Consider the following 119739-nt stretch of genomic DNA (forward strand, 5'->3'; position numbering starts at 1 on the left):
ATAAAAGTTACAACATTACAAACAGTTAATAGTTGTTGGTTTTTATTTATAAAGCAGCATTTTAAAACAGCATTCACACAATTCTTTACAAAGCAACCTATGCATGTACTTAAACATGTTCTTACATACAAATTAAAAAATTATACAACAATTCATGGCATTTAAGTCCCCAGTACAAGTGTGTGTGTGGTATTTTATTTAATTTCACCTGATTACAGGTTTGATAGGCTTGTTAAAAGAAATAAAGATTATTTATGATTTTACACACTTCTGTTGGCTTAAAAGGTTGGCTGAAATCCTTTTCAACTATTGCACTGTAATTTCGTCATGTCCCCAAAACTACACATCAAACATCTTTGACAAATATAAGTGCTAAATCAATGGATTTCAATTTTTTCCCCCATACAGTTAAGTGTTTAATACTAAATTCTCTCACTAACATGTATTCATTTGTTGTAAATGTGTCATTTTAACATTGATAGAGAAGGTTTTTCCCTTGATTTATTGTCCACCCTTTTATGGCATGATACTATGACATTTCATTGAAGATATATGTTATGAAATGACATCTCACACACTGGAGGTGGACATCAGCCGTTCTGCAAAAATATTTTGAGTTATTTGACGTTTGTAACTCTTTTGTTTTACTTATGTTGTCCTTTATTTTGTGGTGTTAGTCATATGTGGTCAAGCATAACATGTCCACGGTGTTATAGGAAGATATATGGGAAATGAATGTAATTTAAAAAGTTCTATTTATTTATGCTAACAGAAATAAAATCATCAAAATAAGTTTACAAATGTGTTTGCTAGATATTAATCGCAATCCATGTAGTGGCTAATTTATCGACTGAATGTCCACCCTGTTATTGTCTTCCTTGTTATTTTCCACTCTGGCACTGCCTATTTACATGAACATGAACATGAAGATATTTGTAAAAGTATGTTTTATTTTTCAAAGCAGAAATACCACTAAATTGTAGGGATGACCCTGTAACTTGAATTTTTGATTTTCTGAAGAAAGTGAGGTGGTGTTGCAAATCTTGCCACCCTGCTGCTAGGGTGTGGTTGCTAGGGCATTGCTATGCAGTTGTTAAGGTTTTCTGAGGGTTTTTTTATCCCATTGCTAGGGAAAACAGTAAGTCAATTAAAAAAATGTAATAGCACCTTTCCTCAAGAAGTCAAACATGCTTTGAGGTATCATTCATTTACATAGCACAAACAATTTAATATTTAGAGTTATGGGTTTGTTAAATCCCTTAGTATAAGCAACAGTTAGTGTTGCTTTAGCAAGCATTACTAAAAAGAAGAGACTAAAATAAATAGCATCTGCATAAAAGTAAATGTGAAAGACAGACACAAAAATTGAGAAGCATGATAGTTGCATGTTGCTTGTTTGCAAATTATGGTCCTTTAGTACATTTACTGTATATACAGTAATTTATCTACACTTCATACCATTCATGATTGCTGCTCTGCTGTGTATGTGCAGTGCGAGCATAGTGCATTTACTCTCATAGAACTAATTAGTTACCATTTAAGCTGTAGGGAAGTGCCGCCAGCCATCACACAGATGCAATTATCTCCCCCTCACACACACACACACACACACACACACACACACACACACACACACGTTGGTGCGGCTATCCTTATGAGGACTCTCCATAGACATAATGGTTTTTATACTATACGAACATAGATTATATCCCCTAACCCTACCCTTAAACCTAACCCTCACAAAGAAACATTCTGCATTTTTACATTTTCAAAAAAAACATCATTTAGTATGTTTTTTAAGCAATTTGAATTATGGGGACACTAGAAATGTCCTCATAAACCACATTTATAGCATAATATCCTTGTAATTACCAGTTTGTAAACTAAAATTTTTTTCTTGTAAACCACCCAAACCTGCCCACACACACACACATTCCTGAGGTGTGACCTCTTCTTCTTCAGCTGTTTTGAGACATGATGAAGGCAAATTCTTCAGAGGAAAAAAAATGGAAAGGGGAAAATGAAGAGGAAAGGGAACAATTATAATCCTAAGAAAACAAATTACATAATTATAATACAGAATGACAGCAGAATGTTCCTAATGAGATAGTTTTAATGATAAAGAACTATACTGAATATGCAATATGATTTAAAAAGAATAGTTTGTTGTTAAGGTTTTGATTGTCAACCAGAGTTTCACGTCATGGCCGCCAAACCAGTGTTCCTAGTCATGGTCTCTGAGCTAGCGCCATCTTTTGCTCCATGTCATGTCACAGCAACACCTCGGCCTGCTCCATGCCACGTCACAGCAACGGCTCAGCCTGCTCCATGCCATGTCACAGCAACGCCTCAGCCTTCTCCATGCCACGTCACAGCAACGCTTCAGCCTGCTCCATGCCACGTCACAGCAAAGCCTCAGCCTGCTCCATGCCATGTCACAGCAACGCCTCAGCCTGCTCCATGCCACGTCACAGCCACACCTGAGCAGTTGGACCTGGAGATGGTTCCCACCCTTTATACCCACCCTTAGTTCTCCTGAGCAGGCAAGGGGAACTTTCGGCCCTCCAACCCCGCCTGGACCCTCCGAGCCCTGGACTTCGCCTTGGCCTGTCGGTCCCTCGAAATTGCCTCAGCTTGGCGTTCCCTCAGCTCCACTGCTGTCCTTCAGCCTGTCGGCTTTGCTGGGGTCCTTCATCCCTCCGGCTTCTCCTTGGTCTGTCGGTCACCTGGCTCCACTTTGGCTCTCCGATCCTCTGGCTGCGCCTCGTCCCTCCGATCTGTCAGCTCCACCGGGGACCTCCTTCTCTACGGCTCCACCTTGGTCCTCAGTCCCACCGGCTCCACCTCAGTCTTCCGATCCCCCAGCTCCGCCTTGCTCCTCCGAGCCTCCGCACCGCCTTGGTCCTCCCTGCCATCGGCTCCACCCTGGCCCTTTGAGTCTTAGGCTACTCTCCGGGCACCAAGTTCCATGGCTGCGCCCCTCAAGCCTCTCACAGCTCCACCCTCCACGGACTTTGCCCTGGTCCCATGCCCCTCACCCTTTCTCACCACGCTCCCTACAGAACTTTGAATTTATGTCATGTTTTACGTGTTTTGTTTATGTGTTGGGGCGTCGGGAGCCGCCCCTTAGTGGGGTGATATGTCATGTGTATTTTGTTGATTCATGTCTTTTATTTTGAAATGTTTAGTTCCTGTTTCCCTTGTTATGTGATTCCTGTTTTCCCTCCATGTTCATGTGTCATGTTTTTATTGGTTTATTGTTTAATTATCTTGTTATCAGTTCTGTTTGTTCATTGGTTTATATTCGCCCATGTCTTGTATTTAAGCCCTCATGTTTGCATTGTCTAATTGTCAAGTATTGAATATGAATGTTGATGTAAGGTTGGTTCAAGTCAAGTCTTGCTTATAGTTACATCATGTTATGTCAAGTCCATGTTTTGTTCACGTTTTTTAGTTAGGGTTTTTGGACTACTGCACTTTGTAAATAAACTGCACTTGGGTTCTCTCTACACTTCGTCATCGTCATTGCAATTGCCAGCACTGCCAACGACGTTACACTGCCCAGTAGGTGGTGATATGCCACATTATTCATGCATATTGCCACCTACTGGGCAGGGAGAAGAATGTATAGTAAAAAAGGACTTAAATTTTGATCTGTTTCTCACCCAAGAAGATATAGATTAAACCACTTGAGTTTTATGGATTAATTTTATGCTGCATTTATGTACTTTTTGGAGCTTCAAAATTTTGCAAGCCATTCACTTGCATTGTATGGACCTACAGAGCTGAGATATTCTTCTAAAAATCTTCATTTGTGTTCTGCAGAACAAAGAAAGTCATACACATCTGGGATGACATGAGGGTGAGTAAAATTTTCATTTTGGGTGAACTATTCCTTTAAGCAGTAATCAGTCTTCAAACAAGACATGTTCCACAACTTTGGCATTTGCTATTAATAAACCCAGACACACAAATAATCTCAGACATCCAATATACAACAAACATGACAGTTCACACAGGCCTCAGCAAGTGTCAGAAGAACTTGAGCCTGTGGCAAGACAGAGCCCTCATTGCACTAAAGTAAAGAGACACTGATGAGCTGTTTGAAGTTCAAATGGAAGTTTGTGACAGGCTGAAGACGTTTAAAAAGATTTCTACTTATTAAATTACCGTAAGCACACATATACTGTGAAATCCAAAAATATTTGGACACTTAAGTCACACTTAGGACTTAGGAGTAAATGTTATTGCATTAACAATTCATTATCAATTCAGTGCTTGCTAATAAACAGATTTTTGTGAAATGTTTTGCCTGAAAAATTTCTAGATTTTTGTTTGCAAGTTTCTTTAAAAAAATGCCAATCCAGGGCGTGCCGAGTGACTCCAGTCAGGCTTCCTAAGCAACCAATTGGCCCGGTTGATAGGGTGGGTAGAGTAATGTTGGGTTAACCTCCTCATGGTCGCCATAATGTGGTTCTCGCTCACAATGGGGTGCGTGGTGAGTTGTGCATGGATGCTGCGGAGAATAACATAAAGCCTCCACACATGCTATGTCTCCTCGGTAATGTGCTCAACAAGCCACGTGATAAGACGCGTGGATTGATTGAGGTTCGTCCTCCGCCACCAAGATTGAGGCGAGTCACTATGCCACCACGAGGACTTAGAGCACATTGGAATTGAGCATTCCAAATTGGGGAGAAAAGGGGAGAAACTCAAAAAATAAATTGATATTTTGTCAAGTGACATTCATACATTTTTAAAGGGATAGTTCACCCAAAAATGTAAATCTCTCATCATTTACTCACCCTCATGCTGTTCCAGATGTGTATGACTTTCTGTCTTCTGCAGAACACAAACAAAGATTTTTAGGAGAATATCTCAGCTCTGTTGGTCCTCACAATGCAAGTGAATGGTGATTAGAACTCTGAAGATCCAAAAAGCACATAAAGGCAGCATAAAAGAAATCCATAAGACTCCAGTGGTTAAATCCATATATTCAGATATGATAGGTGTGGGTGAGAAACAGATCAGTATTTATGTCTTTTTGTTTACTATAAATCTCCACTTCATTTTTGCATTCTTCTTTTTTTGTTTTTTGGCAATTTGCATTCTTCGTGCAAATCGCCACCTACTGGTCGGGCTGGTCAAAGGTGGAGATTGTAAAAAAGGACTTAAATATTGACCTGTTTCTCATCCACACCTATCATATTGTTTCTGAAGACATGATTTAACCACTGGAGTCGTATGGATTACTTTTCTGCTGCATATATGTGCTTTTTGTAACTTCAAAGGTCTGATCACCATTCACTTGCATTTGATGGACAGACAGAGCAGAGATATTCTTCTATAACATCTATGTTACTCAAACATCTAGCCTTGATGCATCCCACTTACTCCGTATACAACAGCCTGTGAAGGCAGCATTTTTTCAAGTTTTGAACATTGTAGCCAATGTTAGTGTTCTATAATTATTGTGGCCAAAGGCAAAAATAAAAGCAAAAGTGCCATAATAAACATGGGACCATGTCCTGATATGTTACTACTCGAAAAGTCCTTGAGTTACTGTACTTTTGAATACTATATGCATTACACAAAAATATAATTAAAGTAACATAGTATTTCGAAATAACCACCTCCTCAAATCCAAACATTTTACCCTCTCCAACAACCCCTTTTGCAATGGCTTAAAAATTACACTGCGACAACAGGTAAATTTATTTACACACAAACACGTTTGCTTTACTGCGTAATAGTGAAGCTTCAGATATACACTCCAACTCAAACGATGGCTGCACTGACACACATACACGTGCAGTCTTCTCTCTCTGTCACACTCACTCTGAGGTCTGGCCCCTTCTAGTTCTCTCACTGTGAACAAAATAAAAGCACTTACCAGCAATTCATCTCAGGTGAAAACCCTTACCACTTCCTCTCTCCCCAGACGAATACTTGACCACGCCCTGGCCTCCACAAACACGTTGTTTCAGAGAGTTCCAGTACCCTAGGACCGGCCACATTATGCTGACTCACTGACAAGTGCCATCTCCTATCAGACGCTTTTGCAATGGCTCCAGCATTTACCTTCCTCTGTGGCGTTGCCTCAATAGCGTGGGAAATAATAACGTATGCATCAGTGATGATCATGATTTAGAGGTTGTATTTTCCCTCTGACATTACATTTGTACTCTATTGATGGTTAGGTTTAGATTTGGGGGTACAGTTTATAAAATAAGCATTCCTCTTCATTGTATTACTGTCTGTACAGCTGAAAACAACTCGCTTTTAGTGCACCTCTGTGGAAAAAAATGGACCTGTAAAATGGTGCTCACATGTGCCTGTATGCCCAAGAACTCTTGCCGCTTTTGCCACTGGGGGCAGTGTTTCAAATTTTGGTAAGCAGCGACCAATTTTAGCTAAAGAAAGTCAACCTTCTGTTTCCGATTTCACTGTGAAATCAGTCTGCTCATTAAAACATTACAATATCGCTACTCAAGAAGTGTTATGACAGATGCTAGTGATGCCAAGTGCCATTGGCTCTCACGTGTCTTGTGACTGATTGCGACATGCTAATGTTCAGATTTATATTCATGCCTTCACGGAGAAGAAAATGAAACCTTCAGTTTCACTCTGTTCTTTGGAATAAATGATTGTTACTGAACTTTTTTTTGCTTGTTACTTGTTTTGTACTGTTGAGAATATAAATTGATATCTGAAGCTTCACTATTACGCAGTAAAGCAAACGTGTTTGTGTGTAAATAAATTTAAATTTGAGTTGGATTCGCCATCTCCCGCTTCCTCATTCCTCTAATCTGTTACAGTGTTTCTGTGTGATCATGTTGAAATGCATGAAATCCATGAGTGTTTTCGTGGATGGGAATGATTATTGTATAAAGACTTCAATTTAGATTTGTTCCTCACACCATCACACGGCATCACCAATGCACAAATAGCATGAATTACTTTAATGATCATTGTTTTTATGATGCTTTTCTCATTTTCTGAGCTGCAACTCAGGACATTCTGAAAACTCTCTTTGTGTCCTGGCAAACAAAAATAAAACGATAAAGCATCAAGTAAATAATGACAGAATTTTTTATTAATTTCATTTTAAAATATATCTTCGGTTAAAGTATTGAAATCCTTTCAAAAGAGTTGAAAATGGCACCAGAGTCACATTTAAAATATGGACCAAGGACGATGTATTGGTGGTGCAGGTAAAAAGTTAGTTGTTTTCTCAGTTTCAATGTTGGCGTAGCTGCGGTTTGGCTTTGTCGGGCAGTATGGATGTTTGGTATTTTTATAGCTATTGTTAAAAAATGACTGTTACAAAGACAGTAAGTCTACAGATAATGCAAGGGCAATTAAGTTTTATATGGTATACCTTAAAAGAAGAAATACGCATCCATGCAGAATATTCATTCAAGACAGGACTATGAAAGGCTCTCACTCTCTCTCCTCCAAACATAAACTCTCTCTCTCTCTCTCTCTCTCTCTCTCTCTCTTACACACCCACATTGAGTAAAAAGACTGAATACACTTAGAGTTTAGCCAAACAAGCCATTTGCACACCAATTGTTGTTTTTGTTTTCTGTGAAGGCAGAGAGACAGAAGGAGACCGCCCCACTCACCTCCCTCTTCTTTCAGTCTCTCTCTCTCCCTTTCTCCACAGACCCACCCTCCCTCCACTCCTCTACTCCTCCCACTGAAGAGCATGTGAATGGGGAGTTGGAATGAATTAATGAAAGAGTGAATGGAGGTAAGATTGAGAGGAGGGACAAAGAAAGACCCCTAGATTCCAGGGACCATATGTGCTGTCACACATTTATATGCACGTAGATAGACAAGACATATAATCATTTTCAAGTCTCTTGACTTACACACTGAAAAAATTAGTTGTGTTAATGAGTATCTTCGTCTTGTTTATCCAAAAATATCTAAACATCCTTACAAATTCTTCCTTAGAGATTAATAAACCTGACAAGCAAAAATGTGTAAGATATTATGACTAATTTTAAAAGAATTTATCTTGAATATAAATATATTTTGTGCTGTGGCATTGGCAGGTTTTTTCTCCAGATACTTTCGGAATCTCAGCCCAGTCCTGAGCTCAAACCCCTGCATTATGGACAGCAAGCCAAATACGTTTACCCTGATGCGCTCCAGGACTATATGAACCAGTGACCTCGTGAAATGTCAATTTGCACACAAAAAGAAAATGTCACCACAGTCACGTAATTTTCATGAGATCAAGCTGTACTGAGTCTTGAGTTACGCAACAATGTTTAATTCTTAGGGTTAGATTTGTTCAAATCCCTTACTCAAAGAATGAGTATTAATAGTAATAGTGCTGCTTGCTATAGCCAAAAAAAAAAAAAAGAATGAACAAAAAGAGAAAAACACTGAACTGCTTCCGTTATGCTGATGAATGCCTAAACTTCCCCCAATAACAAAAATGGCAATTTCTGCACAATCTCCAGGTCCTAAAATCATCAGACAACAGTAAAAGGTCAAATGGAAAAACAAGCACAAAAATGTGGGGCACCAGCCAAAGCAAACGCTGGTCCTCTCTTGGTACACAGCACTTTTCCTGTGCTCCCCTTTCCCTCCTTGGGAGAGGAGTGTAGAGGAAGAATTTACATAGGGTTGTTTAGGAGACAATTTCACTAGCTTTGATTGCATTTTCTTGTGATTAAATTGTAGAACCTGTTGGAAAATCCAGCCAAACCAGCGTCTGATGGCAGTTGGTTTTACATGGTTTCTATTTGGTCCAAGCTGGTCATTTGTAGTCTTTAGCTGGTCCAAGCTGGTCTACATGGTTAGTCAACTGTACTACCAGCTGATGGGGTTGAGGTCGGCATGGTAGACCATCATGGTCAAGTTGGTTAGAGGTTGTAGACCATGTTGGATCAGCAAAACATCCCCTAACGTATTTGGTGTATATATATATATATATATATATATATATATATATATATATAAAAAACTCAGCAAAAAAAGAAACATCCTCTCACTTTCAACTGCTTTTATTTTCAGCAAACTTAATGTGTAAATATTTGTATGAACATAAATAGATTCAACAACTAAGACATAAACTGAACAAGTTTCACAGACATGTGACTAACAGAAATGGAATATTGTTTCCCAGAACAAAGTGGGGGTCAAAAGTAACAGTCAGTATCTGGTGTGGCCACCAGCTGCATTAAGTACTGCAGTACATCTCCTCCTCATGGACTGCACCAGATTTGCCAGTTCTTGCTGTGAGATATTACCCCACTCTTCCACCAAGGCACTTGCAATTTCCCAGACATTTCTGGGGGGAATGGCCCTAGCCCTCACCCTCCAATCCAACAGGTCCCAGATGTGCTCAATGGGATTTAGATCTGGGCTCTTCGCTGGCCATGGCAGAACACTGACATTTCTGTCTTGCAGGAAATCACACACAGAACGAGCAGTATGGCTGGTGGCATTGTCATGCTGGAGGGTCATGTCAGGATGAGCCTGCAGGAAGGGTACCACATGAGGGAGGAGGATGTCTTCCCTGTAATGCACAGCATTGAGATTGCCTGCAATGACAACAAACTCAGTCCGATGTTGCTGTGACACACCGCCCCAGACCATGATGGACCCTCCACCTCCAAATCAATCCCGCTCCAGAGTACAGGCCTCGATGTAATGCTTATTCCTTCTATTATAAACGCAAGTCGGACCATTACCCCTGAGAGTCAAAACTGCGAGTCGTCAGTGAAGAGCACTTTTTGCCAGTCCTGTCTGGTCCAGCGAAGGTAGGTTTGTGCCCATAGGTGATGTTGTTTCTGGTGATGTCTGGTAAGAACCTGCCTTACAACATTTAAATACCTCAATGCCGTCCCGCTGTTTTCAAACACACCAGCGGAGCCCTTTGTCTGGGCAGCCGGGCTGCAGAAACAGTCAGAAAAGGGGAAGGAGAGCCGGCGTTCACATCAGACTTAGACATCGCACAAATCGTCCCCCGCTACCCAGTATTCTATTGGCAAATGTTCAATTTCTGGAGAACAAGCTCTGCGAGCTGAGAGCACGGATCTCTTTCCGACGAGAGATGAGGGACTGCTGCATTATCTGCCTTACAGAAACTTGGATGTCTGCGGAGATTCCAGACTCAGCCATCGAACCCGTGCGGACAGAGCGAAAGACCTCTCAGGTAAAAGCAGAGGTGGTGGTGTATGTTTTATGATCAACAAATCCTGGTGTGATCAGCAGAACGTACATTCTAACAAGTCTTTCTGCTCTCCTGATCTGGAATTTCTCATGCTTCTGTGTCTACCATTCTGGCTACCGAGGGAATTCACAGCGGTCAATATCACTGCTGTGTACATCCCCCCACAAGCCAACACAGACCGGGCACTCAAGAAACTGTATGGGAGTATTAGCAAGCAGGAAACTGTGCACCCTGAGGCCACGTTCATTGTGACTGAGGACTTTAACAAAGCCAACCTCAAGTCAATAGCACCGAAATACTACCAACACATCAGTTTCAACACACAATGGCAACAGATCCCTCCCCCGCCCACCATTTGGCAAATCGGACTACTCTTCCATTCTGCTTCTGCCACTTAAAGGCAGAAACTGAAACAGGAAGCACCCGCCATCAGAACGATCCAGTGCTGGTCGGACCAATCAGATTCTATGCTACAAGACTGTTTTGATCACGCGGACTGGGAGATGTTCCGGTCTGCCTCTGATAATGACATCGAGGTCTACGCTGATAGCATAATGTGTTTCATCAGGAAGTGCATAGATGATGTTGTACCGACCAAAACTATATGGATCTATCCTAACAAAAAACCATGGATTAATAGCGATGTTCGTCCGGCACTTAATGCGCGGAACTCTGCTTTTAATTCCGGGAATGCAGAGGAGCATAAACAAACCAGTTATGCCCTCCGCAAAACTATCAGAGCAGCCAAACGCCAGTACAGGGACAAGATTGAAGGACAGTTCAACACCACCAACTCTAGAAGCATGTGGCAGGAAATGAATATCATCACAGACTTCAAAGGGAATAAAAACTCGGCCGTGAACACCGCTGCCTCTCTCCCGGATGAGCTTAATACTTTTTATGCTCATTTCGAGGGAAATAACACCGCCCTCACGGAGAGAGCTCTCGTGGCCAAAGCTACAGAGGTTAGTTCACTCTCCGTCTCTGTAGCAGATGTAACCCAATCCTTCTGATGGGTGAATATCCGTAAAGCCACAGGTCCAGACGGCATTCTGGGCCACGTCATCAGAGTGTGCGCAAACCAGCTTGCTGTGTTTTTACGGACATTTTCAACCTTTCCCTCTCCTTGTCTGTGGTCCCCACATGCTTTAAAACATCCACCATTATGCCTGTACCAAAGCAATCCAAAATCACTTGCTTAAATGACTGGCATCCTGTTGCTCTGATCCCCATCATCAGCAAATGCTTTGAGAGACTAATCAGAGATTACATCTGCTCTGTGCTGCCTGCCTCACTGGACTCACTGCAGTTTGCATACCGCAACAACTGCTGCACTGATGATGCCATTTCATCTACACTACACACTGCTCTCTCCCACCTGGGAAAAAGGAACACATATGTGAGAATGCTGTTTGTAGACTACAGCTCAGCATTCAAGACCATAGTGCCCTCCAAGCTTGATGTGAAACTCCGGGCTCTGGGCTTAAACAGCTCGTTGTGCAGATAGATCCTGGACTTCCTGTCAAGCAGACATCACTCATCACTGACCCTCAACACTAGAGCCCCGCAGGGCTGTGTTCTCAGCCCACTCCTGTATTCCCTGTACACACATGACTGTGTGGCAACACACAGCTCCAATGCCATCATTAAGTTTGCAGATGATACGATGGTGGTAGGTCTGATCACTGACAATGATGAAACAGCCTACAGAGAGGAGGTGCACACTCTGACACGCTGGTGTCAGGAGCACAACCTCTCCCTCAATGTCAGTAAGACAAAGGAGCTTGTGGTGGACTTCAGGAGAAAAGACAGAGAACACAGCCCCATCACCATCAATGGAGCATTGGTGGAGAGAGTCAGCAGCTTCAAGTTCCTTGGTGTCCACACCACAGAGGAACTCACATGGTCCATCCACACTGAGGCCATTGTGAAGAAGGCTCACCAGCGCCTCGTCTTCCTGAGATGGCTGAGGAAGTTTGGAATGAACCACCACATCCTCACACGGTTCTACACCAGCACTGTAGAGAGCATCCTGACTGGATGCATCACTGCCTGGTATGGCAACAGCGCCGCCCTCAACTGCAAAGCCCTGCAAAGGGTGGTGTGAACTGCCAGACACAACATTGGAGGTGAGCTTCCCTCCCTCCAGGACATACTATATACCAGGTGGTGTGTGAAAAAAGCTCGGAGGATCATCAGAGACTCCAGCCACCCAAACCATGGGCTACTCTCACTGCTACCTTTAGGCAGGCGGTATCGCAGCATCAGGACCCGCACCAGCAGGACCCGCACCAGCCGACTTCATGACAGCTTCTTCCCCTAAGCAATCAGACTTTTGAACTCTTGATCTCTCATGATCAATATACATCAGCACTGCACTTTATTAATCTTATTAATCTCACACTGGACTGTCATAAATTATATTCTCTCTGCACACTGGCAACTGACTATCAGCCGACAGCCTGAATGTCAATACAGCACAATACAACCTACTGTATATTTTATATATACTATTTTTATTGTATACTGTGTATTCTATATTGTGTGTATGTGTATTCTGTAGTGTGTGTATTGTATATTGTACATTGTATATTATTATTTGTATATTGTGTTGTGTGTAATTATGTATATATTAGATATGTAAATTGTGTTGTGTAAATATGATGTTTATTGTAAATTGGTATATGTCTCATCAATGTCATGACTGCTATGTTGCTCGGAACAGCACCCAAGACTTTTACCCACTGTTGCACTTGTGTATATGGTTGAGTGACAATTAAGTGATTTGATTGATTTTGATTTGAACAGGCCTACAAGCCCTCAGTCCAGCCTCTCTCAGCCTATTGTGGACAGTCTGAGCACTGATGGAGGGATTGTGCATTCCTGGTATAACTCGGGCAGTTGTTGTTGCCATCCTGTACCTGTCCCGCAGGTGTGATATTCGGATGTACCGATCCTGTGCCACTGCGAGGAGGATCAGCTGTCCTTCCTGTCTCCCTGTAGCACTGTCTTAGGTGTCTCACAGTACAGACATTGCAATTTATTGCCCTGGCCACATCTGAGGTCCTCATGCATCCATGCAGCATGCCTAAGGCACGTTCACACAGATGAGCAGGGACCCTGGGCATCTTTCTTTTGGTGTTTTTCAGAGTCAGTAGAAAGGTCTCTTTAGTGTCCTAAGTTTTTATAACTGTGACCTTAATTGCCTACCATCTGTAAGCTGTTAGTGTCTTAATGAGCGTTCCACGGGTGCATGTTCATTAATTGTTTATGGTTCATTGAACAAGCATGGAAAACATTGTTTAAACCCTTTACAATAAAGATCTGTAAAGTTATTTGGATTTTTACTAAATTAAATTTACAATACAGTGTCCTGAAAAAGGGACATTTCTTTTTTGCTGAGTTTATATATATATATATATATATATATATATGTATGTGTGTGTGTGTGTGTGTGTGTGTGTGTGTGTGTGTGTGTATGTATACATAGTCTACATACTGTATATATACATTTTATATACAATTTTATTGTTCAGAGGTTGCTCTTTCGTAGCTTAGGAGACCTAAAGGAATAGCTTACCCAAATATATAAATTCTCTCCTCATTCACTCACCCTCATGCCGTCCCAGATATGTATGATGTTCTTTCTTCTGATGAACACAAATTAAGATTTTTAGAAGAAGATGTCAGCTCTGTAGGTCCATACAATGCAAGTGAATGGTGACCAAAACTTTGAAGCTCCAAAAAGCACATGAAGGCACCAAAAAAGTAATCCATACGATTCCAGTGGTTACATTTATGTTGTCTGAAGTGATATAATCAGGTTTGCATGAAAACAGACCAAAATATAACTCATTTTTCACTATGCATCTTGCCATCACTCTAGGCAAGATCATGACTTCAAGCTCAATTACGCTTCCTAGCACTTGACTCATACACATAGCACTAAATGGCACTAGGAAGTGTAATCAAGCATAATATCATGATTGCTGACTCCTGTCAAGATTTATAGTGGAAAAAGGAGTTACATTTTGGTCTTTTCTCACCTTAAACAGATTGGATCGCTTCAGAAGACATGGATTAAACCACTAAAGTCATATGGATTACTTTTAAGCTGCCTTTATGTGCTTTTGGAGCTTCAAAGTTCTGGCCACCATTCACTTGCATTGTATGGATCTACAGAGCTGAGATATTCTTCTACTGACAAACAGTAAGAGATTAGAGGTATGCAATTTCAAATAATTTGATCTTTTAAGAATTTATTATGACATTTGGAATGTTTGATTTCATATTGAAATCTCTAACTTTTCATAAAAGACTTTGGCATCTTGACAAATCTGAGCAGAAGCAGGATTTAGAAATTTAAGCAAGTCTCAATTTGCTCTACATATAATCTTATAGCTGTCCAAGAGAAATAATTGGGATATTAAAGAGATCTCATTTATGATTTTCCATTCCAATACTATAGGTCTACACAAACAGCGGGGACCAGTTGAAGAGTGACCGACAGTAGAGAGAGAGACTGCCAAATTATTGAATTTGCAACTCAATTTTATTTCCAAACGCACTGTCAAAACTCTGGGACAATAATGAGTTGCAATGTGGTTTGTTCACATGTGTTTGACCACCAGGGAGCAGAGAGAGAGAGAGAGCGAGAGAGAGAGAGGAAGTTTCCAAGGAACAGAGAGACTGTCATGGAATGCCTTGAATATTCTATTCCTACTTAAATACACACTGACAAATACACACTGTTGCAATGTTGGGGAAGCAACTTCAAATCTGTAATTTCTCATGCAAGCTCCCCCAAATTTAAACTACTTAATTTACAAAGGCCCAGTTTGGAAAATATAGTTAAAACATAGACAATATGTTACTAATAAAAAGTAGCTAACTGTTATTAGAGGGGCAATATAAAAAAAATATTAAAAATAATATGTTAACTAACAATATGTTTTACGCTTTCAAATTTCTCTGCCCAATTTATCTCTATCATTTGGCATTTTCATGAAGGCAGGTTTTAAAACATTCTACCCGCATCCTCATACAACTCGAGAGGTTTACGTCTGGGCAGAGATAGATTACTGTAGTGTGTTATTCTTGTGTATCAAGGTTATTGCTTGTACAGTTTACGGACCGCCGAGTCCGCTCATTGCTGCTAATAATACTCAAGGTATTACTGTAACTCACTGTTAACACGAATGAGATTTGCTGTGTTGTCGTCGAACCACGTTGTGCTGTTTGTGCATTTCCGCCATCGTGGGTGAGGCGGTACACTGAGTCAATCCATTAAAGAACCAACGACCACGGCAGACAGATTATGAGCCATTCACTGCATCTCTGAGTGATAAAACTAACGGTTGCCATCTCTCCTACGATCGTTAACCGGCTTCGGTACTGTAGCCCTGTTCTCTCTCTCTCTCATACTAACCGCACACACACACAACCCTTCACAAACATGCTCGCACACACATTTGGCAAACAGATAACTTGGCGATAGAGCCCAGCTTTGGCCCTAAGTTATCTTACCAGCAGAGACGCGTTAAACAGGCAGACGGCATTAACAAGTCTTTCTGCCCACATTCGCAGCCACATTCTCTGGCCGGAAACCTCATGTGATGTACTCTCCACGAGAGCCACGCCCACCATTTTGTGCACTCCTTCTCTCCTTTCACACACACACACAAACTCACACACACATACACCTACCCTCCTCTCATGAATTATAGGCTTATCTGTTACCATATCTAATCATGTTATTGTTTAGTTTGTAGTTGGAAGTCGGAAGTTTATCGACTGCATTGTATTGATTATTAATTTATATTACTGCGTCAATAAACTTTTTTATACTTTAAAGAGAAGTGTTTTGGTATTGTTCTGCATGCACCTGTGCCAAGGGCTGGCAGGGGATGTCAGTGCTCGGATTCAAGCCTTCATTGTTTACCTTTTGAATGTTGGTGTTCTCCGGACTTCGACTTTCCTAAAAGAACAATCCTATATTGAGACTGCTATACTGTCTGGTTATTAGTCCCTGATTCCAGGGTAGTGCCCCGGCAATATTAATCCTTATTAATATTCTGTTGATTTTAATAATTAATAATTGCCTTTGATGGTTGTTGATTTGAGGGATTAATAAGATAATGTTGATTCTAATCAATGTTCTATTGATTTGAATAATTAATCATTATCTTTGATAATTATATATTATTGATAATAACCAAGCCGCTCCTGAACGAAGCCCCAACATTAATGGTGCCCCGTGTGAGGCATCCTACATGCCAGTTTGTCACAGTGTGTATCCATAAGAATCCAAAGTAATAACTTGAATCATTAGTTCAAATTTTGGTTCTGTTTGATGATTGACTTCTCTCACAACTTGCCAAGCATAAGTCAGTGTGGTGTGAAAGTGCTCCTAGAGTGGATTAGGGGTTGGTAAATTTACGATAGTCTGCTCCAAGCCTGCTGTTGTTGTTATTTAACTCTTAACACTTTCACCTAGATGTTACAGAGAGGTTTCATGTCTCCTAATTAACGTCCACCAAGGAGAGGTTGCAGTGAAATTCACACAATGCATAACAGTAACCCATAAGCCTCAGATCGAAGCCTCTCACCTGTGTGTTCGTGTCAGCATTATAGCAACTGTAACACAGCAAGCTATCAGAGCCACTGTGTCGCGAGCATATTTACTGCCCCAGTAAAATGAGTCGCCAATCGCCCCACATGACCGGAGCTGAAGCTCCTCAGAGGTCAGAGGACCCAGCACTGCAAGATGTGGTCGCCGCTATCCTCCATCTCTCCGTAGAGGAGAGAGATAACCTCAACGGCTACAATGTTAGTCGTTGTGATGAAGCATTGCAGGAACTAGTTGATTATGTCAACAACCCTGTCGGGAAGCCAGAGCACACAATCCTGGACCTCGTGGGCCAAATTTTCCTTCTTCATCACCGCAGGACCCAACTGCAAACTGCAGAGCACCAGGCCCAGCTCACCCAGCTGCAGAACAGCTACCAAGCGGTGCAGAGGGAAAATCTCAGCCTGCGCCAAGAAGTTATGTGCACCCAAGCTGAGAGAGTCCGGGCACAGGAAGATAATGCCCGGATTCAGGAGGTAAATGAAACCATGCGCAGGCAGCTCAAAGCTGCCCAGCTAAGAGCAGAGTCAGATCAGGTAAGAGCAGCTGCTGACCTGGCCACTCAGGAAATGCACAGCACAACATCTGACATCAAAGAGGGCCCCCTCTTTAGCACAACCAGTAGAAATGTGCCCCTAGGAAACCCAGGGACACATGCTAGGAGCTGAGCTGCCGCTAGTGGTACAGTCTCTGACTTCGTCCTCCTAGATGCCTTTCAAGCTCCTCCAGCAGCCCGCTGGTTGGATGCAGGTGCCTCTCCTTCCGGTTGCTCCCCTCAGTCCGTTTTCAGTCACGCCACCTTGCATTTTGACCAGACTGATTCCACACCACGAAGGGGGGAAATTACTTCAAAGCCCAGAATGGTGTATGCGGCTTGAGGGCCCCATTTGCCAGGGAGCTGTACACAACACAGGGCCCACCCCCACGCATCGATAGGACTCCATCCCCACCACAAAGGGGAAGAAGTCATCCTCATTGCTACAGTGATCTGAGTGACTATGGTGTTTCGGATGACTCGGGCAATCCGCATTCATAACGTGTTCATGCTTCATCACGTGAAAAACTCAAGCTTATATGGAAGACCACGGTGAGGAATGTCCATGTGTTCATGGAAACATTACCGACTGCTACCCGAGACCGCTACTCAGCTCTGTGTAAAGCCCTACGGGAGGAGTATTCGCCGTATACCGATGAAGCCTCCGCTACTCTAGGCGCTTTCGCCATCACGCTAAGTATTACAGATGCCTGAAAACTGCGTACTTCCAAGGACATAACGCACGAAATCTGGAGAAAGAACGGGCTTTCAAGTCTCTCTTCCTTCACAACCTCCACAAGAGCGTGTGATATGACGTCACGATGCACTGCAGAACGGACAACCCTACCATGCAGGAAATCAGAAGGTATGCACAACTGGCATTGGAGATGCACGTGCGCCCTGCTCAGAGTCCTGGGGATCCAATCCTCAGAAAATGCTGACCTAGCACTTGAAGGCAACAAGATGCCTCATGTTAAGGTGAAAGTTAGAACAGGACCCCAGGGGTGCTGACCACCTCGCCAGCAAGATGGGCAACAGAACCAGGGGGTGGTGACCAGACGCACCACCAGGATCACGCCAGGCCAAAACACCAAAACGCTCGCCAGCCAAAGGGAAAGGTACGGTTTGAACGGAAACCCAATGCAGATTGACGAGCTCCGTCATTCACCAGGGCCACCGAACTCCTCAAAGGAACACAGCGCTGACCCCCTGTCAGCATGACAAGACTATGTACCCCCTCCCGTTAATGCCAAAATGTACTTTGTAGGTTGGGAAAGGGGAACAAGGGAGGCCAAGTTGCTCCCCAAAACTCCTAACACACCACACCCTCCTTTTCTGACCTTCTTGGGCAATCTGGTCCATAAGGGCAATGCCCGACGCATATACACATCAGTAGTGGTAGGGGGGTGCATCAGCTCCCACGCATTACTAGACACTGGTTCCGAAATAAGTCTGATGGGTTCCAACATCTTCGCAGAGGTGGCTAGAATTGGCTAGATCAGCAAACCGTTACAGATCGAAACCTGCAACATAAGCATCACAAGCTACATGCAAGATAGGTTGTCTATCACAAAAGGGGCATGGATTGACCTTACCTTTCAAGGGATGACGCTGGTACACTCCATTTACATATGTCTCATTATTACGGAACCACTGTTAATTGGCCAGGACCTACTGGACCGACTTGCTCTGCTCATTGACTGCCATCATGGACACATGTGGGCTCAGGTTGACACACAGAGGCCACTTGATGGACAAGTGACCATCATCCAGGAGTCTAGAGGACCCCTACCAATGATCATGCCCCCTCCAGAGCCTGACCCTGGCTCTGATCCTTCTATGCCACCTGCGAGCCCACAACCGCTGCAGGTTGATAGTCAAAACTCATTTCATGACCACGAGTCTTTCCTTTGTTCACTGAAGAACACTAACTTAACCCTGTACAGCCCCCACATAGTGGGAGGCGTGCATATCAATGGTGTAGCGACACCAGTAGCACTTGTAGCACTCTGGTCAGAAAAGAATGCTGTGAGCCAGGACCTAGACAATGACTTGTGTCAACACAGTCCCACACACCATGAAGTCACCTTTTGGCAGTGTCACCACAAAGTCTCCTCAAAGCAATTGGGGTATGCGCCCTCTCCTTACGGAGTGGGAAAAGGCAGGTCATGTATTTTGTGAGTGTAGTCCCTCAACTCCAACTAGGTGCTCAGTTGGACAGTCAACCAGGTTCTGTGGTCCCAAGCCTGGATCGAAAGGCATTCTCTGACCACTGAGGTAGAACACATGATGTCCGGCCAGACCATTCCCCAGGCGTGCCCGGTTGCTAGCAAGGTAGAAATGACTATCTCTGCATGAACAGCTGGTTTTCCTATCCGCCTGGTGATCTCTAAAGGACAGAAGATACCTGGCCCACAGGCATTCTTCCAACTCTTGCCCCACATCTGGGAACTCAATCTGACCGTCTGCGGCACACTCCTGCTAGAGTTGAGCCACCACTCAACCTACTTGTTGGTTCAGAACCTGACGCACATCCCGATTAAGGTGATGGTGTGGCGACCACTAGGGATGTTGGTTGATAACTCGTTTCATGATTTCGAACTGACACTGCCAGTGATAGGAGAATTACCTCCATCATTAGCCAGGGATGACAACCTGGATGGTGTCCTGTCCACTTTCCTGACCAAAATGATCACAGTGGCCCGCCATGAAGCGCTACAAAGCAAACCAATCTGCAGCGCTACCCTGGGAACCAGAGGTGACACAACCAGAGACACAACCCCTGGTGATGACAGAACCTGTTCCTCACCAGAGGAACCCTACGTTGGCTTTGAGGCCGAGGTCAATGAGCAGCTTGCCAAGCAGATGCTTTAACGACAGAGTATCAGAGAAACGCGCTTCGGAATCTCTTTCATGATTTCAAGCCAATCTACTCTAGATATTCCCATGACTTTGAAGTCACCGACCCCCACACCATTCGCATTCTCACTCATCTGAATGCACCACCCACATTTGTATGCCAGTACAAAATTCCCCTGGCTGCCTATGAGTCGATCCAAGGGATCCTTGACAAGATTTTGCAAAAGCAAATAATTCGGGAATGCAACTCAACCTACAACTTGCCTATCTGGCCAGTGTTAAAGCCGACCAGCAAGTGGCATCTCAACATTGACTATCGCCCTCTGAATAAGCAGGTACGACTTTCCCACTGGCACATGGTCCATTTGGACCAAGAACTGGCCAAGGTCAAAGGGGCCCTCTTCTTCTTTACTGTGGACATGGCCAACGACTTCTGGAAAATGAGAGTCGACCCAGCTGACCAGTACAAGCTGGCTTTCTCTTTTGGTATCCGCCAGTACACCTGGAATCGTTGTCCATTCGGATATTTAAACTCCCCAGCTGAGTTCAATATCTTCCTCCATAAGGCCATGATTGACGCCGCTGCCCATGGTAACCTCATCTACATGGATGACATCCTCATAAGGAACCAGGCCTTTGAGGAACACTTGACTGAGATCCGACATGTACTGCAGCTCTCCACCACTGGAGCCAAGTTGCACTAGCCAAGGTCCAGTGGTGCCACACCAAGGTTGAGTACGTGGATCTAGCAGTGAGTGCAGATGGCATTGAACCCCAAGCTGGGAGAATTTGAGCCATCCGTGACATCTAAACTCTGACAGGTTTGTCAGAACTCAGAAGCTTCCTAGGTGTCTGCAGCTACTCCCAACAGTTTATTGAGGATTATGTGGAGATAGCCAGACCCCTCACGGAACTACTCTGTAAAGACAAAACATTTGAGTGGGGAGAGCCCCAGGAACAGTCTTTCCACCAGATGAAAGACAAGCTCAGCTCTGCGCCCTGTCTGGCCTACCCAGACAAGGATAAAGAGTTCCACCTCGAGGCAAGCTTCTCATCCCACTGTCTCAGTACTGCCCTGATACAGAAACAAGACACAGACAAATGTGTCATCGCCTACGCGAGCCGACCTCTTAGTGTTGTTGAGATGAAGTTCTCTGACTGCAAGAAGGCCCTCTTGGCCACCGTATAGGCTGTGGAACACTTCCGTAGCTACATTGGGGGTCAGAAGACAGTCATTGAGACTTGTCACCAACCTGTCACCTTCCTGAACAGCCAATGGCTGAGGGAGGGGCGGGTATCCAACAGCCACATTGCCACTTGGATGATGGAACTGAAAGACTATGACATTGAGGTAAAATATGCCCAGAACCATAAAATGGCCTTGGGCCAGGGCCTGCAGCCCATCCCGCTGGCATGCACTAACTCCTAGCACCACTCCACTTTCATACAGAAATCAACTCTGATTTGTTTCAGGATGAAAGTCTCGTGGATGCTCGACATTCTCCTCAGCCTACGAGTCGCCCTATCCAGTTATGTGGTTGAGCCTGGCCCGCCGACCATCATCGTCCTACAAGGGACACCTGGCCTCTTGATCACCCATTGCAACCTGTACACCCAGAGAATCTACATACGTTTAGATCCCTGGGATGTATATTGCAAACACATCCGCCTACCCCTGTGATTGACTGAAGGTAGGCTAAGTGGAACCCAAACGCATGACACAGTCAAACGTACCAAGCAGACAACTGTTCATACCCTTGAACAATTGCAGAAATTCTTAGTGACCGAGGAGGACCTTAGAGGCCAGACACGACCAAAACGATTTCTCGGCGGCCTGCTTGCTGCGGCATCAGCAATCGGGTCACTGTTCTCCACTGGCCTCTCAGCTGCCAACTCTATCAGCATCAGTGCACTTCAAAGGCACATGGGTGAACTCGATGAGGAAATGCCAGAAATCCAACAGAGACTCCTCCTCCAACAAGAACAATTACAGGGCCTGGGTAAAACCCTTCAGGGTGCTATAGTCACTGTAAATTTGCACTCTGCTCTTTTAAATAACACTTTACATGCTTTAGGGACTTTGTCAGAGGTTGTCAGAGAAGACATAACTTATGTGCGTATTGTTAGAGATCTAATGCAGGACTTCATCAAGGAAATTAGCTCCTCAGTCAACAGTATGAGTGGTGGAATGATTCCAGCTTACCTGGTCTCCCTAGACCTTGTCAAACAAATCCTTAGATCTGCTACTACATCCGTTGTGCAACCTTAACAGATACACCTGGCATATAGTCTTGGCAGTGCAATTCCAATCTATGTAAATCCTCAGAACCTTGAAATAGGATTCATCCTCAATCTACCCATCATAGAAAGGCAGAATATATACAGACTAAAGTCCATAATGAATGTTGGTTTTCAGAGAGGTAACATGCACATTCACTTCAAATCACCACCAACACTCGCTTAACATGATGAGGAGCCTCGCACTACCTTATCCCTAATCCTAAACATGTGTACCAAGACAAAGGACATTCATTGGGTTTGTCCAAGCAACTCCTTTGTTAGAGAGGTGACTAACTACCTCTGCGGCCTGAGAGCCGAATCCCCTGAACAAAAGTGTCAAGGTAGCATGTCTGTCAAAGATGAAGGAACAGAGACAAAGGTAGAGCGAGCAGGCAATCGCTGGCTCATTAAAAATCAGCCACCGAAGTTCTAATGTCAAACGACTGCCATGATACAGCCAATAAACTAACACTACCAAACCAGATGGTGTTCTTAATGGTTCCCCAAGGAGCCACCATGCACATTGAAGATATTGTCCTCCATCATCTCAGCGTCGACAAACATGACGTGGAAATTGAGATCATGCATGCATTTAGAGGGCACAACCTCACCATTGATGACACCCTTCAACAGCAGCTTCAGGCTGAAGGGACAAAATTAGTGAAGTTCAGTCTCAAACCGACTGGCTTGACCACTATATTTCCTAGTCACATAAGTAGATCATCATCTTACAAAGAACACCCTATCAGTCTGGTCGCACTCGGGCTCCTCCTTAGTAGTTGGATCATCATGGCAGTTATTGCACACGCCATGTACAGGTACATTCAAAACCTACAGGCAAGACTGGACTCCCTCCTTCTTATACAGCCGCGTTTTACACACCAGTCTGAGCCCATCCCACAGGTTAACCCCAATCATTTCCAAGGATAAGCCTTTTAACCTCTAACCCTCCTTTCCTTTCCTCTAACCCCTTTCCTCTAACGTTTTGGTCTTAGTATCCATTGTCAGGTTCTACTATGATTTTGTGTTATGAACAAAGAACAGCAAAGGATTTTTTTACTGTTAATGCTGTGCAGTTTTAGACTTAGCTAGAAGTTCTATGCCCAGATATGCCTCAGTCTCTGCCCAGACGATAAAGCCTCTGTGAACTTTATGAACTGCATGGACTGTGCAACCGTTTTCTTTTCTATCAGGAAGACACAGATGGCATAACCCACAGTTTACTGTGAACCTACAGGAACTGTTTGGCCCTTCAGTTGCTCTAAAGATGCTGGACAACAACCAACTCTTCAGACCAAAGGGGGGAATGTTGGGCCTCATGTGTTCAGATAGGAGACAAAGGCAGGCCTACACACAGTCACAAGCCTGACTAAGGCCTGTAGGCACTCAAAGCCTGATAACACAGAATCAGCCACCAAAATCAAACAAAGGGAGTCCAAACAGACTACAGATCCCATCAAGCCTTGCTCACTTTACATCTAGGTGTGAAATTCAGAAGGATCGAACTCCCAACTCCTACTGTATGAATCGCACGACAGAACCATGACCCTCAACCATGATGTCATCAAGAGTATAAAACCCCGGAGATTCCTCCTAAGCTTGCTTCCAGCGACAGTATTCGCCACATCTATTTGCAGCCCTGCTTCTCCCAGGTGTAGCCTCACTGCCCAAGGAAGTAACGTACGTACCTGACCAGTGGCCATACAATCTCCATCTCGCTGGACGAACCAAGATTCTCTGTGTTCCACCGAGCATGCTAACGGATCCAAAGGAGACCACCGAGCAATCCGTGTCTCACCCTTTTGCCTGCAGAAGTGAAGAAAGAAGATTTCTCTTCCTTCTTCAACCGAGTTGACTTTGCTGATATCTCTGCCAACCCGCCGAGAATCAGCCACCTTACCGCCCGCTGACAGAGTGAGGAAACGGCCTCCTGTCATCACCCAAGATCCGAGGAACTGAATCAGAGTCAAACAATGGACAAATACACATTCTACCTGCGTCCTCACGCGACTCAAGTAAGAGGTTTACGTCTGGGCAGAGATAGATTATTATAGTGTGTTATTCTTGTGTATCAAGGTTATTGCTTGTACAGTTTACGGACCGCCGAGTCCGCTCATTGCTGCTAATAATGCTCAAGGTATTACTGTAACTTACTGTTACCACGAATGAGGTTTGCTCTGTTGTTGTCCAATCACATTGGGCTGTTTGTGCATTTCTGCCATCGCAGGTGAGACCGGCACACTAAGTTTATCCATTAAAGAACCAACGACCACGGCAGATGGATTACGAGCCGTTCACTGCGTCTCTGAGTGATAAGACTAACGGTTGCTGTCTCTCCCATGATCGCTAAACTGGCTTCGGTTCGGTCGCCCTCTTCTTTCTCTCTTGTACTAACTGCACACACACACACGACCCCTCACAAACATACCTACACACACATTTGGCGAACAGATAACTTGGCGATAGAGCCCAGCTTTGTCCCTAAGTTATCGTACCAGCGGAAACACGTGTTAAACAGGCAGACGCCATTAACCAGTCTCTCCACCCACATTCGCGGCCACATTCTCTAGCCGGAAACCTCATGTGATGTACTCTCCACGAGAACCACACCCACCATTTTGTGCACTCCTCTCCTTACACACACACACACACACACACACACACACCTATCCTCCTTTCATGTATTATAGGCTTATCTGTTACCATATCTAATCATGTTACTGTTTAATTTGTAGTTGGAAGTCAGAAGTTTATCGACTGCATTGTATTGATTATTAATTGATATTACTGCATCAATAAACTTTGTTATACTTTAAAGAGAAGTGTTTTGGTATTGTTCTGCATGCACCTGTGCCAAGGGCTTTCAGGGGATGTCAGTGCTTGGATTCAAGCCTTCGTTGTTTACATTTTGAATGTCGATGTTCTCCGGACTTCGACATTCCTAAGAGAACAAACCTATATTGAGACTGTTATACTGTCCCTGATTCCAGAGTGGTGCCTGGCAATATTAATCCTTATTAATATTATATTGATTTTAATCATTAATTATTGTCTTTGATGGTTGTTGATTTGAGGGATTAATAAGCTAATGTGTATTCTAATCAATGTTCTATTGATTTGAATAATTAATAATTATCTTTGATGATTGTTGATTTGAAGGATTAATAAGCTAATGTTGATTCTAATCAATGTTTTATTGATTTTAATAATTAATTATCTTTGATAATTGTTGATTTGAAGGATTAATAAGCTAATGTTGATTCTAATCAATGTTCTATTGATTTTAATAATTAACAGTTATCTTTGATAATTATTAATTATTGCTAATAACCAAACCCACTCCTGAACGAAGCCCCAACACAATTAATAAAAAATGTTACATGTTGTTTTCGTTTCAGTTTCCGTTAATGATAATTACACTGACTCCCCACTCTGTCGACTCAGTGGCCAGACATGATAAATCATTGCCAGAGTAGATGACATGAGGCGGCTTGAAAGCTTTAATCAGGCTCTTCTAATGGCCAGCCCGCTGTCAGTCACTAATTAGGTTTGTTTATGCATTTGTGTTTGTGTGCCTCTTATGGAGATGGATGGAGTGAAGGTGGAGGGAGGGAAGGGAGTTGCTTGTCTTCTTGGGCAGCCGCAGTCTGTGTTGTAGTGACAGCACAGTGATATGTCCTCCAGGAGAGGAGAGATAGGAATAGGAGGAATTTAAAATAGAGAGAGAAAGAATAGTTTCCCAATAGTATCAGTCACCAGAGGCTATGAACACACGAGGAGAGGAGAAAGAAAAGTGAAAAAGAGAGATAAAATGTGTGTGTGTGTGTGTGAGAGAGAGAGAGAGAGAGAGAGAGAGGAGTTCCATTGGCAACTGCCAGCAAGAGAGATGAGCTCCTGATATTACATCAAATTTTTGCCAGAGATTATATGTTTTTACGATTCAAACATTGTTTAAATATTTGTATACTACATTAAGAACACTAGAGGCATAAGATTATTAAGGTAAGACCTCTACAAAATCTTAGACCATCCTAAAAATATCAAATATGATCAACACATCAAGCTAAATGCTAGCCAGGCTAAGATTCCATGGCAATTAAAACTGTTGTTGACATCACGGGCCTGCCAAAGGATGAGACATTTTTCAAAAGAAGAGCTGGAGATACTTTATCCAGCAGAAGTTAAATCTAGTAAAGAAAATAAGAAGATATAAGATATGGTCTTAAGAGAGAACCCAGAGGTGCTTCTCTCTGACTACAGTGGAGCAGAAGACAATAGAGTCCGCTGTAACCTGCTCTTTTTTACTGAAAACCCATCAGCCTGGCACACCACCCTCTGCTCTGCCATGACCTGTAGCAGAAAAGGGGGTATCAGCAAAGGCAGATAACTCAATCTGGAAGGTGAAGAAGAGATAAAGCTGACTGTGAGCCTTTATCACAACAGTAGAGTCATGGTCCAGGGGCCAGAGTCCAGCCTTAATGAATTTCAGAGGAATTTCAGGCACTTTAAGATGGACGTTCAGAAGCTAAAGTCAGATCCTCAGGTGAAGAGTAGTGCAGAAGGTGTGTCCAGTACTACATCGTCCACCAGCACCAGCCCATGCTCGAGCACCCCTCTAACACGAAGACACACTGACACTCCTGTCTCTCCCAAGATTAAGGCCCTGAGAGACAGGATCGCTGAGCTGGCGCAGGATTACTTCCTGTTTAAAGAAACTACCAACAGCCTCTGCTAGCTCCAAAGCCAGGCCAGCCACCCCAGTATGCAACTACTTCAAAAGCTCTGCTCTGCTGTCAGACAGCTGGAGGAGACCAACAAAGGACTGCAGCAGGAGTTGAGGAGTGTGAAATAGGAGGTGTTGAGAAGAGAACAGCACAGCCAGGAGCTAGAGAGACAGCTGGAGGAGATGAGAGACAAGATACAAGAACACTGCAAACTTCACAAACACAGCACAACATCAGCACTGTGTCAGCACACAAACTTACAGCACCTCCACCCCTACAACCCCTCAGGCTTCACTGAAAACCAAGAGGAAAGACTGCAGCAGCAGGCAGAGCCATCCACCTACCACAACACCACCCAACAGAGAACAGAGGAGAAGGGACAACATTGTCATCCTCTGTGACTCCAGCGGCAACCACCTTGACCAGAAGCAACTGTTCCCAGGAAGGACTGTGAGGAAATTCTAGTGTTCCACCACCGGCTCCTCTCTGAAACTGCTGAGAGAGGGTGTATTGGGTGCACCCTCTCACATCATACTGCACGCCGGGACAAATGACCTCAGCACCAGAAGGGTGGATGTCGCTAAAGCTCTGACCGATGTGGTGAAAACAGCATCCAGGATCTACCCCAGTGCTAAGGTCATCATTTCTACCCTTCTCCCTCGCAGAGACATTCCACAAAAAATCATTAACGCAATTAATACAGAGATAGCTAGTGTTTGTGCACCAATGTCAAATGTGCACATTGCAAACCATTAGCACATCACCCATGAACATCTATATGACCACCTGCACATTCATCAAGATGGCATGAGACTATTTGCAAAACCCATCAAGGATGCTCTCAGGAGCCTCCAGAGAACACGTCCTGTCACACAGCATCCCGGCAGACAGTCAGACAGCTACGCCGCTGTTGTGGCTGGTAGATGTAGTTCAGACACCAGTGACCTCAGCCAGATAAAAAACTTGCTGAAAATTATATGTGACAATCTATTAGCTTAATTATTATTATTATTATTATTATTTTGTAATACATTTTAATTGATTCACTGTATTTCAAAACAATACTGGGTCGCAAAATCATATTATTCTTTCTGGTGAACAGAACTTTTTCAATGTCTTCATTTGAGCTATGACTACACGATAAACAGACATAGGAAACACATCCTACAGCTCTGTAAAAGCCTGTGTTTATATATAGTTAATGGCAGGACAAGGGGAGACTCTCTGGATCGATTTACTTACTGCTCATCTCGAGGCAGCAACACAATGGACTACGCTATAACAGATATAGACTACAATAAGATCAACTACTTCTTGGTGATGCCACAGCTTCCTTTCTCAGATCACAGTCACATAGTCATTAGTCTAAACAAGTCAGCAAATCTTCTATCTTCTGATCAGAAATTAAATTACATTCCCTCCCCACCAAATTTATATGGAAAAAATGACAGTCCTGCATGTTATGAAGCTGAATTCCACAGCATTCATGTTCAGAAAATGAAAGACACATTTCCCCACATCAAAATTGCACTAGACAAGAAAAGTATCAATTTGGCAACAGAACAGTTAACTAAAAAAATGTATACAGTGGCCAGCAAAGCCCTGAAAAACAAAAAAATTTACAGAAGTAAAAAAGAAATTGTCAAACATCAAGAATGGAATTATGATCATTATCAAATGATAAACACAGTGACCCTGTAAACCAGTACACACAAACCACATACCATCAAACCCTTAAAATGTACAAGTCACTACTAAGAAGGAAAAGAGCTGAACATATGACAGCAAAGCTCAACAAGATCAAAGAGGCTGTCAACCAAAATTCCTTTTGGGATTTATGGAACAATTTAGATAAATATAAAACAAGTCAAATCCATTCCCATCTGTAACCCAAAACTCTAAACAGAACATTTCGGAAACCTCTATTCACAAAATGAACCAAACCTCAGCCAAAAACATTTGACCTCCCAAATAAATAATCTGGAACACACAATAAAAGATCAATTAATCCATTTGGACACCCCCATATCATTAAATTAACTGACTGAAAAGATGAAATCCCTAAAAATTACAAAATCTTGTGGCTTGGATGGATATATAACAAGATGCTGAAACATAGCAGCCCCAAACTGAAAGATGGTATTCTTAAATTATTCAGTCTCTTATTAAAATCAGGACACTTTCCTGAGAATTGGAAGGAAAATCAAATCACCCCAATTTTTAAATAAGGGGACAAGTACAACCCAAATAACTACAGGGGCATTACAGTAAGCAGCAACCTCGGGAAACTATTCTGTTGCATTATTAATAACAGATTAGTGAATTTAATTTAAGAACACAAGACACTAAATAAATGTCAAATTGGATTCATGCCTAAACAGAGAACAAATAATCATATCTAAACTTACCTGCTCGTGCCTGCCAAAACACGGGACGAGACCGGCTCAACCCAGAGATTGTAGAACCTTGCAAAGGTGTTGGGTGTTGCCCAGCCTGCTGCTCTGCAGATGTCTGCCAAAGAGGCACCACTGGCCAGGGCCCAGGAGGCCACCACACTCCTGGTGGAGTGGGCTCATAACCCCGCAGGGTGTGGCACGTCCTGAGCCTGATATGCGATCGTGATGGCATCATGAAGGTCAGTCCATGGGCTGAAGAGGTGGCGACAGATCAGCGTGATGGCCATACGATGTGTCCCGCGGCACCATGCCCATCTTGGGACTCGAGTCTGAAGCCAGTGCTGAAGCAGTCTCATATGCATCAACCCGAGCGGTGTAGCCGCTGCTGAGGATGCCATATGCCCCAGGAGCCTCTGAAAAAGTTTCAGTGGAACCACTGCTCTCCGTCTGAACGCCTTCAGACAGTTCAGCACTGACTGTGCACGCTCGTTCGTGAGGCGCGCTGTCATCGAGACTGAGTCCAACTCCAGACCGAGAAAAGAGATGCTCTGAACCTGGGAGAGCTTGCTCTTTTCCCAGTTGACCCGAAGCCCCAGTCGGCTGAGGTGCCGAAGCACGAGGTCCCTGTGTGCACACAGCAACTCTCGAGAGTGAGCTAGGATTAGCCAGTCATCGAGATAGTTGAGGATGCGGACGCCCACTTCCCTTAGCAGGGCAAGGGCAGCCTCTACGACTTTCGTGAAGACGCGAGGGGACAGGGACAGGCCGAAGGGGAGGACCTTGTACTGGTATGCCTGGCCTTCGAAGGCAAACTGCAGGAAGAGTCTGTGTCACACCGAACATGTGACCCAGGGAACAAGAAAACCGCTCTTTTGTTGAATTTTTGGGTTCTTAGCCTCTTAGACATGCGGTGAAATTAAATGAAAATGAAACAAAAGATTCTCCTCCCAGCCCTCCACCAGGGGATGGAGTGGTCTGCTCACCAGTCTCCTTGCCCCTGGGTCACCCGTCTCAGGGGCGCTTCGAAGCCTTCCTCGGGTTCTTGGCGGCTGGCCTTGAGACGGGTGCGTCTGCTTCCTGCGCTGGGCTCCACGCCGGGGCCGGGCCACGGGGGCGGCTGCGGCAGAGCCGGTGTTGTAGTTGCAGGAGGACGCCCTTGGCGACAAGCAGACGGGCTGCAGGGTCTTGAGCCACGCTGGGGCAGGATGTGCTGCATGGCCTCCTTCTGCTGCTTCACCATTGAGAACTGCTGGGCAAATAAAGCGACAAGCCGTGACCGCAATGTTGCCATGGTAATGTTCTCGCAGTGAGGACAAGACCCATCCATGAACGATGTCTCCGCGTGGGCAGCGCCAGACACGAAAGACAGCGATCGTGGCCGTCAGAAGTGGAGAGATATCGACCGCAACCAGGAATAACACACAGACGGAAAGCATCTTTAAAGATGTTCCGTGTGTGCCGCTCTTTTAGAAAGAAAACGATACTCTTTTTTTTTTTTTAGAATATACTTTTTTAGTTGTTTCTGCCGAAGCGAGTTCTCTGCCACAGATGCAGAGGGGGAGAAGCCGCTGAAATGCGCCGTAAAATCCAGCAGAGAGAGGTGAATGATCTCGGTGGATGAATTCAGCTCAATGAATAGAACCGCTCGGCTCCGAAGAGAAAATCTGAATGAGTGTTTGTATACCAGCTCCTTTTATACCCGTACGTCTGGGGGAGTGGCATGCAAATTCCACTCGCCAATTCTCATTGGCCTTTTTTCAAAAAAGCAGAGGTGTTTGGGGCTCCAAAGAGTGACCCCTAGTGTCACTACATTGACACAACGTCGAGTGAGTGACAGATAGGGAACTACCATCACTGTGTCTTTACACACAGGGCAGGATACCCAGAGAGTGACCCTATGCACTATTTAGTGGAAAAATATCAACTAAATTCATCCATCCAGTTCAGACTGGCAAAACTGAAACATACAGAGAGAACAACCCACAAAGAATACATTAATGATTGGCAGTACAAAGTCACACAAATACATAAAATAAGCTACTTCCACAGAATCAAGACTGATTATAAATTGGTACCATATTTGTTCAGTATTAAAGACTTTCGACAAAGAAAGATACAGTCAAAGAATCGTCTGAGTGAGCACAGTCTGTCCGTAGAGACGGGCCGACATAGGCAGAGCTGGAGGCCCAGAGAGGACAGATTGTGTTCACACTGCACTGAAGGAGTCATGGAGGATGAGCTGCACTTCCTCACTCACAGCAGTAAATATGAGACAATTAGAAACAATTACATTACACAAATTGCTCATATTCTACCTGAATTCCAGGACATAAATGATTCAGACAAACTCTCATATCTTATGGGAGAAAAAGTAGTGTATTCAGCTGGCAGTGCTGTATGTGTCCTCCTGTCATCATATGAGGGAGAGAGGCTGACCCCTCATGATCTTACAGCTCTATTGAAACTGCTATTTTAATTTCCTTTTTTCTTCCCTTTCTCGTTGCTCCCTGTATTTTATTTTATTATCATTATTATTTATTTATTATATATACAGGTACATATGTTTTTTTAAGTTTGTAATACATGTATTACTCAATGCTTTGGCAACACTGTACATTGTATATGGTCACGCCAATAAAGCTAATGAGAGAGAGAGAGAGAGAGAGAGAGAGAGTTTGGATGAGCTACTGTATAAAGATGAAAAGAAAGCCTGGATATTTTGTCATTTCAATTCCAAAGTCGATAGTATCAAAGAGAGCAAAAGGGCAGAGGACAGGGAGAAGGAGGCAGGCAGGAATAGTTAGAAGGAAAAAGATGGAACATCAGCAGGGAATGGGTGTTGGGTGTGTATGATCAGCTACCATTATTACTGACATTGCAGTTTATTATTTTCAATATAATAGTAGGGGTGTAAAAATGCATCCATGTGATGATGAACATTCAACACATTGATTGTGGAATTTAATAATCGATTATAATGACTATAATAATACTCAATGTGTTACAAAGCCTGTCTCAGATTACAAGCGCACTCTTGCAACAGACGAGGAGCGCATGACCGAGTTTGGCCTTCTTCGTCATTATTCATAACTGCAAATATCACAATTCTTCAACGACATTGGTGACTTTTGCTCTTACATGATGCTGCATCTTCGCCACTATTGTAAGTGTAAGCGCAACACAAAAAATACTGGACCTATTGGACTTTGCATACATTCCAGCAACAGAAGTTAGTTGTTGTTTTTTGCTTCCTCAATTACAATATATGCATATTATGTAATATTTGGAAAATACATGTGAAAAGTTAGGCTACTGTAAAGGGGTAATTACACTACACTTCGCACTCAATTTACTCCTATTCAAACACATCCGAACGTGGGAGACCGGAAATGCAGTCTCAGACTAAGGTTTCATCCTCCGCTGCATACAAGAGCTCAAGTCTGGCGAACACTGATGTGCAAAACTCAATGACATAAGGGTGTGTGACCAACAGAAGATCGAAACATCACACACTGACCTCTTGGCTCAATGCAAAGAATACATATTTCAAAGCTGCGTGTTTTACTGTTGCAGGAAAGTGAGTAGGCACTATATTGTGTAAAAGGGCCGATAATGTTATTTCACTAGATTTTATTTTATTTTAATTAATATTTAAATTAAATAAATTAATATTAAAACTGTGCTATTTCTATTGCTCTTGTTCATAAATATGTTTAATTATAAAAAGGGTCTGTGAAGTATAATGGTTTTGTCCTTCTCCCACCGCCTATTGAAACAAAGTGGTTTAGTCCAGGCAATTATCAATTTATCAATTTATCAAGTTATGTTCTTTTTTGCGGTCTTTTGCTCTTCTCTCTCCTGAAAGGAAGAGGTATGTCCGTTATACTCAAGTTTTGAAGCCAAGTATTGTTATATAACAATTCACTACACACATATCACATATTATATTTAATTATTTAGTGTATTTCATCTTTCGTGTTGGTTTATATTGTACACTGAGTACATACTGCCGCTAGCAAGGGAGATTAAAACGAGGTTATCAAATTATCAGATTAAAACTGGTGAACTGGTATTTTATATCTTATCGATTCAAAACTGTATGCATTTAGACTTATATTTTTGTTGACAGTGTTAACTGATGTGAGTTGAAGCTGCAGTGATGATTTGTACAAAAATATATTCTTTATGCAGGTATGTATTGGTGGTTTATATTGTTTTTCTTTCTTTCTTGAAAATATATTGTTCTTTTTGGTGCATTGTGCCAGTGGTAGTTGATCACCATATGTTTAACATACATAAATATTTTGCTGTTTCATGTATGTTGCGATGTATGCGTTTGCATGTATTTTTTCTTTTTTTCTCTCTCTCTCTTTTGCTCTTCTCTCTCCTGAAAGGAAGAGTGTTAACTGATTTGAGCTGAAGCTGCAGTGACGATTTGTACAAATATATATTCTTTATGCATACCCAGAGTGCCGTAATCCAGTCTCCTTCTTTCAGCACTCCATTTACACGTAAAACAACACAACGCAGAGTGAAGAAACAAACGGTTACAACTGCAACATTTTAAATCCAATATTAGTTTTTATTTGTGATGTATTATTTACTCACACCAGATAACACCAATCCCAGCGGAGTCTCGATATGGTGTTGTATGAGGTTCGTACGACTGCAGATAGTGGAGAACACGTCTGCAAACTCCTTTTGCAACTTGGCCACCTCCGTGAGCTTGGATGGTGAGAGGTGGTCTCCACAAAGGACTGGGGTGAATTGACTGGTTTTGAACTTCACCTCCAGACCTAGCTCCGCCATCTCCAGAACTACTGTCGCCATGGACACGGGGACCGCCTCTCTCCATAATTTAAGGAGGTTGAGGAGGTAAATTTGACGTGCTCCGCCTCTATCTGTTCGTTCAACCTCATAATTGAGATCCCCGTCTCGCCGTGTGACCTCAAAGGGACCTTGCCACTTGGCGAGTAATTTAGAACTCGAAGTGGCCAGAAATACAAGGACTTTGTTTCCCACAGCAAATTACCGTAGATGGGCACCATCTATGAACTTACAAATCATATTCTTTAGGGTTCGATTAAATCATTCAACCAGCCAATCAATTTGTGGGTGATAAACGCTGGTGAGAATCAATTTAATCCCCAGAAATTCATAAAGTTTGCGCAGTGTACGTGACATAAATGTTGTGCCTTGATCAGTGAGGATTTCTTTTGGAATCCCCACCTGGGAGATAATTTTGAAGAGTGCCTCAGCAACACTGTGTGCTGAGATATTGCACAAAGGCACTGCTTCTGGATATCATGTTGCATAATCCACCAGGACAAATACAAACCAATATCCACGTTCTGACCGCTCTAATGGCCCGACGAGGTCCATGCCAATTCTTTCAAAGGGAGCCTCGATTAATGGTAATGGGTGCAATGGCGCTCTTGTGGTGGCCGGTGGATTCACCAACTGACATTTGTGGCATGCCGTACACTATCTGCGAACATCCCCGTGAATGCCTGGCCAATAAAGGTGAGCCATTAACCTGTGCAGTGTTCTTTCTTGACCTAAGTGGCCTGCCATAGGATTATGGTGAGCCGCCTGGAAAAGGGTTTCCCGACGGCTCTTTGGTACTAATAACTGGGTTGTATTTTCATAGGTTTGAGCATCCTGTGTCACTTGATACAACCGGTCCCTGATGATCGGAAAATATGGATATGCAAGTGTGACGTTAGGCTGGAGCTGCTGGCCATCGATCACTCACACTTGGTCAAAGGCATGCTTAAGTGTTTCGTCACGGGACTGCTCTAGAGGGCTCACGAACAGGTTGTGGGAGTGTGACCTGGACTCTCTCTTTCGGTCTGGCGTTCTGCCAGCCTTTTAAAGCCCGTCTCCGCCGTCACTGAAATGAGACACAGGTGTTTAGAGTTAGTAATCACCAGGTGATGGCCCTTACCGCTTCCTCTCTCCCTACTGACAGACACACGACCACATTCCCATCTCCACAATAAACCTGAAAACAAAGAGATATATATGTATACAGATAAGCTAAAGGAATTTGCATACTTTAAGTCACGAGCTTGAACATTTGCAAAACTCTTTTATTAAGAAACGATGCCATGAACCTCGCAAACTTTGGCAAATCTAGCACTATTTTTCCTCATAAGTACCTATTTTAGCCTATTTGCAGCCTGTTATCTTCTAAACGAACTTAAAGAACCAGTCGAATCAAGGATATAAAACTGTCAGTTGTATACAATGTGTGTCAAACTACGGAAAGCCAAAAGGGACAATATAGTGTTCGTGTTTTTAAAGTAAATAGTGTGAAAAGCACACAATTTCTGATCTTCGAGCGAATCTGTAGCTGAGACAAAAGTTGGTGGGACTTTTAGTTTCAGTAATATTTAAAGATTTACTTAATAAATGACATCTCATAAATGTAACATTTAAACTTGTATTATAAAGTGTATTATATTCCAATATTTCATCAAAGGAAGGTCCTATACATAATATGTCCACAGAGGTCAGAGCTTAGCCCCGAATATTCACTAACCTTGTTGGTTTGCATCGTCAGACATTAGGATTGCCACCCATCCTGTAAAATATGGGATCATACTGTATCACTCATTCTGATACGTGTGTGTGTGTGTGTGTGTGTGTATATATATACAGTATAAAAATATATATTCAAATAGCTCTGCCTCTAATTTATCTTAAAATATGGTGTGATATTTGAGGGAGTTTGAGGGAGGGTGTAAGAATGCCCAATAAACTTAAAATAAACAAGAGATATAATAAGTAATTATTTACATTACAAACAGCACAAAAAAAATTGTATGGGTACTTTTTAACTAATTACAACATTGATTAAAACCAAAGTCCCTTTTAGGGCAAGTCAGGTCAGGTCGGCGCTATGTTCATAATGCCTTAGGGCAGCTATTGTTTATGGATACAAGTACAGTTACTTCAGTATCTTCTTACATAAGGATAGACAGAAATCTCCAAAATGGTTGGTGACAACAAGATCAAGGAAAAAAGAAAAAAAAAAGCTTCCATTCCTACAGCTGCCATATTCAGCATCATGATTTCTCACGTTCATAAGTCTATACCATTGGTCCGTCTCATCCTGTACTATCTCTGTTAAAATGCAAATATTTTCATGAAATCCAATCAATTTTGTCCTTCAACACGCAGCGTAAACACATCGCAATCTGTGTTGCACCAGATCAGACGTCCCTGACCACCTCCAAAGGCAGTTGAGTGATTGAATTTGACCCCATTTGCAACTGCATTAGCACTGTCCACTCGTGATAAGATCACCCGAGACTGATGTTAATAACAGGTGTGAATGAGGTTAATATGTCTGGAAAATGTGCCTTTTTCTTCATTGAGTGTATGTCGTGTGGTGTGTGAGAGAGTGCTCAGGCCCAGCAGGTCTTCAGTTGTCAGGGGAATAAGGATGGTTAAACAGCCTCTGTTAAGTATACAGTGTTTTGGTCAGATGACTCAGGCACCCTGCTGAAACGCTGGCCGTCAAACCTGACTCTACCAGCTGCTACTACTCACTCCACTAAACACACAATCAACCGATCTCATTCCAGCCAGAAGACTGGTTAATTCATTACACATGCTGTCGATGGAGCAGGAAGTAAAAACAAAGTTTCTTCAATGGTTCTTTGCAACATCTTAGGTTCAGAAAAGAAACTTCTTCTCAATTAGCATTTTATGCTGTATAAGGTTCTTGAGTCTTCATTAGGGTTGTTGAATAGTGGTGTTGCATTATAGGTTCTTCTTACATATTTGTTACTGAGTTTGATCTTCAGTCATTTGCTGCTGCCATATTGTGAATTTCAGATTCAACATTTTCTTTGTTAGCTCAGAGAATCTGTAAGTGAAACACACTCACTTACACTTTTTTTTTTTTTTTTTTTTTGCAGCACCTTAGGTCCAGCAAAGAATCCTTGTCCTATCAAGAACCCTTTTCCACCGTGTATTGTTCTTGCGTTGGCTATAGTGTCCTTTGACGATTACAAAATGTTTGTTTTTTCATTATAGGTTATTCAGATAAGTGTATTTGTTTCTTAAGGGGTTCCAATGCATGTTTTCTTAAAAACTAGTGAATAAAAGGTTCTTAGTAACACATTACATCAATATTCCCTTCGCTAAAGGTTTATAAAGGGGTTTATTAAAGACAAATAAGTCATTTACAAATGCACTGATATGCAGTTACAACCATGTGGGTGGCACTGTATTATAAGGTTACATTTGTTAACATTAGTAAATGCATTAGGTATCATAAACTAACAATGAACAATATACAGTATACAGTATATTTACAGTACTTATTATTCTTAGTTAATGTTCATTATATATATATATATATATATATATATATATATATATATATATATATATATATAATTGTTCATTGTTAGTTCATGTTAGATCATAATATATTAACTAAAGTTAGGATATATAACTTATCATTTAAATTAGTATTAGTATATGTTGCAATTAATATTAACCATGATTAATAAGTGGTGTAAAATTATTGTTCATTTATAAATATGCTAACTATTGCTGTTAACTAATGTTAACAAATGTAACCTTATTTTAAAGAGTTACCACAATATGCATAAAAGGTTGACATTCATTCAATACCTGTAAAAAAGTGAGCAATTTTACCATATATGTTATAAATGCTTAATAACACTTAAATTCAAATTTAGTAATCCCTCTTATTATAGTGAGAATAAAAAAAACCTCCATATAATCTCACTGCATTGTGACATAAGTTATGAATTAGTGGATTAAATTGTATTAAAATATGTAAGAATCAGTGTATTTATTAAGAATTTACAACATGTAAGTTAAAATGCTCATTATTTGGTATTTCATGAAAGTCGCCCTTTTTGTTCATGTTGTTATAACTGCATATCAATGATTTATAATGCATTTGTAAATGACATATAAGTCATTAATGAACCCCTTTATAAACCCTTACCAAAGGGAACATTAATGTAAAAAGTAACCAAGTTCTTTGTGGAACCTAAAAATGTTCTCCTGTGGCACCAGGGTTAAAAGTAATAATACTGTAATATGGTTTGAGAGCAAGCTAACATCTGTGGATGGCTGTAAGTCATTTGGTCTGAAACTAGTTCATTTTTATGAAGTCCAAGAATGAATTTGAGGTTCTCGTGGATTGCTGGGAGGATCTGTAAGTGTGATAAAGAGATTATAGATAATAAAACCAAAAGGGAGAAATACAGAAGACCACCTACACATATCTACCACACACAATCATGCATACACACTGAAAAGATAGAGGAACTTACAAGGCAATGCTGACAACTGTAATACAGAAGATGAATTTAACAATGAATTAAAATGGTTCAGAAAGCTTCAGATGAATCCTCCTCAGACATCACAGAAAAAACATGCACACACACACAGACACCCGGGGGGCGGGCAGTCATCTCTGCTCAGTCAGACAGGGGTGGCAACATGCCATGGGGTAAAAAGAGCACCACCCACCCCCATCCCACCCCATGCACTGTCTTACAACCTGGGGCTCTTTCCTGAATTAGCCCCCCATAGGGTAGAGAGATTTTAGAAAAGGAGTAGGACTAGGACAGCTACAAACACACACACACACACACACACACACACACACACATGCATTGTTGTGTCATATTACACAAGTGTGTAAACACAAAGCGCAACATGGGCATTATATTTAGACAAGGTTCATATACTGTATGTAAGAGCACAAGCAGATATGCAGCTGCACACAAAACACTGTATAAGATAAAAATGGCATAAGAGCTCTTTTTAAAATCTCAATTGTTTCTCCTAAAGAGAACTGACATCAAATGGAGAGCAAATGTTGTTGTTGCTTAAGTCTCCTGCTTCTCAGGTGTGCCTGATATCATAACAATTACCTGAGTGTGGCGACGTTTTTACAAAATGATATTACACTCAAAAAAAAAAGTTTTCTCATTGTTGAGTTTAGTTACTTAAAAGAGTTAGTGTAACACAATTTTGTAATATTTTTGTCACAACTTTCATTAAATTTAAATTTGAAAAATGGAAGTTCAATTCATCCATCTGCGTTGGGACAGCTTAAATGATTTTTGTTGACCATAACCAGATGTGCATGTGATGTCAGGTTCCCAACATGCACTGCAGCATGAGTAAAAACTGTGAATTAATGTCTTAATATTTCCTTCTTATTCTTATAGTATTTGCACTGGTGTTGTTGTGTTTGTTGTCCCTTTGGGTTTTGTGTCACATGAGTGCATCTTTTTCCAAATACAGTTGTGCTCAAAAGTTTGCATACCCTTGGAGAATTGGTAATATATGTACCATATTTAAAGAAAACATGAGTGAGCAGGAAAAACACATTTCTTTTATTTCTTATGGGATTCATATTCAACTGTAGGTTATTACAGAATGGCACAATCATATAACAAAACATGGCAACAAAGAAAAAAATGAAATGACCTCTGTTCAAAAGTCTGCATACCCTTAGTTCTAAATACTGTGTATTGCCCCCTTTAGTATCAATGACAGCATGCAGTCTTTTGTAATAGTTGTCTATGAGGCCCCAAATTCTTTCAGGTGGTATAGCTGCCCATTCGTCTTGGCGAAATGCCTCCAGGTCATGCAATGTCATTGGTCGTCTTGCATGAACCGCACGTTTGAGATCTCTCAAGAGTGGCTCGATGATATTAAGGTCAGGAGACTGTGATGGCCACTCTAGAACCTTCACCTTTTTCTGCTCTAACCACTGGAGGGTGAACTTGGCCTTGTGCTTAGGGTCATTGTCATGCTGGAAAGTCTAAGTGTGTCCCATGCGCAGCTTTCGTGCAGAAGAATGCAAATTGTCTGCCAGTATTTTCTGATAACATGCTGCATTCATCTTGCCATCAATTTTCTCAAGATTCCCCTTGCCTTTAGAGCTCACACACCCCCAAAACATCAGTGAGCCACCAACATGCTTCACAGTGGGGATGGTATTCTTTTCACTATATTTTGTTGACCCCTCTCCAAACATAGCGCTTATGGTTGTGACGATAAAGCTCTATTTTGGTCTCGTCACTACAAATTACAGTGTGCCAAAAACTGTGAGGCTTGTCAAGGTGTTGTCGGGCATATTGTAACCAGGCTTTTTTGTGGCATTGGCGCAGTAAAGGCTTCTTTCTGGCAACTCAACTATGCAGCTCATTTTTGTTCAAGTATCGTCATATTGTGCTGCTTGAAACAACCACACCGTCTTTTTCCAGAGCAGCCTGTATTTCTCCTGAGGTTACCTGTGGGTTTTCCTTTGTATCCCGAACAATTCTTCTGGCAGTTGTGGCTGAAATCTTTCTTGGTCTACCTGACCTTGGCTTGGTATCAAGAGATCCCTTTCCACTTCTTAATAAGTGATTGAACAGTACTGACTGGCATTTTCAAGGCTCTGGATATCTTTTTATATCCTTTTCCATCTTTATAAAGTTCCATTACCTTGTTACGCAGGTCTTTTGACAGTTTTTTCTGCTCCCCATGCTCAGTATCTAGCCTGCTCAGTGCACCCACGTGAGAGCTAACAAACTCATTGACTTTTTATACACAGACACTAATTGCAATTTAAAAAGCCACAGGTGTGGGAAATTAACCTCTAATTGCCATTTAAACCTGTGTGTGTCACCTTGTGTGTCTGTAACAAGGCCAAACATTCAAGGGTATGTAAACTTTTGATCAGGGCCATTTGGATGATTTCTGTTATCATTATGATTTAAAAAGGAGCCAAACAACTATGTGATAATAAATGGCTTCATATGATCACTATCCTTAAATAAAAGACAGTGTTTTTGCATGATCAGTCATATTTTCAAAATCAATGCCAAAATTTCACAATTTCTGCCAGGGTATGCAAACTTTTGAGCACAACTTTATATGATTGTTGTGTGTCACCATCATTGTGGTTTGTGTGCTGCAACCCGCATGCCTGGTTGGGAAGCTTGATTTAAAACTCATCGGCAAGATGTCGACCACTATTGCTGAGACTACAAGCTCAATTTAGTTGCCTCAATGTAATTGACTATGACTTTGACACATTTTTATCTAGTACATGTGACAAAATAAATGTAAGTTCATAAAACAAGACTTGATCAAATTAAATTAAATTAGTTTTTAATGAAATAAAATGTAATTGTGTGGAAAAGCATTCCTTAATATTAATAAGTTATATATGTTAATAAGTATTAACATATTTATTGAATGATTTTATTTTTTGAGTGTAGGTGGTTCATTACACATATCACAGCAAATCTGAGGGGAAATGTCCAAATTGTGTCGCTAAAAACGAGTTACTTTTTTTTTTCTCAAGCAGATGAGGTTTTTCAGGTTAATGCTCTATCGATCTTTAAATCAACAAAAGTGACCTCCCCACCCTAAACCTTAACCGAACCGAAATTGTCATAAAAGCAAATGTGTGATGAAAAATGCAATTGCTGAAGCAAGCACGTCATTTTGTGGTGATTCTATCACATTTTCAACTCACATATCGACTTGCATGCAATGAAGAACTCGTCCTTTGCATTGCAAGTGCAACGCTCAATCAGTTGAGCCACCACGCAATTTGATTACACTTAAAGGAATATTTCGGGTTGAATACAAGTGAAGCTCAGTCAACAGCATTTGTAGCATAATGTTGATTACCACAAAAATTTATTTAGACTCGTCCCTCCTGTTCTCTAAAAAAAGAAAGAAATCAAGGTTACACAGTTACAGGCATTTACAATGGAATGGGGCAAAATTTTGGAGGGTTTAAAGGCAGAAATGTGAAGTTTATAATTTTATAAAAGCACTTACATTAATTCTTCTATCAAAACTCATTATTATTTGAGCCGTAAAGTTGTTTAAATTGTCATTTTTACGGTTGTTATATGGTTTGTTGACATTACATCTTCATGGCAACGATGTTGTAAAATTGGATATAACATTACATAGAAAAGGTTAGTAAGCGATTCCATCACAATAAAATCATGTTAATATGCATATTTGTTATGTCTTGTGGCTAGATTTTAAAAAAGTAAGTATTTTAACGTTCAGAAATTGTCCACATTCACTTCCATTGTAAGTGCCTCACTGTAACCCAGATTTTAGCTTTTTTTGAAAGAAAAGGAGGGGCAAGTCAAAATTAACTTTTTTGGTAATCAATATTATGCCACAAATGCTGTCGATTGAGCTTAACTTGTATTGAACCCAGAATATTCCTTTAAACAAGCTTGTAAATGTAGTTGGTTACGTAATGCATGTATCACCTTACAAGTCATGTAAGTATAGTGAAAGTGTTTTGATGTCATAAGGTAGCATTGTGTAAGGAATAGGCCAAAAAGTAAGTGTTTATTATTTTTATTTTATTTTTATTTATTTTTTGGTCCAAGAAAGAAAGAAAGTTATACTGGTTTGGAACAACAAGAGGGTGAGTGAATGATGACAGACCTTTAATTTTTGGGTGAATTTTCTTGCACAGATCTCTGATAAAATCACAACAAACCTGCTTGTCTAAGGTCACTGGAAGTTAATGAAACTGACCTCCACTGGACTGCAGTGCACACATACACTCCCTTGTGTGGTTTAAAACCACAAGCCAGCAGGGGGAATAGGAGCTAAACGGCTAAGCTGCTTGCAGACACAGTTCCTGTGTGTGTGTGTGTGTGTGTGTGTGTGTGGGCAGGTTTAAGTGGTTTACCAGGACTTTTTTTAGGTTACAAACTGGTAATTACAAGGGTATTATGCTATAAATGTGGTTTATGAGGACATTTCTAGTGTCCCCATAATTCAAATCGCTTAAAAAACATACTAAACTATGTTTTATTGAAAATGTAAAAATGCAGAACATTTTTTGGGAGGGTTAGGTTTAGGGGTAGGGTTAGGGGATAGATTCTATAGTGTGTACAGTATAAAAATCATTATGTCTATGGAGAGTCCTCATAATGATAGCTGCACCAACATGTTTGTGTGTGTGTGTGTGTGTGTGTGTGTGTGTGTGTGTGTGTGTGTGTGTACATGTTTATACTACATTGTGGGGATCAAATGTCCCCACAAGGATAGTAAAACCTGAGATCACCTACATTGTGGGGACCAACCAGCGGTCCCCACGAGGGAAATGGCTTATTAAACATACTAAACGATGTTTTTCTTTAATGTAAAAATGCAAAAAGGTTTCTGTGAGGGTTAGGTTTAGGGGTAGGGTTAGGGGATAGAAATTATCATTAGATCTGTATAAAATCCAAAAAATGCATGGAAGTCTATGGAGAGTCCCCACAATGATATAAAAACATAGTATGTGTGTGTGTGTGTGTGTGTGTGTGTGTGTGTGTGTGTGTGTGTGTGTGTGTGTGTGTGGAAGAGTGAATACATATAGGAAAGACAGTGTGTGCATACGTGTGTGTTTTTGTATGCATGTGTGTGTCTGAGACATTTTAGCCGAAGTCTGAGCCATGTGCCTAACCCCTCTGGAGTCAGCTGGAGGGAGAGAGGTGTAAAAACACATGATTAAATTATAAAGAATGAGCTGCAGGTGTGAATGTCTGGAGACGTTTCATTCACATTGTAATATTTTACTTTAAAAGAAAAATTTAGGTTTAGCGCTTAAATAGCAGTCTTTGGGAGAGAAATTAGGAAAATACATTGTAATAAGGGACATCTGGTTATATTTTAGGACAGTCCTGGGCTGGCTCTGAAATCTATTTGGAGGGTCCATGTTGAAAAAAAAAATCTGGGTTACAGTGATGCTCTTACAATGGAAGGGAATAGGACCAATCCTTAAAAATTTAAATACTCGCTGTTTCAAACAAGGCCGTAACCATGTCTTGAACATTGGGGGTGGACAAAACCATTTTGTGGTTGAGGGGTCGTGGGTGTCCTCAGTCCTTTAAAATAGTAAATTCGGTAAATGCAATAATTTTCTGAATAACGGCTTTAAATGCGTTAAAGTTTTTTAGATGTGACCAAACTTGATGTGATTTAAACATAAAAATGATATGTTTTTTAAGTTCACACAGTACAAGACAAACACTGTGTCTGCATTGCTAGCAATTTGCCTATTTCAGTCATTTTTTTTTTCTTTTTCGTGCTGTATCAAAGAAAAGACAAATATAATCAAAATTTCTTTTAATCACTGATGTATCTGTAAAATGACATGACATCAGCTGGCTTGCAAAAAGAAAATACATAAAATGATTTACTGTCCTCAAGTTGTCCCTCATTGTTTTTTCCTCCCAGCAGAATCTTAAAACAATCTTTTCTTCAAGAATTCTAACAATGCTCTTTTACATACAAAAACACATCATATTGATCACAGCTGTCAAGGTCCAAAGAGGGAAAAAATCATAATTAAAATACCATAAAGTAGTCCATACAACACTATGCTTTTCTATGGCCCCAGAAAGCTGGGAATAAAGTGCACAAGTCAAATAGACTGCTGTTATGATGCCTTTATACAGAACCTTTTATAAATATTTATAGTATTTGTCCTTTTTGAAGCTTGACAGCTTCTGCTCACTATAAACTGTAATTCTATGGAATAGAGCTATATATTGTAGAATGGAAATATGACAGGGTGATGGAGGGAGTTCTGGGCATACTCTGCCCATGGAAGGTATCCAGTCTTGTTGAAGATCGTGGCAGTATGTTCGGAGGAATCGTCCAACCTCCTGGATCTTCCGTCTGGCCATTGGTTTGTGGATGATACCCTGAAGATAAGCTGATAGTAACACCCAGGAGGTTGAAAAAGACCTTCCACACTGTGAACTGAGGACTGCAGTCGGACACTATGTCTTCCGGTAGGCCATAATTCTGGAAGACATGATGGAACAGAGCTTCTGCGGTCTCTAGAGCATTGGGCACCAAGTGACAGGCATTAGAGAAGCGGTCCACTGCTACTAGCACGCATGTTTGTCCTTCAGTTGGGGGGAGGTCCGTGATAAAGTCGATACCGATGTGGGACCATGGGCGTTGTGGTACTGATAGAGGTAGGAGTTTGCCTCCAAGTAGGCGACAGGGTACTTTAGCCATAGTGCAGTCTGGACAGGCACGGACGTATTTTTGGACACTGCAGGACAGTTGAGGCCACCAGTTTTTTTTTTTTACGAGTGTGAGAGTGTGGGAAGCTCCAGGGTGTCCAGAACCAGGAGAAGAATGTAGCCAATCAAGAAGTTGGTTCCGGAGAGGGGCTGGAACATAGGTGCATCCAGGAGGACATTCCGCTGGAACAGGGTCATTAGCGGCGGCCAGAGCGATCTGCTCGTCAATCTCCCACTATATTGAGCTAACAAGAATGGATGGAGGAAGGATGGTTTCAGGCTCCAAGGTGGAAGGCTCTGAAGAATGAAGCCGGGAGGGAGCATTGACCTCCATATTCTTGAAACTGGGACGGTAGATGACTGTGAAGGAGAACCAGTTAAAGAAGAGTGACCACCGTGCCTGACGCGGGTTCAGCCTCTATGCAGTGTGCAAAGTTGCGGTGGTCGGCGATCACCTGGAAAGAATGTCGTGCTCCTTCAAGCCAGTGGTGCCATAACTTAATGGCCAGTAACTCCCTGTTCCCTATGTCATAGTTACGCTCTGCCGCAGACAATTTTCTCAAGTAAATGGCACATGGATGGAGCTTGGGAGGATTGCCTTGCCTCTGGGACAGAACAGCGCCAACGCCGGTGGTGGAGGCATCGACTTCCACAACGAAGGGTAGGTTTGGGTCTGGATGCCTGAGGATAGGCACCAAAGTGAATGCTTTTCTGAGCCGCTGGAAGGATTCTGTGAATTCAGGTTTCCAAGGAAGGTGCTTGGGCTTGCCCTTGAGGAGAGAGGTGATAGGAGCAATGACTGTACTGAAGTTGTGGATGAACTGGCAGTAAAAGTTGGCAAATCCTAGAAAGTGCTGCAACTCTTTTAGCGTGATAGGTTGAGGCCAGGAGCAGATGGCCTGTATTTTGTCAGTGTTCATTTGTACCCCCTTTGGGCCGATGACATACCTCAGGAAGTGGATGGTGTTTAGATGGAATTTACATTTTTCTGCTTTGAGGTATAAATGATGTTCACGGAGGCGTTTTAGCACTAGCTTTACCTGTCAGATGTGATTGTTCCGGTTGGAGGAGTAGATAAGAAAGTCATCAATGTAGATGACAATGAAACGATGTAGGAACTCACAAAGTATCTCATTCATATAAGCCTGGAAGACAGAAGGGGCATTGGCCAGCCCATATGGCATCACACGGTATTCATAGTGGCCTGTCGGAGTGATGAAAGTGGTTTTCCACTTGTCTCCCTTGCGAATACGAATGAGATTATATGTGCTCCGAAGGTCAAGTTTGGTGAATACGGTGGCTCACTTCAAGAGTTCAAGAGCAGCAGGGACCAGATGTAGGGGATACCTGAACACACAGTGATGTCATTGAGGGCCCAGTAATGGTCATAGGCCTCCGTCTTTCTTAGCCATGAAGAAGAAGCTGTATGCAGCAGGAGAGGTGAATGGATGGATGTACCCCTAGCTGAGAGCTTCATCAATATATTCTTCCATCGCTTTCTCTCTGGGAGCAACAGAGGATATACTCAACCACGGGGAAGAGGAGCACCGGGAAGCAGATGAATGGTGCAGTCCCACAGACGATGAGGTGGTAACTGAGAGGCCTTTTGGGAACTAAAGACATCACTGAACTCTTCGTACTCCGATGGTATGTGAACTTGATGATGGATTGTTGGGCTTTCAATGGAAGTAGTGTTGACTGGAAGAATTGGTGGTGCAGGTGAAAGATGAGCATCGGGTTGGAGACGATGAGGTAGGGAAAGCTTCCAAATTTCGCCGGAGGTTCATGAGATGGTTGGGTTTTCTGTTGCACTAACTAGGGATGACCAAGAACTGTCGCAGTGGAATCCTCAAAAACGAGGAAAGAGATTTGTTCTGAGTGAAGAGCACAAATTTGTAGAATGAGAGATTCTGTTTGGTGGTAAATGAAGCCTGAGCCCAAAAGTTTCCCCACAACAGAGCGGATGGGGAGTGGTGCAGGATATTTCACTTCTCAGAGATGAAGTTTCCTGCCGATCCTGAGTCAAGGAGAGCAGTTACGCAGAGAGAAATGTCGGAGAAGGAGAGATAAATATTGGTGCATAGAAGAGAATGGCTGATTGAAGGGCTTTGAATGGAGCTTACCAGACAAACGGGACATACTGGCAGAAGATGGTCTGGAGCTCCACAGTATGCACACAAATTATTCTCCTGTCTCCTTCTGCGCTCCGCTGGTGTTAACTCTTCTGTGGGCATGATGGAAGGATGGGAAGGCAGCAAAAGACTTGTGGATTCAGAGTGAGGGTATCGCAACTGGTTGCTCTTGCACACTTGCATATGGTGATCCAACAGGATGGAAAATTGAATGAGGCGTTCGAGTCCTACTGAATCATCCATGGCGGCGAGTTGTAACCATAGTTTAGGAGTCAATCCTTGATATGTGGTAATGAGGGTTGCCTCATTCCAATGGCTGGCAGCAACAAGCATTTGGAAGCGAAGTGCATATTCAGAGGTGGACTGGTTGCCCTGTCGTAGATGAGTAAGTTATTTGCTCGTGTAGGAACCCCTGGCTGGATGGGAAAACACCTCTCTGAAATGAGTGACAAAAGCGCTGACAGACTGGGTAACCTCACCACCTTGCTCCCAGATAGTTGAAGCGCATTGTAAAGCACGTCCTGTCAGAAGGGAAATAATATAAGCAATCTTGGCTCTCTCAGTGGGCAACCGGTGTGGTTGCATTTCCAGGGCCAGCGAGCATTGTAACAAAAAGCCCTCCGCTGAACTGGCATAGCTGGTGTGTGTGGCCAGTGGCCGGGATGAATACACTGTGGGAGATGGGACTGGAGAGGAGGCATGAGCGGTATGTTCCCCAGGAACTTCTGTAGAGGAACTGTTGAAGGGGACAGAGCAGCGGCCGGACCCAGAAGATCGAAGGCCGGGGATGGTGACGGAGGTGAACCGGACACGGAAGTAGCAAGCAGCGAGCGCTTGCAGTACAGCAGTCATGGTATCACGAAGCTGCCGAAGCAGATCCTCTGTAGAAAGCGCTGGTGATGACTAGTTTGATCCTGCTGGGTTCATTTCGAGGTCTAGTCCTCTGTTAGGCAGAGGATAATATAGAGGAGTGGAGAGAACCCAATAGCTTGGAGGTTTATTCAAAACAATGGAGAATAGTGGAACAATCAAAAGGTAAGTAATACACAGACGATGGAATTTAACAACATTGAAGATAAATGCTTTCAAAGGAAGAAAGTCACTACAGTGGACAGCAGTGCAGTCTAACAAGTCCAAGATTAGACTAGACAATGAGTCTAGTCTCAGCAGAGTATATATAGGGATGATAATTAAGGTGGATTGAGAACAGGTGTAAGATTAGAAGGCTGGAGAAGTGGAGCGGAGGATGGATTGTGTTGAAGAGTCTGACGGGGGCATGACAGCTATACTGATTTATTCTCATTTATTTTAATGTTTGTATTTAATATTTGCTGCAAAATATGTGCTTGACATTTCACAATTGCTTGACACCTCGTGCCTCCAGAATAACGTTGTTATACATGCACAGACATACAGTAACCGAAAATTCTGCTTCATCTGGTAAGAAAAAATTACAACAAAATAATTTAATAAAATAATAAATTATATATAAATTATTAATAATAATAATAATAATTATTATTATTAGGCTATTATTATGAATAGTCATTTATAAGGTATATTTTATTTATAGAAACTATAAATGTAATAGAGTAACATTTAAAAATGGGTGTTCATATATTGACACACTTCTGGTTTAAGCACCGCCCACAAGGGACTGAAAACAAATTGTTTTTTATTTCGGTTCATTCTGAGCAAAAACTGTATTTATTCGTTCCGGTTCAGAAGTTCAACAGTCTCCTTTCCAAAATGTTACCGGTTAGAACAAAATAAAAGAACGGTTAATAACAAAAATCAGCAAAAATAAGCAATTTATTATTTTCCTGTGTGTTGGATTTATCAGCATAGAAATCATAACAAGCAGTTAATTAACAGTTAAGTATACTGTAATTTTGAATAAAGATCTGCTTCTGAGTCAAAACACGACATGCATCATATCTAACAATAATTCAGTGAAGACTTGGAAACAACTGAGAAATGTACTTTTTACCACTAATAATGTTTTCATTGCATCTGTATTAGCTGTGCATATACAGTATATGTAGTAACTATACATAGTTGTTAAAACAGTCTTCATTCACAGAATGCGACATCCACAGTTAGGCAAAGAAATGTGTGATGTAGCAGTTTCCTTCAGAATTAAAACACGTTTATTTTTTTCGAGCAACATGAAGTGGCGTAATACCAAAACTTTACTGTGATAAACCTTTGGCCTTTGGTTTCATGAAAAAAATTATCGGAACAAAATTAACCAGTTCTAACCATTTATCAGCATTTAAAAATAATGTTTTCACTCCGGAACAATTGAAAATCACTTTGTTCTAGACAGAGGTGCACAGGTTTTTAATCAGTATATCAGGTAACAACGTTTTGTTCAAAAGTTACCAGGCTGCTCCAACAAGCACCTTTGAGGAAGAACAAGTAGAAAATTATTTAATTTGCCAAAGTGTGTGTGGCGAGTGGAGCGACAAGTGTGATACAGCAAGCTGAGATGCCAGGTCTTGGGACTACGCCACCCAGGGAATTTCACACAGGGAACTCTTAACACAAGACCAAAAAGGTCACACAGTTTCGTTCTACATGTAATAAGGGCAAGAGACATGGGTTCCAATACCAAAAGATAAATACTTTATTTAAAACAATTAAAAAATGGATAAAATCAGGGAGGATTCAATCCAATAGTGCTGTAATACTTGGTAATTGCACATGCAGTATTTAAGTAGTCACATGTCTCAGTGAGAGGAACATCACCAATAAAGGGGGAAAAAGACAGAAACTGCCTCTCTGCCTTGGGCACACAGCTCCTGCAAACAAAAAACCAATTGAAATCTGACAAACCAGTTGGCTCACAATAAAATCAAGCACTCATTAAAAAATTGGGGGACACTTTAACTGACCCAGGACATAAAGCAGCTATGGCATGTGTACACACAAAAATATAATTCAACAAAAAGGGGTTGGGCTCAGTTGCACACAGACCACAGGATACACATTTGATAATGAGAATAACACAAACAAAAACTACAACAGTTGGAAAAAAAAAAAAACGCAGCACTTCCTGAAGGTGGCCCCCCAGTAGGTGTTCTGAATGTGTGATCGTTTGTTAAACCCATGATGAAATATCGTGTTGGAACGTACGACCAGCTACGAATTGACTGGCACCCAAGAGGATGCCAACTAAATAAAGATTAAACATATGTCTAGGAGTGAATAATGCACTGAAAAACATCTTCAAAATTGATCACAACAGGTAGGCTAACGTCTGTATCATTATGTTAACAAAGAACACCAGTTAGTCAAACCGCTAGTAGCACACGCCTCTCAGATGATTCAGTCCAGCCCCAGAACGGGCGGCCACACAAGGTGACACACTCACAAGTGACATGTCTGAGCTTTAATATACACAAGACCATGGGTGCTGATTGGTTGATCATAATCAGTCACATAATGGGTGTGACAAATACATTTTACAGAGAGGTGACAGCCTATCCTGCTACACTTGTAAAGTTTATGGCACTGAATCTTTGAAAGAAATTATAACCTACTTTTGGAAGCAGGTTATGTGATTAATTGATGTTTTTGAATGAGCTACCATATTTTTGCATGCAATACCACATTAATTAATAAAAATAAGTTAAAAAAAATAAAAAATCTAACCAAAATGCATTAATTGCGCAGGCCTGTAAAAGTCGAACACACCTATTGTAACATAATTTAACTGTATGAACTACTATGAAGTAAAAACTGATTTTTACACTACTGCTCTAACATAATTATTTTAGTTTCCAAAGAAAATCCAGAAATATTTTTTTTTTGTGACAGAACGGGGGTCTCCAACATAAATTTTGCACAGGGCCTCTTAATGTCTATAACCAGCCCTGATTCAAAAAATCTTATGTCAGAAGGCTAAAATCTAAGTCATTTAAATGTAAAATGTAAATGCCATATGTGGTATAAAGACATTTTTCTCATTTTGTCATTATCATTTTCACCTGCCCACCCCCAAGTATACTATAAAGGTAAAGGTTCATTATACGTTAAGTGGGCAATTATGATGATATAACCTCTAATACATTTTTCATACTTTTAAAGGAATATGACTGTCATAATTTACTCACCTTCTTTGTTTATTATGTCATTCCAAACACAAAAGGAAACGTTTCCATAATGTACTAATTTCCATATAGTGAATGTGACATCTTCTGAAGCCATACGATAGCTTAGTGTGCAGTGGTGTAAAGGAACAAAGTACAAATACTTTGTTATTGTGCTTAAGTAGATTTTTTATATTTGTTTAACTTTTTTGAGTATTAAAATTTGTTGCAATTTTAACTTTTACTTCACTAAATTTTTAATCCAAATAAAGACTTTTTGCTCTGAATCTGATACAAACCCTCTCGTTATTCATTACCCTGATTACAAAAAGTTTGTTTCATTATTTGTGAAAAAGAGCAGAGATCAGCTTACAAACAGAACGCAGTGTGTTTGACTGACAGCAGCCAGCGCGAGTACTGAAACTCAGCGCATGCGCTCACGGAGTCTACATCTGACCAGCGGGGCATGCTTTTAAAGACTAGCGAAGAAGGTCTGAACTTAAATAAGCCTAAATGTGCTTCCAAATGGACAGATAAAATGCAATTTGCATTAACCATTAGGTATAAACCTGATGGTCCAAATGTATTCATCACTGTATACAAGCCACAGAATACGAGGAACACATAAACCATGGAGGACTCTTCGAAGATGTTGTGGAATAATGACAGTAGGTGTTTTTACCACATGATTTAACTTATTTCACGTGCTTTTGGTCGCTGCTATCTGACCTGGAAAAATACAATTCCATTCGCAAAATGTCCCGGAATTTAAACATTATAGTTATCACATAGCACTTTTTACAGTGCATCCACCTTCGACTCAGCTTTACTTATTGTACTGAACTTATTGTACTGTATATGAGAGTCAATTATATGGTTTTAAAAATAGCAACATGAATGGGTTGCATTGTATAAGATAAATGGATTTGAATTTGCAGTACTGTATTAACTTTTACTTTTTGATACTTAAGTATTTTTAAAACCAAGTACTTTTACTTAAAGGGGTAGTTCACCCAAAAATGAAAATTCTCTCATCATTTACTCATCCTCATGTCATCCTAAATGTGTATGACTTTATTTCTTCTGCAGAATACAAATTATGATTTTTAGAAGAATATTTCAGCTGTGTAGGTCCATACAGAAAGGCATCATAAAAGTAATCCATACTCCAGGGTTTTAATCAATATTTTCAGAAGTGATATGATAGATGTGGGAGAGAAACATATCAATATTTAAGTCCTTTTTTGCTTGAAATTCTCCTCCCTGCCCAGTAGGGGGTGAAGAAGAATGTGAAAGTGATCTGTTTCTCATCCACACCTATCATATCACTTCTGAAGACAATGTTTTAACCACTGGAGTCATAAGGATTACTTTTATGCTGAAAATTTTGGCACCTATTAACTTTGTATGGACCAAAAGAGCTGAGAAATTCTAAATATATTATTTTGAGTTCAGCAGATGAAAGAAAGTCATACACATCTGGGATGGCATAAGGGTGAGTAAATGATTAGAAAATTTTCATTTTGGGGTTAACTATTTGTGGCAGCGGGGGGTGTGGTCAAGCATCTCTCCGGAGAGAGAGAAAGCGGTAAGGGCGCTTACACCTGAGTTAAATTATGTCTAACACCTGTCTCTAATTTCAGGAAGAGCGGCATAAATAGAGCCACACCGCAGGTAGAAGAGAGAGAGCCTGGGCACCAGAGAGCCGAGTACGAAGCAAAGAGTTTGTTATTACAAATGCTGAGAGTTTATTTTGTGAAGTGGTGTGTGTGATTTTAGACTAGCTTAGTGAACAACGCAAAGACTCTGAGAGTGTAATTCTGCTGCAGAGAGAAAATAAAAATCCTTACCTGAACCAGGAAAGCTGCTTCTCGCCTCCCCCTTACACTGAGAAGTGTTACACTATTCCTTTAAGTAGTATTTTATTGGATGACTTTTACTTAAGTAATACATTTGTGTGTTATCTGTACTTTTACTTAAGTATGGTAATTAAGTACTTTTTCCACTACTGTTAGTGTGTGGAAGCAACCTGAATTTAAGTCATTATTTACTTTTAATCTTCCCCTTCCGTATAGTTCCTAAGTTTCATATTCAAAAATGGTGAGTCAAGACACATGGACTTAGGCCATGTTCACACGTGCGCATTTTCATTTGAAAATGCATACATTTTGTTATGTTTAGGCCTCTCATTCACACTAGAGTGGTATTTTTCTCCAGTTTCGAAAAAGCTCTCCATAACAACACTGTAAAAAAAAGCTGTGGTTCCCAGAATATCAGTGGTAAAGCTGCTGGCTACCACTCCTGGAGTTCACTAGTTCGCTAGTTCGAATCCAGGGTGTGCTGAGTGACTCCAGCCAGGTCTCCTAAGCACCCAAATTGGCCCGGTTGCTAGGGAGGGTAGAGTCACATGGGGTAACATCCTCGTGGTCGCTATAATGTGGTTCGTTCTCGGTGGGGCGCATGATGAGTTGAGAGTGGATGCCGCAGTGGATGGCGTGAAGCCTCCACGCGCGCTATGTCTCTGTGGCAACGCGTTCAACAAGCCATGTGATAAGATGCGCAAGTTGATGGTCTCAGACGTGGAGGCAGCTGGGATTCGTCCTCCGCCACCCAGATTGAGGCGAATCGCTACGCAACCACAAGGATTTAAAAAAGCACATTGGGCATTCCAAATAAAAAAAGAAAAAAAAGAAAATCAAAAAAAATTTGGGTATATTTTACGGTAACTACTCGTTAACCAGTTTGTTTTTTTACTGTCGCATTTTTAGTCTTTTACTGTTAAAATTACGGACACTTTTTACAGTGAACATACTTGGAAAGCAGTAACGCAAGAAACTGTGTTTCAAGCAAAAATGGTTTAGTGTGGATGTGGCCTTAAGTAAAGCGCAAACACTGGATAGTTTACTATTATGCCAATATTATGGGGTACTTTTTAAATTTTTTTTTTGCAACTTGACAACCCTAAAGCCCAAAGTATACTTCAGTCAGTGAATGCGCAGAGCCCGATTTTTCTAACCGCACATCTTTGAACGCGCAGAATGCGCATGCACCTGTAATTATTTGCACTAATTAGTGTGTCCACAAGGTGGTAACACTCATATTTGAGCCATTGCTGTCACAAAAAAATCCAACAACAGTGGATGTGCGCATCAAGAGCACGTGTGTGAGGAAGTCAGGAGATACCTGCATTTGTTTAAATCGAGTCTGAAGGAATATAAATACATCTTTATGGAGCTAAACTGGTGTTCCATTGCAGTTGTAGAGCACATGCGTCAAACGCTTGTGTATGCACACAGTCAGATGGAGTATATATTGAAAGCTTGCATTTGACTGTGTGCAGACGCTGAGCATTTGCATCAAAATCAAAGTATACTTTCGGCTTAAGTCCCCATTCACTTTCATTGAATGTAAAAGAGCAGCATGGACATTCAGCAAAATATTTAATTTTGTTCTCTATGGAAGAAAGAAAGAGGATGAGTAACTAATGACAGAATTGTCCAGATGCCTATAACAAAGAAACATCAACCTACAACTGGCTTACTTGATGATTATTGTCTCATTATGTTAAGCTGGGATAGGAGAAAGTATTTTTAACATCCAAAAAAATTACAAACTTCACAACACCCCACCAAATGTTCTGCTGCAAATCAAAATCACATAATTTAATCATTTAATCACATAAATTCAGCCATTTTTCCGTCTTCTTTATGTGTCTTGGTAACTTAAGGAGAGAGACTTCCATAAAACTCTCTCATTTGCTTGCTCAAAAAGTCTCTCAAAGGGTTGGATAGAATGAAATCAAAGGGTTCAGAACTCCACCACTATTCTTCAATCTAGTTTCTCTTGTGAAGAGGGAATAAAGTTCCATTCAGGCTTTGAGTACTTTGTGAATGCCATTGTGTTTTAAGAGCCTCATTTTTAACTTTATTTCTACTCTGACTTCTCTTTGCTTCTCTCCCTCTCTATCTCTCTCTTTGCTCTTTATTTAATTTTAAATTCAGTTAAATCGATTCACTTTAAGTGACAGGCAGCGTGAGTACAGCAAATTCAGCACCTACATTATTGACGTAAATGCAGCACTCTCACAAATTCTCTCTCTTTCTCTGGTTTCTTACAGAGTTGAGACAGTCATTTCTCTGGATCTTCATAAAGGGTTGGTGAGGGTGTTTTTTTTTTTTTTTTTTTTTTTTAAGTTAACATTGTGGTATTCTCCCAAAGATGCATATCTGCCCTGAACAAACATGCTGTGTATTTATAGAAATTCAGCATCCAGATAAAGCTGCATGGGGACAAATGGCTTTTTCTATTTGCCATGCTGCAAAGCTCCACAGGGGTTTTTAATTGAGTGGTTTACATTATACAGTTAGACTCACAATGAGAGGTGCCTGCGAGTGGAAAGAAATTATAGAATAAGATACTGAAAATGAGAACAGCTCACAGAAAACCAAAAGGCTAACACCTTATATTGTAATTAAAGGACATTAATAAACAAGGGTAAGGTGTGTAAGATTCAGTATTCTTTCCTTTCCCAATGTAATAAGTAAGCCATTTGTTGGTTGATTTCCCGAAAAGTGTAACACATGTGGCTCTTTGGCGCTATCAAAACATTGCTCTGTTTGTTTGAACAACCCAACCAGCCCGACATAGCAACATTAGCTTAACGGATAAAATAACACAAAGTTTTCAACAAGGCATGTTAGTTTTTACAGTACAGACAGCAACAAATTAATCTCAGAACTTTATAAGAAATGAAAAGAAAATCAAAATTAATCAAATAAAAACAAATTATAGGGGACAATATCACAATAATACAATTATAAGTTACTGTTAAATTGCCAAATGAGCAAATGGTTCCAAATTACTTAAAATATTGTTATTTCAACTTGTGATCTTTGTTTATTTCATATTAAAAGTGCAAATATGAATGTATATATTAGGATCACCATGTCAAATTCCTCATAAGAGCAACCTAACTAGGCTAATAAACAATAAACTTACTGGGTAACGCTTTACATTAATGTTCCCTTTGTTAAGGGATTATAAAGGGGTTCATTAATGGCTAATAATTCATTTGCAAATGCATTATAACCCATTGTATGCAGCTACAACAACATACATAAAAAGGGCAACTTTCATGAAATTCCTGCCAAATAGGGAGCCATTTTACCTACTAAAAACACTTATTCACCATTAGTAACCTATGAAAATGTACCATTAGAAACCTATACATATAGTTCAGCATGATTTAATGGTCATCTGGCATTATTATATGGCATATGCTGTGATTGAGCATGACGACCTGAAATGTATTTTTGCAGAGAACTTTAGGTTACTACAGTAGGACTAGTTAAGTTGGGACACCACTCGAACCATTCTTTTGACATCAACGTGTCAAGGAATATGATAACACGTGCTGCATTTTGACATAAATTAGAGCATTTTATATTAAAATAAGTATGAAGGGCATATTTATATCAGTATGAATAAGTGTTTATTAAGCATTTATAGCATGTAATGCTCTCTATATGGCAAGCTATAAGGATAAAATTGCCTTTTTATGAATGGTGTTATAACTGCATATAAATTATTTATAATGCATTTATAAATGACTTATTAGTCAATTATGAACCACTTTATAAAATTTAACAAAGGGAATATTAAAGTAAAATGCTATCACTTATGTTATTTAACGACAATTGCTGCATTAGTAGGGTGAATTAGGAATTGGCATATAAATATCACTACAAACATCTGATATTAAAGTATATATACATGTGTTTATTAAGCATTTATAACATGTAAGATCAAATTCACTCTATATGGCAAGTTTTGGATTTAAGTTGTCTTTTTTATGCATCTTGCTATAACGGCATATAAATAATTTCTAATGCATTTTTTAATGACTTATTAGTCAATTATGAACGCCTTTTATAAACATTTAACAAAGAGAACATTAAAATAAAATACCACTTACTAAAATAATTTGATGTTATCTACGGACAATTGCCACTTTAGTATGGAGAATTAGGAATTGGCATATAAATATCAATACAAACATATGTTGTGCAAAATGCCTTATATGACTATAAATGTATTATTTTCTTATGACAGTAAAAGTAATAAGCTTCTACAAACAAAACTCTTTAAACTATACCATCACCATTAACATCATATTTATTGTTATTTAGTTACTCATTAAAACATATACATATATATACAATATGCAGGAAAACAGACAACTGCACTTTACATATTACCTTAAAAATTGAAAAGAAACAAAGAAAAAAAAAGAAAAGAAAACAATGACCTCTACAAATCTCCAAGTTGCCATAATGACCTTCCATCTAACATTGTTTTCAGGTTTTCAAGGTCAACTGAAGCATTTTTCTAAAGAGTACAAGATTGCCTAATACACAGCAAAAAAATTATATTTTACATGTGCAATACCATTATTCTGTTTTCTATTTGTTATCCATTTAACATCAAAAGGTTTCCTCTCTTAGCTGTGTGTCATACCAGTGTTGAAGCATCCTGGGTGTTCAAGAAACAATCCTATGGGCATTTTGATCCAAAGCGAGACATGGAAAATGCTGTAAACCTGATATACAAGTAATGAATGAAATGGACAGATCATACCAGAGTATCAGTGTGGTGAAGTGGCATGGGTATACTGGGGGAGGTGTTGGACCATTTTAAGAAGGCTTGAAAAGATACGGCCATCACTGAATCTCTCTGAAACATCATCTAAAAGGACTGGCCCCCCTTTTCTTGGTTCCAAAGAAGCCAGCAGGCAACATGCTTACAAAGACCAAATTTCAAAGCACTGTAGTATCTCTCAATGACAACAGAATTACCTTCCCCGAGGTTGAGGAGGTCTACCATATGGACTAGGGTCAGGAAAAGACATTAGAGCTTATACAGTAATGGGGGCATTTTATAAGTAGCAGGAACAATTATTTCTAACATAGAAGGAATGAGACTCCCCAGAGAAGAAATTAAGACGGTAAAGGTAGGAGTGAAGCATAGAATACTCGAAAATGAATTAACAGAATAGCCATCACATTGTGCATAGAGATATAAAGGAATATTGAGGTATGGATTGAAAAACAGCATCAGTACTGGTACACCATCAATTAATCTTAAACCTCCCAAACTTCATATACCATCCTACAGTATGTTCAGTGTGAATTTTTTGTGTGTGTGTTTTCTACAAAAAGAGAACAATTTTCCTGACAAAGAAACACTGATTTATTCTGTCTCCATATAAAAAATGATAAGTCTTGTTTCATTATCCTCATACTGGTAGATTTCTCAAGCTCTGCTTCTTCAAGTCAATGCAGCTACGAACGTTCCGAAACGGTTCGAAATGTCTGAGTGAAGGGAACGCCAGGATGGGACAGGACCACTGCGTCCCTTAGATTCCCCAAGTTCATCTGTGCAGTGGACGGAGAGGCATTGGAGATGAGAACCCGTACCTCCGGTGGTCCCCGAGGAACCTGCTCCACCCGTGGTCTTGCTTTGAGAGAGATCCACATCTGCAAAAAAAAAAAAAAAAAGTCCAAGTAAATGTCAGTATGTTGATAGTAATGGACAGTCTTTTGCAAATGCAAAATATGTATTGATGACTTCATACAGCAGTCTGGGACTTGAAAAGTGGTACGGTTTTACAATATCTTGTGTTATGATCAGTGACTGACCAACATTTCAGCCATGACAATAAATCGGCCACTATTTTGCCATTTCAAGATTATCAACCATGTCCACTTGGCCGATTAACAGAGGTGTTTATCTCCCCACTTTGTCAGTTCCAAATTGTACTGACAGCTTTTTCAATGTATAATAAACTATTTTACTCTTTCAAGATTTTTTAATGAATTTTGAGTAAATGTTGCGTAAAACAGGTTTTCTTTACATTTCAGCAAGTTTGTTTACAACTCATTTGCTATAATTAAATTGTATACATCAGAATTATATCAGCCACCCTGCTTTCTAGATATCGGTATTAGCATTGACTATTAAGAAACCTATATCTGACGACCACTAGTAATGACTGAACAATATTTTAACGATATTGCAGATTTTGAACAATATTGCAGATTATTGGCAAAACAACATATTAACTTAAAAATCACTAAAAAATTGAATACAAATCATGTTTCTTATTCTTTGACAATGCTTTCCAATTGGCCAAAAATCTGTCGATTGACCAAAAATCAGCCGATTAATCAGCCTTGATGAGATATTGGTTGATAGATGATTTGTTGGCTGATAATCGTTCAAGCATGTCTAATTAAGTGATTATTTTCCTTACTCAATTAATGAATTCCAAAATCTACAGACAGCTTTTTCAACGTATATGAAACAGTTATTTTTTTGTTCTTTTTGCAAATTTTGAGTAAATACTGGATGAGTATTTGATTTCTGCAATTCTATGCACGTCTTATTTTGTATAATCGAATTGTATTATGTACTGACCATCGGCCACTATGTGTCTATCGATATCAGCATCGGCGCTGGCAATAAAACTAATATATTTTTTTTAAAAAACACATTAGTCGACCACTAATCTCATGTATAGAAGCCCTGGCCTTTTGGGCATTTGTGTGAATGGTTTGACATTGTGTATTTGAATGTTGTGACCTTAAATAAAAGACAACAAAAGTGCTTTATTGCATAAGCCTTGCAACAACAATTAAACCTTTTCCAATTCTGAACCCTTGGTCAGATTTGGCCTGATCCATTTCGGTTCCATCAATCCAGACGCATTAGCATTGGCTTTAGGAGTTATTCACTTTTGTTCACCCGTGCAAAACAGAGTGACCCCTCAGTCAAGGAGACACAAAGCTCTGGGGAAACTGACCTTTGGCCCTGTTTGACCTAATTTACCTGCATAATGACCCTGCCAAAGCACTGACCCACGCGTCTCCAATGTGTCACCCCCCTGCCCATCCTCCCCATCTTATTCGTTGAAACGATTTCAAATCCATACACAGGTTTATAAGGGGTCATATCTGAAATGTCTATACGAGTGATAGACAAAAATTACATTACCAAATACTGTATTCAGCACTTTTTAATCGTTCTTCTTCTTCGTTCTTCGCTCTGAGCCAAAAAGAAGTTCGAAACAGCTGAGCAAAGACATACTGTTTGCGAACATTCAGACACTGGCCACACCACTGGGGGAAGCGTTTAGAGGTACATTTAAACATGAAGACGCTCAAGACAACATGTAAAACATCAACTAATATGACATTAAAATGTGTTACCAATGACTTCATGCCTCATTCTATGAGTAGAATTAACACGAGATCAATAAAAGAAGCTGTTTTAACAACTCGATGATGTTTTGAAGAAATAAATATGCAGTTGATAATTTGTAATTTGTCATGTTTGCCTTTTGCTTTCATGATGCTAATGTGCATACACGATATACAAACCCATAATGTGCACTGGTTACACTCTGTTATTGTAATGTATGATGACACTGATACTACTGCAAAAATGGGTGTATAAAAGAGTGTTAATGGGTAGAATATAGACAAAAGAATGATGAAAGGCATATCTTACTTTGGGCAGATGTGTGAATGGATTTCGCAGCAGATAGCACATGAGTGAAGCAGCATATCAAACAACAGAGTGAATGGGCACATAAGAGTAATGAGTAGATTTGATTCCTTTTGTAGACTAATTACATTAAAAATTTGCATTAAATGTTCTTGGAAAACGTCTCTACATTCTATTTTTTCCTAACTGCTTAGTAACCAAAATTGAATTGGGTCATTAGTGACCTGAGATATGTAATAGTGTTACAATATATATTTGCGCTTCAAAATAAGTTTACTTTCACAGGACATCTATTTTCTTATTATAAGATAAATGACTATTTATACAAATGACAACTATTTCACGTTGATTTTCTGCACAAAGATTGTGAATTATCAATATTAAATATGTGTGTACAGATACATATTACAAATGCTTTTTGCTACTTAAGGTGGCACTATTGTTTCAGTGATTGATTTTATTTACATTTTACATTGTAAACAATGAACAGTATGACATGATTATTGCCATAAGGAAATACAACTGATATTAATACTGATATAAGTTGTACAAGTGCCTGAGAAAATACATGTTTAGCTTGTGTGTTATGTGTAGCTGATAGCTGAATATGTGTTTGAAAGCCAGTTTCGACTCATAAAAAGTGGAAGTAATAAATCCTATTCTATCATTTGTCGCATCATCTGTTTGATATATATGGAAAAAAAATACATTCTAATCTATTATTTTCTAAATGTCTTGAAAATGCTTTGAAAAGTTTACACTATCTGGGCATTATGTAGATCCATTTGTGATAAATCCAGTAAAAGTGTCAGGTCGCTAAAGACCAGAGGTTTGTAATAATACACCTATGCATTTAAGGGTTAACAGACACCGGTAATAACTGCTGACATATCAAAGATGTTTGAGTGAAAATTTGTAAGCTTCAGGCTAAACATTTTCTGTATAAATGAGTAAAAACCAAAAGGTGTTACAAATATTCCTGCTCTCTCTTCTACAGATGAACACTTACACACACACACACACACACACACACACACACATGCTAACTCGAATACACAGGGCCATTTTGAGAGACAGGGCGCCTAGTCTCGCCTTCAAGCCTGTCTGGGCCACAACTGCAGAAAAATGGCGAGATGTGGGGAAAGGTCAATAACCCGACCCCATCCCCCAAACCTTCAGGACAGGGGGACAAAAAGAAAGGAAGAAAGCACCCAGAGAGGGGAAGACATGGTGAAAGAAAAGGCAAATGTGGGACTGCATATCCTGACATCTTGAGAATTAAATCATTGCAATGTCGTTTTGCGATGTCATGGCTGTGTATGGTGTCTTAAATGATTACACGGTAACACTTTACAAAAAGTACTTGTGAAACAATGAACAACATTTTATTTCACAGCATTATTGAATCTGGGTTAATATTAATTTATAAATGAACTATTATTCATTATTAGTTCATATACAACTCTTACTGTAATGTGAAGATTTTATTAGTATATATATAAAAATTAACATTAACCAAAACGTATATACTCTGTAAAAGTATTTTTCGTTGTTAAGTCATGTTGACTATTGCATAAACTAATGTTTACATATACAACTGTATTGTAAAGTGTTACAGATTACACTATTATATATATGGGGGCTATTTGAATGGGTGTAGAAATTCACACATATCCAAATAGCACCCCATCTCCATGTGCCTTAGGCACTAACACACACACACACTCTCTCTTTCTCATGAACACACACAGTCTTTTTCCCTTGTCTTGTGTCCTGCAGAGTCTTGCCAATAGTCCGTGGTAGCTGGGCACAGCAGGCTGCACTACGGCCTGGAAAAGCAGCCAAGCGTTCCCCTGACGTGTACACACACACACACACACACACACACACACTTCAAGCTGCCGGCTGCTACCCCCAACACACACAAAGCAATCTGACAACTGTCCAGCCCCAAGCCACACACACACACACACACACACACACACAGAGGCAAACACAGCTATGTATTTAAGAGGACCGGTGTCTATCTTAAAACACACCTTAGAGTACACACACAACACACTCTCAGAATGAAGGGTTAAATGTGACACTGCACTTTCAGTGTCAAAGGTATATGCAACATAAAGCCTTTTTTCCTGATAAAAAAGGGTAAACTTGCCCTTCACAACAACAACTACAAAACTGTATGATAATTATTAGTGTTAATGCTGTGTATTAATATTGGTCTTTAAAAATGTCCTTATCATGAATTATAATAGTTACGAGAAAATATGAGAAGTCAGGAAAACGTTCCTTCTAACTTTGGAGACTTTTTATTTATTTATTTATTTATTGGAATTAAGCCAGGGATACTCGATTCCCTCAGACTTTTGCACTCCCAGTCAAAGTCTTGTTCATTTCAAGTTACGCATTTAGAAAACAAGTCCAATAACATCTAATTTTAAGGTTTTTCTCAATTAAACATCACAATTTAAAGGAACAGTTTACACAAAAATAAACAATTCTCTCATTTACTCACCCTCACGTCAACCCAGATGTGTATGACTTTCTTTCTTCTGCTGAACACAAACAAAGATTTTTAGAAGAATATCTCAGCTCTGTAGGTTCATACAGTGCAAGTGAATGGTGACCAAAACTTTGAAGCTCCAAAAAGCACATAAAGGCAGCATAAAAGTAATCCATGCGACTCTAGTGTTTTAATCCATGTCTTAAAAAGCAATCCAATTGCTTCTGGGTGAGAACAGACCAAAATGTAACTCCTTTCTCACTATAAAAATTGACAGCAGTCTCCTTGGCAATCGTGATTTCAAGCTCGATTACACTTCCTAGCGCCATCTAGTGCTCTGCACATGCGTCAAGCACTAGGAAGTGCAAATGAGCTTATAATCATGATGGTGCCTAGAGATTGCAATGGCAAGATGCACAGTCCACTGGCCCAATATGAATTACTTTTAAGTTGTCTTTATTTACTTTTTGGAGCTTCAAATTTCTGGTCACCATTCACTTGCATTGAAAGGACCTACAGAGCTGAGATATTCATCTAAAAACCTTTGTTTGTGTTCTGCAGAAGAAAAAAGTCTTACACCATCATACAAAGTCAACCCACATCTGGGATGGCATGAGGGTGTGTAAATGATGAGAGAAATTGTTATCTTTTTTGTGAAATGTCAAATGTGTGTATTGCACAAAACAAGCTGGTGGAGTTGAACACAACAGTCAGTGAAATAAGAAGGTTTCATTGGAATTTTAAGACAAATTAAAAGGAACATAAAAAAAATAACAATAATAATTTTTGGAATAATGGAACACAAAGAAAAAAGAGCACTAATCAAAAGAACAAAACAACTAAGATCTGCAAACACATTTCGATGTGTCTATGTGAGAAAGTGTTACCATGTCAACATGTTTGTCAAAGCGACCTGTTGTGAAGCAGCAAAAGGCTCTTTCCCACACCGCATAATTCCTTGCATCTGTTCCCAGTTTCTTTTCCCCTTTGTCACTCTGCTGTGAACTCTCACCTTTAAGGGAAAAAAAATGCTTGTGGCTTCTAGGAAAAGTCGACTCTCAAGGGCTGATCTGGAAAAACCTTTTCTTTTTACAATTGCACTGATCCAAAAATTGCAAGCTCAAATCTTGATCTACAAGGTGGCTCTTTAATTGCTTTTTTGCAAGAGAATTGGCAAAAAGAGGGTTTTCTAGCTTTGAATAGATTTACAAAAAAAAAAAAAAAAAGTGTGTGATACAATGCTAAATAAATTGCCATTTGCCTTGTGCCCTTTTTGATACATTGTTGTCTGTCAGTGAAAAGAACATCAAAATGTATTTCTGTCATTATGAACAAGAGATGATCTCAGCTTAAATTCCCCTCCCTGCTGGAGTCTGGGAGAAGGTTTGAGTCCATGCAGGCACAGCGGTCTCTCCTCTTCCTTTCCTACTCTCTCTCTTTCTCTCTCTCTCCCACTCTTGGGTAACACAACCCTCCCTTTCCTCCACTGGGCCACAACACATACTTGGGAAACTAATACACACATCAGCAACACGGCAAAGTGATTTACTGCTACAACACATACATCTCTGGCGAGTCCATCTCCTGTCTGACACCTCAACTGAGGAAACTACATAAACATCTGTTTATATTTTCAAGATTAAAATTAATTGCTTTACAGTAATTGCGTAAATTTATTAAGTATTTGTATTTATTGTGAAAATAATAATATTAACAATAATTAAAATTATTATTGTTATTTACAAAATAAAAATACTTATTAAAATGTACACAATTATTTTAAAGTCTTTATATTTATTGTAAATTATAATTATAATTAAATAATTATTATTATTATTATTATTATTATTATTACAAAAATAAAAAATACTTAATTTTTAAATTACACAATTATTTTAAAGCAGTTATTTGTCAGATACTTTCTTAATAGTACTTATTCTTAATAGTACTAGTATGCAGATTGACTCTTGAAAAAAAAAAATTACTAAAAAATTACTAAAATCAACTCTATGTTTTGTTCGGTTTGTGGGAGTCTGAGTGGTATGATTGTTATATGCCCAGGGGCTCATAAAATCTTTTTCAAGATTAGAAGATTAGAAGCAGAGGAAGGAAGAAAAAAAAGAAAGAAAAATTAGAGATACTGGCAGTGGATTAAACACTTCTTCAGCATATAAATTCCACATCAAAATCAATAATAATATCGGTCAGCATTCTACACCCACATATTTAACATGAACAATATCAATCAAATATCAATATGCTGTTAAAATACCTATAAACAACACAAAAGCTGCTGGCTTGGTCATTTTTAAGTAGTCAGTATGTATAATAGTACATCTAAAACATGGAAATCAAATAGAGCATTGCAGTTTTACAAGTATTCTGCTAAAACTGTTTTTTTATGGTCCATCTAAAACAGTTTCTTTCTCTCTTCTAGGAGTTAGCAGCTCTAAAGGTCACAACCCACTCCTTATTTCTCCCCAAAATGAATTACGACTGCCAGACTACAACCTGCCTCCCAAATGACATAACTCCCCCTAGCTGTCCAGGATCACTTTCAGACATACACACAGTCAACAAGAGGCCTGAAGATACTGCACAAACAAAACTATTTGGAGAACACTACATTTGACGAAGAAGAAAAAAAAACTGTTTGTTTGTTGCACTGCATTTTTACACAGAAAAAAACAAAACAAAGATACAAATTCCTGCTATTAATTTATACCCAAAGAGCTTATTATGAAGACTTTAAAATTAGCCATTTAACTGACTCACTCAAATAAAAAGTCTTAAGGCCAACCTTTAGGTTTAATACTGATGCTCAAATCCTTATAATTCCACTCTCTAAAGCATTTTCTGCATTATTAGCTTAAATACATGAAGAATGGCAATACATTCAGGATTCCGGGGGACCAAATGTAATAATGTAAGCATCAACTATTGAAAAGCACATATCGGTCGACCACTTATTTGAAGACTTATGTATTTGGGGGTTAAGGTCCTGAAATAAATATGCTTAGTATTTGAAACCAATCAGTGATGAATTGGTGAATATATACGATGTAGAGGAAGTCAATAAGAAGCACGTCATTGACAGATTGGGAGCATGGGCCGCCCTGAGCTGTTTTTCCATTTGACACCAAATGTGAATCACGGCTCTGTTTTGATTGTTAGAAACTGAAAAAAGAACAAATTAAGGCACGCAGTGCGCATAATAAAAATTACTCATATTTTGCAACTTGTCCCCAAAAGAAATGTCAATAACATGTCATGTCTATAATACCCTGCCATCAAAAAGAGGGAATTACACTCTTTGTCTTTGTCTAAAGAAATAAGGACCAGAGGGTACTCCCTGTTTGGTGACCTGTCAGTACACTCCATAGATATATTAAAGAATATCCTAATGATGATTCTGAGCACATAAGGGGCATAAACACATTTGTGCTATGTGATTTACCAAAAGAAATGTAACACATGCAGTGAGAGGGGCCTTAACCATGACACTTGCTCTTTACCATCACAACACCTATAGAAAACCTCAAACAGCTCCAACTGGTAACAAATCTATAATCAGACGTTAACATTAAAAAAGCTGATCATTGATTGATTCAGCATTATCAAGCCAGCGTGTGACTAAAAATACAGAAAGAATGTAGAAAAGAAAGAAACAACATAGATAAGCAGAGAGAGAGGAGACGTGTTTTCTTACTACTAATAGTATGCGTGAAAATGAATTGATCTGAATGTTTTACTCTCTTTACTTTTAATGATTACGTTGTGTATAGTTGGATATAGTCTGTATTTATTGTCCTCATGTCTATTTATTGTCTATAACATGTGTGGCTTTGTGGTTGCAGATATGTTTCTTAAAGGTTGAACACTGCACCGAGGTTTCTTGAGAAACTGCATTTCATATTTCTTTCTGCTCTGCAAAGGAAAAATTACACTAAAACTGACTCATGCTCAAGAATGCAGTAGTGTGTGTGCTCCCGATCTTGCCTGGTAAAACCTCTTCTCACTTGCTATGTCATTTATCATGGCCACAAAGAAGAGCTAAAAGGGTTTTATGAACAGTCCAGTGGGGGTCATTACTACCATTTGCAACACGCGCTTCAGGGGCCCGATGGGAAATCCTCAGCAGCAACAGCTGTAGTAACTGATCACAACTGAAACTCTTTCAAATGCAGATACACAAAAGTAATGTATAATGTATTTACACTTACTGCACACAAGAAAACTCACATCTTAGTTAAAAAAATTTGGTATTGTTAAGATTTGGAAATATAGCGTGCTGAGTGACTCCAGTCAGTCTTCCTAAGCAACCAATTGACCTGGTTGCTAGGTTGGGTAGGGTCACGTTGGGTTAACCTCCTTGTGGTCTCTATAATGTGGTTCTCGCTCTCGGTGGGGTGCGTGATGAGTTGTGTGTGGATGCCGCGGAAAATAGAGTGAGCCTCCACATGCGCTAGGTCTCCGCGCACAACAAGCCACGTGATAAGACGCGCGAATTGACTGTCTCAGACGCGGAGGCAACTGAAATTTGTCCTCCGCCACCCGGATTGAGGCGAGTCACTACGCCACCATGAGGACCTAGAGCGCATTGGGAATTGGGCATTCCAAACTGGGGAGAAAATGGGAGGAAAAAAAAAAGAAAAAAAAAAACGATTTGGAAATATAACTGTAGGTATATTTATATATTTATAAAATATAACTGTTCTATATATATATATATATATATATATATATATATATATATATATATATATATATATATATATATATATATATATATAGAAAAAACGATTTGGAAATATAACTGTAGGTATATTTATAAAATATAACTGTTCTATATATATATATATATATATATATATATATATATATATATATATATATATATATATATATGTAAACTAATTGTTACAGTATTATTTATCCAAATATATATATATACTTACAAATCTATTTGATATATATATATATATATATATATATATATTATCAGGAAGTGGAAGCTACATCAAGCCATCCTGACATTACCACATAGCCACAGAGAGGCTAGTGACCACTTTAAAGAAGTTACATACCAGTCTCCTATATAAAGTCACAAAGGCACAAAATAGGCCAATAATGACCACCTGAAAGTACCTTTAGGGTTTGTTGAAAATCATAATTGTGACACAATTACAATGTGAGAAATATATTGTGATCAGAAGAGAACACACTAGTGCTTTAAGCCAAAACACTGCCCACCATACCTGAAGAGAAATGTGCTGGTGCTCTAGCATCATGCATGCATGGGGCTGTTGTTTATTTTTTAAACAAAAGGAAGATGGTGCAAAATACAAAGAAATACTGCAAAAGAAACTGCTTCTTCTGCTAAAACCCTGGGAGAGAGGTCGATGGACAATGATCACCAGCACAAAGCCAAATTAAAACTGGTTCAAGAACAAATATAAGTAGGTAGTAGCGCAGTCAAAGCCTGGATATTAATTAAATAACTAAAAAAATACTGCACTATTAAAACAGTATAATTTACTGCATATAAAAAATATTATAACTATTAGTCAATCCTGAACATCCATGAGAAAGTCTATCAGGAAAATAGCCCAAAAGCACATCCGAACAGTGTGCTGGTATGTGCATACTATCAGCGATTAGAAATACAAATCTAATACTAATATTTATCCAGTTCTCTCATTTGACTACATATTCCATGTTGTTGTTTTTTCACCTTGGATTTATGCAAATAAATATATTAAATTAACCTGTCAAGTTTAAATTAAAATATGTAAAATGTGTAAAATCACACATTCATGGCCGAAAAAAAAAAAAAAAAAAAAAAAAAAGCATTTAGTTTAAAGAAGCTTTGGGCTACTAGAGACTGCAGCTGAATGTGTGTCTTTTCAATTATATAAGGTCATACATTATTATGTACAAATATTTTATTTGTGTTGATTATATGAGAACAACACAACCTAAATAAAAAGACAGACCATCCAAAAGATTTCCTATTCTTCAGCGTTACATAGTGAACTAATGCTTTATATTTAATCTTATACACTGTAAAAAGACAGTTAACCAATAAAAGAAGGCTTCATGTCAATCTAAATAAACTGTCTTTATTCATGAAAACATATATATCATTTTAAGGGTCAGATCAAAGAGAAATAGCTCCTTAAGTTCACAACTGCATATTTTCTCTTTTACCTCTGTGCAATTCATTTCAATGCGCCTTAAAATTATTTAAAGGCTCATAAATAAATTCCTGTATCCTATAAATCCATATTAACAATTTCCTATATTAAGCACCTTGGTAACCTTAATAAAATTACAAGATTCATTCCTATGTTTTTAAAAGTTGAGTGTTATACAGGCCAGTAAAAATGATGGTGCGAATCTCTTTTAGCATTTTTAACAGTCCCCTTGCGTGCTGCAGTGCAATGCATCCGATGCAATTTCACAAGCCGCAAACACCTTGTAACCCTTCTCTCATCTCTGCTCTCTATGCCACTCAAATGAAAATCTGTCAAGGCTTGTGATTTGTGCTAACTAGCTATCGATCGCACCAGCGCGACGTGCGTTTACAGCTCCGGGGCTGAATGCGAGAAGGAGATTGAAAAAGACAGAAAACGCGCATTTGGTGGGGGGAAAGAAAGAAGGGAAATGCTGAAAGGAAAAAAAAAAATACAATGTTTTGCATTTGATTTACATCAAACGCGTAGACAGATGCGCGTCAAATCCATTTGGCTATGTGGTGGTGGATGCGTTCACTAGTCTATTACGCGAAATAAGCGACGAGAGATTGTGATGGTGTGCTTGACAACACGGAATGTTAAACAATAGGCCTTGACTTGAGGTTGCCTTCTCTTAATGCCCCCCTTGCTCACACCCACCCGCAGTTAGCCCGAACAAAGGGGCACATAATGCACACCGGGGGCGAACTATTAACGTGTGTGAAAGCGCACTCCGGCCGTGGCGATTCAATTATGCGTGTTCGTCCCGCTGCCTTTTCAGTATACACAATTACCGTTTCATACACTGATTAAACTGAAGGACAAGTGCCAAGTGGAGGAAACACACACCACATATATGAGCTCATGATTGAATTACGTTGCTTATGTAAACGAGCACGAAATTATTTTTATAAGAGTGACAACAGGTCTATCACGAAACTTTATAAAATAATTAATTCGAATTCGAATTTGTCATTAACCAGCTAACACATAATTAGAAAAGGACATCATTTAATAATAATAATAATAATAATAATAATAATAATAATAATAATAATAATGCAGTTTAATCTTTTAGCTTTATGCAAATTGAATTCAATGTGTTAAACTTTGTACATAACATCAATAGAACATTTTTAACAATTTGTTTTACTTGTCATAAAAATACTGCAACTCTGCGAAATTATAATAAACATTATAAACTGGTAAATGTATGAAAAACTATTTTAACAGTCAAATGGCATGTCAAAGCGCGGCTAAGAAAATGCCATAGCCTACTATACAATTCAGCTCTCATTAAATTAATTAATTTAAATAAAATAATAACAATAACAATACTAATAATTCTTATCATAATAACAATAGGAAAGGGAACATCCAGTGACTAAACGTATTATAAAAATGGATCCTGCTCTCGTTGTTATTTTGAGTGAAAAATAGAGATAAGGAGCGACAGGAAAATATTTCTTTGACTTTAGCGACTCTTTTGAAACCAGTCTTTGTGGTTTCTGTGGACGCATAAAATTGCAGAAGTCACTAAATAAATGTTTATGTTGAAGCTGAAAGGCGGTCGTCGATAATGGCTTAGCTTTTTTAAACCAAGACTCTTTTAAATGCCTTTAAATAAAACAGTGATAACCTTTTTTCTTTCTTTTAATTATTTGTACTCAGTTTTTACAACGTTTTAGTAGCCTAATTTAACCCTCATCAAATCCGTTCTTGAAGATTATTTCCCCGTTTCTGGTGTTCTTTAAATTTAAAAACAAAGTTTTCTGTAAACTCCTACTTACATTTAAAATCTAAATAAATAGTTGAGAAGGCTAGAATTTTCCTTTAATAATAACGAAAATTAGACAAATACTCAAATAAAAAAGTAATTGTCTTTGCATAAAATATTAATCATATGAAGGAGAACATTCTTTGTGTGTGTGTGTGTTTGAGAGAGAGAGAGAGAGAGAGAGAGAGAGAGAGGGTGGGGGGAAACTTAGAAGTATTTCTCTGCATTTATGCCAAATAAATCTTGTTGTTGATAGGAGAGGCTGCATAGGTTTAAATGTAACAAATATCACCACTTCACACACTGCATGTTGTTTAACTCAGTAGTATAATAATAAATATTCACCTTCTTTGATGGTTCCCTGCACCTTGTTTTTTTCCCACACAGCCACAGACTTCTCCTCCTCTGAATCCTCAAGCAGAGACTTGTCACTGGGCACATACCAGGTGGCATGCTGCTCAGCCATGAGTGTGTCCAGGTCAATTGTGCCCACGGAACTCTTCCCAGCATCTGGGCTACAGCTAGCAAGCTCTCCATCTCCACTCTGCCCACTGCAGTCACTACCTTTTTTGTTATTTTTTACAGCTAAAGGCTGGTCCTCTGAAATGCTGAATTGCTGTCGCTGAAGCTGGATCTGAGCCTGCAGTATCTCTAGAGGGTGAATTTCATCCTGGCCAGATGTGCTGGAGGGTGTGCGGACTTGCTCTATGCCCGGTGTGCCCGGATGGCCTACTACACCAAAGCCATCCGAAGTTGAGGTAGTGTGATTGGAAAGGCCCATGCCCTGCCCTTTCTGTCCACCTATTAGTCCATTGTCCCTTTGCAACTTGGGCGAGCCTAACAGAGGGCTGCGGCCAGCCTTCACAGAGGCTGGAGCGTCTGAGCTTGATGACACCTCATCCTCATTGCAGTAATGTGTGCCAATGTCCTCAGTAAAGTCCATGCGAGGTGAACAGCCATCAGACTTTGATACACTCTGGACGCCACTGTCAAGAGATGACATAAGGTCAGCCTGATCTCCCAGTATCAGGTCACCCCCCTTCCCCCATGAGGGAGAGTTGTGGGGCTTGTCTTGAGGTGTGCCTGTACTTTTCTCCCTGACACCAGCTGCTGGGGCCACCTGCTGGCCAGGACTTACAACAGGGTTATTGTTGTCAGAGGGGAAAAAAATGCCAGGACTCACATGGCCACTGTCTCTTTTTCTCCTCCCTCTCCCTCTCCCACTCCCTGTTGCTGCTTTCCCCTCACTGCAAGGTGTAGCGTCCATATTGTAATTTGGGGAGAGGGTGCTGGCTTCCCCCTGAACCATCTGATTTTGACCTGCTGGTTTAGGGTTGCTATTTCCAGCACCAGGCATCTGCCCACTTTGGGGGGCAGAAATGCTTGGAAAGTATTCGGTTCCAGCATTACCAGCGCCATTAACTGAGCCATTATTAATTTCTTGCTCTGTCTGACTCAGCTTTCGTTGCCCCTCTCCCTGAGTCTTCTTGTTGAATGTCACATTGAGGTTAGGAGCCCCCAGGCTGGCAATCATGTTCTGACAGGCAGTAGAGAGGGCTGCCAGGCAGCTCTGTCCAAAAACATTGTCCTTACCACTCGTTTTGCTAAAATTCCCTAAGGAGAGTCCCCCAAGTTTGCTGACTGATGAACGCTGGCTAGTGGGAAAGTCTGACTGTGATGTAAAGCTCCCTGGTGAGGTGCTCACCCCTTGTGAGTTGTTATGAGGGGCTCCCTGTCGATTAGAGCTTCCATAGGAAAAAGAGGGCGGACCACCCATCGGTGGCCCAGAAAAGTCATTGGGGCGCCTTTCTGATGGTGTACTGGGTAATCCCACACCTGTGCTGGGTGACTGCATCTGTGAGAGGTTCCCCATGCCACTGTTGAACTGCGAGTGGATGTTAGGTGAATGTAACGGCTGCACATGCCCCTCACCCGGTATCCTCATAGAGTCCTGCAAGCCCATTCCATTCACACCATGTCTAAACATTATGCCAGGACCATTTTGCTGCATATCATGAGCCCCCACCTCTCCACCTGGACCCATGCGATGGCCCAGCATTTCCCCGGGTGGATGTGACCCAGGAAACCACCCACTCTCCAAAGTCATGTGCAGGTTCCGTCCATCAAAGTTCATCATCCTCCCACCACTCTCTCTTTCCAAACTGGATTGGGGCATGCCTCCCACAGGGCCGCCATGTCCCAGGGGCCCTTGAGGAACATCACTGTGGTGACCCAGCTGCTGCAGATTGGGTTGTCTCATCCTCTGCTGCTGACTCCGTGAGGCTATTTGCTTGATCATCAATGCTGCGTTTTGCTGCTGCTGCATTGACTGCTGCTCAGGCCCTGCATGCTGCAGTGATGGGCCTGGTGTAAAGCTATCAGTCACAGGGGGGGTGAACTCTCCAGGCAGACCAGGGTAAGCTGATGGAGAGAGGTGATTCTCCATACCAGGTGGGTTATGCATGCTACCATTCCAATTGCCACAGCCCTCCCCACTGTGTGTGGTATTGGGGAAATCAAATCTGGGCCTCTTAGCTATATTTAAATAAGGAGAATCAAAGTGTTGCAGCCTTTGATTGGAAGGCTGCTGAGGAGGGGGAGGCTGCTGCTGCATATTGAACATGGGGTCACCATAGCTATGCATCCCTCTGTTCTCTGGTCTGTGAATAGGGTATTCAAACTGATTATGCTGGCCAGGCATTATGACGCCGCCCTCCTGCATACTGGTATTGCCGGAACCTGTCTCTAATTGTGGGGGTCTTGGGAGAGATGCAGGGCAAGTGTTCTGTCGGCCAATCAAGCCGGGCTGCTGCTGCATGTGAGGATGCCTGGCACTGGGCTCTATCCCCACTGGTATTTTGCGTCCACCCCCAAAACGTTCAAAGAACACACTGTGCTGGGTGGAGGGCTGCTGCTGAGGGGGGGCATGGGGGTGTCCTTTAGCAATGCTCTGCATTCCAGGAGCACGAGACAAGCCAGGGTTTCCAGAAAAACTGGGCGCTGGCACCTGCCGCCCAAAATGGGAAAGTTGAGGGTCTGAGTCAGAAGGGGAGAACACAGACACTTCAAAATTTCCAGAGGAGGGCTCATTAGAATAGTTGTAGTCCAGACCTTCAACACCACCTGGTGGGGGCATTCGCCTGGGCTCCAGATTGTGATTTTCTGATGAGGAGGATGATGAAGCAAGGCCATGGAAGGAAGCAGCACGATTAGGTGATTGGTCCAAGGGGAGACATGGGGCAGGGACAGGGTGATTTCCACTGGAGGGTCCATGGTGCTGAAAATCAGTCATGGAGCCTGGTCTTTGCTGCTGCTGGGACTGCTGCTGAGAGAAGCCATCTGCTGGCTGTCCCTCAGAGAGAGGGTCAAAGCCCTCTGTGAATCCCATACCACTGGTGTATCCTATCATCCTACCACCATGTAAGCAGGAGGACCCAGGTTCAGGTCCCCCAAAATTTCCCCCAAAGTGTTGATGGTGTTGATGTGATTGTGCTTGATGGCCATGGGGGTGATTATGAGGATGAGCATTAAAATATCCATGCATTGAGGCCTGCTGTTGCTGCTGGAGATTTCCTGCATGCAATTCTGAGTGTCCTCGCTGAAATCCACCATACTGTTCTCCTCCATTCATGTTCATCTCAATCACAGGAGGCTCGTTAAGTGGGCCCATTCCAGGCTCAACTGTCCCTTGAGGGCCTCCAGCATGAAAACCTGGGCTCTTGTAATGGGAGCTCATGCTCACTCTTGGCTGGTTAAAGTTTTTCTCAGTGTGGCCAGAATTTCTGTTATTAATCTGTGGACCAAACTGTTCCAGCCCAAACATACTTCCCACGATCAATCCTGCATGACAGCCAGCTCGACTGGCTCCACACAGCAGTGTCTGCCGTTTATTTTTTTTTTTATTTTTTTTATTTTTCCTCTCTCTTTCTTTGGCAAACTCAAGTAATATAAAACATGGAAAAAATCAAATTATGTAATATTGCTATCAATGAAAATAATGATTGTGTAGAAAACCACAGTAATTAATAATTAATTGTTAAGAAAATTTATATTAGAAGTCCATTATAAATGAACATAAAATGTAAGATGAAATGCACTTCAGAAGCGGTCTAGTTAATAACGGTCTAAGTTAAAAATTTGTTCCATATGTATTGCATTGATTTTAAAAATACATAAAATATTATAATAATAATAATATTAACAATAATAACAATAATAATAATAGTAGTAGTAGTAACAGATTAGCAAAAACTGAATTAACAGAAAAAGATAGTTCTGTCCTTAGGATTAAGTCCAAAAAACGTATTTTTATGCGACTTTTTTTCTAAAGCACCGCAAAGTACGGATTTGATCAAAAGAATACCCTTAACGCCAAAAAATACCCTAATCAAATTTGACGACACATATAAAAAATATATTGAACGTTCCGTCAAACCAGTGTCCGCAGATTATATTTCCAATGCGCTATTAAATGTCCAAAGTGAGGTAAATATTCATTTCTGTTTAAAGATCCATTTTGAACGCGTATCACAACACGATCCAGAGTAACATTCTAGTCCACATGAAATCCAGAACAGCGTATTATTTGGTATCCTCTTTCCTTTAAAATGCGTCCGATTGTTTAAAATTGCATGAGTTGAAATGAAATAGTTCCCTTGGGTTGGGCTGAACAAGCGATTAAGCCGAAGTCAAAGGCAGAAGAAAGTCCCGTGTATCAATGAGTGAACCAGTCTTTGTGAGACCGTCTTTTTGAGCATCAAGCGATACAGGCAGCACATGCACTATCCAAAGCCCGCCACTACAGAGCTGCTTGGCAACACAGTCCCATCGGTCCTGCTCATTTTCCGTGCAATCGAGCAGCTTGACTGTAATTTCAATTACAGCCAACACTTCCGCTCGCACATTTAGAGTTCTCTTCTAATCGCACCAGTTTTGAGCTTTGCTCCACTCCAGTTGGAATCGATTCGCTGATAGATCACATACTGATGTCTGATGCGCTCAGCACTGCGCGCAACGAGCGCAACAAACAGCAACAAGTTTTGCATTTCTGCAAGGTACTCCGCTGCAAAGATCAGCCAATCGCATGCGTGCCGAGGGAGGGACGATCTCTTAAGGCAGTCCAGGGATTTGTCTGTTCGTGTTACGAGAGGGGATTGTCATCTGCTTGAAAGAAGAGAGAGAGAGAGAGAGAGAGAGAGAGAGAGAGAGAGAGAGAGAGAGAGAGAGAGAGAGAAATTTAGTTTGTAAGATCCAGATCAGATCGAAACAAATCAGATCAGATCATACCTCGAGTGATTACGCATTTAACGATTTGATTTACAGTTGCAACTGTTTGAACAGATCTGTCTGTTTCGTGATGCTTTGTCTCTTGTTGTAGACTTTTTGACAATGTCCAGGTGAAAACAGAAAGTTGGCTTGCATTCTAAATGTTCAGTTGCAGGCACAGAGCCTCAGTCCATCCCCATAAAAATGCCTAACAAAAGCGCAAATGCGCGGCATAATTACCACCCGGAGTTTGTATTGTTAATGCACTTCAAACAGCGAATTATCATTTCCATTCAAATTAATTGATACATTTCCATAATTCTGTTTACGTTCAAATTAATCCAATTAGGTTTATTGGCGGTGGTTGACTCGTAGTTGCGCACACAAAAAAGAGGTTTTTATTTGTTTATTTAATTTATGTTCATTAAAAAAAAAAAAAAAAAAAAAATATATATATATATATATATATATATATATATATATATATATATATATATATATATATATATATATATATATATATATTTTTTTTTCTTTTTTTTTTTCTTTTTTTTTTTCCACAGTCTTTGAGTATGAATAGTAAATATTTACCGATCAGGTATATTGTGATATAATAGGCGTTTTATGTATCCAAGCCTGGAAATGGCAATATTGCATAAGCCTACATTTCAGCAAAAGTTCTAAGTTTTATTAACAGCACTAGCTGCACTACAGCCTACTTAAAATATGCTGAAAAGTATTCGAATTTAGTTCAATTCTCAGTCACTTCCTTAATCACTTTTACATCTGAAATCTCATTAAAAGGCTATGCGTTAAAATACTAAATGTCAATCATACATATTAATCTTAATATGTAAAGATCATTTAGTTATCTCATTCTACCTGATCCCAGACAATCCCATTTTTGATCAGTTTTAACCAAAGTAAATGTTATCAAATAGAAAAATAAGAAAAACAGTTTGCTCCTACGGGGTATCCTTGCACATTTCACTACAAGCATTTGATACTCAAATGACCTTTGGTTTCATCCTAAAAACATTCACTTTGAATAAGAAATAAACACAAAATGTAAAGAAATGAGTCCTCAGTGACAATAGCCGAAATGTAAAACGTATTATTGTTAATAATAATAATAATATATATATATATATATATATGTCACGAATATGAACTCGCAGTGTAATAGAGTTGGTTAAGCCACTCATAAAATAAATGCTGTTCTTGATCAGATTGGCTCCCATTCTTAGGCAATAAGTCACCTATGAGGCTCGTTTGTAAAGCAACGACAACGACATCACTGCGAAGCGGCTTTCACAGTGGATATTCGGCCAAAAAGACACAGTGCCATCTAGCGATCATAAATACCATGCAATGCGTTAATGAACAAAACAGCGAGTGCTTGATAAAAAAATAAATAAATAAAAAAAAAAAAAAAGTAGGCTCCTCGTAAATAACCATATGTGATCACTGCAACCCCTAAACACATAAATATTCTTTTGTTGAGAATGTCTCAACAGCACGTATCTGAATAGACATTTGTTAAGGGAATGATTAAATAAAATGGTTCAAAACTATTAAAAAACGGCTATTGATTACTTATTGTGTTTTATGGTGTATTATTTAAAATATGTGATCAAAAAAGTTGACTGAAACATATTTAACTTAAATTCAAGGAGCATGTCTATTCTTTGAAATCATTAGTAGTATAGACAAAGATTGACAGGGTTCTGGAAAATGATATAGCCCACTGTATTTTCTGCTTGATGGAATCTCTCACAACCTGTTTAGCAAGTCAGTTATACACTACATATTCTCCTTATGGTTATCAATTATATTATATTATATTATATTATATTAATATAGAGTAAAATTCCACTCTGCTATTGTGTGTAACTGAACGGGTGGGGGGTGGGGGGGTTGACAGGAACAAACTTTAAATAACCATCACATAGCTACATTCGATGTGTTGATTTGGAATTGAGAATGTTGTTTTGTACCAGGATTTAAGTCAAAGCCAGTGTTACAAGCTGTTGAGGAAATAGAGAGGAAGGCATGGGTGGGCGGATGGAAGAAAGAATGGGAGAGAACATGATGAAGTCAGAAACAGTAGAACAACAGAACTACATTTTTCTTTTTTTTTTTTTTTTTTTTTTTTCATTGTTATATGACAGTAAGGAATGTGGCAAAATAAGGGAAGGACTGAAAGAACATGACTGAGAAAAAAATAGAATCAAGAAAATGAGTGTGCAAAAAGGCAACTAAATGCATCAACGTGTTAAGAACTATAGATGTAATAAAACATGGAGAAATGAAAAGAAAAGAAAAGAAAAGAAAAGAAAAGAAAGGCACTTTATACAAATTTGAACTCAACCCGTTTTATAAGTAATGTTTATAGAACAGATGATGGAAAAACTGTCATCAAATAAATGTTAATAAATGTTGATTGGTAAAATAGAAAGAGAATATAGAACAGAAACAGGCTGGTGTCACGTGTCATTGCTATAACTACAACCTTTGCATTACTGTACATGTCTTAGGTACATTGTTAACAAACATACTCAAAATTAAATAGATAATTCAACGAAACATGGGAATTTGAGATTAAGATCCATGATCAAGATTTTAATGTGTACAAGAGCACAAAAGGTGAAAGTGCCCTGAACAAGTAAACATTTGAGGATTTTTAAGGTCTAAGGTTTAAATACAATCTATGGATTTCACATTCAAAACATTGTGTTTCTTGAATTATGAGTTTAAATGTATGAATTTTAAATGTTTTTTTTCATTATTAATTTTAAAATGTTTAAATTATGAATAAAAAAAGTGATTCAAAAATTACAACAGATAGCAAATATTCTATTCACAGTGTTATGGGAAAATTATAATAGGGAGATGAAAAAGTGGGAAGTAAACTAACACATGAAGGCATAGAAAAATGTCCAAGGGAACATTTTTTTCACCTTTTTTTAATGTTAACATGAAAGTTAGCTCAATTAAATATTTACTTTTTATTTCATAACTTTATTTCAGAAAAATATGGTAAATACTTTCACGCATAAAGTTGAGACAGTTATCTGGTTAAACAGTATATTACCATGGCCCCAAAAAACATTTTGACACTTAAAAATGTAACATGGCCAAACTTAAAAATACATGAATGTCATTGGATTAGATAATATAATTCAAACCATCTGCATGGAAATGGTGCTAGACCTTTTCTCAGTACCAACTTTGCTTTTTCAGCCATTTTCCCAATTGTTTTTAATCAGCTGGACTCGTTTGATTTTAAGTGTATGTAAGATGTCATTTACCCTCAAGTTTACACAGATAGGTAGTTTATTACATTAACAATGCATATGTTCCAAGTCTGACAACCACAAAGTGTACTAATACATTATTTCTTCATTTCTAACAGTAGATGCATTGTTTTATTATTTGAAACATTGTGAAATATTTTGCTTGAAAAGTGTGCTTGTGCATCATTCTTTAAAATAAATGCCACTTGTTTTGATTTTGTTGTCTAATAAAATGGCATTCAGAATTTTTCTATCACCTATCTCTTGGTACAATAAGTCATTCTGTTCAAATCATTGTCTTGGTGGCCACCATTTGGCCAAGATTAATTTGAAGTATCATATTTTAATGTTTTCGTCTGACATGCTTTCGACTGTAATTTAATAAATCGATAGTGGCACACCGCAGCGCTTAAGATCTTGTTCTTGTACATGAGTTGCCTGTTTTAAAAACCGATGACATTCACAAAGAAAGATCCTTTCAAGCATTTTTTTTTTTTTTTGCTTTCCTCTTTTGCAGAGAGGATATAGGGCAACACAGCCCTCTCTCTGAAGAATATCAAATCCTGTCAGTCAGTAGTGGCCAGTTTAGAGCTATAGTTCAAGGGTTTAAGCAGCATCTGTCATCCAGAGGAAAACGGCTGTTCAAAGAGGGGCGTAAAGGGGATGGAGCAAGTCTGTGATAGTACAATTACAATTCACCAATGGAATTGTATTAGCTGGTAGAGTAAGTTACACATTGGCCCAAAAAAGTACAGTTGGTTACAAATAATTGTATATTTAGTTGTGAGGAAGGGTCTCATTTGTTGGCAGATATATTTTGTTATCTAATGCAATGAAAGTGGCTTCAGTGTCCAAATACCTTTTGGGATTACTGTATGAAGGGCTTTAGGGATTTTACATTGGGTGGCAATTAGTGGGGCTCCGAATTACATTCATTTACAAACTATCCAAAGTACTGAACTGTTTGGAAATACTTTACTTTTCTAAAGTAGTTGGAACTTAATTGTATTTTTGTTTCATATCCTGTTCCCCTACCATTCAGGAAACATTCTCTGGGCCCTCAGTCTGTCCTGTATAGGACTGCAGGAAGTGCCTTGTACATCACAGCACTAATACAGAGGACCAAAAATAGTTCCACCAGGGCAGGCTGTGGGCCTGATCCTGGGACTGCGTGTGGACAAGTTCAGAATCTGCCATTTACAGGTCTGTTGACTACTGTAATGAGTGTGCAAATAACAGTGGCTTCTAAAAAATTCTATCGAATTTTTAGTTGGGGGTTCAAACCTAAGTAGGTGAGTCAGAACTTCCCAACCCTGTCATAATTCGCACCCTGATTGTAACTAGTAGGTCCTGTCAGCTGAGGAAAATTAATTTTCTTGTTTTAATTCCAATTTGAAATTTATTATATATAATACACTATTTAAAATAAAAATATAATGTGACGCCTCCTTTTGCTGTTTTGATATTACAATGGATCTTGACATACAGCACATAGGCCATGTTACTCATGTTCATAATATTAATGTGACTTTGTGAGGTTAGGTAGAATTAAATAGTATAATAGAAATGTCATCATGTCAAATTCTGTCCAATAAAGCAGTTTTTAAGAACTACAATATGTTGCAGCAAGAGCAGTCGTTTTACATATTATCAAGTACTGATTTTGTATATAAAGGTTCCCTTTGCTAACATTCATTTTCTGCATTTACATTCATGTAATTAGGGGTTGAAAGGAAGGCAGGACAATAATACTTATTCCGTGTTCTCTTATTCTTAGAATAGTTTTGGGCAGGTGTTTTCTGTTGTTGTTCATCTACATTCCACTTTTGGGAAAAAAAAAAAAAAGCAAACCCTCCATCTGAATGACTGTTGTACAGCAGATTTCCGTGTGACAGAGGTTGCTCTGCCAGTCAAGGGACAGCAATGATGCAAGTCAGTAGATCTGTGATGCCAGACTGAGCATTCTTCCTGCTTGTTTTATGTCTGTTTTGCAGCTCTTACCATTCTGAACACTGGGATATATGACTCAGAATATGTGATCTGATGACCTCGGCCAACTGCTGCTGACCACACCTGGCCAACAGTTGGGAGATATTTACAAGATTAACAAAAATCCATGCACCTAACAGAGTAATGTTGTACCCTTTATTTACATTATTGAATTAAGGAAATGTAGTTATTGTGCATGTAAAATCCTATTCAACCAAACACAGTAAAAAGGAAATTTGGTTGAATATTTGGAAAAAGGAAAATTATGGAAAAAATGTAATAATGATGAAATTAATAGCAGTGTAAAAACCAAAACAATTTTATTTTGCGATTTTAATTAATTAGCTATTTTACTTTTATATAAATTTGTGTAAGGGTCATTGAGAAATAAGGATGGCCTAAACAAAACCTGCCTTTTCATAAATGTCCAAAAAAAGTTTTATGGTTTTTAGTTTAAAAGGATAGTTTGCCCAAAAAATGAAAATCCTCTCATCATTTACTCACCCTCATGCCATCCCAGATGTGTGACTTTCTTTCTTCTGCAGAAACCAAACAAAGATTTTTAGAAGAATATCTCAGCTCTGTGAATGGTGGTCAGAAATTTGAATCTTCAAAAAGTGCATAAAGGCAGCATAAAAGTAATCCATAAGACTCCAGTGGTTAAATGTCTTCAGAAACTATATGATAGGTGTGGATGAGAATCTAATCTATATTTAAGTAAATTTTTTACTATAAATTCCCTTCCCTGCCCAGTAGGTGGCAATATGCACAAAGAATGCGAATCGCCGAAAAATAAAAGAAGATTGTGGAAGTGAAATTGGTAAAAAATTATTTAAATATTGATCTGTTTCTCATCCACATCCATCATATCGCTTCAGAAGACATGGATTAAATCACTGGAGTCTTATGGATTACATTTACACTGCCTTTGTATGTGCTTTTTGGAGCTTCAAAGTTCTGGCCACCATTCACTTGCATTGTATGGACCTACAGATCTAAAATATTCTTACAAATCTTCATTTGTGTTCTGCAGAGGATAGAAAGTCATACACATCTGGGATGGCATGAGGACGAGTAAATGTAGAGAGAATCTTCCTTTTTGGGTGAACTATTCCTATAAAGCCCATAAAAAAGATATTGGAATTACTTTCAACTCAGCAATTGAAAACATGTACATTATAGATGAGGAGTATTCAGTACTTTTTTTTATGTGAATTTCATTTTTAATGTATTTTAACAACTTAAAAAAAAATAGAGCATCATGCCATTGACCCTTAAATAGATATATTTAACGTAACATTTTACAGAGAGAGAAAGAGAAAACGCATACAGTAGATTTGCTTTAAAGATGGGCTTTCTGACAAGCTTCCAAAAATTCTGAAATATTTGAACGTAATATTGTGCTGATTTTGGATCATTTCCTTTTTTTTTTAAATCATATTAATAATGATGATTAAGAGGCATCATTTTCCATAGGGATGATACAAAAATTTCCAATGTTCCAGAAACCTTTTTCCAAATAGCCCCATTTTTGAAGCTTGAATAAAGGTGCTCAAGAGGGGAGGGGACATATTATATTCAGAAATAAGAATTACTGACTGAGTAAAAAGCTGCATGTACAATGAGGGAGAGAAAGTGTACACAGAAAAGTGCTTTGGATAGTTTGAATAAGATAGCGTTCCACTGGTGAGGTTCATTGCACATGAAAAATCTGATTTCTTTATCCAGGCCAAAAACATTGAGTCTAACCAGATCACCACAGCGGGTAGTGCACAAACATCCACAAAATAAATAAATAAATAAATAAATTCCCAAACAGCAAGGGCATAAGTTCAAACATGATTACATTTTCTAATAATGAAAATATGAGTAATACTCGCCCATGCTTACTGGCTACCATCAAGTCTTGATGATATTCTGGTCCCTAGGTTTGGCTCAGGTCCTTCTTCAATATAATTCAGAGATTTTTTTTCTCATGGATATTAATAGTGCATGCTTGCATTAGCACAAACCACTAATGAAACAAGGAGACATAAATGCAAGTTGAAATTTAATCAGACCTTTATATTTGCACATATTTATCACACACACACACACACACACACGTGCAGAACATTCACAACCACAGCTTTAATTCAGATACAGAAGTACATTTAAAAACACTTTTATACCTATTAAAATTTAACAGTTGATTTCCGAAATTATCTCAGACTTTTGATTAAATTTGATATCTTCTATAAACCAGTCCCAGTACATAGCTTGCCATTAATTCTTGATAAGGCCAGTAAATTCAGTACTGTATGATACCATCAAAATTGCTTGTGAGTAACAATTTACTGCTTTGTTCTCTCGAAAATAGGAATGTAAAACATATGAAAAGCACAGAAATTATTATCTAAGCAGTAAATTTAATAGCAAGTGTTTGCAGAGTTAAACAGAATCACATATCAAATAACATTAATAAATCAGATGCCATTTTTAACATTGAACTATACGTTGAAAACAAAATGTATAAAGAATGTAACAAGTTTGCAAATACAGAAAACACAGAGATTGATCATGTTCAACTCTGTAGAAGGCAGTTTCATTTGGAGGATTCAAACTTTCTCTGAAGTCATTATTGCTACCATGTTATCTAAAAAAGATTGCTTGAGAAGACATGTCAGCAACTGACATTGATGCTACACATTTCAAAATTTTATATAAAATGCAACCAATTTCCTTCTTTTTAGCAGCATTACCTTACAACAGATCAGGGAAAAAATTACTTTGAGGATTGGCAGCATTTTTAATGAGTTACTGACTTGTCTGTTAACTGCATTAAGGCAACACAGTTGTCAGACAGTGAGGTAAATGGTAAGAATGGACAGACAGTAGAGCAGACACAGGCAATATCTTAAGCTAGGAGAAAAAAAAAAAAAGACAGGGCAAGTCAGTACAAGTGTGTAGGAACCTGTTCAGAGGTTAATAACTTTTAAGCAACAGTACCGCGATAAGCATAACATTGGGTATTTGTTAACTTTTGGTAACAGTTTTGCATGCAGTGGTTTGCATCACCTCACTATAGCTTTAATCATCCATTACGAAAATTAACCATGTTTCACTACAGTAACCATGGTTGAACTATAGTATCTGTAGTAAAATTACAGTAATTATACCACTGACCATGGTTTTACTACTGTAATCATGGTATTTGTGGTAAAAATTTATTAATACTGGATAACAAAAACTATGATTATAACAAAAAAACAAAAACAAAAAAAAAACACATTAGTTTTACTCTAGTAACATCATGATTTTTATGGTTTAAAAATCATTGTTCTTACTACAAAAAAAAAAAAAAAGAAAAAAAAAAAGTTACTGCAAGTTTACTATAGTGAAACCATGGTTTATTTTAAGGTTATGTTTTTTTTTTTGTTTTTTTTTTTTTTGTTTTTTGGAGGTGGTGGTGGAAACCATGGTTTTAAAAACCATACTTGTACCACAAATTAATACAACGAAATTGTGTTACTATAGTAAAACTGTAGTAAGCATGTAAACAGTTTTTTTATGATTTTTTTTTCTTTCAGAATTATGATTTCTATTAGCATAGTTTTGGTTTACATGTTTTGTTATGCAGTGGTGGTTCTAGCTTGTATGGCGCGAACCCCCCCTTCAGTACCCCCCCAGGTGGCTGCCCATGTTGCCCATACCTAAATCCGCCACTGTCGTTATGGTTTTGTTCAAGTATAGTGTGAGTAAAACCATGGTAAATTATGATTGTGATTGTGGTGATTACTATGGTTTTAGTACAAATACCAACTACGGTTACAGTTGTAAAACCATTGTTAATTTTAGTATGGATTGGGTAAATGTATCGCAGGGAAACTCAAAACTATATTTATTCCCTATCCTCTATTTTGGGGGTTTATCTGCCAGCCATTTTGTGTGTGTGCGCGCACGCGTGCGCGTGTTATCTCCAAAAAAGTTTAAAACATGACTCTAAGGGACTACAGCACGTAAAAGCATCAGAAAACTGGTTGTTTTTGTAAACTTAAACTGTGCCTTGGTAAGAAAGAACTCAAGTCGTTCCTTGGACATTGACAAGGTAATCAAAAAGACAAGTATTTTAAAGAATAGTTCACCCAAAAAATGAAAAGCTTTGTCATCATTTACTCACCCTCATGTTGTTCTGATCCTGTGTTATTAATAATATTCTGACACAAAAAGAAATATTAAACAAAAAGTGTGAGCTGTTCTTTTCCATATTGCGAAAGTGGCTCATTTACACTGACAAGCTCCAAAAAATAAACATGAAAATATCATAAAAGTAGTCCATATGACTTCCAAAGTCATCCAATATTGTAAACTTTGTGTGAGGAAACGAGACAAAATTTAAAGCGCCATTTACTGATAATCTACCCCACCGCCGTAGCTCTGGAATCTCAAATCATTGTGTTCAATTAATAAATTGCGCCTTTAGATGCGTCACACCAGGTTTGATACCACTGACGTCAAATGCCATTGGTTTTCATGTGTCACATGACCATGTTGCCGCAAATGAGATTTGAAAGCTTCAGTAGAAGGGCAGATTATCAGTGAATGACAACTAAAATTTTGGTCTGTTACTCACACCAACCCATTGTATGGCTTCAGAAGATTTGGAATAGAGCGCACAAGTCATATGGACTACATTTATGGTACTTTTTGTCCACTTTGGGGCTTGGCATCATAAATCGCTATTCACTTTCCTTGTATGGAAAACAGAGGCTCAACCATTCTGCATAAGATCTCCTTTACAGAAGAATAAACAGTACAGGGTTGGCACAACATTAGGGTGAGCAAATTATCTGCAACATCATATTTTCATATTTGGGTGGTCTATTTTATTTATTATACTGGGTAAATATCTGCACTATTCCACAAGGACCACTTTTACAAAAGGTACTTGAGAAGCATGCTATTAAATGCAATGAAAACAACCCATGCAAATCCATCCATAAATGGCTAATAAGAAACTTATCACCACAAAGTAATTCACACCTGGGAGTGTTTGTGTGTCCATGTGCTTATGTACGCGTGTAAAATTGTGTTCTTTGGAGTGAGGTGTGTTGGTAAATGACTGGTACTGCATGTTCTCAATATTAGCTCTTAATACAGTCCAATGCAGGAAAAGACAAGAGCAGAGGAAGCTAACTGTCAGGTTTGGCCCTGAGGGAAATGTCCGGAAAACTGCTTCCATTAAGCAAGTGAATGAATAAGAAAAATAGAAATAAAAAAATCAGAACCTCAGCTTTAGTATCTGCCAAAACGACAGCCTGCCAAACACTGAGAGTTGTTTTTCTTTCATAGACAAACTCTTAACTGCTTATAGAATGATCCTGATTGTGTTTAGGTTTCTGTGCTTGAGCATTTGTGATGAAGGCACTTGGGAAAAGATTTCTCTAAATCTAAAATATCAGTTACACGGTTAATATAGTGTCCATGATCGAGTATATCTAATGGGACTGGTTCTATTGATTGAGTTTCCTGGACCGTTCTCTCTCCTGATTTAGAGAAAGACAAGTCAGTGTGGCTATGGATGAGGACTGGTTTGCCGTTCCTCAACCGTCTCTGTGGTCATGGTGGGAATGTCGGTCTCATTCATCAGCAGCGCTGGTTCCTCGCACTTGACCTTGTTTGCGAAGCTGAGAAAAAGTAACGATAGATAGAGACATGTTAAAAGAGAAGAGAGGAACTTTGAACATCTTTAAGCTTTAACTCCTTTTACAGGCACCACATGTATCCTATGTTTCAGTTTTGTGTTTGGACAGCGTAATACGGCATCAACTACAGATCATATTTTTATATGGAGTTGCCTTAAACATCTAGTAAGAAGTTCTGTTTTCCATTCAATGTAAGAATATAGTGACTAGGGGCTGTCAAGCTCCAAAAAAAAAAAAAAGCACTATTAAAGTAGTCCATACCATGTGTGCACTATAATCCAAGTCTTCCTAAGCCATACAAAAGCTTTGTGTGAGGAACAGGCCAAAACTTACAGAAATATTACAAACCATGTTTGACGGCAATGATGTCTCATAACAGATCATACCATGGCAAGTTCTGAATATGTGGAAGTGCAAATTAGATTTTTCAGCTACAATGAAGAGAAAGACCTTCAGTGAATATCAAGTTAAATTTACGTCTGTTCTAGACCCGTGCCGGTATTCCGTAATACGGCATACCACGATAATTAACATGCATGGTTATATTATAATGGATACTTCAAAATACCGGAAAAGACATACTTCTGGTGCAAATCACCCAAACAGAAGACATCCGTCTCACATCTCAAACGCACCTATTATTCACGTCATTAACAACTACACTCACTGACCACTTTATTAGGAACACCTGTACACCTACCTATTCATCAGAATGGGGAAAAAAATGTGATCTCAGTGATTTAGACCGTGGCATGATTGTTGGCGCCAGATGGGCTGATTTGAGTATTTCTGTAACTGCTGATCTCCTGGGATTTTCACGCACAATAGTCTCAGAGTTTACTCAGAATGGTGCCAAAAACAAAAAACATCCAGTGAGCAGCAGTTCTGTGGCCGGAAATGCCTTGTTGATGACAGAGGTCAAAAGGAGAATGGCCAGACTGGTTCGAGCTGACAGAAAAGTGATGGTGACCAAGATAATCCTTCTGTACAATTGTAGTGAGCAGAATAAGCATCTCAGAATGCACAACATGTCGAACCTTGAGGCGACTGGGCTACAACAGTAGAAGACCAAGTGGACCATAGTGTTCCTAATAAAGTGGTCGGTGAGTGTAGTTTTTCAGTTCGGTTCTGTACATACATACTGCGTGGAATTGATAAAAATGCGGTTGTCACTCCAGTAAATTACCAAACTTTGGGTGTACAGAAGAATGGTCAACTGACAGCTGTATTTAGCTGCAGTGTGTACATGGCCTTTATAACGGCCTGCAAGATAATAGAACATAACATAACAGAAGTCAAAGAAGTGTAAGATCGTTACCCCTCGCTTATGACCCTCGCTGATGTAAGCGACGGGAGTGATTCAAAATAAAGGCAAACGGTCCAGAAAAGAAAATGTATTATTCTACGTTTTTTGATGGGTGAACCATCCTTTTAAGACCAACAACAAATTTGATCTTTCAACTGGTTTTGTGATTATATACAAGACAACAATACTGTACACTGCAAATTTTATGCCGACACATACTTAGTCTATTCCTCACACACGGCTAGCAATCATATGGTTTCAGAAGATCAAATATTGTAATTTTGATTACTTTTATGGTGTTTTTATTTATTTTTTCCCAGAGCTAGACAGCCTCTTGCGATACACAGTACATTTGTGTACAAAAAAAAGAGCAGCTTGGTTATTCAAGCAAAATATCTCATTTTGTGTTCCACCGAGGAAAGTAGGATTTGGAATGAAATCAAGGTGAGTAAATTATTATTACTATTTTTGAAAAGTTTCACACTTTGAATGAACTAACCCTTCAAAGACTTTGGTATAAAATCACATTAAGATAATAAACAAAAAAAATCCATGCAATGTTTCCGCTGTAAACCTACATGCATTTCAACATTCATATTAGACTACAAGAGAAAATATCACAAACTTTCAGGTGTACCTTTAGCAAAACACACAACACTGTAAAATGCAAAGCTTTCAGCATGTAAATGAAGCAGTACTTTTTTGCTATGGAAATTCAAAGGCTTTTTTTCTAATATCTTTCTGTGTGAATTACATGTATAAGGAACTGATTTTACTTCAGGACCTGCAGCTGAAGTCCAGACAACTTCAAGAAGCCAATTAGTGGCTGAAATTGGTGGAGCTCTTAAACAGACAAACTTTAATAACACCTGAGCAGTAAGCAGAAGGAATGAGCCCCTCCATCCTTCATTTGCAATCATGGCACAGGTGCTTTTCAAGCACACAATTCCATTTGTATGTTAATGAGCCCTCGAGGAATTTGAAGCACACATGCACGGCCACATATAACAGAGCAAGCACAGACTTCATATGCCGGAACCCCAGTAAACCGTCAAAAGATTCTGTTGTCACACAATCAGAGATTTGGACAGTGTCAATGACAGTTATTTATTTTCCAGGTAATGGACCAGAACTTCAGCCCATCATCCATTCAATCTTTCCAGAGTACAGCAACTACTCACTGAAACAGTTCAATTGCTTGGTAAACGGCCTTTGAAAATTTTAGGTGGAATTCTCAATGTGATTTGATACATACATGAATTCCCTCTTGTTGCTTGTTAAAAGATGTTGAAGAAAAGATACTAATGTATTACATACTGTACACTACATTAATAAAGTGGATAGTTATGACTAAATTCTGATTGGATGAGCCATGTTCAAAACTGTGAAATAGCCCAACAACACCCTTTAACTGTGGTAAAGCCACTGTATCGAACAGTCTCTCATGGCATATTGCTTTTATATACATAGAATTCTATATTATATCTGTACTATTCTTATTTTGCACCCACCATTTAGTCGCAGGCTCAGATGCACCATTTTCAGACCGTCTGATGAATAATGCACACAACAATGACACAGAGCTTTCCAAAATCAAATCAGATTTCAAATTAGTTTTACGCAATTTCTTAAAGCAGCCTGATCTCATGAACATTACGTGACCATGGCAGCTTTTTTTGCTAAATGAAATTACGTGCTTTACACTTTTCGCTGCAGTTTCCTAGTGAAATGTCCAAAGAGGGGTGGCAAAAGCAATGGTGTCCTAAACACACAAGATTTTTAAGGTGAATGTTGGATGGAGGTTTTTGAGTAAAATGTACCTATATAAATCTTAAACTCTAAATTAAACCCAACCAATAGTGTCCTATTAGCAAATGCGACATGAAAAGCAAATTTTCTGAAGCAACCACATCATCTCGTGTCGCTTCTATGCCGCTTTCGTGTCAACTCACGTGCTTGGCTGGGCTTAGACTATAGTTTGCGAGACCAAAGTCTAACACTCTCAGGTGAGCTACCATGGAAGCTAATCACATTGAAATAAGTGTGTAAATGTAATGCAAGCATTAAATGTGTCGTTTTTTTAAATGATGCATTGGAGTAAAACATTTTCTAAATCATAACATAAGTGTGCGAGTAATAGTGCGAAACACGTGTTTATAAATTCATTATCAGCCGTTGTAGTTGTGATTTGTATGAAAGTAAATAAAATGCACAGTTGTTGTAGTGCCTCTAGTGTTCATTTCACCAGGAAATTGTGACGAAACGTAGAATTCAGCGCGTAAAAGTCAGTTTGCAAAAATTTCGTTATAGTAATGTTCATTCTATGAGACTAGGTTGTCTAAAAGTCAGGGTGTAGGGAGAAAAAAAAAAAAAAAAAAAAGTTACTAGGTAAAAGTTTCCAGGGGCCGTATTCCAGAAACATCCCAACTCTACAATCCATGGTGATTTCAGTTAGGATTTGCATCTGAATTTGCAAAAAATCAGATCTTATCTTAAGAGAGAAAGTTTCTGTAATACAGCCCCAGGTGGCTAAAATTTATGTTTCGAAAGAAGAACCAGTTGCTGTATTCAAGTTTCATTTTCATGATACATGTCATCACATCTTTAAAAGACATCCAGAGTTTGAGCCACACTGAAGTGAAGTAAATGGGATACTCTCAAGCACAACTGTATAATCAAGTATTATATATATATATATATATGAAAGAGTCAGTGACATTGACTTTGGAAAGAAATTCTGACCACAAATTCTACACACACCATTTCATTTCATTTCTTCTTTCTTTCCGATTCTTTTTCTTTTCTTCCCTTCTCCCTCTTCCTTTATTCCAGCAATTAATTATTTGTCAGTGGATGGCAGAAGATCATTTGGACTGCACTCCAAGAAATGTGCAAGCACGTAAGGTTCAGATAATTCTATTTTGTTCTGTTTGAATAGACATTCATGGGTGGTCCTCTAGGCAAACGATCAGAGGCCAGTGTGTAAAATCTGGCTTTTTACAAGCATGACACCAATTCAAAGCAAAGAAAGAGTTGGGCCGGATAGCAAAGGAAAAGCACCCTTTACTAATCTAAAATGTGAATAGAAAATGGTAATAATAAAGAATGAGCAGGTGTGTCCAAACTTTTACAACAGTGTTCATACAGACACAAACTTTTGTTGAAAAACCTCTTGTTAACCAAGCTTTTCAACCAACCCTAGGAATTCAGTGTTGTCTGTTCACTAACCTAAAGAGAATAATGGATGATCGTTTGCCAGTGCAGCCCATTTCCAACTTAAAACCACACAAACACACAGTGAGTGCACCCTTTCTACAAAGCCAATAGCCGTGATTACATTGAACGCACATAGCCAGAAACATAATACTCATAAATAAAAAGTGCTGTTACAACAATGCATGTGAAAAACCCACACCCGCCGTTGAACGCACCCGCCGGTAGAACTTACACAGCATTTCTTGACGTTACACTGGATGTAGCTAGTCCTCTACTGCCTTTGTGCCACGCACTGACCCCTTTTTACGTATCTAAATATAAAACAATAGTATTAGCTAACAAGGGGCATGATAATCAGCTATTACCTGTTTTTTGTTTTTTTTAATGAATGAATGAATTCAGAAATGTGATCCATCAGATTTACAATGTAAGGCAATGTTATAAAACAGTGATATTTACACGTCAATGCATGCTAGATTTAAGCAACAAACTAATGGATCTATGTTGAATTTAGCTGACTTTTCTTGCCTGGGTAGTATTGCCTTCTGAAATAAGTACATCTGAATGACAGACGGGCTTGCAATTTTTAAAAGGAAATTATATAGGAAGGTGTTTTTGTTTATTACTGAGATTCATTTAGAGAAACACATGGCTGATAACCAATATGATGGCCAATGCTGTTTCTAAACAAAAGTCGGTTCACACTATGTGATATATATTAGGAATGTACATCAATTAAACAATTAACTAATAATTTTGTTTCTGAGATTAATCATGATTAAATTATAAAAAAAAAAAATCATCATAAATATTTCCTTTATACTATGTATCAAATAGCTTGCAAGAAACTGGTTAGTCATCATTTAGGTAAGTTCATGCATACATGGCATAAAATCAGTGGACATGTTGTAATTAAAATTTGGGCAAAATCTTCTGCCGTTTTCCAGTGGACTTTTTTTTTATAATAGGATCAAAAGGGCAGATTCAATTTATATCAAACTTTATTGGCAAATGAAACTTAAGTATACATTGCCAATGCATTATAAGACACTACACGTACAGAAATAAAACATATTAAACACTGACGTTTAATTTGCTGAAGTTTAAAATCTCAAAAGTATTATTTTCTCTGGCTGCCATTCAGTTTGCGGCAGCTGCTTGCTAACGGCCAGGTCCTTCAGTCTCTATGCGCACACGCTGGGTCCCACTCGGGTGAAGTCTCCATTCTCTGAACAGTAAATCCACTCTGGTGTTTATTATGCCTGGGACATGAGTTGTCCTAACCATGCCCCAACCCTAATCGGAGCCTGTAAAGCTGATTAGCCTGCCAGGAACAACTCGGGACACCTATTTCCCACTGTGCGAACTTTCAGGCAGTAAAAAATTAAAAAAAAATGGATACGGCACTAATTGTGTAAATTGTTTATTAATGTGTTAAAATATTAATCGCAGAAATTAATGCACTAAATGTCACAGTGGCAGATACTGAGAGAGAGAGAGAGAGAGAGAGAGAGAGAGAGAGAGAGCAGTGATGGCTGGTGGTTTTCAAAAGAGGGGAAGCACAGATTTTCTTTTGAAAAGGGGAAGCACAGATGTTGTTCCAAAAAAAAAAAAAAAGTGTACTCGCATATTTTTCATTTGTATTATTATTATTATTATTATTATTATTTTATTCTTCTCTATTATTCTCCACTAAAGCAACTTAAATGTGAAGTCTGCTCTCCTTTTTATTTTTTTTTGCAGGAAATGGTACATTTTGATTTGATTGATTTCTCTGAAGTCAACAACAGTTAGCAGTGTCTGCCATTTTGCCCCCAAAACCAGCTACATTGCCAACTCACAAAAAAACTATTAACTAGTGAACTTACTGAAATGTATGTAATGTGTAAATTTGTGTGTGAATGCACAAACCTCCTCCAGTTCTCTCTGTGTCTCCTCTTCCATCCTTCTGATGTCATCCATGTTGAGCTCCACCCACTTATCAATCCAGCAGAAGAGCTGTCGGTGGAAGTTGGTGAAGATTCTCTTCTCTTGCTGACAATTGAGAGCAAAAAGCACATAAATACCTTATCGATCCATAGAAATGTAACCTTAACCAGACACAGGGTTGGGAGTCAGTTTCAAAAAGAATCTATTCTTCAATTGTAAAAATACTTCAAACAAGAACAACTGAAGAGTGGTGTAGGTGAAATGGTGCTTGCAACATTATTTGCTGTAGTTCTTCAGAATACAGGCGCATCTGCTCAGCAAACCTTCCTTCAAATTTATCGTACGGGACTGAAATATTGCACGCTGGGATTTACAGTGCATCTGGAAAGTATTCACAGCGCTTCACGTTTTCCACATTTTCTTATTCCACAATGGATTAAATTCATTATTTTCCTCAAAATTCTACAAACAATACCCCATAATGACAACGTGAAAGTTTGTTTGAAATCTTTGCAAATTTATAAAAAAAAAAATCAAAAAAAACACATGTACATAAGTATTCACAGCCTTCGCTCAATACTTTGTTGAAGCACCTTTAGCACCAATTACAGCCTCAAGTCTTTTTGAGTATGATGCTACAAGCTTGGCACACCTATTTTTGGGCAGTTTCTCCCATTTTTCTTTGCAGGACCTCTCAAGCTCCATCAGGTTGGATGGGGAGCGTCGGTGCATAGCCATTTTCAGATCTCTCCAGAGATGTTCAATCGGATTCAAGTCTGGGCTCTGGCTGGGCCACTCAAGGACATTCACAGAGTTGTCCCGTAGACACTCCTTTGTTATCTTGGCTGTGTGCTTAGGGTCGTTGTCCTGTTGGAAGATGAACCTTCACCCCAGTCTGAGGTCCAGAGCGCTCTGGAGCAGGTTTTCATCAAGAATGTCTCTGTATATTGCTGCATTCATCTTTCCCTCGATCCTGACTAGTCTCCCAGTTCCTGCCGCTGAAAAACATCCCCACAGCATGATGCTGCCACCACCATGTTTCACTGTAGGGATGGTATTGGCCAGGTGATGAGTGGTGCCTGGTTTCCTCCAGACATGACGCTTGCCATTCAGGCCAAAGAGTTCAATCTTTGTTTCATCAGACCAGAGAATTTTGTTTCTCATGGACTGAGAGTCCTTCAGGTGCCTTTTGGCAAACTCCAGGCAGGCTGTCATGTGCCTTTTACTGAGGAGTGGCTTCCGTCTGGCCACTCTACCATATAGGCCTGATTGGTGGAGTGCTGCAGAGATGGTTTTTCTTCTGGAAGGTTCTCTCTCCACAGAGAAACGCTGGAGCTCTGTCAGAGTGACCATCGGGTTCTTGGTCACCTCCCTGACTAAGGCCCTTCTCCCCCGATCGCTCAGTTTGGCCGGGCGGCCAGCTCTAGGAAGAGTCCTGGTGGTTTCAAACTTCTTCCATTTACGGATGATGGAAGCCATTGTGCTCATTGGGACCTTCAATGCTGCAGAAATTTTTCTGTACCCTTCTCCAGATCTGAGCCTCGATACAATCCTGTCTCGGAGGTCTACAGACAATTTATTGGACTTCATGGCTTGGTTTGTGCTCTGACATGCACTGTTAACTGTGGGACCTTATATACACAGGTGTGTGCCTTTCCAAATCATGTCCAATCAACTGAATTTACCACAGGTGGACTCCAATCAAGTTGTAGAATCATCTCAAGGATGATCAGTGGAAACAGGATGCACCTGAGCTCAATTTTGAGTGTCATGGCAAAGGCTGTGAATACTTATGTACATGTGATTTTTTTTTTTTTTTTTTTTAATACATTTTCAAAGATTTCAAACAAACTTCTTTCACATTGTCATTATGGGGGATTGTTTGTAGAATTTTGAGGAAAATAATGAATTTAATCCCTTTAGGAATAAGGCTGTAACATAACAAAATGTGGAAAAAGTGAAGCGCTGTGAATACATTCCGGATGCACTGTACATATAGACCCATATTTATTTTTACAATAGACTGATTAAGAGGAAATGTCAAGATGTTTTGTCGTTCATCAGTGTAAAAAATGTTTTATCTTTTATCTTGCACTGCATTATGAGATTTAAGTTTACCTCTATTTTTTTTTTTTCTCCCCTTTTCTCCCCAATGTGGAATGCCCAATTCCCAATGTGCTCTAAGTCCTCGTGGTGGCGTAGTGACTCGCCTCAATCCAGGTGGCGGAGGGCAAATCTCAGTTGCCTCCGCATCGGAGACCGTCAATCTGCGCATCTTATCACGTGGCTTGTTGAGCGCGTTACCGCAGAGACCTAGCATGTGTGGAGGCTTCGCGTTGTTCTCCGCAGCATCCACGCACAACTCACCAAGCACCCCACTGAGAGTCAGAACCACATTATGACCACGAGGAGGTAAACCCAACATGACTCTACCCACCCTAGCAACCGGGCCAATTGGTTGCTTAGGAAGCCTGACTTTAGTCACTCAGCATGCCCTGGATTTGAACTTGCGACTCCAGGTGTGGTAGTCAGTGTCTTTACTTGCTGAGCTACCCAGCCCCACCTCTCATTTTTAAGAATCCAGATAATGAGTCTAGAATCGACTCTTGGAATTGATTCCATCGATTCCAAAACTAGCAATTGGAATCGGAGTTGGTTCCAAAATATCTGGAATCAAACAGCCCAACATTTACTTATTTCTCTTCAGGTTTATAGATTTAATATTACTTAATAATTGGCCAGCAGATCACTGTTTTGCTTAGAAATGTAGCTTTAAAAATGTACAGAGGTACAAAAGTTTATTTTATACAATTTTATTGTTCTAATAATAAATAATTTCCATAGAACATGGACAAAATCAGAATGAAAGATAAATGCAAGATAAAATAATAATAATATATATATATATATATATATATATATATATATATATATATATATATATATATATATATATATATATATATATATATATATATATATAACATGCTGATTTGTGTGGGAGGAAAGGTTTTTTTGCACTACTAAAACATTTGCACTTTAAACATTAAAACTTCCATTTTACATATTACAAAAGAACATTACAAATTCATATTATGAATGATTATATTTGACATGCTTTTTCGGATTTTGTTTATTTTGGTAGGTATTTCTTTATATTACACACAGAAAAATAATTATAAAATTAATACAACACAATAAAGTTACATAATTAACTATAAAACAACCATTGCTTTTTCATCTCTATGTTTTCGTGCTTATGCAATCGCAAGCATGAAAATGGCAATATGAAAAACCTACGGTTGATATTGGTGGTTTATATTGATGGTTATAGCCGATGGTTTTAATTTGGTCAATAACTGGCTGATACATCGGTGCATCCCTACAGATAATTTTTTTTATTTTTTTTGTTTTTTTTTTTGGCTTTGGTACAATAACAATACAAAAGCTAATTGTAACTGTTTTTATAATATCACACTAATGATATTACACTAGTTCTAAAAATTCTAAAATGTTCTATGTATGGTGGAATTTGATTATTACTGAAGCTCAACAAATCTAAAATGTCACATTTTTGTCACACAGGAGTGAAGCACACCATTCATTCATGTGCAGAAAAAAAAAAAAATTCGCTGATCTGATGTGGACTAGTGGCAAAAATGTTGATAATTTATGAATGCATTAAAACTACATACACTATATTTTGAAACAGAAAAACTACTTTTTCTTTTTTTTTTTTTTTTTTCGCGGTTCACATTAAAAATATGAGATTCATTGGCAAAAACAAAAACAAAAAAACATGACATTAAGTGCGATTAACTATTTTAAATCTTTTGAAAGTTCTATTTTTAATACAAATTTTATCATTTTAATAGCCTTGTTTAGGGACATTAAGGTGTTAAAATAGCATTACTTTTAATGTATTTATGAGGTTGTGAGATCTTACCTTGTGAATAAAGCCTTCTACTCTGTTCTGTAGGCCCCACCATTTAAACTTGACAGTCACCAGCTTGTAGGCACACATTCGTGGGCAGTCAGGGTTATTAACCAGTTCCTTCTATTTGTTTCAAACAAAAATAATAAAGTTGTGTAGACCCTGAACATATTGAATCGAACTTAAATATTACTGCAGTAAAGAGGTTCTAAAATAGCTTTCCAATGGTATGGTTCCTTTTCCAGGAACTCTCAACAGTTCAGAGCAGAAAATTCTTTACAAATACTATTTACATGTTAACAATATATACATGGCTTATTGAAAAATAAGGTTGTCAAAAATTATATAAAAAAAAAAAAAAGAGAAATCTAGTTTTAAACGCGTATATGGTTTGTAGTAATTGTATATTCATGTGTGTGTGTGTATATATATATATATATATATATATATATATATATATATATACACACACACACACACACACACACACACACACACACACACACACACACACACACAGTCATGTGAAAAAGAAAGTACACCCTCCTTGAATTCTATGGTTTTACATATCAGGACTTAAAAAATCATCTGGTCCTTAGCAGGTCTTAAAATTAGGTAAATACAACCTCAGATGAACAACAACACATGACATATTACACCGTGTCATGATTTATTTAACAAAAATAAAGCCAAAATGGAAAAGCTATGTGTGAAAAACTAAGTACACCTTATGATTCAATAGCTTGTAGAACCACCTTTAGCAGCAATAACTTCAAGTAATCATTTTCTGTATGACTTTATCAGTCTCTCACATCGTTTTGGAGGAATTTTGGCCCACTCTTCTTTACAATGTTGCTTCAGTTCATTGAGGTTTGCAGGCATTTGTTTATGCACAGCTCTTTTAAGGTCCCGCCACAGCATTTAAATCGGGTTGAGGTCTGGACTTTGACTGGGCCACTGCAACACCTTGATTCTTTTATTTTCAGCCATTCTGTTGTAGATTTGCTGGTGTGCTTAGGATCATTGTCCTGTTGCATGAACCAATTTCGGCCAAACTTTAGCTGTCGGACAGATGGCCTCACATTTGACTCTAGAATTCTTTGGTATACAGAGGAGTTCATGGTCGACTCAATGACTGCAAGGGTACCCAGGTCCTGTGGCTGCAAAAAAAGCCCAAATCACCACCACTCCATCACCGTGCTTGACAGTTGGTATGAGGTGTTTGTGCTGATATGCTGTGTATGGTTTTCACCAAACGTGGCGCTGTGCATTATGGCCAAACATCTCCAATTTGGTCTCGTTTGTCCAAAGGATATTGTTCCAGAAGTCTTGTGGTTTGTTTAGATGCAACTTTGCAAACCTAAGCTGTGCTACCATGTTCTTTTTAGAGAGAAGAGGCTTTCCTTGGCAACTCTTCCAAACAAGCCATACTTGTTCAGTCTTTTTCTAATTTTACTGTCATGAATTTTAACATTTAACATGCTAACTGAAGCCTGTAGTCTGAGATGTAACTCTTGGGTTTTTTGCAATTTCTCTGAGCATTGCATGGTCTGACCTTGGGGTGAATTTGCTGGGACGTCCACTCCTGGGAAGATTGGCAACTGTCTTGAATGATTTCCACTTGTGAATAATCTTTCTCACTGTAGAATGATGGACTTAAAATTGTTTGGAAATGGCCTTGATGGGCAGCAACAATTGCTTCTCGAAGATCATTGCTGATGTCTTTCCTCCTTGGCATTGTTTTAACACACACCTGAATGCTCCAGACCAGCAAACTGCTAAAACTTCGACTTTTATAGAGGTGGTCACACTTGCTGATGATCAATTAATCAAGGGCATTTGATTAGCAGCACCTGGCTACTACTTAGCCTCTTAATTCCTATGGAAGCAGTAAGGGTGTACTTTGATTTTCCACACATGGTGTCTCCATTTTGGCTTTATTTTTGTTAAATAAATCATGACACAGTGTAATATGGCATGTGTTGTTGTTCATCTGAGGTTGTATTTACCTAATTGTAAGACCTGCTAAGGACCAGATGATTTTTAGTATGTCCTGATATGTAAAACCATAGAATTCAAGGAGGGTGTACTTTCTTTTTCAGAAAGAAATCTATCTGATATATATATACACACATACACACACACACACACACACACACACACACACACACACACACACACACACACACACACATATATATATATATACACACACACACACACACACACACACACAGATCAGCCACAACATTAAAACCACCTGCCTAATATTGGGTAGGTCCCCCTTGTGCCACCAAAACATTGTTACCGTAGACCAATCAGGCTATTCTCTGTTGTCCTCTCTCATCAACGAGGCATTTCCATCCACAGAACTGCCGCTCACTGGATGTTTTTTGTTTTTGGCACCATTCAGAGTAAATTTTAGAGACTGTTGTGTGTGAAAATCCCAGGAGATCAGCAGTTACAGAAATACTAAAACAAGCCCGTCCGGCACCAACAATCATCCATGTGATTATCTAATCAGCCAATCATGTGGTAGCAGTGCAGTGCATAAAATCATGTAGATACGAGTCAGGAGCTTCAGTTAATGTTCACATCAACCATCAGAATGGGAAAAAAGTGTGACCGTGGCATGTTTGTCGGTGCCAGATGGGCTGGTTTGAGTATTTCTGTAACTGCTGATCTCCTGGGATTTTCACGCACAACAGTCTCTAGAATTTACTCCGAATGGTGCCAAAAACAAAAAACATCCAGTGAGCGGCAGTTCTGTGGACGGCAATGCCTTGTTGATGAAAGAGGTCAGAGAATGTCAGTTCGAACCAGTCTGGCCAAAGTCTACGGTAACTCAGATAACGCTCTGTACATTTGTGGTGAGAAGAATAGCATCTCAGAATGCTTGGGTTGGCGACGTTTTGGCAGCACAAGGGGGACCTACACAATTTTAGGCAGGTGGTTTTAATGTTGTGGCTGATTGGTGTGTGTATGTGTATGTATGTATAATATATATATATATATATATATATATATATATATATATATATATATATATATATATATATATATATATATATATTATTTGAAGTCAGAAGTTTACATTCACTTAGGTTGAAGTCATTAAAACTCATTTAACCACTCGACAGATTTCATATTAGCAAACTATAGTTTTGGCAAACCTACTTTGTGCATGACACAAGTAATTTGTTTACAGACAGATTGTTTCACATTTAATTGACTATAACACAATTCCAGTGGGTCAGAAGTTTACATTCACTAGGTTAACTGTGGCTTTAAGCAGCTTGGAAAATTCCAGAAAATGATGTCAAGCCTTTAGGCAATTAGCCAATTAGCTTCTGATAGGCTAATTGGAGTCAATTGGAGGTGTACCTATGGATGTATTTTAAGGCTTACCTTCAAACTCAGTGCCTCTTTGTTGACATCATGGAAAATCAAAAGAAATCAGCCAAGACCTCAGAAAAAAAAAATTGTGGACCTCAACAATTCTGGTTCATCCTTGGGAGCAATTTCTAAATGCCTGAAGGTACCATGTTCATCTGTACAAACAATAGTATGCAATTATAAACACCATGGGACCATGCAGCCATCATACTGCTCAGGAAGGAGACGCATTCTGTCTCCTAGAGATGAACGGAGTTTGGTGCTAAAAGTGCAAATCAATCCCAGAACAACAGCAAAGGACCTTGTGAAGATGCTGGAGGAAACAGGTAGACAAGTATCTATATCTACAGTAAAACAAGTCCTATATCGACATTACCTGAAAGGCTGCTCAGCAAGGAAGAAGCCAATGCTCCAAAAACCGCCATAAAAAAGCCAGACAGTCTGCAAGTGCACATAGGGAGAGATTTGACTTTTTGGAGAAATGTCCTATGGTCTGATAAAACAAAAATTTAACTTTTTGGCCATAATAACCATCGGTATGTTTGGAGGAAAAAGGGTGAGGCTTGCAAGCTGAAGAACACCATCCCAACCATGAAGCATGGGGTGGCAGCATCAAGTTGTGGAGGTGCTTTGCTGCTGGAGGGACTGGTGCACTTCACAAAATAGATGGCATCATGATGAAGGAAAATTATGTGGATATAGTGAAGCAACATCTCAAGAAATCAGCCAAGTTAAAGCTCGGTCGCAAATGGGTCTTCCAAATGGACAATGACCCAAAGCATACCTCCAAAGTTGTGGCAAAATGGCTTAAGGACAACAAAGTCAAGGTATTTTAGTGGCCATCACAAAGCCCTGACCTCACTCCGATAGAAAATTTGTGGGCAGAACTGAAAAAGCATGTGCGAGCAAGGAGGCCAACAAACCTGACTCAGTTACACCAGTTCTGTCTGGAGGAATGAGCCAAAATTCCAGCAACTTATTGTGAGAAGCTTGTGGAAGGCTACCCAAAAGGTTTGGCCCAAGTTAAACAATTTAAAGGCAATGCTACCAAATACTAACAAAGTGTATGTAAACTTCTTACCCACTGGGAATGTGATGAAATAAACAAAAGCTGAAATAAATCATTCTTTCTACTATTATTCTGTAATTTCACATTCTTAAAATAGTGATCCTAACTGACCAAAGACAGGCAATGTTTTCTACAATTAAACAGGGAGTTTAAATGTATTTGGCTAAGGTGTATGTAAACGTGTACACACTGTATATATGGTGTAACCATGAAATAAAAGGTTTTAAAATATCATCATTGCACTTAAAGGAATATTCGGGGTTCAATAAAAATTAAGCTCAATAAACAGCATTTGTGGCATAATGTTGATTACCACAAAATACATTTTGACTTGACTTAAAAAAAAAAAAAAATTAAAAAAAAAGGAAAAATCAAAGTTACACTGAGGCACTTACAATGGAAGTGAATGGGGCCAATTTTTTTACATTAAAATCCAAAAGTTTCAAAAGTTTAGCCACAAGACATAAACAGTAGCCTATTCTTGTAAACATGATTTTAGTGTGATAAAATCACTTATTACACGGCTCTCTGGAATACTCTATTCTGATTGGTCAATGGCGCCATCTAGCAGTCAGATATTGCTCTGTAACAACTGCACATATGGGACGTATCAGACCACTAACCCGGGTTTTGCAAGAAGTCTCTCGGCTCACACGTGCAATCTCTACAAGTAAGCTAATAAAATAATTTTAACTCAAAACAATGTTTCATGTGCATTTATTTAATTATTTGGCAAGTAGTCTTGTAATAGGCTGAATAATGAGGAGTCAGACGGTCATTTTTACAAAGTAAACACCAACAGAACTCTGACGCAAACCAGTTGATTTCAGCTGTTCAGCGATTTCTTCTCACATAATTACACAATTTCAGTGCAAACCACTGACTGTACATTATCCCTTACTTACTAACCTTTTCTGTGTAAAGTTATAGCCAATTTTGCCATGAAAATGTAATTAACAAACCAAAAACCCTAAAATGACTGTAAAAATGACAATTTAAACAATTTTACAGCTCAAATAATACATGAGTTTTAACAGTGCTTTTATAAAATTATAAGTTTCACATTTCTGCCTATAAACCCTCCAATTCACTTCCATTGTAAGTGCCGCACTATAACTTTGATTTTTGCTTTTTTAAAGAAAAGGATTGATGAGTCAAAAGTCATTTTTATGGTATCAACATTATGCCACAAATGCTGTCGATTGTGCTTAAAGGTGCACTCAATGTCTTTTTGTTTGTGTCATCTTGGAATTACAGTGATACCACATGGTGTGGATGCAGCATTCTACAAAATCAATAGTTTTCAGTTACAGATGCCATTGTAGAAATTCACTATTCACAATCAGCCATGATTAATTTAATCCAAGAGTGAAAGTGTCCAATAACAAGACGGTTACTGAGATTAAGCGAGTAGTATTCAGCTGGTCATCTGATCTGGGGGGACCCTCCCCCATGTAAAATAACAGGGCTTTTTTTTTTTTTTTTATCCCTTTTTCTCCCCAATTTGGAATGACCAATTCCCACTACTTAGTAGGTCCTTGTGGTGGCGCGGTTACTCACCTCAATCCGGGTGGCGGAGGACAAGTCTGTTGTCTCCGCTTCTGAGACTGACAATCCGCACATCTTATCACGTGGCTCGTTGTGCATGACACCGTGGAGACTCCGCATGTGGAGGCACACGCGATCCATGCACAACTTACCACGCGCCCCATTGAGAGCAAAAACCACTAATCGCAGGGGCCTGGGTAGCTCAGTGGTACAGTACGCTGGCTACCACCCCTGGAGTTCGCTAGTTCGAATCCCAGGGTGTGCTGTGTGACTCCAGCCAGGTCTCCTAAGCATCCAAATTGGCCTGGTTGCTAGGGAGGGTAGAGTCACATGGGGTAACCTCCTCGTGGTCGCTATAATGTGGTTCGTTCTCGGTGGGGCACGTGGTGAGTTGAGTGTGGTTGCCGCGGTGGATGTCGTGGATGCCTTCACACACGCTATGTCTCCATGGCAATGCGCTCAACAAGCCACATGATAAGATGCGTGGGTTGACGGTCTCAGACGCAGAGGCAACTGGGATTCGTCCTCCGCCACCCGGACTGATGCGAATCACTACGCGACCATGAGGACTTAGAGCGCATTGGGAATTGGGCATTCCAAACGGGGAGAAAAAGTAGAACTTTTTTTTAAAGGGGAAAAAAAGTACTGAGTGCAACTTTAACTTGTATTGAACCCAGAATATTCCTTTAAATATAGGCGAGTGTACACAACATAATCATTCATTTCAAAAAGTTTTTCAAACACATTGTTTCAAGGTTTTTTTTCAACACTTTATCACAAATCGCATGGATTTTAGAGTCACAAATATAAAGTATTGAAGTTATGATTATCAAGTTTTCTTAGGGGTAATATCTTGTATTAAATAAATAAATAAATAAAAACTTCACACAGCCATGAGGCTCTAAAGGGGTCAAATATACATTTCTTGTTTCAAGAATTTCCGATTTTAAAACTTATTAGATTTACACCACATTTTTTTATTAAAAAATGACATTGAACAGTTTCATAGATGTAGATGAGTATTCAAGTAATTGTTTTGTGTGAATTGCATTTTTTATGTGTTTTTAAATAACTACATGGATCTGGTAAAAAATGAGTATCATGTAATTGACCCACATACTGTACATAAGCCACACTCAAAAAAGGTATGACATCCATTGCATTAGATTTTACTTAGTGGGCATCCTGGGACAACATTGTCAGTTGTCTCCCCATCCTTACCTTCCAATTTGGCCCCAGTGGTCCTCTGCCTGTCTTGATTGACTTGAAAATAGCTGGATCCTCATCAGCCTTGTAGTCCTGCATATTAACACAAAGCAATCGACCTTGCCATGAGTTTGAAAAATATAACCTTAGTGAATGATACTCTAATGAATAACATCAATGATTTTAAAATAAACCTACACCTCGGAGCGATCACATTCTCAAACACCTACAAAGGATTTTACAAGGGCATATCTTAAAATTTGGAAGGCTGATGCAGAAAAAAAAAAGCATTTATTTGCAACTCTAAATGCAATATTTAAACCCTTAGTGAGCAGGGAATATGTCAAAACTTGAGTCATGTACGCCCATATAGACTTAAGCCTAATAGAACCCAAGTCATTAAAAATGATTAGAGGACAGATGCAATGAGGTAAGGAGAGGTTGAGAAAAGACAAGGAACAAAAACCCGACTTAATAAACCCAAGAGCTGGAGAAACGGGGAGAGCTACTGGTAAAATAAATGGACGAAAAGCACTTCATTTTAACTGGACCCCCAGGGCCATGCAATTGTAAATAAATCATGATTTGCTTCCAGCAAAATAACAACTTCTCAGTTTCTGTACGGTTAGTGAGGCAAACAAGCATCGAGGGCTTGAGCACACACACACACAAACACACACACCACAGTCGCACTAAGAGCAAACCGACCTGTTTAATGCCAAGTGTGCTGTCCGGAAGCCAAAGCGTGATGACAGGGTAACAATGCTTGGTGTGAATTCATGTAAAGCAGAGGTTTGTTTGTGTGCCAGGCTATATAAGCCCTTAATTACTCGAACCCAACTCGTGGTTCTCAGCACAACGCCTGCAGTGATGCCTGAGGCCAGAGACTGATAGGGTCCAAAGACACAGACAGGCAGCACACCAGAGAAAACTGCTTCATTAGAGCGTAATCCCTCTTTCCACTCACACAAACACTCTTAACTAGCTAATCAATGAAGGAGAGCAGCACTACATTATTAAAATGCTTTTCCAACTTTTACGCACATTCCTCAAACTGAAGAAATCGTTAATTTGGTCTTGCTTCCTCATTTACCTTCACAGACAATATTGAATGTATTTGATGGCATAATTGGTAAGGAGGATGTGGGCGAACAGTAATTTTACCATGGGTATGTGGTGATCTTAGGCACAATGTGGAGTGTGGTAAAATCTCTGTAACACAACCTTGATTGGTTTATTAATTTAATTACATGTCATCTAGTTTGGTTAAGTAATATTAGCAAGAATGATGTTGCACTACACTGTAAAAAAATGCTACAGTAAAAAAAAAAAAAAACTTTAATTGGTTAACGGGTAGTTACCTTAAAATATACGGTAACATTTTTAAATATATTTAAAAAGACAATACAATTTTGTAAAAATATATATATATTTTTATGTAAAAAGTATGTTTTTCTGTAACAATTTATATTATGTGTACAAGAGAGTACATGTACTTTTTACGGTAAATTATTGTTAAAATTATGGTAAAAAACAATAATCGGGCATTCCCAGAATTCCCTGCCTGACCCAGTTCATTTCATTATATTTTATGTGAATAGTTGTTTTTTCTTGTTTTAATATCAGTTACGTACATTGGGGTGTTCTGTGTAATACTTAATGTAGTTTAGTTAATGTTTATTTAATTATTTTAATTTCACATGTGTTACACTGATGGTGTTTAGTGTTTATGTGAGTGACACCGAGCACTGTCTCTACATGTTTATTGGTTATTGCTCCTGCAAGGGCCTCTATTGATGAACTTCATGTCATCATGTGCTTTTTTGTTATTACTACGGTGATTAACAATACTTTATAAAGTGAAAAGCAGATTTTAACAGTTTCAGAAGGTTAATATATCAAGTTTATTATTTAATAATATAAACGACAGTAATGCACCGTAAAATATACAGGCATCAAAATTACATCTCGTAAAGCCTGAAACGTGGTTACCGTATTAAAGGTGAATTTCTGGCAACCACAGCTGCCAGTTTTTTACCGTAAATTTAACAGGACTTTTTTTTTTACAGTGTACGTAAATACATCAGAACAGCTGTGATTTGGTTGAAGGCAATAGGAAGCAGAAAATAGAGTAATATTACGGACGGGCGGATGGAATTTATATATACTAATTTATGTATACTCACATGAGCAACTCATATGACAACTCATATCACCCACTGTTCTATTCATATATACATACACACACACTGTATGTGTAATATATATATATATATATATATATATATATATATATATATATATATATATATATATATATATATATATATTATTATTTTTTTTTAACCCTAAGTCAAGTCAAAACACTGCATGTTGGAATCCATGAAGCCTTAAAAGAAACTTAATTTTATTATGCGAGATTGAGATTGCTAAAAAAAACAAAAAGTTTAATGTAGGACAAGTGTAAAAGTGCAATCTCATTTCAAGTCAGTTTCTGCTACAGAACTGCATAATAAGTGCTGTGTTTTCCAATAAGCTCCCACATTTTATTGTGACAGCATTGCGTTTACACACATCAGACTCAAGGGGCAGAGCAATACAGCTTACGGACCATTCTGTCAGTTGTGCCTCCACATTCAAGTCAGTATCTCTGCAAAAAAGCACCTCTCACAAAAATGTTCAGACCCATCATATTTAACTAAATTCTACAAAATTTCACTTTTCTATTATTTAGCTAAAATACCAAAGTGACCTGCAAAGTGGACAGTTTTATTTACTTGCCTAAGACAATTGTTACTTGCACTTGATGAGAAAAGGCCAGAATTACTCAACAGTCTCATTTTCTATTTCTATCAGGGAAAAGAAAACCAGTGAGAGTGTCCCACCTCCATAAAACAGGGTACTTACACCAGGGGCTACTTGTTCTCTATCGGCAATGTCAATGGGTGTGACCTCCACAGACTTCCATGTAGAACTGTCCAGTTTATGAACCTGTTATTCAGGATTTCAAGCATTTATGATCAAACCAATAGATGCAGTATGTCCTCTAACCATACAATGAAAACATGCATAATGTGGTTTACTCCCCACCCATGTGACCACTGAATGCACATACACACAAACACAGACTTACATTCTCTAGTGTTCCGAGGTCAGGTTTGTGCCATGTCTCAATCTTGATAAAGAAATCATCTTTCATGTACTCATTCTAGGAGGACACAGATGAACAGAGCATTTAAAGCTTTTCTTACGTCTACAGTCTACCATCATCTCTGTAGGTCTACTTCCATTCAGTATAAAATATTCCATAATAAATATTTAAACATTCCTAAAGAGATCATTTCCTAAAGGAGCAAACATGTTTATACATCCAGTAAATGTAACACTTCATTGCAACAGCACAAAGAAAGTTGTCTGCTGTTGTGCACTTACCGTTACAACTGTGGGTGACAGGGAGAATATACAAGAGAAGAAACACATATGATTAGATGATACACAAATTAGCACCCTCGTAAAAACAGTTTACTTGCGACAAAGTGCCATTTAAATGGAACAGTTTACCCAAAAATGAAAATTCTCTCATAATTTACTCACCCTCATGCCATCTCAGATGTGTATGACTTACTTTCTTCTAAAGAACACAAAGATTTTTAGAAGAATATTTCAGCTCTGTAGGTCCAAACAACGCAAGTGAATCGTGGCCAGAAATTTGAAACTCAAAAAAAGCACAGAAAGGCAGCAAAAAAAGTAATCCATAAGACTCCAGTGGTTAAATCCATGTCTTCAGAAACAATAATAATAAAAAAAAAGTAATCCAATAAAAAGGTGTGGGTGTGAAACAGATCCTTATACAAGTCCTTTTTAACTATAAATGTCCACTTTCTCGTTCTTCCTTTGATTTTGGCATTTCACATTATTCGAGCATATCGCCAGCTACAGGGCAAGGAGGAGAATTTATAGTAAAAAAAAATTTAAAAAAAATAAAATAAAGACTTACATATTTTATCGCTTTAGAAGACATGGATTTAACCGCTAGAGTCATATGGATTACTTTTATGCTGCCTTTATGTGTTTGTTTTTTTTTTGTTTTTTTTTTAGCATATAAAATCTGGCCACCATTCACTTGCATTGAATGGACCAACAGAGCAGAGAGATTTTTTTTGAAAAATCTTCATTTATGTTCAGCAGAAGAAAGAAAGCCATGCACATCTGGGATATCATGAGGGTGAGCATATGATGAGAGAATTTTCATTTTGGGTTAACTATTCCTTTAAAGGGATAGTTCATCCAAAAATGAAAATTCTCTCTGACTTGTATTATACAGAAGTAATCTCACGTTCTCCACTCGGTTGAGACATCCAGGATAAGCACACAAATGCACCATTGTGAGTAAAGAAACAGATAAATACAGATCTAAACCAAAACCAACCAAGCTACTGTATAGCATTCCTCCTTCTCACTTGTAAACAGCGCTGCTATTCCGGCTGTGACGCACTTGCGTCAGTTCTCACATGTTTCAAACGCCAATGCGATTTAGTCACGCACGTACTGCTGCTGACCGGAAGCATGATTTAGAGTTTAAAAAAGTACTTAAATATTTATCTTTTTCGCACCAAAAGAGAACATATTGCTTTAGAAGATATTAATTTAACCGCTGGAGTCATATGGATGACGTTTATGCTGACTGTCTGTGATTTTTGGAGCTTCAAAAGAGAAATCTACATTCACTTGTGTTTTAAGGACCTACTGAGCTGAGATATTTTTCTATTTTTCTTCAAATGTGTTCTGGTGAATAAAGAAATTCATACACTCCTGAGATATCATGAGGGTGAGTAAATAATAAGAGAATTTTCATTTTTGGGTGAACTATCCCTTTAATATCCAGTAAATTTGCAGCAAACAAAACAATGCGCTGCAAATTATTGCCAGAAGTTTGCAGCTTGTGTGGTCGTGTGGTGAATTTAAATTCTTAAAGCCTATAAACTGAAACATGATTTCATGTGCATCATAAGATGGAATAAACAATAAGCTTCTTTAAATGGCTAGTTTTGTACTCACTTGTTCTGCAGTAAGGGAAGGCATTCCAGGCTTTTTCATGGAAGACCAGAGAGCCTTCTGGAGCAATCACCTTTACAAAACCTGGTACTTTACTGGACAGCAGAATGTACAGAATGAAAAAGCTTATATGAAGTTTGCACTATAAGTATTCTCCAGGGTTGTAGCCACCATATTCAGATGGATTTAAAAACCAATAAGGGTTTTTGTCAGTGGTTGATTTTTGGCTAATTACATTTGCCCCTCCACCCTCATCCTGAATATGGTAACATCCTTGGTAGTCACATAAAAATGTTTCTAAAAAGTATTGCATGGGCATTGTACAAGTACCTCTTTAGATGGTAGATTTTGTGTGTGTATTGCCCTTTCTCGCCATCTTTCTCATATGGTTCATTCTTCAATATTTCTATGCCCTCTCCTCCACCCGTCTCTTTCTTACTGGCTTCTGCCACAGAGTACAGCTGCCCCACTTGGTACTGAAACAAATCAGATACCAAACAATGTTAAACGTTAGGGTATGTAATCGGAGTATTCAATGCTTACGGAATATCTACATACTGCAAAAATAGTACGACTAGTAAGCCATTCCAAACACACCCATATTTCTATTTAAAATCCAAATATCTGCTATAGTATTTCTGACCTAGCATTGAGAATTAAACTTAAGACACTAAGTTGCAGTGATCTTTTGATTTATAGCTGTTCTTATTAATAATATTAATCATTGCTTCATGGCTTAATATAGCACAATGCTTTCAGTCCAAATATGGGGCTACTTTAACCATTCACCTACAGTTGTTCAGACAATTTTGGGAGCTTACCATTAAAATGCACAACAACAAAAAATGTAAGAAAGACATACAGGTTTGAAGTGACAAGAGGGTAAATGAGAAAATGACAAGAAAATGTTAATTTTGGGGTGAACTGTTGCTTTAAGTAAAAGAGAGGAAATACTTAAGCAAGCGAACAGCATAAGCATGTACATTACGCAACAGACTTATGAGGATCTCAGTCCAGGCTTGCTAAAGAGATTAGGTACTTTCTGAATGGTACATTAATGTATATATATATATATATATATATATATATATATATATATATATATATATATATATATATTTATTTATTTATTTTGTTTCCTTCAGTGATCTGTGGCCATGAAACAGTTTTACATAATTAAGGGTTTGAAAGATGCAGCTGTATCAATTTGGCAGTCTTGCAAAAATGAGATTATTCTCCTTAAACACAATTATATTAGGGAGATAATAATTGAAATTTTATTTGATCTTGTCACTTAAGGGAACAGTACACCCCAATGATCATTCTCTCATTATTTACTTACCCTTACCCATCCTTACCCTTATGCCATCTCAAATTCGTATGAGTTTCTTTCTTCTGAAAAACACAAGCAAAGATATTTTGATAGATGTCAAGTATGTTTATATCCATACAATGTAAGTCAATGGGGTCCAAAAAGTTTAAGCTCCAAAAAAGGACATAAAGGCAGCATTTGTTGCATATCTTCTGAAGTGATACGATGGGTTTTGCGTGAGAAACAAACCAAAATGTAAGTCCTTACTCACTTTAAATCTTCACACCTGCAGTCACCTTGGTGTGTTCATGAGGGAAGCACGATTACACTTCTTTGCACTTGATACATGTGCATAGCGCCCTACACACGCTTTGCGAAAGTACACACACTGTAGAGCACTCTGCGTATGAATCAAGTATGGATAACTTTTATGCTTCCTGTTTGGAGCTTGAAAGTTTTGGACCCCACTGACTTACACTGTATGGACATAAACACACCATAAACCTCTCAAAATATCTTTGTGCGTATTCCATAGAAGAAAGTCATAAGAGTTTGAGATGGCATGAGGGTGAGTAACTAATGAGAGAATTATCATTTTTGGGTGAGCTATTCCTTATTGTTTCCAAAATACTTTGCTATATAAATATCCTAACATGCTACTTAAGAACAACTTAAAAGTAAACATAAAAGTAATAATAAACTCACCTCTTCAACGGTGCATGGCAAGACAACACGGCTGAAACAGAGAGATTGTTCAGAGATTTACATACAGAAAAAATAAACAGTGCATTTATAACAGAAACTACAATGAAAATATCTTTGGTGAGTCAAGAATACAACAAAAACGTTCCCGTGTTTAAGTTGCAAACATAAGAGTATCAAGACAATGGGGTATAAAGGGTCCCAAAAATATATATATTTAATCTGAATTAAAAACTATGCAAAAAGGGAACTGTTATAGGTGGTATCATTACAAAGTATCTCCAGCATAATATGCTTTTAATAATAAATTAAAAGCATAAACATTGCCCATGAAATGGTTTGACATGCACAATTCTCTTTTCCGTGTTGATGTACAGTATTTCCTATTGAACAGGAACATTTTAACACACAATTTACTTTTTCTTTTTTAATGTAAATAGCCAATAGGTTTTAGTTATATCACAGCCATGAGCCACGATTTACCACTTGCTGGTCAGTTACAGGTGGTAGTAGGGGAGGGACATTTTTGTTCTATAGAGAAATACCTCTTATCTGCCTCTTATCTACACTAACAAATGCATGGCCTCAGACCAGACACACTTGGACTAAAACCCACAAAACTACAAAATATTAATTTCATGAGGCCTGTAGAGGGAGAGTTCAATGTCAATTCCACAATCATCTCCCTCTGCCCTAGTTCTCTTGGCACATTCACGAAACATGAGAACTTCTTGGTTTAGATACAGCCAAAGCCCATCACACTTATCACCATAAGATGAGGAGGACAAGAAATTGAATAAAAATTCAACTGGTTCTCGCGTGTTTTCCGCAAGTTTCAACATGCTTCAAAGTTTGGGCCAACATTCACTTGCATTGTATGGACCAATAGAGCTGAGACATACTTCTAAAAATCTTCATTTGTGTTCTGCAGAAGAGAGAAAGTCATAAACATCTGGGATGGCATGAGGGTGAGTAAATGATGAGAGAATTGTCATTTTGGGGTGAACTATCCCTTTAAGTGAATGCAATATTCATCCATTATTGCACATGTGTTGTGTCAAGCCGTCCAGTAAATTAGGACAGTGGTTCTCAACTGGTGAGTCACAACCTATTTCTGTTCCGACTGGGTCGTGTAGAGCAGGGAAAAACAATGGTAAATGATCATAATAAATGTGACTAACCATATGCATTCCATGCATAGCTAAGATATAAAAATAAAGTTTCCCATATGTTTTGTTGATTCGTCAGCAAAACATTCAGGACTTCTGGCAGGTAAGTGTCTAATGCAGAATCTCCAGTTCTTGAGTTTCCATTTCATTCCTGTGTGTTATAATGATTCACAATTCGGTGCTGAAATGTGTTATTTTTAATGTTATGATACTCGTTATGGCTGTTATACTGTAAGTGACGTGTGATTCTCTCGTGCATCCATGCGTGTGCTCTACTCGCTCCCTGTTCCCACAGATAAACGCTCCTTTTCAGATAAATCGCAAAGCAAAATGCAAACAAATATGTCCCAATTTATGATACACATTCACTGACATACAGATACAATCTTGGTTTACTACAATAAAATATTAGAGCAGATTAGTACCTGGAACATCATGTAGTGGGGTGAAAACTTAACCACGAGACCAATGAACAGATAACTATTTACACCTATTTGATCATTATATATTGAATTATTGTTATTTGAGGGGCTAACACAGAAAACAATTTGAGTAGCACAAATAACACAATTATGATTTGTTTTGTGTGTTCAGAAGAAATTATCACAAATACACCATCGGTCAAACGTTTAGACTCATTTTATATTACTAACATTTTCTACATGTTAGACAAATAGTAAAAGTTATCAAAACTATCACATAGCACAGATTGAAGTACAGGAATTATGTAGTGAACAAAAATTAATCAACACTATCTGGGAGAGACCAGGGCAAGTTGTCACACAGGCTAATTGTCGTATGATTTGGAGTTAAAAGTCCAAGTGCATAAATGTGTTTTCTCTAGCAGAGGTTGTGTGTGTTGGTTTCAAACACCTAGCTCAAAACCCTCTTAAATTTGAAACTTAATTTGGAGGATGGAATCCTTAAAAAAGGTTTTTACAGTCATCATATTTTTGTCATAGCTCTTGGGCAAACAAGCTAACATAATCAAACCACACAAGCATACATTCAGGCAAGAGTAAACTATAGTATGAAGGCAGATTTTTACCGAAAAGGTTTAAATGTGTAATCAGGCAGTTACATCAAATTTTTTAAGTTAATAAAACTACCAAGTTTAAGTTAATAGGACTTTCAGATTTTAATTTTGCACTAGACATTTGAAATATCGAGTAAGCTAACTAATCCGTTTTGATGGCACTTAACTTCAAATGTAACTCTTTGGCTGAACTTAAAATTACCATGTAATCTCAATTTAAATATTCTTCAAGTAAAGGGAACCCAACAAGCAAGTACAAAACAACAAAACAATTCAGGTCACATAAAAAGATGTCAGTTTTGTGATCTCAAAAGAAAGTGAAGTTCTAAATACTAATCAAGGTTCATTTATTTGAACTAATTTGTATGATTTAATTTTTCTTTACTTAAAACAATGAATTATTTTGAGCATTAAGGTTTACAGTGTAGCCAAGATTTGCCTATTACAGCACTGCACAATTCAACTTAATGAGACGCATCCTGGGAGCTCCCAGCTTGGCACATGCTGGCTGCTTTTCCAACATGATCACATGGGAAGTCGGCATGTTGTTTCAGAGAGATACAGTACCCTTGGACCGGACTGACAAGCGCCATCTCATATCAGACATTTTTGCGTCATCTCCAGTGCGTTTACCTTCCTTATGGCACGGCCGGAAGCACATCGTTTCAGCAGCATGGGAGACCCAGGTTTCGGATCAAGCGTTAAAGCTACACTATGTAAGATTTTTTTGCTAGAAATGAACAACATTTCATTTATGATCAAGAACACCAACAATCCGTCTTCCAAAACATATATTTGCATACCCCGATTCACTATGGTAAGCAAATAATAATTATTGATATTTTAGAGCTGTCGGGACAGATTTGGCAGGAAATCGCATACTTCCATCAGTCATCTGTGCGCATTTACATAAATAAAGAAAAGAAGGTCTGGAGCTACTACAGCGTGTGTGTATGTGCGGTGAAAGATGTGGTGGTAGATTGAAGCTGAAAGTTTGTAGCCACAACAAATGAGCACCACTGACCATGGATCGTTCCAAAAGGCAACCCTCTGGGGAATCACCCATTTTCAAAATAAAGAAACTGAGAACCGAGAAGAGTCTGCACGCAAAAAGGGGAAAGCAACAGAGCCCATAATAAAACACAAATAAACATCAGCTTGGCTTTTTCTGAAAGGATTTAAAACCGACCCAGAGATGGAGTTTTTCTTGCTGGACAGGTAAGATATTTTATTGGTCCGATAGTTAGCCAATAAGCTATCTTAGCACAGTAGTTCATTAGAAAGCGTTAGCCACTCTAATGGGGCATTTTATTATGGATTGTGGTACTGAAGTGCTTGACTTCATTTTTGAGGAAGGACAATGGAAAACAACAAATGTTATGCTGGTAACAACGCCAATCTCTTGACCAGTTACTACTTTGGTCTATTTGCCTGCTAGCTAAGTTATAAAAGTTTCCGCCGTTTGTCCTTATCTGATATGACTAGCAATCATTGTCTAATGTCAGCGTTGCCTAACTTTTGTAATGTTATTTATTTTAAAACAATTGTTTTCAATAAGTCAAAACAACAGCGGAAGATATAATACTTACCTGCTAATAAGACATATTTTTCGGATATCCGTCTTTTTCTTCCTGTCGTTATTTATTTTATTTTATTTTTTAAGGAGAGGGGGCGAATTTTGTTGTCGTTAGTGACATTCGCTCTGATACGTCGATCACCTGTATCCATAGTTACACCGGTACTCCTCAAACCATCAGATTCATCTGCGCAGAGGAGCAGAGCCGAAGCCCGACTAACATAATTACCAAAACAATGTTCCTCCGCAAGTAACTTGTAGTTCTATGCGTAAACTGCTAGAGGGCCCAAAGTTACATAGTGTAGCTTTAAAACCAGGAAGTAATCTTGTTTTCATAATCAGTGACGAGTGCGATTCAGAGGTTGCATTTCATTCTAACATTACATTTTTACTCCGCTGATGGTTTAGGTTTGGGGTTTGGGTTGGGGTGTACAGTTTATAAAATATGCATTCCTCTTCACTGAATAACAGCCTGTACAGCTGAAAACAACTCGCTTGACACCCATTTGTGGATATTTCACACGGAAAATGGAGCTCACACTCGCCCACGCGCCCAACAACACTTTCCGCTTTGGCCACTGGGAGCAGTGTTTCAAATTTCAGTGAGCACAGACCGATTTTTACTAAAGAAAAAATGTCAACCTACTGTTTCAGATTTCACTGAGATCAGTTTGGCTTTTCCTAAACTCTCCAGTCCAACTCATCCATTATTATTATTATTATCATCATCATCATCATCATCATAATTTTAGTTTTGTGACAAAATTATTTGCCAAAAAATTATATTTGTCTACAGAAATAATTTAAAGCATTTAAACAAGTATATAGATCAAACTCTTTATTTTTGAAAAAAAAACAAAAAAAAAAAAAAAAAAAACATTCTGTTGTATACAAATTTTGAATAGTATATATAGAGTATATATATATATATATATATATATATATATATATATACATATATATATAAAGAGAAAAGTGAATTTAATAAGAGGAGAAATTCATCTTTTTAATTAAAATAGGTTTTAGAATATTTTCCACTGTGGTTGCTATTTTCACGTCCAAAAATCGAATTGAAGGAATATTCCGATGTTAGAACATAATGCGTTCTATAGAGGGTTAAACAGATCTTCAAACGTATGAAACGCTCTAGTACCTCACATATTGAAGAAGAAAACATAAACTTCCGCAGGATAAAGTTACTTAATGGCACATGAAATAGAACGGCGGTTCTTTGGAACTCATGCAATAGCGAAATTATTTTAGATTAACGGAGTGTCGCGGAGTTCCCGAAAGTTATCATCACCTGCATTTCTTGAGTTTGCTGTCAAAGCCGGTAGGCCAGACCTGAGTTCACCCAACCGCATCCTACTCATCATCACTCTCACGCAACATGCAAAAGTCCATTCAAACTCTGTAAAGACTGCAGCCGCACAGGTAGAGCGCAATAAAAGCCGTTCAACCAAAGCCAAACCAACAAAACCGATAAATAAACAAAGTTTAAAAAACTGAAATGTAACACTCACTATTCCTTGATGAGCACCATCTTCACCTCCGCGGCTGCGCGACGCCACTGACGTCACATGCATTTATAAACGCTCTGCCTCTCCCCGCCTACTGAACTGTGTTTTTTTTTTTTGTTTTTTTTTCATTATGTAAAGTGCTACATTTAATAGGCAATCCTTTATTTAAGTGGTTCGACGTACAAACGACGAAACATCAACATACCTCCCAAAACACTAAATATCAACAAAAACTACCACAATACTTTCTTAAGCACCCCGTTTGTCACTATGTATTGCAAAATGTTCCTGATCCATGAGATCATCTGCGTGTAATGTCTAAAGTTTGATTATGAGGCATTTTGATTTAATATTTAATACTTTTTGTTATGTTGAAATTTTATTTAGCTAATGGAAATCCCTGAAATTATGTCATTATGAGGCAAAATACTTATTTGTTATTTTCAGTTTTGTTCAAGGTGATTCAATCAAAAGATTTTAATAGCTGTCCAATAAGTGAAAGGATAGTATTTGGGGTAAAAAAAAAAATAATAATAATAATAATAATAAATAAATAAAATATACCACCTGTTGCAGGGCCTAAAACCCCCTATAAAACACATTGGTTTCTATAGTGAGGGGAATAGATTTGTTATGAAACAATTTTCAAAGTGGACTCAGATTGACTGATCCAATCACAATGGAGATTCATTTGTTTATAGAACAGGCCTACTTGAGATGTTATGAGATGCCAATTTTTCATTAGTTGAAAAATGTTGCACTTTGGCAAATGCATTGTTCCCTAGTGTGGAGTAAAAGCCCCCCTCGCCACCTCTCTTTTATTTTTTTATTTTTATTTTTTTTTATTTTTATTATTTTTTTTTTTTTTTGTAGAAATTTAATTAAAACAACCATTTGTTATTATTTATTTTCACACAAATTATGTTGCTTGATACATAGATCTTGATACATTTTATGACCAGAAAAAAAAAAGCTAATTTTCTTTAAGGTGTGCCTTTAGCCTTGTTGTACTTTACCATATAATATGTTACATTTTTCCCCTTATTTAAATGGTTCGGCATACAAATGTTGACAATTACAAGGACAATCAGAGTAAAAAACATTGGATGACAGCAATACATACAAGATGGAAAACGAAAATTAATTAAAAAAAAAAATAAAAAAAAATGGATGTAAATGAATGATTAAAAATTAGAAATTCAAAAAAAAATATATATATAAATGAAGTATAAATACTTCATGACATTTGGCCATGTTGAAACATTTCTTTGTTCTTTGCTGTGTACTCAAAAAGACATCATAAGTGTGGTGAAATCTTATGAAATGTGTAAATCATAACATTAACGATATTGTCTATGCAAAGATCACAATGAGAGAATTTGCATTTTTTTTTTTTTTACATAATGTTCAGGCAAACTTAAAGCACCTTGAACCTTGCAAAGTCAGCCCCAAATATTGCGAAGACATTTAGAGATGATGATCCACTGTCTCAAGACTCACCTTTAGGGTCATGAAGGCCTAAAACACATTTTTGAGGT

General features: G+C 38.8%; 2 protein-coding genes across 2 annotated transcripts; both read right to left on the reverse strand.

The window, feature by feature from the left end:
• Positions 1-57739: 57739 nt before the first annotated feature.
• Positions 57740-76998, reverse strand: LOC127433769 (transcriptional activator MN1-like). The gene is made up of 2 exons (XM_051685956.1): positions 72339-76998; positions 57740-59445 (listed from the first exon to the last, which is right to left on the reverse strand). Exons 1-2 carry the CDS (start codon positions 75814-75816, stop codon positions 59237-59239), a joined length of 3687 nt encoding a protein of 1228 aa, XP_051541916.1. The 5' UTR covers positions 75817-76998; the 3' UTR covers positions 57740-59236.
• Positions 76999-84587: 7589 nt separating this feature from the next.
• LOC127434225 (phosphatidylinositol transfer protein beta isoform) lies at positions 84588-118235 on the reverse strand. Its single transcript, XM_051686793.1, has 11 exons — positions 118205-118235; positions 112904-112934; positions 111217-111362; positions 110890-110981; positions 109264-109271; positions 108965-109039; positions 108739-108822; positions 105847-105924; positions 98625-98735; positions 94661-94783; positions 84588-88209 (listed from the first exon to the last, which is right to left on the reverse strand). Exons 1-11 carry the CDS (start codon positions 118222-118224, stop codon positions 88162-88164), a joined length of 816 nt encoding a protein of 271 aa, XP_051542753.1. The 5' UTR covers positions 118225-118235; the 3' UTR covers positions 84588-88161.
• Positions 118236-119739: the final 1504 nt, after the last annotated feature.

This window comes from Myxocyprinus asiaticus, chromosome 4 (genome assembly GCF_019703515.2).
Source record: "Myxocyprinus asiaticus isolate MX2 ecotype Aquarium Trade chromosome 4, UBuf_Myxa_2, whole genome shotgun sequence".
In the NCBI taxonomy this organism is placed as follows: domain Eukaryota; kingdom Metazoa; phylum Chordata; class Actinopteri; order Cypriniformes; family Catostomidae; genus Myxocyprinus; species Myxocyprinus asiaticus.

Bases quoted from the DNA above. Each gene is read 5' to 3' on its own strand.
- LOC127433769 (XM_051685956.1), bottom strand. From the start codon at position 75,816: ATGTTTGGGCTGGAACAGTTTGGTCCACAGATTAATAACAGAAATTCT. The intron at 59,446-72,338 runs GTGAATATTTAT...TTTTTTTTGCAG, and splicing joins GCAGGGAACCATCAAAGAAG to ATGTGGATCTCTCTCAAAGC.
- LOC127434225 (XM_051686793.1), bottom strand. From the start codon at position 118,224: ATGGTGCTCATCAAGGAATA. The intron at 111,363-112,903 runs GTGAGTTTATTA...GATTTGTTTCAG, and splicing joins TGCCATGCACCGTTGAAGAG to TACCAAGTGGGGCAGCTGTA. The intron at 98,736-105,846 runs GTAAGGATGGGG...TGAAACAAATAG, and splicing joins CACTGGGGCCAAATTGGAAG to AAGGAACTGGTTAATAACCC.